Source organism: Momordica charantia (assembly GCF_013281855.1).
Source record: "Momordica charantia cultivar OHB3-1 chromosome 4 unlocalized genomic scaffold, Mcharantia_2.0 BLBB01000004.1, whole genome shotgun sequence".
Classification (NCBI taxonomy): domain Eukaryota; kingdom Viridiplantae; phylum Streptophyta; class Magnoliopsida; order Cucurbitales; family Cucurbitaceae; genus Momordica; species Momordica charantia.
The window spans coordinates 22,802,341-22,930,627 of NW_028275162.1; the positions used below are offsets into that span (position 1 = coordinate 22,802,341).

At 31.8% G+C, this 128,287-nt stretch overlaps 13 protein-coding genes and 1 non-coding gene across 17 annotated transcripts; 6 read left to right on the forward strand and 8 right to left on the reverse strand.

Annotated features, from left to right (window-relative positions):
• The first annotated feature begins 2,840 nt into the window (after nt 1-2,840).
• On the forward strand, nt 2,841-5,159 carry LOC148212033 (DELLA protein GAI-like). The gene has a single exon (XM_088123165.1). It carries the CDS (start codon nt 3,067-3,069, stop codon nt 4,930-4,932), a length of 1,866 nt encoding a protein of 621 aa, XP_087979291.1. The 5' UTR covers nt 2,841-3,066; the 3' UTR covers nt 4,933-5,159.
• Nucleotides 5,160-15,441: 10,282 nt separating this feature from the next.
• LOC148212034 (uncharacterized) lies at nt 15,442-16,500 on the reverse strand. Its single transcript, XM_088122997.1, has one exon. The coding sequence runs from the start codon at nt 16,498-16,500 to the stop codon at nt 15,442-15,444; it is 1,059 nt and encodes a 352-aa protein (XP_087979123.1).
• Nucleotides 16,501-19,530: 3,030 nt separating this feature from the next.
• LOC111011942 (polcalcin Bet v 4) lies at nt 19,531-20,055 on the forward strand. Its single transcript, XM_022285943.2, has one exon. The coding sequence runs from the start codon at nt 19,641-19,643 to the stop codon at nt 19,893-19,895; it is 255 nt and encodes an 84-aa protein (XP_022141635.1). The 5' UTR covers nt 19,531-19,640; the 3' UTR covers nt 19,896-20,055.
• Nucleotides 20,056-20,319: 264 nt separating this feature from the next.
• LOC111012009 (putative serine/threonine-protein kinase PBL7) lies at nt 20,320-23,484 on the reverse strand. Its single transcript, XM_022286028.2, has 6 exons — nt 22,526-23,484; nt 22,164-22,421; nt 21,899-22,071; nt 21,628-21,707; nt 21,370-21,514; nt 20,320-20,888 (listed from the first exon to the last, which is right to left on the reverse strand). Exons 1-6 carry the CDS (start codon nt 23,088-23,090, stop codon nt 20,535-20,537), a joined length of 1,575 nt encoding a protein of 524 aa, XP_022141720.1. The 5' UTR covers nt 23,091-23,484; the 3' UTR covers nt 20,320-20,534.
• Nucleotides 23,485-31,953: 8,469 nt separating this feature from the next.
• Nucleotides 31,954-34,969, forward strand: LOC111011904 (pentatricopeptide repeat-containing protein At5g15010, mitochondrial-like). The gene is made up of 2 exons (XM_022285882.2): nt 31,954-34,363; nt 34,506-34,969. Exon 1 carries the CDS (start codon nt 32,116-32,118, stop codon nt 33,661-33,663), a length of 1,548 nt encoding a protein of 515 aa, XP_022141574.1. The 5' UTR covers nt 31,954-32,115; the 3' UTR covers nt 33,664-34,363; nt 34,506-34,969.
• Nucleotides 34,970-36,520: 1,551 nt separating this feature from the next.
• Nucleotides 36,521-38,619, reverse strand: LOC111011939 (putative transcription factor bHLH086). The gene is made up of 5 exons (XM_022285939.2): nt 38,070-38,619; nt 37,515-37,625; nt 37,331-37,396; nt 37,141-37,206; nt 36,521-36,952 (listed from the first exon to the last, which is right to left on the reverse strand). The coding sequence occupies exons 1-5, from the start codon at nt 38,541-38,543 to the stop codon at nt 36,821-36,823; spliced, it is 849 nt and encodes a 282-aa protein (XP_022141631.1). The 5' UTR covers nt 38,544-38,619; the 3' UTR covers nt 36,521-36,820.
• A 6,818-nt stretch (nt 38,620-45,437) lies between these two features.
• LOC111012020 (ARM repeat superfamily protein) lies at nt 45,438-48,449 on the reverse strand. The gene is made up of 2 exons (XM_022286043.2): nt 48,095-48,449; nt 45,438-46,576 (listed from the first exon to the last, which is right to left on the reverse strand). Exons 1-2 carry the CDS (start codon nt 48,358-48,360, stop codon nt 45,721-45,723), a joined length of 1,122 nt encoding a protein of 373 aa, XP_022141735.1. The 5' UTR covers nt 48,361-48,449; the 3' UTR covers nt 45,438-45,720.
• Nucleotides 48,450-57,683: 9,234 nt separating this feature from the next.
• LOC111011788 (uncharacterized protein At1g66480) lies at nt 57,684-61,355 on the reverse strand. Its single transcript, XM_022285683.2, has 2 exons — nt 60,669-61,355; nt 57,684-58,097 (listed from the first exon to the last, which is right to left on the reverse strand). The coding sequence occupies exons 1-2, from the start codon at nt 61,284-61,286 to the stop codon at nt 58,038-58,040; spliced, it is 678 nt and encodes a 225-aa protein (XP_022141375.1). The 5' UTR covers nt 61,287-61,355; the 3' UTR covers nt 57,684-58,037.
• A 10,860-nt stretch (nt 61,356-72,215) lies between these two features.
• LOC111011997 (E3 ubiquitin-protein ligase SINA-like 7) lies at nt 72,216-75,195 on the forward strand. Of its 2 annotated transcripts, none has more exons than XM_088123516.1 (2): nt 72,216-72,726; nt 74,223-74,769. In XM_088123516.1, exons 1-2 carry the CDS (start codon nt 72,265-72,267, stop codon nt 74,625-74,627), a joined length of 867 nt encoding a protein of 288 aa, XP_087979642.1. In that variant the 5' UTR covers nt 72,216-72,264; the 3' UTR covers nt 74,628-74,769. The 2 variants fall into 2 exon arrangements, with proteins under 2 accessions (XP_087979642.1, XP_022141698.1); XM_022286006.2 differs by having other exon boundaries at nt 72,219-72,726; nt 74,285-75,195.
• Nucleotides 75,196-84,049: 8,854 nt separating this feature from the next.
• On the forward strand, nt 84,050-84,878 carry LOC111011969 (uncharacterized). Its single transcript, XM_022285974.2, has one exon. The coding sequence runs from the start codon at nt 84,201-84,203 to the stop codon at nt 84,738-84,740; it is 540 nt and encodes a 179-aa protein (XP_022141666.1). The 5' UTR covers nt 84,050-84,200; the 3' UTR covers nt 84,741-84,878.
• A 1,044-nt stretch (nt 84,879-85,922) lies between these two features.
• Nucleotides 85,923-85,996, forward strand: TRNAV-AAC (transfer RNA valine (anticodon AAC)). Its single transcript has one exon. It is a non-coding gene; the product is annotated as a tRNA-Val (tRNA).
• A 2,802-nt stretch (nt 85,997-88,798) lies between these two features.
• Nucleotides 88,799-90,980, reverse strand: PDLP7 (plasmodesmata-located protein 7). 2 transcript variants are annotated; one of them, XR_002601457.2, is made up of 3 exons: nt 90,062-90,980; nt 89,852-89,971; nt 88,799-89,111 (listed from the first exon to the last, which is right to left on the reverse strand). XR_002601457.2 is itself a non-coding variant. In XM_022285661.2 (3 exons), the coding sequence occupies exons 1-3, from the start codon at nt 90,824-90,826 to the stop codon at nt 89,104-89,106; spliced, it is 849 nt and encodes a 282-aa protein (XP_022141353.1). In that variant the 5' UTR covers nt 90,827-90,978; the 3' UTR covers nt 88,799-89,103. The 2 variants fall into 2 exon arrangements, 1 of the variants encoding a protein (XP_022141353.1); XM_022285661.2 differs by having other exon boundaries at nt 90,106-90,978.
• A 9,395-nt stretch (nt 90,981-100,375) lies between these two features.
• On the reverse strand, nt 100,376-102,776 carry LOC111011786 (nudix hydrolase 18, mitochondrial). Its single transcript, XM_022285680.2, has 5 exons — nt 102,430-102,776; nt 101,806-101,917; nt 101,628-101,711; nt 101,096-101,224; nt 100,376-100,943 (listed from the first exon to the last, which is right to left on the reverse strand). Exons 1-5 carry the CDS (start codon nt 102,531-102,533, stop codon nt 100,812-100,814), a joined length of 561 nt encoding a protein of 186 aa, XP_022141372.1. The 5' UTR covers nt 102,534-102,776; the 3' UTR covers nt 100,376-100,811.
• A 14,449-nt stretch (nt 102,777-117,225) lies between these two features.
• Nucleotides 117,226-127,549, reverse strand: EMB2656 (ARM repeat superfamily protein). 2 transcript variants are annotated; one of them, XM_022285822.2, is made up of 12 exons: nt 127,099-127,549; nt 126,181-126,384; nt 125,698-125,843; nt 125,285-125,553; nt 124,772-124,845; nt 122,909-123,056; nt 122,394-122,833; nt 121,316-121,827; nt 121,164-121,224; nt 120,789-121,067; nt 118,251-118,512; nt 117,226-117,771 (listed from the first exon to the last, which is right to left on the reverse strand). In XM_022285822.2, the coding sequence occupies exons 1-12, from the start codon at nt 127,498-127,500 to the stop codon at nt 117,458-117,460; spliced, it is 3,111 nt and encodes a 1,036-aa protein (XP_022141514.1). In that variant the 5' UTR covers nt 127,501-127,549; the 3' UTR covers nt 117,226-117,457. The 2 variants fall into 2 exon arrangements, with proteins under 2 accessions (XP_022141514.1, XP_022141513.1); XM_022285821.2 differs by having other exon boundaries at nt 124,772-124,869.
• Nucleotides 127,550-128,287: the final 738 nt, after the last annotated feature.

Genomic DNA, 128,287 nt, shown 5'->3' on the forward strand with positions numbered 1-128,287 from the left:
AAATGGTTAACTATGACTCGGAAGCTTGTTGACTAGGTACGCTACGGAATGACCTGCACGAGAGGGTAAACTCTCTTTGAACGCATCCTTCAAAATAGTCTTATGTAAGGTAGGTTTATTGGGCATAGCAGGACTTGAACTTGCGACCTCCGACGCTCAAGTCGGTAAACAGATCAAACTCAATAGCAAGTTCGAGTAGAAATTTGATACCTGGTGTAGAAATGATGCTCTCGGTTTGGATCCGACAGACCTCCCGACCGGTTGTTATTCATATCGATGACAGATCAGACATGTCGAACTTGACATGTCAGCCATGGAACAGATCGAACCCTTAATAAATATAAGAGGGAGGAAAAATGGCTAAGTGATCCACCTCGGTAGGTTTGAGGTGGACCTGTTCCGAAATTGCCGCTCACGTGGGCAGTTCTCTGTCCTTCACGTGGCATAGTTATTTTCCTTCCCAAACACAACCTGACCCAAAAATGTTTGGTTTTCGTTCCGATCAGGTTAGGTCGATTCGATTTTCGGTGTCTTTTTTATATTATTTCAAATCTAGGGTTTTCATTTTCAATGCCCCAAACCTCAAAAGCCAAAAAATGACCCGAGAAAATACTTCTATTCGTAGACAAAATGAGGTTTTTTTTTTTTCCTTTTCTTTTGGTTTCTCATAAGCCAAACATAATATAGAGAGAGGAAGATGACAGATTTTAAGACATGGATTTGTTTTCATTTCTCTAGTAAAATAATGGGATATTTCAATTAGGGAGGAAAACAAATTTTGATTTGGGCAAATTTTAATTTTTCCAATATTTTCTCAAAAGCCAAACAAGATAGAGAGAAAAAGAGAGATTGGATTGAGATCTAGTAGTACCTCATAGACTGGAGCAGTACTCGATCTATTACTCGGATGGTTTTTTTTTTTTTTTTTTTTTTTTTTTAAATTAACCTCTGTTTCAAAAGAAAAAAACAATCTTCAATGGGTCGCTATGGATTTGTCGAGAGAAACGAGAGAGAGCTAGGGAGTTGCCATCGCCATCGCCATCATGGGATTTTGGGTCGTCGCATGCTGTGCTGTTGTGGGTTTGTTCTGTCGCTGCTGCCATTTTTTGAGTTGTCGTGCACCACTGTAGATTTGTTCCATTGCAATCACCATTCGTCGCATGTCACCGTGGGTTAATTTTTTCACTGTGTCACCATAAGTTACCATCGGGGAGAGAGAGCAAAGTGAGGGAGGGAAAGAATAGAGAAAATGAGGGGTAGTACACAAAAGCCAAAGGTAGGTTAAATTAAATTTAGGGTTTTCACTTTTTCGGTGTAAACCGATTGATCCTTGTAATAACTGAACCGAAATGATTCTTCTCGGCTCGATTCGGATCCTTTCACCCTTAATATTTAATACAATAAAAGATAAGTCAAATGAAAGAAAATGAGTGAAACTTTATGAAACTTTCCTAGAATCACGATTATTAACATATTTATGCTAGAGGTATATGAAGTTGGTTGCAATCAAGGATGCTATTTAGGAATAATGTCCCTATCAAAATAGTTTTATTTGGATAATGAGTTCCTTAATTTAAGTTTTAAACTAAACTAAGTTAATCTCATAATTACTCTAAATGCTAAAAAATATGGCCGAATAAAACACGTAGACATCCATGAGCAATGCACTCATCCTTTTAAAGGACAAACTTTATTTACTTGAGATATATATATCAAATTAAAAAAAAAAATGATTCTCTCTCGATCATTAACCTAACTCTTTTAACAACAATTTTAAAACTGACATTACCTAGTTTGAGCATAGTTAATTTGTTAAGGTATAAAATAATTTTTTGTGAGGTCAGATATTCGAATCTAAAATTGATTCTCTCTTACATCATTAACATAACTCTTTTAACAATAATTTAACCAACATTTATCTAATCGTCGGTTTGAATATAGTTAATTTGTTAAGATATGAAACAAAATTTTTTTGTGAGGTTAGAGGTTCGAATCTTCGTCGTATCCTATAAATTTTTTTAAAAAATTAAACGACTTAAAACAATGGATTAGGGTGTTTTTCTCAAGGGGTGTATAGTTTATATATAGCATGGGAATATTATAAAACCAAGTGTATATTATAATAAAATAATAAAAATAATAATAAACTTATCTGTAACTCATAAGTTTACTAATTTCAAGGCTTATATAAATTTGGGTTTACCGAAAAGTGAAAACCTACCTCTATAAGATACCCACTTTTATAAATAAATTACGAATCCTTTGAATCAAACATGGTCTAAATAATAAAAATAACAAATATTATTATATTATTGAATCAATGACTGTTTAGTTCGATTAATATCATTTTTTCATATTTCTGAATTTATTTTAATCATGTCGGAGTATTTCTTTAAAAATGTATTTTAAAACAATTCGATGTTTGTAAAAAAAATTATTTATTTATTATCAAATTTTAGAGAGAGTTGGAGGGATGGGTATTAAGTTAGTAAAAAACGAGAATAATTCAACTATATATCTTAAATAAGAGATTGTTCGTTATTTTGAAAATTGAAAAATAAAAAGTTAAAAATTAGAATTTAGAAACCACATTTTTAGAGAGCGTGGGGAACACGGTGGGAAGTGAAGGAGTGGGAGAGGAATATAGGATCAGAGGTGAAAAGGGAACAGCATTTCACAGCTGGACCCCACGGTTGCTATTCAAGTTCTCCATTTATTTAATTTACTTTATTTATTTATTTTCTTTTTTCAATTTTGGGTAGAGTAGGGCTCTATGGCTATATCTTCAGAGCCTATTTATTTTGGGAATTGCGGTGCTACTGCTGCCAATGCCCCAATTCTTTCACCAAAAATAAAATAATTATAATCAATTTTTGAGAAAGCAAAAAAAAAAAAAAAAAAAAAAACCCTTGTATTATTATGGCCTCTGTTGTTCCTTATCTCCTACTGTTTTCCCTTTTCCCTGAGAAAATAAAATCACAATCTGCAGAAACCCTATAACACAAACGCACATACCCATTTCATTTGCATCTGCAGCCTTCACGTTTCGGTTTGGATTTTGATTTTATGTTCTTGGGTTCTTTTTTCAAGATCATGAAGATGAAGATGAAGAGGGAGCATGAGGATGGGAGATCTACTGGTGGTGGCGGCGGTAGTGGTAGTGGTAGTGGTAGTGTCTATGGCGGCGGGGTTGTGAAGGCTGAGTGTTCTTCAATGTCGAGTGGGAAGATGAAGATGTGGGAGGAGGAGGAGGACGGCGGCGGCGGGATGGATGAGTTGCTTGCTGTTTTGGGGTACAAGGTTCGTGCATCGGACATGGCGGATGTGGCGCAGAAGCTCGAGCAGCTTGAGATGGTGATGGGAACTGCTCAGGAAGATGGGATTTCTCATCTTTCTTGTGATACTGTTCATTATAATCCTTCTGATCTTTCTGGTTGGGTTCAAAATATGCTCTCTGAATTCAATAATTTCCCCAGCGATTTACAACATCGAGACCCTCTCTGTTTGCACAATTCCAATTCTCACTCCCAGATTCAATCTTCCCCTTCCCGTTTCTACAACGATGATTCTGAGTACGATTTGAGCGCCATTCCTGGCGTTGCGGCTCTGCCTCCCAAACATTCCTCTTCCTCCGCAGGGACCGAAACTAATTCACGGAAGCGATTGAAAACCAGTACCTCCTCGATTGGAGCGTCGTCTTCGCCGCCGTTCGTCGCTACGGCCGGGATTGTCTCTGAGCCTTCTCGACCTGTGGTGGTTGTGGACTCGCAAGAGGCCGGGATTCAGCTTGTTCACACGCTCATGGCCTGCGCCGAAGCGGTCCAGCAGGAGAATATGACGCTCGGCGATGCGTTGGTGAAGCACATCGGGTTGCTGATGGCGTCGCAGGCCGGCGCGATGAGGAAAGTCGCCACGTATTTCGCCGAAGCCCTAGCTCGTCGGATTTACAGAATATACTCTCCTCAAGACGGCCTCTACTCCGATCTCCTCCAGAATCATTTCTACGAGACCTGTCCGTACCTGAAATTCGCGCATTTCACCGCCAATCAGGCCATTCTCGAGGCCTTCGCGACGGCGAACAGAGTCCATGTAATCGATTTCAGTCTCAATCAAGGTATGCAGTGGCCAGTGCTGATGCAGGCGCTCGCATTACGCGTGGGAGGCCCGCCGGAGTTCCGGCTGACCGGAATCGGCCCGCCGCTGTCGGATAACAGCACCGATTCCTTGGAGCAGGTCGGTTGGAAGCTGTCGCGGACGGCGGAAGCCATCGGCGTGAAGTTCAAGTTCAATCATATCGTGTGCAGTAATCTGGAGGATCTGGACCCGGCGGCGTTGGACATCCTTCCGGCGGAGGTGGAGGCGGTGGCGGTGAACTCGGTGTTCGATCTCCACCGCTTATTGGCTCGACCTGGAGCGATCGAGAAGGTTTTGGGATCGATAAAGAGGATGAAGCCGAAGATCGTGACAATTGTGGAGCAGGAAGCGAACCACAACGGGCCGGTTTTCGTGGACCGGTTCACGGAGGCTCTGCATTACTACTCGAATCTGTTTGACTCGCTGGAGGGCTACTCGAACGGGTTCGAACCGGCGAATGAGGACGTGGTGATGTCGGAGTTTTATTTGGGGAGGCAAATATGCAACGTGGTGGCTTGTGAAGGAACGGACCGAGTCGAGCGACACGAGACACTGGCTCAGTGGCGAACTCGGATGGAATCGGCCGGTTTCGACCCGGTTCACATGGGCTCGAACGCGTTCAAGCAGGCCAGTATGCTTCTGGCCCTTTACGCCGGCGGCGAAGGGTACCGGGTGGAGGAGAATAACGGGTGTCTGATGCTGGGTTGGCATACTCGGCCGCTGATCGCCACCTCGGCCTGGCAGCTCGCCGCCGATGATTCTTGGCGAGTCGACTCAGTGGTTCGAGCGAGTGAATGAGTGAATCATTTGTGTGGATCTGGTTCGTTCCTCTTTTTTTTCTCTCTTTTTTTTGGTGTTTGGGTTTTTTGATCTTTTTTTTTTCTGCCTTGTATTTGGAGGTAGATTAATGACTATATTTTTTTTTTCCTCTCTAATGTAGCTTACCTTTTTACAATAAATATGGTGAGCCTTGATTCTTAAAAATCTTAGAGATTATGAAAGTATTTCCCATGCCTTCCTTCTGATTTTTTCTTTTTTTAAATATTATTGTTGGTTGGTTGGAAATCGTTTCCATTCCTAATTATAATTCAATTGTGTATTAAAAGTTGTGGTTTTATTTAATTCATGTTGCTAATACTGATTACTAGTGGATGAACATTTCTGTTATTTATTGTCAATTAAAATTATTAGTGAAGAATAAAATTCAGTGTGAAAGAAATTTCCATGATTAATTTGCATGCTATTTATTTTTGGTAGAAACAAATAGAGCTATATAGATTAAAGTGGTCTTTATCATGTTACTCTACTTAGTTGTCTATTTATTTCTGTCATTGTCATCGACATAAAATTCAAGATGAAATTGCCTGTTGAACCTTTGGTGGCATGAATGTCGAAAGAAATTAAGTATAGTTACAATTTAAAATTAAAAAATATTTTTTAAATTTTTAGAAATTTAATGACTAAATAGATGCAATAACTGTACTCAAAAAAAAAAAAAAAACAAAGATGCAATAACTACATTTATAATTTTATTTTATTTTTCACACAGTTTTAATTTATCAATTTTATTACGTACATTGAAATTTTCAATTTGAACAAGAAGAATTTTACTTTAAAATTAGTTGTTTTTAAGTTTAAGATCACATAAGAGAGATTTTTTTATTATCTTTTTTTTTTTTTAATAAGCTTGTGCCATTATTGGTCTGAAGCTTGAATTATTGTGGCATTTGGGAACATTGAAAAATGTGCAGTTACTGTAAACTACTGTGAGAGGATGAACATTGGTTTATCAAAGCTTTTTAATATCACAAGGTAAATGAAATATCTTGTGTTTAATTAAAAAAAAAAAAATCAAAACGGACATAGTTCATGGGAATCAATCTCCCACCCCACTGAACTTGTACCGAAAAATAGAGTCAATCTTTTTTCTTTTTTTAACATATTTCATAAATAACACAGCCACATTGCCATCATTTAAATTTTAACACCGATAACACATTGAAGTTTAGAATTATTAATTCTCAATGATTGAATTAGTTATATAATTTAATAATTCATGGTTGCCAAGTAGGCTTATATGAAGATCTTTTGATCCATTTTGTAATATTTAAAACTATAAACTCTTTTAATAAATTATATTATTTAAGGGTATATATTGGAAGAATTCCAAATTTGATACAGTAAATTATGTTATTGCAAAAGTTACTATTAAGTGATTGAAATGAAGTATTTATTTTTTTAAAAGAAGTTTAAAAAGTGTGTTTGCGCACATAAATTTTTCTTTTTTTTTAGTACAATTTGTGTGGATGAGATTCAAAAACTATATAAAAATTAATTTAAGATGTATATATATATATATATATATATATATATTTATTTATTTGGAGGAATATTAACTTTAAGGCAAATCAAGAGCTATATGTATTAGGTTTTTTAAGCATTTTATATCTATTAGTTTAAATATATAATATAATTGATATTTTGTTCTAAATTTAAAAGATATCTGCCGACAGGCAATGTCTTTTTTTTTCCTCTTTATATCCCTTCGTAACGATAGTGAAAATGTAATAAAGAAAAGAAAAAGAAAGATAGAGTTAGAACATTAAGTGTCAGTGAAAAGTTTGACTCATTGTTTGTTCCAATCTCTTAAGAGAATACGTGGATTGAATTTAAGGGGGAAAAAAGGAGGCATGAGAATTTAACCTCACAACAACCTTAAAGCTAAAGTAATAAGTACATGTTAATGTTAGGAATCCTTTCAAATCATTATCATATTTACCTCTCCAACCTTTTTGCTATCTCAAGTCTTTTTTTTTTTTTTTTTTTTTTTCTCTTCTGGCAAAGCATCCAAGTTTATCTCTAGTGTAATTATGAAGGTTGGTAATGAAAGAAAAAAATTATATTAGTGTTTATGCTTGATTTATTGTTCTATCAAACATAAGCTTAGATGAGAAAATTTTGAGTTGAAAAACTTATATTTCAATAGTAAAAAATGAATGTTCTTGAATTTGAATTTATGTATAGCATATATTTGATTTAACATAAGTTAGTGTTTAGAAATTCTACGAAGCAAACACTCTTTTCGTCGCATTCAAATCAATCTCATAACAAGATAAATGATAATGGATGAGGGGATAAGTTCACTTGTCAAACTACTATAAAATAATTAACCTTAAAATATATATATTATTACTAAAGTAAGCATGAGATCACAAAGCATCTCTGTCCAAGAGGACGCTACACATGACTTAGATGTATATATATATATATATATATGTATTTGATATGATCTGATTCCATGACTTAATTATTTGATTTACCGTCTCAACCAAGAATTTAACGACTTCAATTATGGACTATCAGAAGGAAAAAAAATAATACTAAATAAATAGCATATTTGAGGTAGCTACATTAAAAATCTTCTTATGAATATATAATACATTTTTTTGCCCTAATCTTCTCCTCACGGCCTTCTTTGTTCTTTCCCATCAAAATAAATAGCATTCATTCGTTAAGGCCAATACGTTAAAAGAGAAAAGATTCACTACTCGGTTGATCTAATTAAATCCATACACAAAACGTTGCTCAAAAAATGATCTTTCTATTAGTAATGAAATATAATGCTACCTCATAAGTACAAATAAGAAAAACCAGTTGATATAAGAAACTTACCCACGATTCCTACCCTCCTAATGCGGATGAATATTTCTAGAAAATTATAAAAGTAAAAGAAAATTTCATAACAAATATTTAAAATAATTCATTAGTTTTTAAATAAATTAAAACTTATTAATATCTATATACTACGTGCATGTTAATGATATTATGATGATATTTTTTTTTATATTTTTGTCAATTCTTTTGCAATTTCATTGAAATAGCGATGCGTACCTTGTATCGATGAAATTTCAAAAGTGGTCAAAACGAAAATTTTTCGATCCTTTTGGGGAAAAAAAGTCAGGAATGACCTTTCTCAACGCACTTTTTCCAACGTACCCTCCAGGTGCATTATTTTCGTCGGGTTTTGAAGCGTCGGAGAAAGTCTTATTTCCTATAGGGTGCCTGTGTTATATTTTAAATACTCATGAAGTTGGATTTTTAACCTTAATTAATTCCATTTAGTATAAAAGTAGCTATTTTAGAATTTTAGAAATGGGAATACTAAAAAAGGAAAAGGGTGGGGGGAGCATATATTAATGAATGGAAAGTGTAGGGTAGGGCTTAGGTGTTGAAAGGACATTAGATGAATAACAGAGCAACTAATACCCCATTTCTGTTGTCTTTAATTTTCTATTTTTTCTTTTTTCTTTCTTTCTTTAGTGTTTTATTCTTTTGGGTAGTTGAGTGGTTTTGTCATGTGATCAGATTATTATTATTATTTTCAAATTAAAAAAAAAGGGGAAAAAAAGATGATCAGAAATCAGATGGTATATTTGTGTGTAAAAAGTGGGAGTAGTCATAATATTGGAAAGTTTTCTGCTTTATTAATTAGTTAGTCAGAATCCATTAACTTACCCAAAAAGTTTATACTTTTCCTTTTCTTTCTTTATTTTTTTCCCCTTCATTTTAATTACTTATTTCCATCACTTTCTTTTTTCTTGAAGCAAATCACCTGAGTCACATATAGTGACAGAGTCAGAAATTTTCAATAAAAGGGTAAAGTTTTTACCTTCTAAGTTTTTCTTTTTTTTTGCTTTCTAATTTTTGGCATTTTCATTCTAAATGTTTTAAGGTGGCACATTAATCCGAGTGAGAGTTTTGAATTTTAATTTTTTTTAATAAATGATATAGTGTATGATGAACTATGTTAAATGGAAAAATAGACCAGTCACGTGGGGAGCTAGGAAAGATTAGTGTGTTAGATATTTCCTTAAAATTTCAAAACACGAAATGACCATGCGTTGAAGGAAATGTCATAGATATTACTTGATAGCTCGGTTAAACTTTGTTGATTGAAGGAAATACCATATGCTAAGATAGAGAGTTCGATCTAAGGTAACCGTCTAATTGATTTGCCAACGGCCTAAGGAAATAACTTTTACTTTTATAGGTAGGCATTTAATATGAGAGATGTAACAAAAGGGATTTAGATGCATGAACACTACTAATTAAATGAAGAGGTTAAGACGAGGTTTTATATGATTGAAAATTAAAGTTCATAAAGGAAAAGCTGAATATATAGATCAAGGGAGAGAAAAAAAAGGTAGTTGGAAGAATATTTAGAGGTTTCGGTACAAATTAATTAATTAATGTATGATGTCAAAAGTTAAAGAGGTAGATAAATTAATTAATGAACGAGTTCTTTTCGTACAAGCTTTGGTCTAATTCAAATAATAGATTAAAAGATTACTTTTTGTTTAACTATTTTTCAAAAAAGTGCAACCCATATATGCTCCTTACATATAAAAATATTCTACATTTTGATCTCTTTTCTCTCTCTCTTTTTTCTCCACTCCTTTGTTTTTTTAAGCATGATAGAGCATTGCTTTTATTTTCTCTCTAGTTACAACAATGGTTAAATTATGTGTTTAGATTTTTCTTTCTACCTACCTAATTTGGGAGAGAGATGGATTTCGATAATTATAAAGTGTTGAGAATTCTTCAAATGGTCCATGCGACATTATAATAATTTTTTCTACAAGTGTAAAATAGAATAATAGCATAAATGAAAAAAGGAAAATAAAGTGAAGATGTCTATAGATGCACCCTTCAATTGGGCTATATCTTGTTTTCTATAAGTTCTATTGTAAAGAAGAAAATTACATCGAGAGAACAGTTTTCACTCCACTAAAATACCAAAGCACTTATAACCTGGTCACAACTAGTTAGCTAGTTCTAGAGGATTGATTTGCCTTTGCACATAAAAAGGAGAGATTTTTTTTTTTCTTTTTCATATAAATTTGTAGGGTGGGCCAATTTGATTCATTACCAATAGGAAGAGAGGGAGGCAAAGTCAACATAAGATTGGTGGAGGTGATAAACATTGGATTGAAGCTATGTATTGACACCCTTAGATTGTGACAATGATTGATTAGTGGTTAGTGAAGAGAGAAAAAGAGGAAAAAAAAAAAAGTAAGCTCTCTCTCTCTCTTTTGAGTACTTAATGGAGAAAAGCTACAAAATAAATTTGGATAATAAAGTGTCATTTATCTCTCAAATAAGGTGCACAAGCAATTGTGTTTTTTTTATTAGTCCAAAAATTGACAAGTGATTCCATTGATTTTGACAACCCTCCACTCCACTAGAGTGCTACCCATTTGCATCTTCCTTTTTCTTGTTTGAACAGACATATTGGGCCCTCCATGCCCAAAAAAAAAAAAAAAAACCTTTTTTTTTCTTTTCTACTTCCCAACTTTTTAGTGCTTAACAGATTAAAGCCCTTTTTGCATTATTTCAATTCTCAACCAAGTCTTATTCACATCACATTGCCCTTTCCCCCACCTCCCCACAAGAGTTTGTGTAAAAACTAAAAAGAAGCTAATTTTAAGGGAAAAGCATCAAGATTATATTGCTACAAATAGTTCAAACCCTTTTTCTTTACTTTTAATTTTCTTTTTCTATTGTTATGAATGGCTCGTTCTAATGGGTGGGTGGGTTTGCGCATATGGGTACGATTGGTTCTTATATAGAAAGTTCGATTAATCACTTTGGGTATAGGTTTGATATGATTTTCCTAAAGAGGAAAATGTATACTTTTAGCTCGTTAAAAGAATTTTCCAATATTTTTATGATGTTTGGTTACGTTGTTAAAAGTTCATTTAAAAAACTTTAATGTGCTTGTAGGTTATGTTTGGGAGTGTTGTTAATTAAGCCAAGAATACTTTTGTCAGGCCTAAAAACACTTTAACTTGCCTTTAAAATTATCATGTTTGGGAGCAACGTAACAATAATTTTTGAAAAAAAGTTAAAAAGAAAATACTTTGAAGTGTGACAAAAAAAATTATTTTTTATTCAAATTACTTTTATACTGTAACATATGTTTGGGAGTGTGACAAATATATATATATATATATATATATATATATACATTATAGATAATTAAATTTTCACCCTCATATTTTTTAACTAAAAGAAAGTATGGCAAAAAAATACTTTTAAAATAGTTAAAAGCACTTCCTAATTTAAAAACACTTTTTCATAAAGTAAAAAATGTTGTAAAATTGAGGAACGAAACGAGGCAACGTCACGGAAATAAAATAAACAAAACAATTCAAATAATAAAGAAAATTCAAAATGACATTTCCCACCAATTTTCAAACTTGATTTCCCACCAAATTTCTCATTAATTTCTCACAAATTCTCACCACTAATTTCTCACAAAATCTCTCTACTAATTGAGCATCACATTGACCTTATTTATAGGCCATGGATAAGCATGTGGTGTGATTTACATGACACTAATAATGTCTAAAATTGAGACACATAGGGCATTATGATTTCAACACATGGTGCATGGATAATGGAACATATGAGGTTTATGAATAAAAGACACATAGAGAACACATGGAGTATGGATTTTGAGACACCTCAAAATTGGACACTAAGCAAGAGTTAGTGGACATCTATTTAAAAATTCATAATACTCCCCCTTAGATGCCCATTGTATATATGAAATATGCCTCGTTAAAACCTTACTAGAGAAAAACCCAGTGGGAAAAAAATCCTAGTGAAGGAAAAAGAGTACATATTTCATATAATCTAATAAACCCAAAATAATACAATATATTTAACTCCCCCTCATGGAAACATCACTTGAGATCTTTGAGTCGTCGTATTCCAATGTCGCGCACCAATGTTTCAAAGGGTTTTGTAGGTAATGCCTTTGTGAATATATCTGCCAAGTTATCTTTCGAACAAATTTGTTGAACAGTGATAGTACCATTCTTTTTAAGATCATGAGTATAGAAAAGTTTTGGTGAAATATGTTTTGTTATATCTCCTTTAATATATCCTCCTTTGATTTGAGCTATACATGCTGTGTTATGTTCGTAAAGTATCGTTGGAAGATTTTTACTACATGATAGACCACATGTTTCACGAATGTGTTGAGTCATTGATCTTAACCATACACATTCTCGACTAGTTTCATGAATTACAAGAATTTCAGCATGATTTGAGGAGTTGGCTGTTATGGTTTGTTTTATTGATCGCCATAATATAGCAATTCCTCCACATGTGATCAAATAACCGGTTTGAGATCTAGCTTTATGTGGATCAGATAAATATCTAGAATCTGCATATCCAACTAGATCAAAATTTGATTTGTTTGAATAAAACAAACCCATATCAGTCGTTCCTCGAAGATAGCGAAATATATGCTTAATCCCATTCCAATGTCTTTTTGTAGGATAAGCACTATATCTAGCTAATAAATTAACTGAAAATGCTATATCTGGTCTTATGTTATTAGCCAGATACATAAGCGCACCAATTGCACTAAGATATGGTACTTCAGGACCAAGAAGCTCTTCAATATCTTCTCGAGGTCTAAATATATTTTTTTTTCACATCAAGTGAGCGAACTTCCATTGGAATATTTAATGGGTGCGTTTTATCCATATAAAATCTTTTCAAAATTTTCTCTGTATAAGTTGACTGATGTACAAATATCTCATCTGCTAAATGCTCAATTTGTAGGCCAAGACAAAATTTTGTTTTCTCGAGATCTTTCATCTCAAATTCTTTCTTAAGATACTTTGTTGCCTTTGAAAGTTCTTCAGGAGTTCCAATTAGATTCAAATCATCAACATATACAGTTATAATGGCAAATCCCGACTGTGATTTCTTTATAAAAACACAAGAACATATTGGATTATTCTTATATCCTTCTTCCAACAAATATCCACTTAGACGATTGTACCACATTCGTCCTGATTGTTTTAATCCATATAATGATCTCTGTAACTTTATGGAATACAATTCCCGAGCATTAGAATTGGGTACTTTAAATCCTTCAGGAATTTTCATATAAATATCATTATCAAAAGATCCATATAAATATGCATGTCAAGACTTTCAAACACAGTCATGCCAATTAAATATCTCAGTGTAATCGCATCCACCACAGGAGAATATGTCTCCTCATAATCAATACCGGGTCTTTGTGAAAAACCTAGCGCAACCAATCTTGCCTTATATCTTGTGATTTCATTGTTTTCATTTTTTTCCTTACGAATACTCATTTGTATCCCACAGGCTTAACATTTTCCGATGTTCGGACTACTGGTCCAAAAACTTGACGTTTTGAAAGTGAGTTAAGTTCTGCCTGGATTGCTTCTTTCCATTTAAGCCAATCTTTTCTCTGTTGACATTCTTTCATAGATTTTGGTTCACAATCATCACTTTCAGATAAAATGTCAATAGCAACATTATAAGCAAAAATATCATCAATAACTACATTAGTTCGGTTCCATCTTTTTCCAGTCATAACGTAATTCATTGAAATCTCATTATTATCTTCAGGTACTTGACTTTCCTCAATATCTTTATGAGTAGTCATGTTTAGGATTTCTTCTGGAATATCTTCATTCTCAATTGTGTCATTTTGATTATTGACTATTTTTCTTTTCCGAGGATTTTTATCTTTGGGACCCATTGGTCTACCACGCTTATGGCGTGTTGCAGATTCATTAATGACAACTTTCTGCATTGGGATGTCAATTTTTGATGGAACATTCGCAGCTGGTATATGTGACTTGGTCACTTTCTTGGCATCAATAAATGCATCTGGTAATTGATTTGCTATATTTTGCAAATGAATTATTTTCTGAACTTCAAGTTCACATTGATCTGTACGGGGATCGAAATGAGACAATAACGATGCATTCCATGTCATTTCTTTTTCCAACTTCATTATTCCTCCCCCTAATGTTGGAAAATTTGTCTCATTAAAATGACAATCAGCAAATCGTGCAGTAAATACATCACCCGTCAAGGGTTCAAGATATTTAATAATTGATGGGGAATCAAATCCAACATATATTCCTAGCCTCCTTTGAGGACCCATCTTAGTACATTGTGGTGGAGCAATTGGAACATATACTGCACATCCAAAAATTCTCAGATGGGAAATATTTGGCTTTTGGCCATAAGCTAATTGTAACGGGGAATATTTATAATAAGATGTTGGTCTAATGCGTACGAGCGACGCTGCATGTAAAATAGCATGTCCCCATACAGATGTAGGGAGCTTAGCTCTCATAAGTAATGGTCTAGCAATTAACTGCAATCGTTTTATAAATGATTCTGCTAAACCATTTTGTGTATGAACATGAGCTACAGGATGTTCAACATTTATCCCAATTGCCATACAGTAATTATTAAATGATTGGGATGTAAATTCACCAGCATTATCAAGATGAATACTTTTAATTGTATAATCAGGAAATTGTGCTCGTAACTTTATTATTTGAGCAAGTAGTCTTGCAAATGCAAGGTTTCGACTTGATAATAAGCATACATGTGACCATCTACTTGATGCGTCTATTAACACCATAAAATATCTGAAAGGACCGCTTGGTGGATTAATAGATCCACATATATCACCATGAATTCGTTCTAAAAATGTAGGTGATTCAGTCCCTACTTTAAATGGTGATGGTCTAATGATCAATTTACCTTAAGAGCAAGCATCACATGATAATTCATTAGATTGAATAATCTTTTGGTTCTTTAATGGATGTCCATGTGAATTTTCAATGATTCTTCTCATCATTATGGACCCAGGATGACCTAATCGGTCATGCCAAATGGTAAATATATCTGGATTTATGAACTTCAAGTTTGTAGTTGCATATGTTTCCATTACTCGTATATGAGTATAATATAATCCAGAAGATAAAGCATGCAACTTTTCAAGTATACGTTTGTTATGTGAGACAATAGATATAATATAGAGATATTCTATATTATTCTTGTTATCAGTCTCAATATGATAACCATTGCAACGTATATCTTTAAAACTCAGTAGATTTCTCTTTGATTGACTAGAGAACAATGAATTGTCAATTGTAAATTTTGTTCCTCTAGGCAAAATTATGTCTGCTTTTCCAAAACCTTCAATCAAGTTTGCAGAACCTGATATAGTATTGACTTTTGCTTTCAGCATTGTCAATTTAGAAAAATATTGTCTACTTTTCAGTATTGTGTGCGTAGTCGCACTGTCTGCCAGACATAGATCACCATTGCTCATTTTCGAGTCATCCAATATATGAAAACTGTCCATGCTTCTTCATTAAACAAAATAATTAAAATAAGAAGAAGGAAGAAGAATAATACAAAACATACATAAAAGATATAAAAAAAACATTAGTTCTGAATATTCTCAAAATCAAAAGAAGCACTTGCTATTCTATCCATTGTGCTCACTGTGCCAATTTGTTCCCCAGGAGATTCAAGAAAGTCAGCCAGATCCAAACTTGTAATATTGACAGTGTCAAAGATATCACCATCCTGGTAAGCAAGATTTGCTTCCACATTTTTTCCTTTTTCTTTCAAGGAAGCTTGATAAAGATTCACTAAGTGTTTCGATGTACGACAAATATGTGCCCAATGCCCAGTCATACCGCATCGGAAGCACTTATTTTCAACACTTCTGGAATTCTGATCTTGTGGAGCTTTTTCTTTATGATCAACATTTCGTGTGGTTCTTTTAAAATTTGGACGATTATAACGCCCACCACAAAATGAAAAATTATTTCTTCCTCTGCCACGGTCACGCCCTCGACCACGACCTCGACCTCGACCACGATTATTGAAATTTACAGCATTCGCTTCTGGAAATGGCGTTGCTCCCGTTGGTCGAGATTCATGATTTTTCATCAATAGCTCATTATTTTGCTCAGTAACCAGAAGACATGATATGAGCTCAGAATATTTCTTAAAACCTTTCTCTCGATATTGTTGTTGCAAGAGTATATTCGAGACATGGAAGGTTGAGTATGTCTTTTCTAACATATCACTATCAGTAATTTTTTCTCCACATAACTTCAATTTCGAACTGATTTTGAATAGTGCAGAATTATAATCACTTACTGATTTGAAGTCTTGGAGCCTCAAATGCATCCATTTATAACGAGCTTTAGGAAGAATAACTGTTTTTTGATGATCATACCTTTCTTTTAAATTTTGCCACAAGGCAAGGGGGTCTTTTATTGTCAGATACTCCATTTTCAACCCCTCGTGAAGATGGTGACGAAGGAAAATCATGGCTTTTGCCTTTTCCTGACTTGTGGTTGTATTTCCTTCTTTGATGGTTTCTCCTAGGTTCATGGCATCAAGATGGATTTCAGCATCTAGTACCCATGACAAATAATTATTGCCATTGATATCAAGAGCGGCAAATTCTAATTTGGTCAAATTTGTCATGGTGGCACTATCACAAAAAAAACTCAAATTAGGGATTTAACATATGAAAACAACATATTACTTGAAAAATAAAAATTAAATTACCTACCTTCGGAACCTACCTTCAACAGGGGAAATCACAGAGGCTCGTGCTGATAACGTGTTGTAAAATTGAGGAACAAAACTAGGCAACGTCGGGGAAATAAAATAAACAAAACAATTCAAATAATAAAGAAAATTCAAAATTCAAAATGACATTTCCCACCAATTTTCAAACTTGATTTCCCACCAAATTTCTCATTAATTTCTCACAAATTCTCACCACTAATTTCTCACAAAATCTCTCTAGTAATTGAGCACCACATTGACCTTATTTATAGGCCATGAATAAGCATGTGGTGTGATTTACATGACACTAATAATGTCTAAAATTAAGATACATAGGGCATTATGATTTCAACACATGGTGCATGGATAATGGAATATATGAGGTTTATGAATAAAAGACACATAGAGAACATATGGAGCATGGATTTTGAGACACCTCAAAATTGGTCACTAAGCAAGGGTGAGTGGACATCTATTTAAAAACTCATAATAAAAAACACTTTTTGGAGAAGTAATTGATAGGTGTTTTACCCAAAATCATTTGATTTCATTCTTTAATTTTTCATCTCTTTCCATAATTACTCTTTACACACTTCTTCACATTAATTTTTTTCCCCGCACATTTTCTCTCAACTAACTTTTTGTTAATTGTTATCATTTTTTTGTATTTTTAATTATGGATTAAATATTAATCCTTTTAAAAAATACTTCCTCTAACCGGATAAAAATACTTTTGAAGTTAATTACTATTTGTGTTTAATTTTAGGAGTTTCAAATTAAAATAATTTTTTTTTTCAATTTTAAAAGCTTTTAAGAGTTAAATTTCATTTATTGTCACTTTGAGCATTGCTGATCAACTGGTTAAGACACCTATCTTCGATTAGAAAGTCATGAGTTTGAATCTTTACCTCCACATATTATACTAAAAAAATATTCATTTCTCAAAGTTTGATAATTTAACGACCTCATCCGCCTTAGTAACAAATGTTTAATTACTTCTTAGGAAAGATATTTGATTTGGCCATCATAGATTAGTTTATCAATCTAGAAAAGAATATATGGCAATATTGCAACTTGCAATTCATGTCATGATCAAACAATATATATCATCTTTCCCTCTCTCTACAAACACCATATTGAGAGAGGCCAAAAAAAAGCCTTCCCTACAGAAGAGAGGCTAATTACTATTATAGGATGAAAATCTTAGCTATGAAGAATGCAAATTTCTTTTGTTTGAAGGAATGATTTTTTCCCTTTTTTTTTCTTTCCTTCTAATAAATGATGTTATTGGAGGAGACTCCATCATGATGAAAGAGAGATCAATGTCACCTCAAGCCATAATAACATATATACTTTTCAGGTTTGCTAGGGATAATGAATGCATCTAAAAGAGTTTTTTTTTTTTTTGAAGAATTTGAATTTTTTGAATGGATCAATTTTATGTTTTTGGTAACTCACATATAACATAAGATAAAACTTATTAATATCTAATAATGATCGATAAATACGTTTTAAAAGATCTATAAGAATTAAATTGTAATTAGACTCAAAATATATAGAAACCTAAATAATAGCATTTTTTATATTATAACTATATTTTTGACACAATATACATAAATATCATAGGTAACGCATGATGATATACATATATTAGACTAAATTAGTGTTAGTCATTAAGTCGTGATATAAGTATGAGCAAAGCAAGTGAACATACATGTAAAACATCGAATCAAAAGATGAGTTTTTTTCTTTTCCCTAAACATGGTGTAATGCCCTAGGCCCAGGATTTGGTCCTAATCGCCCTAGCATTCTGCTGCGACCTGGTTACGTCACCGTCTTGTTTTGAGCTACTTAGAAGAGCGTAGACTATCCACGTTCTTACGATTGAGTTATAAGGTGCATCTTGTTAGTATAGATAGTGATTATCAATTTTTTTAATCATTTCTTAATCATTCTTCTATGATCTTAGGATCCCTCTCATACGGATGTGATATCGATTTATTCATGTATCGTTCCTCTCTAATCGAGCGTCACTCATAGAGTTTCAAAATAATTAAGTTGTGGTTATATAAAAGGTGATGAAGATGCATATATTTCAAGATGATTATGCACAGCTTGGCTCTCAAGATGATTTTATAATTGATAAAAGTATCAAATTGAGTATATATATATAAAGTTTAGAAGAAAAGCAATATCTAAATTTTATGTAGGCTAAATTATACAAAATGGCCTTAACACGTGTACTTGATTTCAATTTGGCCTTTTAACGTTTTAAAAACTTTCAATTTTATGTTTCCTCAAAAAAAAAAAAAAAAAACTTTCAATTTGGCACTGACTCTTTTGTCAATAAGTTGGCAGTCTGGGCCTTTGGGGCTTTGAGCCTTTGGACCGTAGGAATGAGTTTTTCTTAGGTTTCATGGGCAAGTTAAAGAGGACATCGAAGAAAGTTGAGAGTGGCCCATTTTTTTTAATATATAATTATTTATGGGATTTCTAAAAAAAATAAATTGAAAGTAAATTAAACAAAACCTCATTTATCAAGTACAACATGTGGGTATGAATTTGAACTCACAATTTTTTAATTGGAGATAAGTAATTTAACTAGTTGAGTTATGCTCAAATTTGTCCATTTATCATTCATTAATTTTAATGGTTGATTTACATGGAACCTTAGATTCAAATTATCATCCCACCTAACCATTCGAATTAAAGAAAAAAAATTAGTAAGTTGGTTAGGCTAATTAATAATTAACCAAAATTTCAATTGGGATAAATTAAAATAATGGGTTCTATAAAAACAAAAAATAATTCTGTTTAGTTTCCATTTCCAATAGCAAAGAATGTTTCTTTTATGAGAAACCATAATTTTGGCAAATTCAGTTGCAAGTTTTAGTTCCAAATCCGACATTTGAGGATAACCTTAATCTCCATGAACTCTTGTCTTTATAACCCACCATTTTCTTCAGCCTCTCAATCTCTCACTCACTCACCAAAATCTGAAACACAACCAAAAGCAGAAGAAAAAAAAGCTTTTGAAGATATCATTACTCATAATGGCTGATGATCCTCAAGACAAGGTTGAACGTGACCGCATTTTCAAGCGCTTCGACGCCAATGGCGACGGCAAGATCTCTGCAGCCGAGCTCGGAGAAGCCTTGAAGACGCTCGGCTCCGTCACCGCGGACGAAGTGCAGCGGATGATGGCCGAGATAGACACCGATGGCGACGGGTTCATTTCGTATGAAGAGTTCACAGATTTTGCCCGTGCCAACCGTGGATTAGTCAAGGATGTTGCAAAGATATTCTAAGTGTTTGTATACGGCTTTTTTGTTGATTTCTTGTTCTGTTTTGGTCTCTTTTTTCTTTTTCTTCATCATTTTTACGTGTATCTTGTCGTGCTTGATTTGATATTTGCTTGAAAAAACAAATCAAATGGGCTCCATTCTTAACATTTTTCTTCAAAAGAAATGCGGTTTTGGTTGTTAAGCTGTAACTTCCATGAATCTGTGTCCACCAACCACTCCCTATCAATAATTCTCTTCCAAAAACCTTCAACTTTAACTTTGAAAAACTTGGAATTTCTAAAATATTCTTGGATGGTATAAAGAAAAATGTTGTAAAACTAGATGGAAAAATTAACAAGCTATAACAAGCAAACTCGCCTATTAAATATAGACTCGACTTTTGCTTTTTCAAGTTGTGGTACAAACCACCTCCAAAAGACACTAAAAATTCAAAGGAAAGTTATTGGATGCATTTCTCAATGGGAAATGGGGAGAAGAAAATGGAAGATCTGTACAAAATCCTATTTACAGTTTCATCATTTTTTTTCTTTCCTTTCCATGCTCTGATGTCAATGATTCACCTACAGAGATCTACAAGCAAGCAAAATGAGAAAATTTTCTCTCCTTATTTTCAGTTGGTCATGGCATGTTTTTGTAACTTGTTCAACGACAGAAAAGGTAATCGTCTTCTTCGAATTCGGGAAGTCCCGACATGGCCAGTGCCAAGTGATCCGTCATCTCGCTGTTTGTACTTTGAAACTGTGAATAACAATCAGTGACACATCCATGACCCAAGAAACCAGACCTCTTTGATCTGGAGGGCACAAGCTTTTCTTCACCTTTCAGTATTGCAATGATCTCTAAGATCCCGGGCCTGCGTGATTCTTCACCAGTAATGCAGGCAGCGGCAGCTTCGATCATTCGGACTATTTGATTCGAATTTTTCGTCGTACATGTCACCTGTGGATCAAGCAGCTCGGTAATTGCCCCCTTCCCCTTCTGCAAGAGTGGTTTTGCCTGTAAGAAATACGGTCATAGTTAAGAACTGCACTAATGATGAACCAACACGGCTTAAGAACTCCGGTTTTCGGGGAGAATTAAGAAAATAAATTTTATCTAGATTTGACATTTTCTTGATATGTTAAAACCAAATGATGGTTAACATATCATTACATTCACACCAAAATGGCCGCCATGTTCCATCAAGAGTTGTTATTCGTGTGCAATGTGCATAAACATCTCGCGGTATGGTTCTATATGAATCACATTACATCAACTTTGATGGAACATAAAAGTAAGATCAAACTCATACTTAAAACATATCATAGGGATAAGAAATGATTGCATTACATGACTTTGTCCAGAACCATATTCTTAAACACACACAAGTTCATAGCATCTCGAGGATGATCAAATTTTTGGATTTGATTCTAAAGCACTGCAGAACCATTAATCCAAGAGAAGTAAATGAAGTCATTGAAGTGGTATAATGACCTACCCATAAAACCAAGTTCTCCTCTCCGTGTATCCTTGCTTCGATTGGCTTCCTGCCCGTTATGAGTTCCAATAACACGACTCCTAGAGCATAGACATCCGTTTTGTCTGATACCTTCCCGTGCTGGAAATACTCTGGAGCCAGGTAACTACAAATAGATTTGAGAAATGGTAAATCCGAAAGGAATTGAAAAAGCGAAAGGCGGGATAGATTCTCATCATCCTTCCCCTACATTATAATGTCTTAAGAAAGAGTTCGTACCCAAATGTTCCTTTGACAGTCTTGCAAAGGAAAGGCACTGATGGAGCAGCAGTCCATGTTGCTAACCCAAAATCACATAACTGCAAGCCACCATTACCAGAAAGGGAAAAAAAACATTTAGTTTGGAAAAGCAAAAAAAAAGAAGCAATATATTTTGAAAGATTATCTTTGATTGCTGACTTGGTTGGTTTCTCTATTTCCATTGTCTCACATCAAACAAGCAAAAGGAATATCCATAAAAGAAAAAAGAACAAAGAACATATTCTTTTACCTTTGGCATTCTCTTGGATGAAAGAAGGATATTTGAAGGCTTAATATCTCTGTGAACAACACATCTTTCAGTCCCATTGTGGAGATATGCCACAGCCTCAGCAATCCCAATAGCAATCTTGAACCTCACTGACCAGGGAAGTCCCAAGCAACCCTTTATTCCCCTCTTCTTCTCTGCAATCATTTTGCCTTTTTAGAAACCACAAAAGTTCAAAAACTCAACCAAAATTCAAGTAAATTCAGAACCCAAGATCAGGAAATCATACCATGCAAATGCCTTTCTAAACTTCCACCAGAGACATATCTGTATACCAAAAACAGACCCTCTTCTGGATCTATGCAAAACCCCACAAGAGGAACTATATTTGGGTTTTGAAGAGAGCTAGCAATCATCAACTCTCTGCAGAATGCTTTTGCTGACTCTTTATCTTCCTTGTCCAATCGTTTGATTGCCACAGCGGTTCTCAGAAACCCAACTCTACCCCTAAACACACAGCTCAAGGCCCCTCTTCCCAGAACTCTGCCTAATCACATTTGGGGAAAAATAAAAAAATGAAATCAGTTAAATGATTACCATATGAGAAATTTTGGTTTGGATAAAGAGGTGGTGTTTGACTTTTGAGAGTACCTTTTGAGAAATTACGAGTAGCAGAAAGAATTTGGCGATAGCTGAATCTGATCAAAGTATGAGCCACAGGGGAAATGCTCTTTTCCAGCGACTCAATCCTCCGCCATTTCAACTCTTTGGTGAGAGCCTCAGCCATCATTCCGTTATCCAAATTTACCATCAAAACGGTGGCAGCAGCGGTTGAAGAGCCGATGTTCATGGTTTCAAGCTCAACCTGAGAGCAGAAACTGAACCGGAAAGACGAGTGAACCGACTGTGGATCGGCATTTAACAACTCTCCGCCGAAGGCGCCGGATTCAGCAAGCAACCAGGCCTTGTTGTGCTCCAGATTCTTGTTTTTCTCCTCCGCATTTGGGGCTTCTCTGTCTTGAATGCCCTGATTCTTGCGGCGAAGACGAGCAGGAGGGAGAACACAGGCAAACCCGAGTTCCCAGATCATTTTCCTCAAAAGGGTCTTGATCTTGAGCTCATTATAGTGGCAATGGTGATGATCTAGAGCTGCAGAGGAGGAAGACGAAGAAGTGGTCTCCCTTGGGTTAGAACAAGTACCAAGGGAGAAACCCATTTTGAAGCAGATCTCAAAGAAAGCACAGAAATCGAAAGTACCCCCCAGAATAGAAATAAAAAACAGGAAAAAAGAACACAAAGGCGCAGATACCCACAAAAGAAAAGTGGAATTTGAAGGGATGGGAGCTTTGGGTTTGCTTCAACGGTGGGAGGAGAATAAGGGGGAATGTGAACTGGACAGGCAGTGAGCAGAATAATGGAATTTTAATGTAAAGAAATGGAAGAATCAATTGGTGGGTTTGGTCCCATATGAAAATTTGCAGACATGGGGGTGATTGGTGAAGGCGAATGGGGTAGCTCGCTTGCTTTACCTTCAAAATGGAATTTATATTAAACAAGAGGGAGAGCACGTCGATTCTTGGTCCTTTCCTCTGTGTGTGCGCGAGCGACAAAGAGACTGAAAGAGAGATCATTGGGTAATCAAAGATTAATTTAACACGAATCACAATAAGCACAAAGCTTGCTGGAATGAGGAATCCCACACTAACGACGGTTAATTAATTTGTTGAGTTTAGGAAGTTAATCACGATTCATCATCACTTTCTTTTGATATGATTCATGGTATAGTTTCTTAAATCGGGGTTTAACTTATTTAGTTATTAAAAAAAAATCTAATAGTTTTCTTAAATCCTATTGGATAACCATTCTATTTTTAAAAATTAAGCAACCATTTTACTTTTAAAAATTAAGCGATCATTTTTACTGGGTATCCTTTTATCTGGTCACCTCTTTGAAAGAGTTTTCAAAATGTAAGTTAAATCTTGAAAGTGAGTAGTTTCGAAAAACTGTTTTTTTCTTTTTTTTTATTTAACTCAGAATTCAAATATATTAAAAAAATGTGAAAAACTTTATCAGATAAATGGTGGAAACTAACATAATTTTAAAAAATTTAAAACTAAAACAAAATTATTATCAAATAGAGTTTTGATTTTTTAAGATTTTAGGTTTATTTAGTCTCCTTATTTCAAAAAGATTATGATAAATCATTTAACTTTCAAGAATATATCTAATAGCAGTCAATTTAATTAATACTTGTGCCACCAAAATGTCTAACAAAGGTTCGCTACAAAATTAAAAATTTTAATAACTTGTTCCAAACTCTTTAAGGCATATAGGAACTAGATAGACCCAATCCTAACCATTTTTAGTAATTAAACTTTCAATTTTTATCCTTAAAAGCTTCAAATTCATCAAATTAGCCCTCAGATTTTAGAAAGTGTGTTGATTATTATCCTGAAAAAGTGAGCAACTTTGTTAGTGGAACAAGTTATCATGAATATGATGAAGATGAAGAAAAGTTAAAGAGAGAGAGATTCCAATGACTGAAAAAGAGGGGAGCTTATGGCTTTTTGCAGAACTTGTTTTGCTTTTAGGAAAGAAAAAACTAATAATGAATATTCGATTGAGAGATATAAATAAATAAATTATATAACAGAAAAATTATAAGGATATGTAGTTTGGTGACCACCCAATATTGTCCAACCGCCAACAACCTTGTCTTCTCATACCACCCCACTTGGCGTCTACTTTATTAGAATATATTTTGGTTAATGTTTCTATTTTGTCTGTTATCTTGAAAATTAGTAATTTTTATGTATTTTTCTATACTAAATGTTATAAGGTCAAATGGTTGTTTTGTAAGATTAATTGCGTGTAAGCTGGTCCGGACACTCACGAATATAAAAAAAAAAAAAAATTCTATTTTGTCATTTTATTATCATCGAACTTAATTATCAAGATGTCATGAATTTAGATCTTTCCTTCTACGTATTGTTGTATCCAATATATGTATATTTCTAATTTTTTATTCTTATTTTTTGTTTCTTTTTCTAATAAATAAAAACACAACTACGTTGTATAACTTTTTTTTGTTTTTTATTAAAAAAGATATAAAAATATATTTTGTGACAATTTATTGTTTTTAAATTTTAAATTAAACATTGTAATTTAATTCATCTAAATTAAATATGTAAAATATTTATGTTATATTTATTTTTTAATATTATTATGCATTTTATAAATAAGAATGATAAAATAATATTTTTATTTATTTTTTAAAATAAAAATGAAAAAGAGATTAGAAAATAAGAAATTAGATTTTGTTATTTTCAAGTTTTTAAATAATTTTGAAAACGTTTATTAAAAAATAGACGGGAAAGGAGATTATTTAGAAAACGGCCCTACGAACTCACTTTTTGATCTTCTTCTGATTTCTGCCTCCACCCGAATCGAATCTTCTCACGCCACTTTGGCACTTTTATTTGTCTCTTGTACCATAGAAACTTCAAACATGGCTTTTCTTTCCATGATTGTTTGCAACTTTTGCTAATTAAACCACCTTAATTTTAAACCCTATTCGATCCTTTGATTATGTTTTTTAATTTCACGAGTTTGATTTAGGTCAAGTTTTAATATATTCCAATAATTTTAAAAGTTTCAATTTGATCTTTATGGTTCAGTCAAAGTTCAAGAATCGGTAGTCTTAATAAAATTTCAATCCTGATTATAAATTGTTATCTTGATAGGTGTCAAGTAGATGTGCAGTATTGTATGCAGTTGAGGCATCCAACAGACCAATAGACTTGAACCTTGACATATGTTGATGCAAAATTTTGTCGAGATGTCGAGGTCGGCCACGTGGCAACAGGCCGAGCTAACGAGATGCGAGCTCATTCAAAGTAGGACCTGCAAAAAGAGAGTAAACACTCCGACGCTCAAGTCAGTATAGGTGCAAGCTCAAATAGGTCATCCTCATAGTAGGATTGCGTTACTAAGTAAGAGGAATGAAGATCTTTTTATAGGTCGAGTGAAAGGACACGTTTGTTATGGCCGTTAAGACAGAACAGTTAGATGTTGGGCCATAGGTCGGAAATGATTGAGGCAATGGATGAGTTTAGTAGCTTAAGCTTGGCCATAGGTGAGTATAGGAGCTCGGTGGTAGGTGAGCTTAGGAGCTCAGCCATAAGTGAGCTCATGAGGTTGGCCATAGGTGAACTTATGAGCTCGGCCATAGGTGAGCTGCAATAGGTGAGCTCAGGAGCATGGCCATAGGTGAACTTTAGGAGCTCGATAATAGGTGAACTTATGAGCTCTGCCATAGGTGAGCTTATGAGCTCGACCCTAGGTGAGCTTAGGAGCTCGACAGTAGCTTGGCCATATCTTGCCACGTGGTATGTCATATTTTTGCCTCCAACAGCATATTTTATATTGATTTCTAATGTAGCTTATTGTCTTAGCTACTTGTATTGGGTTTATATGAGTAAAAATAAAGGAAAAAAAATCCTTAAAAGACAATGTGTGAAATTTAATCCGAATTAGTTGAAATTTCTAAAACCATAAAAAATCAAATTGAAACTAAACTCCGAACCTAAAATCGAACCAATAGAGATCCTATTTGTAATTTCACTGTTTTTACATACATGTTATTGAATTTTGGACCATGTATTATAATATAAACCCTATAGATCAACCATGTCGACTTGTATTTTAAGTTAGGTATATTGAGTTTGCTGGTATCCAATTTGGAAATAAGTGAGTCAAAATTGTATTTATGTTATATTGTGATGAGAAACTTTAACGACAGTGATCCAAATGAATTTAACGAAGGTTCAAAGATGGAAACAAAATATTATAAAAATATAAGAATAATATTAGGTGTGGAATTTAGATACCGATGTAGGATTATATTAAACTAGCTCAACAACACGTACCATCAATAAAAGTTAGATTTGCACATTATTTTGAATGGGGTAACATCATGGTCTCCTTCCTAAGTCTAATAGTTCTTCTTTAGCCTATTTAATTTTACTCCTTTAATGTTTAGGTTTGGCCAAAATCTAAGAGTCTATTAATGGTGCCTTTCTTTTAGGCCTATGATGTTATTATTTGAGGCAATCTTCCCCACATAAATCAATTCTAATAAAGAAATTCTAACTAAAATTTCACATTCAAAATCAAATAGACCACGTTGGTCATATAGAACCTTTCACATTATGTTATATTGATTATTTTGAGAGTAGCTCGATTATTTACTAAGTAATTAGCCAAGACAAAATATTTGTCCTCTCAACACACATGCCACTCAAATAAAAAGAGACGTCCATGCTCTTTAATGGTATGTAATCACGCTCGATCAATAGATCATAATATATACTTTTTAAACAGAATCCCTCTTCGTCGAAAAAGAACATCCTTGAATTAGAATACTTGTCTCGTATTATACAATAAGTTATTAAGAGAGGATTATTGTCACACAGTACGAGGTGAACTGTTTTCATTTCTTATCATTATCATCCAGCTTATTTACTTGTCTATAGCCTTTTGAGTTTTTGGACAACTTTTAGGCTAAATATATATTTTAGTTTTAATATTTAGACATTTGTTCAATTTAGTCTTATTATTTAAAATTTTTTAATTTGTTCTTTGCATTTTAAAATTTTCAGTCATCCTGTTTTCATTTCATTTATGATTGTTAAAAATTATTTATGATAAACTTACATAATATAATATTTAATGACAATATTTAGGTCATCTAAGAGAAGAAAAATCAAAATTTCACAAATTCCTTAGAAATTTGGAAGAAAAATAAAAAATTTTGTTTTCTTGATTTAGTTATTCATCTAATTTTTTTTCAACTCACTAAACGTCATATCATAACCTACAATTAACTAATTTTAACATTTACCAATGAATCGGGAGGATATAATTAAAAGATATTATTACATAAGAGATTAAAAGTTTATGTAAACATACCCTCTTTTTTAATATTTACAGTTAGAAAGGCTTTAGTTTTGTGTTTTCAAATAAGAATTTATATATTAAAAGCATAACTCAGTGACATATATTTTCAACTAAGAGGTCGTGAATTCGAATTCTCTCCCACCATGTAGCGAAAGAAGAAAAGAATTTATGCATTAAAGATATTTCCAATTACCACGACTTCAATATAGGATCACAAAAGTAATTAAGTGGGACCCAATGGTGAATTAGAGGTCATTATTAGTCAATTTTTTGAAATTGGTTTATACAAAAATGTGGACCAAAATTGTTGTGAATAATATAAAGCCATATGTATGGAGGGGCAGATGGCGGCACCTAAAGGTTACCCAATGTTGATTACGATGCTATTAAATGTTTAATTAATATATCATCAAATAAATAAATAAACAATAAATGTTTGGATGGTGGGCTAAAATGGTGAGGATTCAAAGATGAAACTGATGTTCAACGAAATTAATTTTATAACAATATTTAAATATTGACCCGCTAACACTCCTATTTTGGTTATTATTATTAAATTTTTGAAACGTAAGAGAGAAATGAAAAAAAATATCTTTTTTATTTAAAAAATAACTATTGAATTTATCGGGTTGCATTTTAATATTTATTAATAATAAAATATAAATTTTCTTTTATATTTAAGTTAATAATTTTTTAATACAACATATGGGAATGCAGACGGAGTGGGAGATCGAACTCACAATCTCTTTGTTGGAGATATATCTCAATTACTGCTGAGCTATGCTTTGAATTTAAATTAAGAGTTTAAGTTTTTAGAGTTTTTTTTTTAATGAAAAGTAGTTGAAAGAGAGGTCATTTTATAATTACTTATTTTTGTATTAAATTTCTAGTTCTAAAAATTCCTATAAATACTTCCTACACATTTAAAACACAATCGAATTCAACATATCACTGTCCTTATTTTTACTTTCTCTATTTTGTTTTTTGAAAAGCAATTGATTAAAGGAGGCGTGTTTTTTGTCGTTGAACTTTGAGCTCAACCTTTAGTTACAGTGTTGTTTGAGCTACACAACGTTTCAGTTGAATTGTTGTATCTTAAATGGATAGGGATAGATCAGAAAACACTTGTTATTCCGATTGATAAATAAATACACACCGCAGAGGACTCGGATCTTCTTAATACCCGTACCTCAACCCTCTGTTAATAGTACCTAAGTATTATAGAGAGCATGTGATGTAGTCGCCCGTGACGGAATCAGATTCCATCCCTCTAATTTGGTTTTGTCGGTGATGCAAGCAAAAGAGCAAAGGGCTTCCTGTGAGAACTTGGATGAAAGAACTTAAAAGTTGATAGGGTTTGGAAGAATTGATGAAATCCACTTAATTGACTCATTTGATTGGTTAATTTGAACTATACTTGTGTACGTCCATTCCATTTTTGGACTTTTTGTTGGTTTGATAGTTGGAATTGAAATGATATATATTTAGTGACTTTGATATATATATATATTATTAACACAAAGATGCTCAACGATAATTGACATCTTTCTAGAAAGATGTCGGCATCAAATGTTTATCAAATAAATTTTAGTCGAGTTGTGTGTGATATGGCAAAAATTAGATAGACTAATGAAATGCAAGGTCAATATTTTTATTAATAGGAACAAAATAAAAATATATTTGAGAAATGTAATTGATTTCTTAGGAAAAAAAAATTAAAGCCGTAGTATTTGGTAGGACGTAAATTTATAATCAAACTTATTATATATTAAGAAGAATTTCAAAAAAAAAAAAAAAAGTTTCCCCTTTTTTGTTTGAGGAAGTAGTATATATACTTTTAAATGTTTTTTTTTTTCTCCCTTCGTTTCTTGAAACTTTTCCCTTTTTTCTTCTCCATGTAATCACGTTTTTGTTTTTCTGATAAAGGAAAAGGAAAGCATCCGAAAGAAATTAAGAGGTAGATTACATTGCCATTAATTGGCACTACCAGAATTGTTAGTTCAATTTACTGCAAGAGTTCCTAGTTCAAAGTAGGGATGAAGTTCATATTTAGTAATAAAGTTTGGACATGTTAACTTTTATGAAAATATCTGTAAAATATGAATGTCGATCAGTATTTTTAGAAATCATAAATATCAATAATACTCGTATTATATTACTTGTTGGGGGTCGAAAAGTAACATTGCCATGTGGAAGACAGAGGAAGGTCATAAGAACTAGGTTTCTTGGAAGATCAGTTAAGGGAGGGCCGACCTTCATACTCAACTGTAAAACTACATTGGAAAACTTCCATTCGGTTGAAGGTCTTACCTATCATTGAGATTACATGTCCGACAAGCCAACTTTCGAAACAACATTAAAAACTGCTGGTCAGATAGCTTGACAAATCCCCCACCTATAAAAATAGTACTTCACTTAAGTATCAGGTATCACATTCTAGCTCGATTTCTATATTAAGGACGGACTTAAACTAACTTGAGCGTTCAAGTGTTTGTTTTTATTGTACTGATTTTTCCTAATCAAGTGATCCTCAAGCTCCTTCCAGTCTCATGCGTTGACCATTTCCAACCTTGATTAAATTCGTTACACAAACATTACTCCTAAAAATTTATACAGTTGTGAATTTCGACATGTTAGAGACAACGACCTCTCTATATTTATGTGGTGCAGTGAAATTGTCCGCTTTGTGTATAGACCCTTATAGATGTGCACCTGCAAAATGGTTAAAAAAATTTAAATAGATATTTATCCTTAGCAAATTTCATTTGACCGTTTTTTAAAATGGAGGGATAAATAGGGACACTTGTTTCTATTTCTCTGATTTTTATATTATGATTTTGTTTAAAGAATTGTAGAACAGTCAGACCACTAACTTAGGTCCATTTATGTAAGCCCATAAGCTTTACTAATATCTTTCTTTTTCCCCCTTATAAAAGGTTTACTGATATCTTTAATAATAATATTTCCCTACTAAAAATAATAATAATATTCCCATTTATGTTTAGACCCAACTCTTATATTCAAAATCCTTCGCCCATGTTATTTAACATTATGAGACCATTTATTTACAAAATTTGTGACGGACTATTTGGTATATTTTAAAATAAGTATAATTCTTCATTTTTTTCAAATAAATAATTCTAATTTTGAAAACATTATAAAACCTGAAGATAAAATAAAATTAAAATAACAAAATATAGTTCAACGATTATTTTGTTCATTCTCTAAGGGTCGAACGTTCAATCATCCATTATACTAAAAAACAAAAAAATTAAAGCGTACTTGATATATATATATATATATATATATATATATATATATAAATAATAAATAAGATAAAAAATATAGTCTTTATCCCGTATCAGGGTCCATCATTGCAAGAAAAAGTAACACCCTTATCTTTCTTTGTGTTTTATTTAATTTTAACTAATGCCATCCACTTTCTTTAATTTAAAATTCAAATATGTTTTAATATAAATATAAATATACATTTCAGAATTTAATAAAGTAAAATTTATTTGATCAATTTTAATTTGTGAAAAGTGTACAATAGATTAGAGTAATCACACTATTGTTACAATTGTAAAAATATATTAATAGATTGACTTAAATTAATTTTAAACATATAAAATACACTTTTATGCCTTAATATTAGCTTTTAAAGTTTGACAATTTTCAAGGAATAAACATATAAATAAACAATTGAAAGTTATAAATATTAAAAAGTCCTAAAAAAATTTAAATTAATAAATAAATATTTTTCTATTTCTAAATAAATTTAAAATGATTAATATTAATATTATGGATATATGAGTGAAATTTGGTTGATTTTTTTATATTTCGTCAATTTTTTTTTGTAATATGATATAAATGTCAATTTATCATTTGTATCAATATCAAATATATGAATACGTGTAAATATTGACGTGTTCATGGAGGTTTAATACCAGGTTAAAACTACCGATGTTGAGCTTAACTATTTTTTTTTAAATAAATAAATAAATATAAACTACAATATTCGAAATAGTTTTGCAATGGTTAAAAAAAAAGAAAGTGTTTTGGAAAAAAAGTATTTATGTAAATACTTATTAAATCAACAATTAATTTAAACTTACGCCATTCAAAAACGTCTCCCCCATCAGTCCAGACTTGGCAGCAAACCCTAGAAAACCCAAAATTGAAGCTCTCCTCCACCTTCTTCTTGTTGATTCACAGAATCGCACTCTCAAAATCTCTTCTCCGTGTGGCCTCTCAAATTCCCTACATTCTCATCTGAAGATTCCATGGGAGAGAACAACAAACGGCGACTCTCCGACCACCACCCCCAACGGAGCAAGAAGCATCCACCTTCATCTTCTCCTTCTTCCGCTCCAAGTCCTCTTCCCTCAAGCTCAGTTTCTCAACAACAGTTCCACGGCCCCTCACCGGAACGCCAAAGGAACAAGATCCCACATTTCGTTTCCTACCTTGAGTTCCCCAATTTGCCGTTTAAGGTCAAATTACTGTGTGAAATCATCGCCAATTCCCCATCCATCGACGTCGAGAGGATTCTCGAAGACACCGGCGTTCAGGTCACTCAAGAAGATGTCGAGGAGGTCCTTAAATTGTCTTACAAGTTTCCAGGATCCTCTGTTAAATTTTTCCGCTGGTCCGGCCGGAAGCTCAACGACCAACACAGCCCCTATGCTTGGAATTTGATCATCGACATGTTGGGTAAGAATTTATATTTCGAACCAATGTGGGATGCTATGAAATCGATGAAGAAAGAAGGGTTGCTCTCTTTGGCGACTTTTGCTTCGGTATTTAGTAGTTATATCGTTGCAAACTGTGTTAAGGACGCCATTATGACATTTGAGGTTATGGATAGTTATGGTTGTCCTCATGATGTGGTGGCATTAAATTCACTTCTAAGTGCTATTTGTAGGGATGGAAACACTAAGGATGCGTATGAGTTTTTGCAAATAGCAAAAGATAAGATTAGGCCTGACCCGGATTCTTATGCCATTCTGTTAGAAGGGTGGGAAACTGAAGGAAATGTGGTATGTTCCAAGCAAACTTTTGGAGAGATGGTAGAGGAGATTGGTTGGGATCCCACCAATACCCCTGCATATAATTCCTTTTTATGTGTTTTGCTGAAGGGCCCCGATGGGCTACACGAGGCATTGAGGTTCTTCAAAAGATTAAAAGATAAAATGTGCTATCCAGGATTTAAGTTTTTCAAGGTTGCCCTTGATGAGTGCGTAAAGAATGGTGATGCAAAGGCGGCGAGTTATCTTTGGAATGAAGTCCTTGAGAGTATTAATTTTCAGCCTGATACACATATGTATAATTCAATGATTGTTATATGTTGTCATCAAAATGATACTGACGCAGCTAGAAGGTTGCTCGATCAGATGATATGTTATGGGGCATTCCCAGATATGGAAACTTACAATTTGTTGTTTCAGTTCTTATTAAAGAGCAGGAAATTAAGGGACGCTTCAGCTATATTTGATGAAATGATTAAAAATGAATTTGTTCCAAGCCGTGCTAATTGTAATGCAGCAGTTAGGATTTACATTGAAAGTGAGGACCCAAATGGGGCCATAAAAGTATGGAAATGTATGCTTAAAAGCTATGAATCTGATCTTGAAGATATTGGTAATTTCTTGATTGTAGGGCTCCAAGATCAAAAGAGGTTGCCAGAAGCAGTAAAATATGCTCATGAGATGATTGATAGAGGAGTCATGTTGAAACATTCGACTTTGTCCAAACTAAAACAGAGCCTTCACGAAGTTAGAAAGGAATTTATATATGACGAGCTTATGACAAAGTTGAAAGTTCCTGAGTAATAAGCATTTTTGTGCCTTATAGATGTAGAAAATGAATTTCTGCATGATGATCATTTGATTGGTATTTGGATGAAGTTGAAGATCAAACCTGTTATGATAATGCTTATTAAAACATCAAGTGAATACATGTTCAATATTTTCTAAGCTCTGGACATCTTTTCCCTCTGGCTTATAGAGCTGAAGTTTTACATGGATTCTTGACTGACGTAAACATCATCTCTTTATGTGGCTCAAATCAGGCGTGCATTCTGATATGAATCTCTCTTTGAAGAATCTTCTGCTATTTTTAAAATGAACATTTAGAGGGTTGTGGTGAGTCCTAGCAAATAACAAGAAACTATTGTAGAAAATCTGAGGGAACATTCCATGGAGTTGTAGACTGATAATAATTGGTATAAAGAGAGTCATCTGTTCTGTCTTATGCACCAACACAAGGGAGACAGTGCCACAAAGAAGGTTTCTCTGTTGCTTGTTGGATGGGTTTTGTTTGATGTCCTAGAAATATAACAGAGATATGCATTTGTCTCCCTCTCCTTCGTAGGGCTTTTCTTGTAACTACCTCTTCTCCCTTCTTTGGGACTCTCGTGCGCTCGCCCTCTGTTGCCTTCATAATTGTGGAAGGCCACAATCCCAAGGTGTTTGCTTGGCTGGTCGTTTAAGTGGAGGTGAAACACTTTGATCGTATTCAGTTGTCGTCCTGGTAACAAAGATTTTAGTTTGTGGTTTCCCCCTCCTTCGGAGGGAATTTCTTGTAGTGTTTCTTCTCTCTTGTCTGACTCTTATACTCTTGCCTCTGTTGGATTGCCCCACTGTGAAGAAGGTAAAGTTTATTTGCTTGGCAGGTCATTCATGGGAAGTGCAACACTTTTAGAGTTGTTGAGAGGCTTGTGTGTTCCATGATGGAGGAGGTCCTCTTTCAAGATACAAGAGGCTCATAAAGGCTTGTGCAACACTGGCTCGTAACAAATTAATTGTGCCATCCGATGATCGAGGAGGTCCTATGTCACTTGCCTTTCTGATCTGCCTTGTTTTTTGCTATCTTGAAATATCTGGTTCGAGTGGAACGAGAGAACTTTTTGAGATGTCGAGAGGCTTTTAGATATGTTAGGAGGCTCTGGGAGAGGCTAAGTTTAATCTCTCCTTAGGCATTGTAAAAACTTTTGTAAGTTTCGTGTGTCCATAACTATTAACAATTGGAGCCCGGGCTCATTTCTTGCTTCGTTTGTTTTGGACTTCTTCCTTTTATCAAACATTCTTTCATTTGCCTCAATGAAAGTTTGACTTTTTAATGTCTGAATGGCATCAATTCATGGCATGAAGTTTCATCGAACCATTCAATTTGGTGGGGTTGTTTGTTCTTGATAAAGAGGGATCTCTGTTACAATTGTTTACCAAAAAGTTGATGTTCAGATGATCTTTTCAACGATATTCAGTTATATTTATAGTTTGCATTTTAATATGTATATATATACCTTGTCTTTCTTCTATATCCTAGTTTGTAATTGCTCCAATCTTGAAATCTTGGTTTGGTTGTGAAGATCTTATGAAGGTTTTTTTAAGGTTTATTTTTAATCTCTTTTTCAATCTCGCCAATCTTGTTCATGGCTTCTTGATTCCTGTGTTGACTTGAAACACATGCTCTTTGAGCTGTGCTATTGGCAAAGCTTGTTGACTTTGCTATTCATTTACAAAAAAGTGTCCCATAGTTTTCTTCAAAGAATGCTGTCTTGTTCTTACATTGCCTTGGACATGACATTAACTGGTAGTTCAAAGCTTAAAATGAGAAGCAAAAATGTTGGATGTGCTTGGTTCTTTAGTATGTAAAACATTTTTCCCAAAAAAGAAAAATAAAACTATTTGTTACCTTTTTTTTCTCTGTGTTTTTTTTTATTGTCTTTAGAGAAGTTCCTTCTAGTTTGTTTGATCCCCACATGTTATTGGTTCTCAATTTGCAATAAAGGATCCCAACCATTGTGTAATTACATTTAGGAGAATGATTAAAAAAATTACTAGAAAAGTGTATACACTAACAAGTTTTTGGTGGTTTTGGCCCAAACGCCCAAAAAGATAGTGTTCTTTTTTTAGACTAGGGTGTCAGAGGTCTCAATTCTTACATTATGCTCATGACCCACTCTCACTAATTCTGAAAGAAACTTTGTTCATCCTAAGAATATTGATAATACGAGTTCAATTAAGTTTTCAACTCCAGTGCTTGAATCTAAGATCTCGGTGGTTATCTCCAAACCTCTCAAAAGTCTTTGGCATCTCTCGATCCCTAAATATTGCTTCCAACTATCCTCAAAATCTATGGAGATCAACACTCTTATTGAGAGATTTTTTTTCCTAAATTACATACAAGAATAAAGATGCTCCTCAAAAGAATGAGATTTAGTATCCTTATGAGATTTAGTATCCTATCTTTCCACCATCAACTAATCGGAGTTAAAATGTTAGAGTTAGAACAACATTTTGAAGTTGTGTTTACACTGTCTATAAAAGAGTGTTAGTTAAAAAGACGAAATTATCCTCTCTTTAAAACCTTTTCTCAAACCTCCTTCTCTTCCCCAATGAATGCACAAATTAAAACTCTTTAGAGATAGAACCTAATGGAATTAAACTATTTTTTTATTTTTGTAAAAAACCAAAATTTATTGTTGTTTATAAGAGCACCATATAGGTATCTAATAATTTTATTTAGTATAACTTCTCATTTTATATTACTATAGAAAGCGATCCTAAATATTTCAAATCTATGCATTAATTATATCTAGATCATTACAGACTTAATAATGTTCAGTAAATTTATCATTCATTAGTGTATCTCTGCAGAAAATATATACACATAAATTTCTGGTAGATTCTCCAAAAATAATTTTTTTTTTCAGATCTCCAAGTGGGGCCCTTCATTGAATGAATAACTAGCTAGAACAACATTTTTCCAGCTTACAAAAAAAAAAAAAAAGAGCAGCATTGATTTCTGCTCCCAATCTTGTGTTATAGGGAGCAATTAATTGCTGACATTCAAAAACAAATTTTTTTCTTTTTCTTTTTCCTCTTCTATCAGAATCGTTTATTAAATTGGTGCATGGGTTTGAATTATTAAGAAACTATAATTCTTCTTTTTAAATTTTATCTACTGAAGGCAGCAATTTTATCATCACTTTTCACTGATTGAGCTTGAGCTTCTTTCCCTTTGAGATGAAAGAATGACATCAATGGCTTCCTTAACTTGGGAAATATCAGGAACTTTCCCACCTTGAACTGGCCAAAATTCATCCGTCGCCAGGATCTGAAATTCAAAAATTTAACTAATCAAATCAATGGCAGAGCGAAAAAAGAACGATGAATATCTTGAAATTGCTATCTAAAAAAGTTAAAAGGTAAAATCTTGCTCACGAAGAAGATAAGAAGATAAGAAAGTGTGAATTTTGTATCCTAAATGTGGAAAATAAGTGAAATGAATGGAAATGTGTAGACCTTCACTTGTAGCTGAAGAAATTTGACATAACTAATTGCTTTCTCCAACATGGTTACCAAATCAACCTGCAAAAAATAAAGGGTTAAGTTCAAATTTTCATTAGCTGCAAAAAAAGTCAAAGCTTTTCTCATTCTACAACATAGAAATATATAACTCTTTTTGGAATACTAGATAACAAAAAAAGCAAACCTTGGAGCCATTGGGAACCAATTCTTGGAGTATCTTCAGCCGCTCGCTAATCCTCTCTCGTCGATTCTAAGACACAGAAAAAGAAGGAAACCAAAAAACAGACATTCTTTAAGAAACCTTAAATTAAATTTTAGATGCAAGCCATTATTGGGCCAACGTTGTCAAAACAAAAACAAAGAAAAACCTTGGCTGCAATGCTCTGTGGATCCTTGGCTGCTGCAGATGATTTGGGTTTCTGTTTCTTAGTTGTTGCACTAGTACATCGCTTCTTACAAACACCCCCACTGCTCTCTACCTGTCAATCAAAAACACTTCTTTGAATTCTTATGCTTAGTTCACACAAATTTAAGAAACAAAAGCCACAAACTACTTCAGTTCTTGAATTTTTAGTTAGGCTTTCGAAGACACGAAATGCATGACGCGACGAAAAAATATAGGTACGTATATTTCCAGACAAACCCATTACAGTAAGACTCTACCGAACACGTTTGGGTTCAGGGAAAGGATCATTGAATACGGTTCCAATAAGATTTCATCCTTGAAAAAAATCTATCTTTTATTTATTTATTTCATCTATTTAAGACTACACTATAAAATTAGAATTCTAATAGATTTTAGACTGTTTATGGACCTGAATCCTTAAGCAGAATTTATGCTTAAAAGATCGATCAGACACTAACTCTAAATAACTTTTGAGACTAAACTTATAATTTAATGAAAATAGCGGTAAAAAGTGTACCATAAGAGATCGCTTTTGATTGGCTATCTCTTGAGCTGCTTCAGCCTCATGAATGGCATCAGAAACAGAAGAAGTTGGTTCAGAATAAAGCCATTCATACACTGAGCTGCCATCATTATGATTATCTCCAGCTGCAGTTTTATTATTGTCTTTTGAAGGGCTGTAGTTTGTAGCTGTTTGGAAGCTGCAATTGGGATCGTCCATCAAACGCTGCTGCTGATCAACCCAATGGAAGGTGTCTTGTGGCTCAAAGCTCAGCAAGGATTCGTTGTTGTTATTATTATTCTTGTGGAGAAGATTGTCAATCCCACACTTGAAGTTGATGAGAGATTGAGATCCCTGGTGGTGATGATGATGATCGAGTTGGTAACTCGGGTTTCGAAAGACCGAGTTACTATTTGGATTCTCATGGGTTGCCATGGCTAAAGTCTTCATGCCATCGACTTCTTGTACAGCTGAGTTTGCGAGTGCCATTGATAGAGAAGAAGGAACTAAAGGAAAAAAAGAGTGCTTTAAAAGTACTCAAAGGATACACAACCCTCGTACTTGGTGTAGACCCTATTTGTAGGGGTTGTAACTAATGATCTAAACCCATTTTTATATAGATTAAATTACATAAAAATTCTTCCTTGTTTTCAATTATGCCCTTTTTATTTTGAAATTTTCACTTTAGCCCTTAAGTTTTGAGTGGTCCGAAACAAAATACTATTCTTTCGGCTACGCGGTCACTAAATGTTGGCACTGGCTCTCCTTTGATACCACGCAAGATGGCTCTCCTTGACAATTTTCAAGCCCTTAAAGCCATGTTTTTTTTTCTTTTTGCAAATATAACCTAACGAACAAGATTTTGTAAATATGACAATTTTTGTAGCACGAAGGTCTATCGTTGATAGTCACTAATATCTATTTTAACAACGTTTATTAATGATAAAAGAGATAAATGTACTCTATCATTAATATATATGCAGATTTGAGATACTTTGAAAATTATGCTACATTTGTTATTATTTTATGCTAGATTATCATATATGTTGTAACCAAGATTTTAATTTTCAATGTCGATGGAAACGTCGAAGTCCCAATTTTATGGAAATATCTATGAAAATACCGATAAAACGTTGATGTCGATAGATAATTCTGTAAAAGTTAGAAAAATTAAAAAATCGTAAAAATATTTAAGTTAAGAAATAAACATTTTTATATTTCTAAATAAATTAAAAATGATTAATATTAATATTTTGTATATATTAGTGATATTTTGTCGATATTTTTCATATTTTGTTGATCTTTTTGTAATATAATAGAAATGTCGATTTATCCCTCACATTGATGTCGAATCTATACATAGAAATATCGATGGATATATATCGACGTAATCGACGGATATTTAATACCGTGGAAGTAACAACTCTTTTTTGTCTCTCTCAAACCCTGAACATGTATCCAAAGAGTATTTTGAGGCACCCAAAAGTTTAAAGAGTTAAAAACAAAACTTTTGAAACGAGAAAGACATAATACATGATTTAATGTTCAAAAGAACCCTTTGACGAGCATGGGGAAAAGAGATGGAATGGGTTTAATCAAAAAAGAATATGGAGGGTTGTAGAATGTGGATGCTATTGACTTGGAAAAGACACATACAATTTAATAGTTTTTGGGATAAAAACCAGCTGGCATTGGCAACAGCAAACACAGAATTAAAACACAGCAAAATGGATCAAAGGCAGCATTAGAAGAAGCAGCAGAAACCTCGGCGGATCTGTCGCCATTCCCACGTCTTTGAGATTCTTTTTAAGTTTGAGAAATTGAGAGAGAGCATGCAACTGATTCATCAGCTTCAGCTGGGCCATCTTCAAAGCCACTTTCCTGTCTGCTTCTGTGTTGTGTTCCACAGTGGGAGCACGTGGATCTATCGGATTCTAACTTTATTTTAATTTTGAACCCATAATTTAGAAGTTGAATATGTGAGGTTTTCAAGTTGGCAAACCAGCTCAGCTGGTGGAGGAGACTTGAGAGAGAGTCTTCAGTTTCTGGTTTTTATTGGTAATCGCGGTGGTAAAATTTATATATCTAAGAATATAATCCCATTTTCATTGCTGAACAGGATATTGTTTATTTGTTTTGTATTAATTTATCAAAACCACAGTTTGATTGAGATTTGCTGTCCAACTATTAATCAAAAACATGACAACGATGTCGCTAATGGACACGAGAACGTTGTTGTACGAATTCTATATATGACTTTGTTTGATAACTATTTTGTTTTAGTATTATATTTAAAAATTGAAGCTTATAAACACTACTCCGACTTATATGTTTTTGAAACTAAAAAGTTTCAGTTGGAGGGGTAGGAGTAGGAAATATGTATTTAAATGTTGTACTGCAGGTTCAACTTGCTCAGACGGGCCATTGGAGAAAACGATCATGCAATGTTCATACTACATAAAAGCTTCTTCAACAAAACTTTGCTATATGTGTTTAAATAATGTTGTATGGGTTCAGCTTGCTCATGCGGGCCATCGGAGATAATGATCACACAATGTTCATACTATGTTATGATCTCAACATAAAAACTTCTCCAACGAACCTTTGCTGTATGTGTTTAAATTGAAGGGTTGAATTTGCCGCACAACGATTCTGACTATAATATTTCTATTTTGCAGGTTTCGTTGAATCTCTTTGGTAATTTTGATGGGTCAAATTTATGCCTAACTGTAACAGTTATCCTCCGTATCAACAAAATCTCTTATATTATTTGTAGTTAACAAGAGTGATTAGCTCAATTTCCATAATAAATTCCGTTTTTATATCTTTCATTTCAAAGGAAGCTAGGGAGAACAAATTAATTAAGGGAGGTTAAGTTTGTAACAAATTAAAGAGAGACGTGATTAGTGGTAAGCCACTCACGACTCATTAAACCAGCAAGGAACATGCATAAACCTCAGCGACCGTACACATGTTTTCTGTGTCGTCATATATAAATATATATTATCATGCCATGCACAGAGACAAATGGGAGCTGCTAGGGATCCAAATGAAAGATTCTCACTTTATGACTTTGACTTTCCCATTAAAACCAAATTAAATTTAATATTGTGGTCTCTCCCATGCATTGGTAACAAGCCTTTAGTCGTATTAACATCACATGCTTAATCACATGGACCAATCTCACTCATAATCGCACAATTCATTCATTCATTCCCCATAGCATAACCAAACCATTCAACAAAGTAATTGATTGTGATTGTGTTGGGAAATGGTGACTTTTGAGCTTTGTTTTAAATACATATGTTTTCTAGCTAAGAAAAATAAATTGGAAATATACTTGTCCTTTCACATGGTCTTCTATAGTGTCATTTTCTTCTTGATTGGTGTGTTAATAATCTAACCGTATATATTATATCTTAACCTATCAACTTATAATTTCACTTTAAGATTTTTAGATTTGTTGTCAACATTATTTTTGTCAATCATAACAGTGCATTATGCCAAGTAACCATATGCTTGTTCATATACAATGCTCTGGTCCTCAAATAATATACACATAATATTAAGAATTTGTTTAGGTTAAACTCCTATATCTGATGAAAATCTAGAAGAGATCAAAATCGGTGTGTATAGTATATGCATGTGCAATGAAGACTAGCTATATGAGATTTGAACGTTAATCTATGGTCCAAACCTGAAGTTAGCAACTTCGTCCAAATATATGTGACTACATGGTTAAGTATATCCCATCTTACCTCCAAGGCTCTTTCTCCAATATCTAAATTATGTTGCCGTAATCTATTTATACTTGAAAAAACTTGAAAAAAGAAAGAAAAAATCTTCAAAGATATAACATAGAAGTAGAAGATCCAATAAGATATGTGCTAACATCTTATAATGAATTAAGCCAAGAAGTTGATGGGAAAGATAGAGACATGACATCGTATATGTGTTAAACTGAAGAGAAAATATCCTTAGCTGAACATAGTTAATTAATAGCGACGTGCCAGTTTGAGGTTTTTCTAATTAATTACATAATCTACATTGAGTCATGCCAAGCTAACAAAGAGTTGGCATTGACACTCGACGTCTTTGAAGATCAATCATGTGACGATACTTAATTTATCTCTAAACTATATACTTCTCTATGAGTAATATATACTTTCTTGTTTTTCCATCCACATGAGATTAAGATGATTTAATATTCATCAACCCAATTCTCCAATGATTGAATTTTCATCACTACAACTCACTGCTTAGTTCTGATCACTTATTTCATTCTTTTGAATTTTGTAAATAATAAAGAAAACAAATAATCTGTGTCTCATGGAAGATGAACCCTAGACTTTGTTTTCTTTAATATATACTTTATGGATGACTTGGGTGATTTACGTAGCTAGCTCAAGCTGTATCGCACTAATTGTGATTAAATTAAGCAAATTATTTGTTAGTTAAAACATAATAATAATCACATGCTACGTCTCATCCGATCCTCTTATTCCTAATGTTTTCATTTAAATTAATAATGCATACCCTAATATCCCCATTTGTAGTGGCAATTTAGTCATTTGGTTTCAAAAGGCAAAATGATAAATCTTTTTGGGGTCAAATTTTATTTATTTATTTTTTTTTTTGTTTTCTATTGGCTTTAATAACCTAAGTTCCAATTTGTATATTTTTACAATTTTCATTATTTTATTATGTCATTTGATTAAAGCCTTTATTTTCTTACTATGAGAAGTAATAGAAATTTAATGCGATAAATTATCAATAAATATTTAAAATTACGTTTCTGATGCGGCATTTTGTTCCCTAACATGAGATGTGATAAGTCATTTTAGAAAATGAATCTAGATCATGTTTGAAAACATTATTTACATTAAAAAAAAATGTAGGAATCAAATTAAAACCAATTCTACACATTTATCAAAAAAAAAAAACAATTTATACTAAAACATTATCTAACCTTATTCTCTTTTATCGGCCTTATGTAATTAGATTTCAACATTACTTATTAGAATTTTTATTTATAGATTTTATAGGTTACATATTTTTAAGTATTATATTCCTCACTTTCCCGTAAAGATTTATTTCCTTAGAATAAATTTTCCGGAAATCAACAATTTCATCAATATGTCAATATTTGCACTAGTATTTTCATTAATCAAAGAATTTAACAATTAGCTAACTTGAGTATAGTTAAATAGATTAAGACACCTATCTCCGTTACATCGACAAATATATTAAAAAAACAAAAGAATTTGGAAAAAAATTTACATTTATGTCAACCGAATTATTATGTTGGGTTAGCCTAAGACCCTATTTGAGATTGGACCCAATGAGCCCTAGTTTGGCTAATTAAAGGGAATTTGCATAGGTAATAAATTAGTTTTCATTTAAAATTTTGATTTTTTTTTCTTAATTTCTTTTTCATTTATATTATTAAAATTAGAACCGAAAAAAAAAAAAAAGTCATATTCAACCAAATGTACAGATGGATTGAGTCAGTCAAAATGTTTATTTTGGGCCAAACTTAAGTTGGACTTTATTACGTTGAAGCCCATTTGATGAGGCTGGCTCTATGAATATAAATATTAATACTAAGAAACTATATTGAAAGAAAACTTATTCAATAAATATTTATTAACTTAAATAATGTTTCTGAATATCATGAACCTTGTTTTCAAAATATCTGTCCAACATAGATATTTTTGTCCACACTTTTGATGATGTCAGACAATTAAGTCCAATATTTAGGTTTTGGATTTATTTAAACCAGGTGAATTTAAAAAGTGACCCATAATAGAAAAAGGTAATAAAGGAAAAAGGTTATAGTTTTGTTGAATGAAAAGCAAATGAAAAGGGAGCATTATATTGCTTCGTGGGGAAGACAAATTGATGCAATGATTTGTTTGGTGGGTGATTTGGAAAGTTGATTTCGTACCCATTAAACCTTCTCTCCCCTGGTCGAGAAAAGTTCGAGAGAATTTCTAGTATTATAAGTACATGAATACTCCTTCCATTCATTACTTGTCACGTCAGTATTGTTGAATCCACCAATGTTGAAAAAATTATTTGTAAATACAAAATCATAGTGTGAACAAACGAAATATGATACTCTCGTAGTACTGGAATTTTTCAATTTGTTTTGCTTGAACAACGTGAGATAGAAGTAGGACTAGTAATATGTTGTGATCACCACTCACCAAAAGTAGGCAACGAACTTTAAACTACTCATCTCTTTTCTTTTCTTTTTATTTCTTTTTTCCTCCTCTTTCTTCTTTATTAAACCTATGTCTTCGATCGATTGGTTCAACTTTTTTTTTTCCTTTTCTTAATGTGAGTGTAATCTTTGTAAAGTTGCATCTTTTTAAATTGTCTTTAGTACGATTAGCGAACATCAAATGAATTTGTTGTTATTAGGTATTTGGTTTGTACTTAGCTCAAATGTTGGATGTGATAGTTAATCATTGAGATAATTTTACAACGAAACGGATAAATATTGTCATGTTCACTCAATTTCGACCAAATAAGATATGTCTATGTCTTAACAATGTTTGTTTACTTTTGTATTTTGTTTTATACTTTTTAATAATAGCATAAAATTAGATTCTTTCAAGTTTACAGTTTCTTTCCGGCATCTTGCTTTTAAAATTAGAGGTTTAATCTCTCATCTGATAATGTTACCATTTCTTATTTCTCGTTTTCAAATTTTATTAAGAAACTTAAACATTTTGCAACTAATTATGTTTCTTATTTATCTTTTTTTTTTTTTGAAACGTTCTCAAAATTGTATAGAAATTTTAGAAACAATCAAAACAAGTTTCTTGTTTCCTGTTTCTGTTTCCAATTTATTATAATACATAAATAAAAATATAGTTTGATCATCCTTAAATTTATGGATGTTGGGGTCATACAATTCTATTTTTCTTTATTAAAAATGAAGAAACATACACAAGAAACGAGAACAGGCCTAAATTAAACCTATTTATATTGAAAAAGAAATAAATTGTAGATGTCGAAACCACTATACAACTACAACCCCTTGAAATTAATAATTTTGGATCATCTGTACAAGTTAAAAATGTGCATATCCAGTTACAACAAGTTACCATCAAGATTCCTTCCCTCTTTCTCCTTGCAACAAGATTTGGATTTGATAGAAAAGGGATCCAAGGCAAGAGCATTTCCCCAAAATCACTTGTAACCCAAGAAAAGAACTCATTCCCAATTCCTTTATCCTTCTTTCTCTTTGTATTATGATCATCGAGTATTGGCATTTGTGCTATGCATGCACATGGAGTTTGTACTCTACTAATAATTCAGAGAAAAGGGTTTTAAAACCCTCGTTACTTGAACTAGGCTTGAGTCGGCCAAGGCTTGGGGAAATGAACACTTTAAGACTTCACTATTTCTATACTGTAATACAACAGTGCCTTTACAGAACAATCAAAGAGAAAGAAAAAAGAAAGAAGAAAACAACTATGATCTCAACCTCATACAGATTCCATTCCAAGTTTTTATTGACATACCAGTCTCCCGACACTAACACAATCTGCCTGGACTGGCTTGCTTTTCCTATATCTTATTTTCATTTCCTGTTTTCTAACATTAAGAACAGTAAGAACTTTATCTTACAAACTCCATGGAAGTACAATTTTTGTTACTTTAAAGACACTTCAGAGGTGCAAGTATTAATCGGCATATCGGTGGGGGTACATACCAGAGCTCGTCGTTGTAAATGCCTCAAACTCTGCTCCATACTCACTTGCACCATCTCTGCCAGCATCTTCTTTGCTTTGCTAGATTGATCGTCGTCTCCGTCGATCTGAGAGATGATGTTACAAACGATATTCTCGATTGTGTCGGGTTGAAGCTCGGATCTTGGATATGGAGAGTCCCTTAATAACCTCAGCAGGGTTTTGGCCTTTGACTGAGATTTCGGTGTTCCTTGTACAGTGAGTTCAAGAAGCCCAGGGATTACCCCTTCTCCTAAGATGGGTTCTCTGTATTTACACCGGTCGCTCTCACACATTGTCAGTAGTGCACTGACAGCGTGATCACGACTTTGAAGAGAGCCATTCTCAAGCACTTCTACAACTGCAAGAACTCCACCTTCTTCAGATGTCAATGCGATTCTGCCTTCATCAAAACCAACTAAGGATTCAATTAGCGAGCAGCATTTTTCAGCTGTTTTTGAAGATTTTTTACAAGTTTTCAGCAGACTAACTATTGAAGGGATTGGCTTTGAATCTAGAATGATACTAAGATTATGTGGAAGTGTTGAAAGATTGGAAAGAGCCATCACAGCATCAGCCTTGGCTTGTGGGCTTCCACATCTAAGAATCTCCACAAGGAGGGGAATGGCACCAGCAGCACTTATTAATGGCTTGTTGACAGTAGAAGCAGATAGAGTGAGTAAAGATGCAGCTGAATTCTCCTGTAGGTTCAAACTCTCTGATTGAAGAAAACCAACTATTGGTCCCAAAGCACCAGCTTCTACAATCCTGATCTTATTCCTGTAGGCATAATACAAGAAATTAATACATGAAGGAAGCAGCTTCTCATCTGCTACCAAAAGTCAATGTTAGCAACAGACTGACGTGTAGGTGTCGTAAAATTAACAATTTTCCAGACACAAAAAGCCCCTAATCACTCTAGGGGATCATATTGTGGCTTCAGCTAAGATTAGGATTTAAAAATTTTTAAAATGAAACTCCATTGCAATTCCACACAACTTATTTAGCCAACAGTATCATTTGTACTAAAAACAGGTTTAAATTTTGATCTTTACAGGAGTTCCACAAATTGAAAGCAGACCAATAATGTCTGGGCAACATTGCTCGACTCTGATGAGAATTCAAGGCGACCATATACTTCATGTGCCAGAAGGAAACAGACAGGGCATGACAATGTGAGTATCATGTACGAGGAAGAAGAATGCAAGAAAGAACCGGGGTGAGCTTGATTGACATAGTGTGTGGCATGATGGCCACTGAAGTTGGTCACTGGTTAGTGGGAATAGTTCAATGGGGAGGGAGGCTCCTTTAAGGAATAAACAAGATAACGGTACAGCTGAAGAGATAATATGAAAACCAACAGGGTAAATCCATATGTTCTGTATCTTTTCTGCAAACGATATTTCTTGAGATCACTCAGAAACAGATCATCAGGATCACCCCACATCAGAAAGTAGCAACTAAGGTAATATTATCTATATTTAGTACGCCAAATATTCAAGAAAAACCAAAGTTTCTTAGAACAAATGAAAGGATATACAATGGAAATACAAAAATCCAGCCCACGTCAAACTGAGCCAATGAAACAATGGTAAAGCCGACCCACAAGATCGGGCTCCACCAATCAAGAATGAGAAATGAAGGATTAAAATATAGAACTCTTCCAACACCGACGCCCAGTAAGAGGTACTGAATACAGTTGTGGACCAAACCATTCCAAGACCTTCCTCTCCTCTAAAATCTAAATAAGTTGTAACAGCATACTTTCCAGTCCAGGGATCATCAAATTCAATATCTGGAGAAGACAATTCTTAAAGAACAGATAAAATAAACAAAACTTTAAAAAATGGACACATGTTCCATAGCCAAATTTGGGTAATCAAAACACCAACGACCGCGTGTTATGCCAACCGCACTAAAAAAAGGGAGAAGGGGAAGCCTCCAACAACAAAAGCCACAAGTAAACAACAATATAAATCAGCAAAAGAATAAGAAAACTCAACAGGACAAACACCCAAGACTCGGAAAAGCAAATTCTTTATCCTGAAAAAAGAAAAGGGCATCGCCATCTAATTGGCCAACCAACACATTTAAATGGGGTTTTTGAGATTTCCATCCCCCAAGTCCCATTTACTTTTTACATTCCGCTCCCGCATATTCTCGCCGACCAATCACGTAAGAGAAAAAGTAAAGAAAGTAAACCCTAGGGGCATCGGTGATTAAAATGAATGAATTAAAAAAGGGAAATGAAATAAAGAAAGAGGGGGAAGAAATTGAGAGGAAGGGGAAAGGAATTACTTCTCATCTTTGACAGCGAGGTTGAGGAGGGCGAGGAGGGCGGCGTGGTGGTGGGATTCCGGGGAGTGGAGCATGGAGACGAGGTGGGGGATGGATTGGGAGAGGTGTCGGCGGGAGCGTTGGGAGGTTTTGGTGAGGCGGCGGATTTCGCAGGCGGCGTGGAGCTTGGAATCGGGGTCGTCGGATTGGATGAGATGGAGGGCGCGGACGACGGCGGCGTCGTGGTGGTGGTGGGTGCCGGAGGGGGAGGTGGAATCAAAATCCATGGATTTCAAATTTGATGTTCTTCAGGGACAGTTGAGAGAGAGAGAAAGAAATGTTAGTGAGAGAAAGCATATAAGAGGAAGGGAAGGGGAGAGCGTGGCTTTAAGCAACAGTTACAAAAACACACACAGAAAGAGACGTTTATTTATTAATTATTAATTTTGTAGGGGGAAATAGGCAGTTGAACTTGAGCTTAATCTGGGGGCTAAATGGTAAATTGGTGGGGTCGGGCAGGGGTAGGGGCAGGGGCAGGGGCAGTTTTCGAAACTAAAATGGGAGTCGTTATCGGATTGGAAGTTGAAATGAAACGATTGGGGGTTAATTAAATTTGGTTTAAATTTTAATTAAATTGATTAGTACTCAATTTCCTTCATCAAGTCTCCACCATCCGCCAACCTCATGCTTGGGGAACTTTGACCATTCTAATACTAATACGAACAAATACTAATTAGGTGTTGATCCATGGGTACATTTTTTTGGTTGATTTACTATTAATTTTTTTTTAATAATTAAGATAGAGAAAGGAAGAAAAATAGGTTTTTTTTTCTGTTTTTCACAAAACTAAAAAGTTATCAAATTTTTGTTGGTGGTCTATACAAAATTGAATGTTGACTAGTAAGTATCTAGGTTTTGTTCTTGTATCCTTCCCTAAACTTTTATTCTCATTTTTATGTATTTTATTTTTAGTTAGTTTTCAAACGTAAATGTATGTTCAAATTGTATGTGATATGTTTGAGAGAGAAATTTGGAGGAGGAATCAGGAACTTTTTTAGACGACGTTTTTTTTTTTCATACGATTTTTTGCTAAATCACTTAATATTATGTCATGTAAGTTTATCACCAATCAATTTATCATTTACCAAAAATATATATTTAGCCTTGTGAATGGACAAAGATTAAAGCATTATTGGACAGGAGAATATGTATACGGTAGGTATTTTGCCAGGTGGAAAGCGGGAGCCAGGGTATTGTAAAATGAGTTTTCTTTGCCTACTTTATTCTTCGATGCCCACCAGTTTGCACACAGGTATGTGATAAATGCCAAAGGTCAGGTAACATCTCTCACTAAAATGAAATGCTTTTCGTGGTGAGTTGCATACTTTTCTATGCAAGAAATTGGTGCAATGGACACATATGGAGAACTGAACTTTCTTTCAATGTTGGGTCGAGGCTAGTCTTGTTGTGCAACTGATTTGAATAAGGGTTGAAGTTCTATTGATTCCCTTACCTACCTAACAAACAGGATTAGAGAGAGATAACTTTCATAGATATGGTTCTCACCCCAATACATTCGGGCAATATTATAGATTTGAAGAAAAGTGACAAAGCCTACTATATTTTAGAGACAGCCAAATTTAAAGTTTAGAACATTTCACCAAAAGATATGGGAACTCACAACTTCTAATTGATTAATTGTAATTGGGGATATTAGCTTGATGAACTACAACCATTTATTATACCTTGATTGAATCATATGTTTTAATTTTGCAATATTTGTTTTTTTTTTTTGACAAAGTAAATGTTTTTTAGGTACTACTTTTTTGTAATATTTTTATATATATTATGCTACATTTCTTTTATTAAATAAGGGAAATTAAATTGAAGTGGTTCTAGCTTAGGTTGGGAGGAATAAAATTAGTTTAACAGTTAAGATATCTTGTTTATTGTACTAAAAAACCAGCAAGGTTAAAGAAAGAAGAGAAACTCAAAGTTGAATATGATTGGCTTAAATAGCTACAAAAATAAATAAATATAATCCACCTAAATATTATCCATGAAAGAGCTTATGAAGGAATACTTCATATTATTAGCCACCCTACTCAAAATTAAGAATTATTTATTCCTTAATTAGAAGATTTTAGTATTAAATGGAGTTTAATATGGAGAGTTATTTTGGTTTGCTCGAAAATTCTCCCCGAAAGGTCTATGTATAAGACTTTTTTGGTAGAATATTTTTATAGACGAATCGCAAATAATGTTGTGATAGAATAGAAAAATTACCCTCTTTCTCACATTCTATTAGAACTTAAGAATGACACAATCAAAAAGAAGATTAAAGTAAGTCTTTAAAAAAAATAATTCCAAAGCGAGTATACTTCAACGGTAATTGACATATACTTCCAATCAAGAGATTGTGAGTTCGAATTTCCTCCCCCAACATGTTGTAATAATTAAAAAAAAAGTCTTTAAAAAAAAATAACAACAATTTGTAATTATAAAGAATATTCCAAATTGAAAAATTCAATTTTTTTTAATACAAATTAACAGTAGGTGTTGAAAACGAGGAAAAATGAATATATAAATGATTTAAACCTGTAACCGTTTGATCTTCAGGTGCACACATGCCTATCATGGACTTTTCAAACCAAGTAAACAAATAGGATTAGTTATTTTTGCTGAGCGAATATATTATATATCCAATTTTCTTTTAGCTTTATTTTACTCAGTTATTCTATCTTCTTCTTGATGACCTCAATTATAAAGGGCTACTTACCTATGTGTAGAGAAGGAAAAATGAAATTTTTTTTGCACATAAAAATTACTTGTTGGCACACAATTAGTTAAAAAAAAAAAAAAAAAGTGAAACAAATAAAAAAAAAATCATATGTTTGAAAGTTATGCCACGTATATACCTATAATGAACTACCCTCCTTTTTTATGTTCAATTATTTTCGGGAGTCCAAATAATCAATAGGAAGTATAAAATAAGAAGAGAATTTTGTTATTTGAACTCTCACAATAAATGGACAGTGGTATTTATGTTTGTTACCCAATGTTTTTGTTTCTTATTTCTGATTATTTCTAGTATCTTATTTTTTAATAAAAGAAGACATAACTGTATTTAGTGATTGTTTCTTACTTCTTTTTATTGAAAAAACAAATAAATATATGTTTGGTAATCATTTCTTTGTCAAAAACCCTACATTAAAAAGGTAAAAAAAAATTAACAAAGATAGATTTATAACATATATATGGAATACCCATCACATCATCAATTGATTTTAGATGGAATCTATATGATATCAAAGACACAAATTCAAATAAATACCTTATCTAAAAATAGAATCAGACCAAGAATTCACGAACAAATTATGTCAAAAGACCAAGCACCCAAATCTCAAGTTACAAAATACAAATCTCAAGGTGTAGAATAATTTTCAAACGTTTGAAGAAGTCTCACACATAGACTAAGCGTACAAATCAATAAGTAATCCTATCCAACTTTGCTTCTTCTCCAACTTCAGTACTCTCTTTTTTTTTTTTTTTTTCAAATAAATATATACAGGACCTTCTAAAACTAATGCTGAAGAAATAAACAAAATTGAAGGACTAGTGAGTAAACTATACACCTTGAAAGAATTAGGTTACTTTTCCTCTATGAGGAATTCGTTGTGATAATGTGTAAATTATCGTAGTTCGAATGCAAGTGTTCTTCATCACTCTAGACCACTATCCAATTATTAGCCAATTATTAGCCAATTATTCAAGAATAGTATGGTATGGGGGAGAGTTAAGGTAAGTTCCTCGAATATATAAAATTATATTGGCTTCAAGTGGAATTGGTTTTGCCACGCATCTTGTCAAATTCATTGTATATGATATATAACCACTCACGTGTCTCTACACGAGTGATACAAATCAAATCATAATAATGTTTTATAAACTGTGTCATATATCAACGACGTTATGACAATGAAATACTCGATCACTCTCAAATATGACTACTTAAACACGATTTTCTAATACATCAACTACACATTATTTAGGCCTATAAGCGTATTACACCCGAGATAGAAATAAACAAATGGATGATTTTTTTTTATCCCTAAAATGATTACAAATTTCGAAGCTTCACAAATCATAATAGTCTAGACTCATTTGGTTTTTTTCTTTTTTTTTTTTTAATTAAGCTTATAAACACTAATTCTACCAAACGTTGTGTAATCTATTTTTAAAATTGTTTTCAAAATTTTAGCCTGAATCCAAAAAACTAAAAATAGAAAAATGGTTTTTCAAAAAATTCATTCCTATTTTTTGGAATTTGACTAAGAATAATTAAAAAAAAAAATACATTTTTATGAAATATTACTTCAGCCAACATTTTGGAAGCGGCCTCCATGGAGAAATTGAGCTACACAATTTAAACAAGTGCACCCTAAAAGGGTCCAAAAGAGGAGCTGCTCAATGAGAATGACAAAGGCAAAAGTCTACCTTGAAGTAGGAAGATCAAGTGTTGGGAAATCCCATTTTACCCTTTTACCCTTTTAGGGATGAAAATTTAGCCCCCTAATCATTTTTTATTGCCCAAATTCGATCTTTAATTACTATAAAATTTATCAAAAAGCTCTTCAATTATTCCTTTTCCATTATAATCAGTCTATAAGTAGCATACTAATTTTCTATAACAACGGAAACTATGGTATTTGTCTACTTGAGTCAAACAGATTTCCACGCATAAAACAATGTAATCATTTGTTTTAGATAAATTTTTTTGGCTTTTTTTATTATCTTTTAAACTTTAAGTTAAAAAATCATTTTAGTTTTTAGCATTTTTTAAATAAATGATTTAATAAAAATCTAATGTCTTTTTTTTTTTTTTTTGCGTTTATGTCATTAATAGGTTTTTAGTAGATAATTTTATTGTAGTCCTTTCTAAAAAGAAAAAAGAAGGATTGAAGTCACACATAATAGGCCAAGTTTTAATTTTAAAATATGTTCAAATTCTTGTTAAATAGATTATGTAATTAAAAATAACTAAAACATTTGAAAATCAAAGATTAAAATGGGGAAAATAGACTAAAACAAAATAAGTATAAGGGTCGGGGTTGGGGTTGAACACAAAATTTAAATCTAATTTGGGCGTCCAAATTTGGTTTATAAGTCCATGTATAGGGCCATAGGGGGAGTTGAAAGGAGACCAAACTTTTTTTTTTTTTTTTTTTTAAAGGAAGGGATACCAAACTTTGAATACACTTATTTCATTTTACCTTTATTGACCAAACAAAACATCCATGAGTTATTATAGCAATTTATTTCAAAAAAAAAGAGAGAGAGAATTGTTTGAGAAATTAAATTAAAGTATAACAAATTCCCACTCTTTGAATCCAATGGAATTCGGCTAAAATTTTAAAATAACATAAAATAAAAATAGTATGATTGGGAAAAGCTTTCAATTAATTTAGTACCTAATTTAGGTTCTTTTTGACCAAACTTTTATATTATTTAAATTTGAATAGTTAAAACGTAGGGATATATAAATGGATCCCACGAGAATCTACCTTTCAACCAATATATTCTCTTTTGTTGGATCCGGAAGCTATAATGGTAGATTTTACAAACCCAAACATAATAGTGTTTGGAATTATTGGATGACTTGTTATAGTCTTGTGTGCCCAAGATCGGGATTTGATTAAGCAAATGCCTATTAGTTTTCATCAAGTACTCGATGTTTTCAGCTAAAATCTTATTGTCTTCGAAAATTGTGGAGAAATAAAAAGGATTTACAAAACAGAGCAGAGTACTTCATTGATCTAGTCTGTTCCGATTTGAACTATAGTGTCAAAGAACAAGCAATCGATTTTACGTACCTGCGTAAGGAGCGTGCTATGGTATTTATAGGTGTTCAGAGGGGGGAATTGTTATTCGGTCAATCTGCACACTAAAATATTTGGTGACCATTAGTGGTCTATGTTTTGCAGAGCGAAATCACTATTCATATCTCGTTATCAAATCGAATTCTTTGATCTCCACAACTAGATAGTAAAATCTATAAAGTATCCCAAAGTTTTGATATAATTCTATTTTTGTTAGTTGAACAGAAAAGCTGATTCTCAAACCAAAAAAAAAGGGGATGAGTAAGAATATTCATTTAGAGAGAAAAAGAAAACAGAGAACAAAGAATAAATTTGAAGTTAATTAACCAAAATATATAACAAAAAAAAACCCACAATAATATTCTAATAAATAAAGATGACAGGTGTGATTAAGATGTAGTTTTAAAAAAATTAAAAATAAGAAAGTAAAAGTTAATTAAAACTAAAAACACGTGTTAGTCATAGCAACTTATGAACTCTTCTTTTAAACCCAAATCATGACATTTTTTCTTTTTTTGGGATTCTAAAACTATTTCCAACGAGAACATGCTTATTCACTTTGTTTTACTTCATAAATGTTCAAATATTATATTTAAATAAATCTACAATTTTTATATTTATCATATTTTAATCTCTAAATTTTCAAATATTTTAAAGGAATGTTTTTAAAAAATCATAGAAATTAAATCAATTTTATAAAAATGTATTCAAATTTATAAATAAGAATTTTAAGCCTTTTTTGTTGTTAATATTTTGTTCACATTAACGATTGTTTTTGATATACTTCTATATTTCATCAATATTTTTACGATATTAGGAAGCATGAATTTATTCCTAATGTCCATGTGTGGAATCCTTGAATATATATAAATTTTTATGAAAATATCAATTTATCGTTGGTGTAAGTGTGGTAGACCATAGAGAAAAGAGGGAAGAATCATTTGAGAACTAACTTCAAAGATGAGGCGGTGGGATTTCTATAGTTCAAAATTAATTAGAACTTTTCATAGACTTGTTAAAACAAACCACAACAAACCAGACATGGTCGAATTCGAGCTAAACTTGAATTGAATCTCTATAGTTTTTTCTTCCCTTTTCAAAAGGTTTTTTTCCGCATATATTCGTGTTCATCACACCTTTAATATCCGAGAAGCTTCAAATTTCTCAACAACCCAGATTCAAAACCTTCCCAACAACAAAGTTCAAAGCTCAGGATCAATGAAAATTTCTTGATTATAAACTAGTAGGGTTTGTTTTGTGTGAAGGTGGGATTTACAAGAACTTTAATTTGTTTGTGCCATTCTAGTGAAAGAAAAAAAAAAGGTTTGAAGATTAAAGAAGAGGCAATCAATTGGCCTTTATAGAGTGATCCACGTGATGGGAGTTTACTTATCCCATACGCAGCTTAAAGGGCCACACAAATTTCAAGCAACTCCATCAAAATTAAAGCAATTGAATCCTACTTTCCACCTCTTTTAACACTTATTTAGATTATTCTTTTAACTTTTTAGGTTGTGTTTATTTGGTCATGTATTTTAAAAAATGTATCAAATAGGTCCATAAACTTTGAAGGTTGTATTTATTTCTGGTCCATTACTCTAAAAAAAAGTGTTATTTCATAAGCCTATGTTAGTTTAACAATTACATCATCAGTAAATATATAAACTTACCCAAGATTAGTTAGTCGCAACATCTTTAAACAATATGTCTTCGTGTTGCAAAAACATTAAACAACAAAGTTAGCTCCACAAAGATCTGTTAGATGTAAAATTATAATTTTTTGGACCTGTTAAAAGTATTTAAAGTACAACTTCAAAAGTTTATGAAATTTATTAAAAACTAATATAGGAACTAAATGGGTATCACTAATACTACGAGATCTTTTAAATATATTTTCAATTTTCAAAATACAATATGTGGGAAAGTACAATATGTGGGATAGGAGATCGAATTCACAACTTTATGGTTGGAGGTATATGTGAATTACCACCTAGCTAGCTTTAACATAATTATTGATTTATGTAATAGGACATTGATGGATTATAATATAACTCTAACAATCACTAATTAACTTAAATATTAATTTATTATAACCATAATAATTGCAAATTAATTTGATTTATTTTATTACATTTTTTTTTTGTTCTCTACTCTATTTTTGTAATATTTTATTTTAATTATCTTAGATTTGTAATCATCTTTACTTTTTTCCAGTAACATAGGCAAGAAATATAATTCAAAATCTAACCTTTGGTTAGATAACATATGTCTTAATCAAGTTTTACTCGAGATAATATCTTTTATAATAATTCATTGAGAAAACAAGTAATACAAAAATGGAATAATTTTATTCTTCCAAAATAAACTATGAGCACTTGTTTAATAAATATATAATCACTAATAAAGAAGTAAAGATAATGACATATAACTGACTAATTAACATCCTAACACCCCACAAGTCAAGATTGGAAGATGAATTATTAGAAACTCCCAAGCAAAGGAAATAAAAGAACAGCCCCACACCCTTGTGTTCTGTCGAGGCAAAACACATAATAATACAATCTATCAACTTTTAAAATGTCAATTAACAATCCAATTCTAATGGGCAAAAAATAACAATCAAGTTCAATGTGCTTTAATTTGTGCATGCTTTTATAAATTATATAAGGTTGGAAGGAAGCAATATGTATATTGTATAGTATAGTCACCTAATTTGTAGGCCCCATATTTTTTTTTACGTACATTATCTAAATTAAATTTTTGCATATATCTTTTTATACAAACACCAGTTGTTATTAGTTTAATTGAACAAATCGAAACTCACAAAAAAAAATATATATATTTTTTTTATTGATGCAATATAGGGTCCATTTGATAATATTTTTATTTTTTGTTTATTGTTTTCTCTTTTTCAAGAAAAACATAATTGCGTTCTGTAATAGTTTCTTGTTTTTAGTTTTTTTTTAATTTTTTTTACACAACATTAGAACCTTTCTTAGATTTGAGAAACTAAAAACATGAACCGTTATTAAACGTTTATATTTTTTAAAAAAATTACAAATAAAAGAACAAGAGAGAGAAATAACAAATTCAATGAAGCTCATACTATTCTAAGGGTCTGTTTGGTGACGTTTCTTTTTTCTTTATTATATAATTGCATGCCCACAACGAGATTCAAGAAGGATAAAACAATATTTTTATTTATATTTTAGAACAAATTGAAATTAGAAATCAAAAAAGAAATTTGTTATTTATAAAATTTCCATTCAATTTAAAAAACGTTTCTTAACAAATGTTAACAAAAATATATAAATAATCATGAAATTCTTATATTTAAAACAAGAAATAGAAAACTAATGTCATATATTGTTACCACAGCACAATTTTTGAGAAGAGAAGATGTGGATTAATCTCAGGCCCAAACATATACGCAGCAGCCTTTCTTGTCCTTTGGTTTTTCACTTTTGAATTGCAATATACGCGTTCAAATTTTTGGCATTCAATTATTTGGTTAGATTTAATGAAATCCATTCAAACTTTACAAGTTTTTGCACTTCTCAAATCTTAGAATTTTTAGATATACTCAAAATATCTCAAGTTATGGAGATAATCTTGTTGTTCAAATCTGGCATCAGTTCAAGCTGCATTTATATGTACTAATATTAATCAATTTATTTCTGCTTATACGCCATTAAAATCATTTCAAATAAAACTTTGGAAATCTCAGCTCATTCCCACAAATAAAACATCACATCCTTCATTCTTGAAGCATATAAAATTCATTTATGTACAAAATCTAAACTATAACATTTTTGTTTTTGCCAACCTGAAGATAGCAGTTAAGATATGTTACATCTGTCCTAAAGGTCAAGTGTTCGAAATCTCCACCACATATTGTTGAACTAAAACTGAACCATTAATTTGCATTCTTTTTGTATAAGATCTAAGAACTTCCTCATGATATATGGAAGAATATAGCCAAACTAGGAAACATAAAATTGAAGTGATGGAAGCTCTCAGAAACCTGCTGCTTCTTCTTCTTCTTCTTCTTTCTTATAATCCAAAATTTTTACTGTTTTACTGTGCTAGTGATTGGCTGCTAGACGAATTTCTCCTTCATCCCTTGGTAAAAAACTCACTCGCTTCTGTACAATTCATTTCATTCATAAAAGGCAGTTAGATTTTCAGCTTCCAAGTTTGTTTTACTGACAGTAAAAAGTTAAAAAGATGTGGGTTGAAAGTCAATTCAATTTCTATATTGGTTTTTTGTTTTAATTTTTTTTGTTTTTGGAAGGAAGCCACAAATAACGGCGGCTCCTCAAGTGGTCAACAAAAATTGAAAAAAGGAACCAAAAAAAAAAAAAAAGAAGAAGAAGAACCTGAGGTTTTCAAAAAATATAAAGTTTAATTTATTTTAATTGAAATTTTGGTCAGAGAAAAAATTTTCCATTTTTCTTGCCGACGTGGTTGATAACCTACCAATCTCAACCATTTCAATCAGTGGGCCTTTTGCTGCTAATTCAATTGTTCTTAGAAAAAAAAAAGGATAAAGTTGATTTAGTTTGAATTCTGCAAAAAGAAAATTTCAGCTACCAACTTTCATTTTTTTTCCCCTTCAAATTTGATTTAAAGGTTCAAAAGCTATTTTAATCTACATTAATTAGACAGATGGGTAGTCTATTTGGCAACATTTATTTTCTAACAACCAACTAAAAAACTATCATCCTCAATTATATCTAGAGATTATAATGTCAACCAATCAAACCATAAAGATAATATCAAAAAGTTTAAAGGATTGATTTATGGATAAAAATTTGCCTTCACTATGAAAAAGATGCCAATTTTATCATATTGTCTAATAAAATAAAGCATATGTCTTTAGTCTAAAGTCAGTTCATGCACCCTTTTACTGGGTCGAAAAAGCTACATAAAGATACTTTACAATGGATTTCAACTCTTCATCATTAAATTTTAATGTATTTAAATTCTTTATTGTAAGTTGAAATTTTTTGAAAAATATAAAATTAGATTAATGGATTCGTTGGCATAATGGGACAAATACCTAATCTGACTCAGTTGGACCTAATAATCATTTAATTAAGAAATTTCTTGTTTGGGAAATGGAAAAGTCAATTTTGGGTCCTCCACCTACTAATTACTTTACCGTCAGATGCTTCCCGGTTCTATCACTGCCTCCTCTATCTACCCTTAATATATTTTTTCAAAATGTTACAACAATGGTTATAAGGAATTCTATCATGTATTGTTCAAATTTTATAAATAGAGATTAAAATAGTCCTTCTTTTGAAAATGTTCTAATTTTGGTTAAGCTAGTATTTTGACGGAACTAAAATAAAAAAATAAAAAACTAAAAGATAATTAAAATAGTATTCTTTTATTTTTTTTTTATTAATAATTTGAAAATTATGAAGAGTCGTAAAATCCGGACTCTTCATTTTAGTCGTCCGTCGTTATGGTCTTATGGATAAGTCCAAAAGGGCAAACTTGTCCAGGAAGGTCCAGTTTTGTAATTGCTTATCCTATTAACTGACGTAATCGTCGATTATGTTCTCTCATTTCTTGATCGCATTCCATAAGTTCACAATCTTTAATCATGCTTCAAATCTTATTTCAATTATGGTCAAGTCATGTGGGAGATTCAATCGAAATTTGAGATTTTATTTCAAATTTTTTTAGTTGGAGATTCGAAATTTTGATATATATCTTGAATTATATTTAGGTTTAGGTTGATAATTTTGTTTAAAGGTTCGTTCTCTTTTAGTTTTAAAAATTCTCAAATGCATATATATTTTCTTAGTAATTAAAGGATATTTCTAGTTGGCTAAGTATTAGGTTTAGAAATAAATTCGAGTTTTTGTTAAATAGTTAATGAAAAGTAACAATAATGACTAAGTAATTTTTTTTTCTACAAACAAAATATTTAAAAGTTAAGTTACAATTTAGAAATCAAACTAAATACGTAGGAAGATTTGAGGGTTAAATAAGATTTTTTTTTTTCTAAAACAAAAATGAGATCTAAGCGATAAAAGGAACCCTTTTCTTCTCCCTTTTGTTCTTAAAAAAATCTCCATTTTTTTTTTTGGCAAAATTTGAATAACTTTATAAATATCCGAAGCCTATATGAGAATCGTTTTACTCTTTTCTTTTAAGAATAAGGCAATTTATTAACACATACTTTTTTTATATATATAAATTCGTTCCAGATCTCAGTCAAAATTCTTTGGGTTTTTAAAAAATTTGTAAAACATGAAGTTGAAAAACAAATAAATTATTGCTCAATAATCCAAATGTCATCAATGTACAAAAGTTTACAAAATTACTCTGACCAAAAAAAATATATTCTAAAAGAAACATTCAATTTACAATTTTAAATAACTTAAAAGGTAAGCACCGTCGTTTACCCATTGGGTAACATCAATTAGAGAAGCTGAAAATTAAAGATATTAATTGAAATTTGTTGCCTTCAAAATCAATCAATCATTTTTAATTCTTCTCAGTTTTAATAAAATTTCGGTAGTTAATTAAGACTCTGAAACTGCACAATTTTAGTTAGGTATAATTATTCTCTAAAGATTTTATTTAATTACAAATTTAGTTTCTAAAATTGAACCAAAACTTCTAGTAAAAATAACTCCAAACTAAAAAAAATGTTAACAAAAAAGAAAATGGAAGTAAAATTGATTAACGAAACATACCTCCCGATGAACCTTGGAATGATCCCTAGCGCTAACGAGGCTCGGCTTCCAGTCCTCCGGCGGGCGGGCGGCGTCGGCACCACCGGCGCCGCCGCTGTTGACCTCGCCGTTCAAATACATATTAATTATTTTCTCCGCGACTTCTCCCTCATTCCGACTCTCCTCCATGAATTTGGCGACCTGCGACCTCGGAATCTTCATCTTGACCTGCATCGGGCCGCTATTGAACCGTGGGTCGGCGGCGGCGGAGGAATCCGGTCTAGCGATGGCGATTTCGGACATCGTCCGGCGCGAGAGCATGAGAAGATCGAGGCGTTCCTTGGCGGACATGTGGACGCCGGAGGAACGAACTCTCCTCGGAATCCTCTCCGGCGGCGGATCGGCGGCGATCTTCGGCAACTGGAGAAGAAAATAAATCTTGCGCCGCTTCAAATCGTGGTGCGGCTCCAATGGCTTCGCCTTGACGCCGAAATGCTTCACCGCCTCCGATTCCATAAGAACGTGATCGGGATAATCTCTCAGAACCTCCGAAACTCGAACCGGAATCTTCAATTTCAGAATCTCTCCGTCCACTTTCATTACCTTTACTCTTTTTCTTCCCCCAATACTATTTCCCATTTTCTCCTCAAAAAGCCTCGATTTCCCTTCTCGCCCTCCACCATAAATATTCCTATATATATATATATATTTTTTTTTTTTTGTTATTTTTGCTGCTTTTTGTTTTGGGAAGAGGGGGCCAAGGTGATTGAAAAGATCAAATAAAAATAATAATAATAAAGTGTGAATTTGTGAAAAATCGATTAAGATTCCATGTCTAATATATAATTGGAGGCTTGTGAATTTTGAAATATTTTTAAAGATTTTTTAAAAACCAATTACTTTTTTTTTTCTGGACCCCATGACCGTCGTTGTGTAGGGTATAGTGATAGAGCCAAATTTGAATGTCACTATCTTAATATGAATATAAATTTTGTATGGTATAATATATGTAAATAACAGTAATGGGAAAGGTAAATTTTGTGGGGTATATAAATATTTGATTCTTTTCATATGAAAAATGAAAATCAGACTTTTAAATATTTATTTCTAAATCAGACTTTTTTCAACTTTCAAGATTTGGGGCGACAAAGTTTCCAAGAACGAAGAAGTTTGATGTTGCTTATAACAGGAAAATATAAAAAAATATAAAAAAAAAAAGTTGATTATAAGTATCGGAACCACTTTTTTCATTTACAGATATATCAAAAAAGAAAATATAGGGCCAGTCTAAAAATGTCACGTATACACCTAAAATAGGTGGTTTCTTTTTCTTTTTACAACATGTGGGATGAGGGTGGGGATTCAACTTACAACGTCATGGTTTGAGATATATGTCATTGAACATTTGTTTTAACAAAATAGGTGGTTTCTTGAAATGAGAAAAAACATTGACATACATAATATTAAGTATATTAGTAACATATTTCATTTTCAGTATATCAATTATATCAATGATATTTAGTATTCATCAGATATATAACTTATATCCATTATATCAAACATATCAGTATTATACCTTTCATACTAGATATATCAATTTTTAGAAATAATGAGATTAAAATCAAAATAACAAAGAAAATGAAAATATAAATTTTAAATTTTGTCATATTTTTTAAAACCAAAAGGCTATCCCTATAATTACCAATATGGAAAATGTTCACCCATTTAAAATACTCATTATGTTATATACTTTAATATGTGCTTAAATTTTCAATATTGTGTTTAATAGGTCTCCGAACTTAAAAGAAAATGTCTAATCAATCCATAAACTTTCAATTCAATGTCTAGTAGCCATGTAAATTTTAAAAATTGTCTAATAAATTAGCTACCCATGAAATAAAAAAATTTTTTTTTTCAAGTTAGACTTATTAAATACGAAATTTAAGCCAACATGAACTTAGTTCAAGAGTAATCGACACTTGTTTATAACTAAGAGATCATGAGTCAATCCCCATTCTCATCTGTTGTAAAAAAATAATAAAAAAAAAACTCACAAAATTAAGTTTAATGACTTATTAAACACAAAGCTAACCGTGTGAATAAGTAATAATTAAAACGAAGTAAATTGAATTACAAAACATTTAAGAAGCAAACAAGGGATAAAATTTTGGAGGAAAAGCAAAGGGAAATTGAAGATCAAAGGAATCGGAGTGGTGAGTCTAAATGAGTGCCGCGGGCCGCCCGGTGCGCAAACTTTGACTCGAATTCGCTATTTGGAACGGGGGCTTTTACAAAAGTTAGGCCAGGTACGGACAATTGCTTCATAATTGCTATTTTGACTCATTATATTTAGTTTTATAAAGTTTTCCCTTTTTTTTTTTTAGAATGTAGATGTTGAAAATGCATCGTCAACGCTCCAATAACATGTCAAAATTACCACATCAATACTGTTAAATTAGGCGTGTGAAGGCCAAATTGTAAAAACATGTAACATAAAGATTGACATTTTAGAGTGCGGTAATCGTTGAAAGCCAAAGAAGTCATATCATGATAAGCTAAGGTTAGCAAACCAATGAAAGTGATTAGTTCTAACCAAAGTTATATTGTCCATACTTGGCAAAATGTAAAAAAACTGATTTGACTCTATATGTTATTGTGTTGAGTATTTTGATCCAAATTATCTTGGAAAGATTAAAAAAAAAGGGTTATATATTGTGAAATGGACATTTATTTATTTATTAGTCTTGCAACCTATTTTTGACTTGTAAATTTTCAAACCAAACAGCATAAAAAAACAAAGCTTAAGCGGCTTCCTCCCAGATTTAATGGGAATCAAAGAATAGGAAAAAGGCAAAGTTATATAGAAGCTGGATTTTTGTTCAACCCATTGTGAACATTATATTAAGTAGCTAGCCAAATTTGTGGGAAAACCTTCAAGTTGGAGTAATTCCATGGGACTCTCCAAATTAAGTAATTTCATTCGAGTCATGTTGAAACAAGTTTTACTACAAAGTAATAATACATATATATACACATGAGCCACACGACACCCCTTTAACTTTTTCAATTTTTTCTTCCTGTGAAATCTAATATTTTCTTGATGAAGTGTTTTTCATGTGAAAATTGGTTATCTTAATTAAAGTTCTTTCTTCTTTAGAGACAATGGCTCATTCCATTATAACTATTTTTGTTAGGGTAAAAATTCAAGTTTCCATATTTTAAACCCTAACATGGACACGCGATTCACAATACTAGTTTGCGACCCACAACTCTGGAGTCGGGTCCACTGGGTCAATGGCCAAGTGCACCAAATGATGGGACAATCCAATTGTGGTGTACAGACGCTAACACCCTGCATCAAATTCTGACGAGGATCAAGATATTGCCTTGGACGTCGCCGCACCTCTCTGCTACGCTAGAGAATGCACTAGAATGTCGGTGGGTCCTAGAACCCCAACCTATATGTTTCTCTCTATTTCCATATAAAAGCTACACTTAAACCTTGAAATTAGGTACTCGAACCCCTTGCACAAACTCTTGGGAATTCTTGTGAAAAATCTCTACCTACTAATATTTTGGTAGACACCCATACAGTGCCTATCTTGAAATCAGAATCAATAATTTTATTATTGTTTTTTTGTTAAATTAAATTTTTGTTCTATATTTTAATATTAGTTTCAATTTAGACATGGACTCTACTATTAATAATGAGTGATATAAATCTAACGGGGTGAGCTATGTGTGGTTGCACTAGAAAAGGAGTTATAGAAATTTAACTCATGTTATCGGTTATAAAACAAGATTAATCCTCATTCTAAAATTACTTAATTAATCAAAATAATGCTTTAAAACTTGGTTCAAATTCATCTTTTTCAACTAGTATATTGTCAAACACTAAAGGTTATTATCATATGTTCACATAGTCATATATATTAGATGTCAATCTAAACATATTTTAACTAGTTAATTAAGACATCTTATCATCTGTTAGGGGTTGATTTAAGCATACACGTGCCAAGTCTTGTGTGGATACGCGATCTGCGACATGTGGCTTATGAGAATCAAAGAATAGCGACTTCGGCTCAGCACCATTGGTCGAGCCGAGCTCATTGAGTGGTCGAGCCGATCAAGTTCTCTTTGATCTATGTTCTAGCTAGAATGTACGAGTTGATTGGCTTTCCTCAGTTCGGCCACGCCTCCGACCGACTCTACAACAGTACACCACGTTTCACGATAACCTTAAAGGGCCGTTGAGGCTGTGTCGGGAATGCTATTGAAGGTTTTGCCTATAAATAGAATCATTTTCCTCATTTGAAGGTATGCAATCCAATCAATTCTCTCTCGAATTGACTTGAGCACTTGTTGACTTTAGCATCGGAGTTTCTACTTTGTTTTGCAGGTCCTCTTCACGGTTTCCGAAGCTAGCTGTCCAGTTCATCCGTGCCGAACTGAAGCTCAGAGTCCTAGTCATATTTTTGGTTAAACATATTTTAACTAGTTAATTAAAACATCTTATCATCGATCAAAAAGTGGGAGGTTTGAAACCTCACCTTCCCAGCATGGTTGATTAAAAAAAAAATATTTGTCATGTTGCATATTTGTTATTGATCTTCATTAACAATAAAAGATGGTCTACTAAAATTTAAATTTAATCAAATGATATGAGAAAATTATTAAAACTTTTAAAAGTGTAGAAACAAAGTTAAAACTAAACGTTTTTTTAGTATAATATGTGGGGTTGGGGTTCAAACTCACAAGTTGGAAATATATGTCAATTATCGCTGAGTTATACTCGCTTTGACAAATTAAAAATAAACTTAAAGCAGTGTAATTCAACTTTTATTATTTTTATTTATTTAAGTAAGTCGTTCAAAACTATTTTCTTTCGTTTAACTTGTGAGTAATTTAAAGCGTCAATGAAGATTTTTTAAATTTTTAGCTAATATTTAGGTATATATATATATATATATATATATATATTATATCAAATAAAAAACTAGAGATTCAATTTTTATTATATATATATAATAAGAACATCATTGGTTCATGTTCGCATATATTGGTTGAATTGAATGTGAATATACTTGATCAAAAATTCCATAATATTTATAAAATGTTTGAACCAATTTTATATATACTTCCGCCACTTAGATATAAAATAACTTTGTTGATAACTTAATCTATTTCAAAACTATTTATAATATATTATAAAGTCAAAATCTTCAAGAAGCATTTTTGAACTTATTACGTCGTTGACGATTAGTTTTCAAATAATTATAAATTATTTTAACCTTAAACATATCTCTTCAATTATTACTCTAAAATATATATCTCTTTTTAATTATTTTTTACAATTTAAAATATGTGAGACATGAATTGAATTTGTTGGATGATGTATGACGACATATAAAAAATGTTGGAGTAAGGGTGATACTTGAAGTCCAAAGTATAACACTATGGATATCATGTCAAAAAAAAAAAAAAAACAATACGGATATATTTAGTCCGAGCTATTCCTCGACCTAAAAGTTCAATGTATTACTCCGACCAAATCTTAGACAATAATTGTCTCATAACCGCTCAATTCTCTACTACCATAACTGCTTAATCTATGCGTCGATAATCACAAAATGTGTAAAGTAGTTGAATAACGATTTCCTCCATTGAACGCTTATCAATACTTGAATTTCACTTTTCAACAAGTACACAAAATCGATTGCTCAACTTGAAACTAAATAGATCGGATTGAGCCTGACTTACTCTTTTGGGTATTCAATCTTTATTTTACAAGTCTTTTTAACTTACTCACGGTTATCAAGAGCAGTCGTATTTTAGTTGAAATTTTGGAATAGATTAAGTTGTTGAAATTTTTTAATAGATTAACTTATAAGTAGAGGTTATATATAATTTGACAAATTGAGTTATATCAAGTTGTAAATTAATTAATAATTTTTTGCTAATTCATTAAAATAATACTACTTTCTAACGCAATGAAATTCAGTTGGCTAAATTTAGCTTTTCTAGATATTATGTATTAATTTAAAAATCATTATATCTTTCTATAAAATAAAATATGAAATGACAGATTTGGAGGATTATTTCACAATAATAATAAAATGTAACTTTTGTTTATGTTATTAACTTTTTACTTAAAAAAAACGGATAAAAAAAGCTTTTTACTGAAAAAAAAAGTGATAGATCATAAATAATTATAGATTTAAATATTGTTTCGATCTCTACACTAACTTAATTTTATTCATTTTAGTTCTTATATTTTTAAAGTATCTATTTTAATGATTGGTTAAGAAATTTTATCATTTTATCTTTATTGAATATTTGGCAACTAAGAGAAAAAAATGTAAAAGAAAGGGCAAAATGCATTTTTGGTTCCTGAGGTTTGAGGTAGATGTCTACTAAATGAACACTTTTGATCCCTGAAGTTTGAGATAGGTGTCTAATTGGTCCCTAAAGTTTCAAAATTAACACTTTTGGTCCTTGAGGTTTAAAGTAGGTGTCAACCTGGTCCCTGAAGTTTTAAAATGAATACTTTTGGTCCCGAAGTTAGAGAAATAGTTCTAAATGGTCCCTGATTTTTTTACTGTTAATTATTTAATATTAAAATAACGTTGCAAATTAAAATTAAATTGTTTATTGTAGTTGCTGATGTGGCAAATTATATTAATTAAATAATATATATCGTCGTTGACTATTCAGACTCCACATAATCATTTAATTACAATTTGCAATGTCATTTTAATATTAATTAATTAATAGTAAAAAAATTAGGGACCATTTAAAACTATTTCTCAAACTTCAGGAACCAAAAGCGTTAATTTTAAAACTTCACAGACTAAGTTGACACCTACCTTAAACCTCAAGGACCAAAAGTGTTAATTTTGAGGAACAATTAGACACCTATTTCAGACCTCAGGGATCAAAAGTATTCATTTTGAAACTTTAGAGACCAACTAGACGTCTACGTTGGAACTAAAAATGTATTTTGAAAAAAAAAATGTTTTATAAAAATAATGAACTCGAGACACGTATTTTTTGTAAATATATATTTTTACATATTTTTTTTAGAGAGAAGGTGTTGGAATTTATTGCACTGCGTGAAAGAAATTGGCGCAATTCTTGATATCCCATCAACAATAAGTGAAGTAGTTGGGCGGGTATTATCGTGATTCGAGCAAATATATTAACGAATTATTGGCAAATTTTAGTTTAGTTTGATTTTTATATTTTTAAAATATCCATTTTGATGTTTATATTTTTAACTTCATTCATTTGAATTTCTATGTTTTCGAAATATTTTTTTTAAAAGTAACTATTTTGATAATTTTATTTTTTTTATCTCATTTTGTTCTATTAAAATTTTAGCATGACAGTTCTCTCACTAAATTTTGTAGTTATAAATTTATATTATAGGTTTCTATTATGTATAAAACTTGTGTTAAAAAATTAACAAATATAGACCAAAATAGTTACTTTTAAAAAATACAGGAATAAAAACAAATGGTTTGAAAGTACAGGAACTAAGATGAACAAGTGTAGGAACTTGAATGAACATTTTAAGAGTACAGTGTCCAAAATGAACAAAAGTTAGAAGTAAGAATGCAGATTAAAATAATATTTAAATCTATAGTCAAATATTTTAAGGTTAAGAACACCTAAGGAAGATCAATTTGAATATCAATATAAGTATAACTCAAGTGGGCAAGATAATTATTATTATTCAAAAGTTCATTGATTAGATCTTCCATTATTGCCATTATTGAACTCAAAAAACGAAAAACGCCCAAGACGAAGCGAAAAAAGAAAGAAAAGGGATGATCATCCTCTTTACTTCTTCCTAAATCAGGGGAAAAAACTATATGATAAAATAAAGATTTTAATATCTGCTCTTTAATCTGCCTAATTTCTAAATTTTCATAACCAAAGTGTTGTATAAATAAAAATTTATAATGTAAAATTTTCCCACTCCTTATAAATATGGTTATAGAACATTATTAAACCAATGAAATTTCTTCTTATATTGGTGTATACATATTAATCTCTGTGGGCTTATTCATTGTATGGAAGGAGTTGAGTAGTTTCTTTTTTTACTTCTTTTCCCTTTTTCACTAACCATTATGCCATTGACTTTCTATAATGTGGAGAAGTAAACTACATATATGTAATATAAAGAGACTATTTTGTGTAGCCATGCCATTAATTACTTTTCAAAAGATAATGAAATGTTTATAATTTCTCTTATACATAAGCCCATGGTTTTTTGTTTTATGTTTTCTAGAAGTTAATACCGTTTGAAAGTTATATAATATAATTTGAAAAATGGCCCAATTTTTTAGGGATTAGTTGCTTTCTGCCTTATGACCAAAAAAAATAAAATTTAGAGACCGAATTGGATATGAAACTCAAAATTTTCAAACATCAAAATGCTATTTTCTCTGTGACACTGTGTTGGATGATGAATATATATCATTCCCTTTATAATAACTAGTTCAATACCACGTGCAAATACACAGAATATTTTCAATCTAACTTCATATTATAATTAAAATTATTAAAAAAGATCTTTAAATTATATTATTGGAAAATGAGTAGACAAAAAAGTTATCTATTCAAACTTTTCAGATTTCATACAAATTATTGTTGATAATTCATTTATTAATTTACTATTTATAATTAATTAAATACTTTTTGTCCTTACACGGATTTTTTTTCAACAAAATCAACATGAGCTCGTAATGGATCAATACATTATTATTATTTTCTAAAAAAACATTCTAAATACATGAAACACTAATTATAAAAGAACAATAAAAAACAATAAATAGTAACAAAAAAAAATCAAACTTTAGCTATACACTGATCTAAAATATGCTCGTGCTTGACAATCACTATTATTTAACCTCATAAATTATGGAATGATAACGTCGCAAACCTTGGATTCAAGATATATATTCGACATAGGTATTCTCTGCAATTTGATGAGTATGTCACCAACATGATTTTGAGATTGAATAAAACATTTGAGAGCAATGTTTTGAGAGAATTAAGTGTTGTGAAAAAATAGTGAAAAAAAGTATGCTTTTATAGTAGTAGGAGATAAAACGTTACAAAATTTTTGAAATTCTAATATGAATTGTAATTAAATAAAAAATTTTAATTTTATGGTGTAGAAAACCTTTTGTATTCTAACCGTTTGCATTCTAACATTGGTTAGATCATATACATTATTATTATTGATAATTAATAATTAATAATTAATATAATATTTATAATAAATTATTGATGGTATAATTTGCAAATTAATAAATTAAGGAAGGGACAAAAACGTCCAAAAATGTTTTTCCGATATCCTTCCATTTTAATATAGTATAGATTTATATCATTCCCTTTGTAATAATATAGATGATTATTATTAATGAGAATTTGTTTAGTACATTTGGTGCGATATGGATTTGAACTCACAATCTTTTGGTCAGAAATAAGTATTTTAATCAGTTGAGTTATGCTCAGTTTAACGGGTAAATGAAAATTAAGGAAGTATTATACATGAAAGAAAAATGATGTACCTACAAAATTATTCAAATTGTGAAATCAAAATTAGGTAAAAGTTGTTAATTATTGTTGATTAGTTGTATCAATCTTAAATAAGTTGGTATAGATTATAATAATTTTTTTGTACTAAATTGAAAGTATATGTTAATTACCATTAAGTTATGCTCATTTTCACGATCTATATGTTGTTATAACTTAATGGTTACACTTTGACATTCTATATGTTGTTATAACTTAATAGTTATCCTTTATTTATTATATATATTTCACAATCTTTGTTCCCTGTTATCTAAATTAATGAGAACTTTCCTCATTGTGAGTATTTAATAACTTTCACCTGCACACGTGTAATTACAATAGGTTCTATTATATTTTTCTAAGTATATCTTATGTTCAATTACCTATTCATCTCTTGTACTTTAAACTTTGCAGCTACTTAATTAGTTTTTAAATTAAAAAAACCAGTTACATTTCTTCGTAGAAAATTATCCAAATAGACCATATAATTATCCAAATGATGTTTCTTGTTTTCAGATTCATTCAATCAAATGAAGTAAGTGAATATAATCTGTTTTGACATATTTGTTTTTAAAACTAACTTATGTGGTTCAAACTGAGTAAAAATTATAAAAACTATATTTTTTATATTTTCACTATTTTCAGATGTTAAATTTAAAACTTCTAAAATGCAGAATAAAAAAAAAAACGTGACAAATATATTATTTCAGATTATAAACTCAGCGTTAAAATTTAGTTTATTAAATATAATATATTGTAACTTATATAATATTGTAGTTCTACAAAATCTATAACATATAGGTTAATAAATTAATTAATATTATTTTAGGTTAAACTAAATATTTATTTGGTAATTACCACTAGTTAGTAAATAAATTATTAAATACTCCAGACAACTTTTTAAATTGAGATTAAATTTCTAAATCTACCACCAAACAAATATCCTAAAATAATGAATACAACTTTGATTTTTATTGAATCATTTATTTTTAAATTTACCCTTTTCACATCACCAACCAAACGCACCTAAATTTTTATTTAATTCTCAAATTGATTCTTAATACTTTAAAATTCTCAATTTTACTTTTAATGTATTAAAAATTTTCAATTAGGTCTTATTGTTAAAAAATTATTATATGCTACTTGAGATGCTATTTAACACATGAATTCCAACCCACCAATTAAGAAAACAATATGATTCACTCATTAATGAAATCCACTCTTTCCACGTGACAAATTCAAATAGCATGACCATATGTCAAATATATTGATAAAAAATATGATAGGAGACCTTAGGAAGTTGCAGATAAAAACCCTTCCATCAAAGAATCCCAACTATCAAAACCTAAAACCCCAATTTGGCACAATCTCAAGAAAGAGATTAGATTATGGATTATCTTGTTGGTCTTAGGTAAAGTGAACTAGCTCCCTACTCAAGGCGTTGAACTCTTCATAAAAAAAAGGTCAATCAAATCCAACTTGAATGTTTCAACTTGCGACCAAGATCAAGAATTACAAACAACGGTAATTGCCATAGAATTCATTCTAAGAAAAACTAAAATTCATCCATATGTTCACAAAATTAAATCCTTAATCTCGAAAGGAAGTTAAAAAACTATATTACCCCAAATTAAGTGACATAATAAATTTAAAAAATAAGTGTCTAAGAAAATAATACCTCAAACCCAACATGGACCAAAAATAACAAAATTAAAAAATAGTAAAAATCTATTGATATAAAGTTTCACCATCGCCTTCTTCTACCTTCATATACTACTCCATCTACGAGTTAACTATTGTTTGGATTTGGAAATCGCTAGTTGTAATTATTTGGCTTTTAAACGAGTGATTGGTTATGGAGTCATACCTTAATAACTCATTAATTTTTCGTTACCAAAAGTTTAATACATTTTTTTTTTTTTTGGTGACATAGTTGAGAATTATAATACATCAAAATTAAAGTTTAAAGGAGCAAATTAAAACAAAAAAGAAAATAAAAAGTGGTCTGTGTACAGTTTTCCCATCCCGCTTGATGCGATGGAAGAGGATGCGTGGCCATCTTTCAGATAACGATCTTCTTCCTGTTCCTCGCGGGAGAAGGGGCATCGCATCGAAAATGGCGAAGTTCTCGGTTGGTGGAGAAGACGACGGCGAAGACGGCGGCCCAAGTAGTCCTACGGGGAAGAGGAGGAGGCCCTCTTCTCGAATCAACGCCACAGTTGATTATCCCCACCAGAATGAACCACGCGAGGCCTTCGATTCCGACAAGGAACAAACTGAGACCGAGGAATTAGACCAGAGGAAGCGACATCGGATTCATGAAATACACCAACAAGTGCCAGAGGGCGCTACTAAAAAGGCACTGTGGTCGGTTACGTCCTGTTCCAAAACCCTAAAGACAAACGGCGGCGGCTCTGTTCCGATGTTCTTGATTGACCCAGAAGTGTTGGATTGCTCCATTTGCTGCGAACCCTTGACCGTCCCCATCTTCCAGGTCCGCTCTCCTCAATCTCTCCATACTTCTGTTTGTAATTTTGTCCTACACTTTACTTCGATTCCCAGTTGACCTTTTAGTTCGTTGATCCTGTATATGTATAGGGGTGTTCAAAAGATCAGATGGATTTGAAAATTTTGATTAATTAACTTATAGGGTATGTGTTGGGTTCGGTTTAGTTCGTTGGGCAGATATGAGGGGGCTGCTCTCTTAAGTTCGGTATTTAGTATATTCAAGAGCATGGAAAAATTGAGGTTATATTTGGAGCAATTGAGGAAAATTGTGGGGTTTTGTTCAGTGTGCTACGAAAACTACTAGCATGCTCGATTATTTAGAAGCATGTTTAGAGATTAGGGGTAATTTTTGTGGGTTTATTCTGGCCAGTATTGAGATTGAACATCCGAGAGAAGGGAGATTTGTGGTGCAAGTCGTGGTCGGCCATTCCTCAAGACTTTTGGCTATTCTAGTAGAGTGCAAAATGTCCGTAGAAGTTATTTGGATGAGGTTGCATAGATTAGAATGCCTGTAAAAATTCAGTAGTGTGGCTCGGTTTGGAAACAAATTGGAAGCTTTGCTGTTCATGGGTCTTTCCTTTGGCTCTAAATCATACTAAATAGGATCCTTCCTCGTGCCAATTGATGTATGAAAGTATTTGTATTCAGTATGAATAAGGATCTCCTCAGCTTCAATGTGTACTGAGACCACCTATAACTTCTTTAGTATGTTGAATATCTTGATCAGCTATCTCATTTTACTTCCTTATAATGTAATAGAAATCTCAAATCCCATGATGGCCACCTACCTTAGGAATTAGTAATTCCTATGTGTTTTCCGGCACCAAATATTGTAGGATCAGGCACTTGTCCCGTGAGATTAGTCGAAGTGCGCGTAAGCTGGTCCAGACACTCACGTATATCAAATAAAAAAAAAGGAATAGAAATCAGAATGCCAATCCCAGAACATTTGATCTTGGTAAAGATGACTGCCTTTTTTCTTGTGGACACTTGGAGTTCTCATTAAGTTTTTGAGTTGCAATAAGGGAAACAGAGCTTCTTAGTCAAATTTCGCCCTCTTCCATGAAGATAGATTTTTAATTAAAGGGAGGGGGCATGTTTGACCTCTTAGTCAAATTTCCCCCTCTTCAATGAAGTTAGATTCTTAGTAAAATGTTTTTAATGTAGCACGATCTTTCTACCCAAAGTTTTTTTTTTTCTTTAGAAATCCAATGGCGAGTTTGTAGTTTTTCTCTTCAATTTTATTTTTTCTTTATTTGGATGTATAGTTCATCACTTCATCATGTCTGAATTTAATTTTGCTCTTAAACGCCAGTAATATGCTAGTGTGCATGAAAAGTAAATATGACATATTTCATTTATATCGACAATGAAGCTATGACTGTTCGAGTAGATCGAATATCTACTGAGAAGCATAAAATCACATGGACTGATTATGTGAATTGTAGACATCATTATCTAACAATTGTCTGTTTTGTTCAGTCATATCACATATCAACATTGTCCCGACATAACAGTATTTTTATTGATTTCATGGAATTCAGTGTGAGAATGGGCATATTGCATGTTCTTCCTGCTGCAACAAACTTAAGAATAAATGTGCATCCTGCTCTTGGCCTATTGGCTATAATCGTTGTCGAGCCGTTGAGAAGGTTCTTGAATCGATTAAATTACCGTGCAAACAATCACAGTATGGATGCAAGGAGATGGTTAGTTATGGTAATGAAAGTGAGCATGAGAAGACATGCCTATATGCCCCTTGTTTATGCCCCCTTTCTGATTGCAACTTTACGGCCTCATCTAAGCAGTTATCACTACATTTCAGCAGTAAACACAAAAACTCTGCTACCAACTTCCAGTTCAGTTCCAGCTTCACCATTTGCTTAAAAACTGATGACAGTTACCACATTCTTCAAGAACAGGATGATGGTATTCTTTTTATTCTCAGCAATAGTTTTGAACATCTGGGAAGTGCTGTTAAAGTTTGTTGCCTTAGGCCTAATTTTTTGAAGGAAGCATTTACTTATGATCTAAAGGCAGAAACTCAGGATCTCTCCCTCTTTTTACATTCTTCCATGAAGAACATTAAGTCGTCATCCGATTGCTGCCACTCAACGAGGTTCCTTTTGATTCCAAGTGATTTATTCGACTCTCGTGGCCAGATCAAGTTGGATATATGCATATGGAGAGACGGTTCGTCCCCGGTATGCATAGATGAAAGGCAGGGGTGAGTCAAAACGGATATATTGTGTTGTTTGTATGAATTTGTATATAAATTTGTGCATCAGTGTTAATATTGTATATATCATGGAAAACAAGGTCATCTTAAAAGCTCATTTATGCTGTATAGTTTGTATATATAAGTCCTCCATTTCCTTGGTTTATTTATGAACTCTTTTAGATGGAAAACTTTTCCATGGCCCAATAATGAGAACTCCTTTGTATATTTATTTAAGTTCTTTTGATTTTTTGTTCATCTGCATCTTCGTTTGAGAAAATAGTTTAAGAGAACATGTGTGGAACAAACAGAACTCTTTTTAGTGGGGATAAGATTCAAATTCATGATTTTTAGTAGGAATAAGTGTTTTAATTCGTTGAGCAAGTAAATTGGATAGAAAAAGCAAATTTGATTTATTATAGAAAATAAATTTACCTTATATGTATTTTAGAAATAAACTTTGACATTTGAATGTGTAACTTTATATTTTAATATATTTATTATATAATATATTCTCAAATTAAGAAATAGTATCTTTTCTAAAACATAGATTTTAAAAAAAATTATTAGTTATCGATTTACTCTAATAATGATAATCAATATATTACTTATTTTATCAAATGATTATTAATTAATATAATAGCCCAACTTATATATTGACTATTTATTAAAAAAAAAATCTTATTATTGGCTATATTCTTGATCAAAAAGTTGGATTTAAATTACTAAACTTATAACGAGAGATTAAGTTAATAATTTAATCAAGATTTCTCGGTGAGGGATTCAATTAAAAATATAGAGGTATACTTTTCAAATATGGTTTTAGTAGCATATTTAAAAAATGAATTTTAATTTATAAAATTATGCCACGTGTATTTAATAATATATTTTTAAATTAGCAATGTGTTACCATCTAGTTCCATCTAAAGCAATATTAATTTATTTAATAACATATATTTTGTAAATTTTATAGAACAATTATTTTACAATATTATATGATTTATAATATATTATATTTTAATTTTAACACAAATAAAATGAGGGTATAGAATAAATAATATATTTATCAAAATTTTTAATTTCTGAATGTAATTCTACATTTTCATCAAACAGAATAAGAAAAAAATGAAATCACCATAGAAAACGAGAAAAGCTCAAAGCGTTTCTAATTCTCGGCTTCAATTATTTGATTTCACCGTCTACTTCAACGCGCAGGTTTATTACTATTTACCATCACTTTCTTCATGGATTTTATTATATATATCTATATTTCGAAATCAACAACTTCCAGTTCCAGCTACTCTTCAATATTCTGTTTCCTTCGTTTTAAATCATAATTTGCGTATAAGAACATCGTTAATTTCCTTGCAATTGATACCCGTTTCGCTTAATTTGATATAATTCAAATATTTCGCGCAATTAAGAGTTATGATCATCGATGTAGAGTCTCGATTGCATAAATTTATGAACATCTTATTTTTAATTCAACTGCATTGGGGAACAACAAATATCTGCGTTTTGGATTTTTGGAGGACTGGTTCTTTATATTTCTGAATTCTCTCTCTGTTTTCCTTCCTTTTACTGTTTGCGCTTTACTTCTTTGTTTTAACTTTTAGGGATTGGCATTCCATTTGTATATCAAACAAATTGGGAACTAAGAAACACTTCTATAATTTTTGAGGCAAAACACTTTGTTGGAACTCAGATCAACTTTGATATAGGGTGTATTTGTATTTGGAAGTGATGGTAACTGAAACAATAGATTTAAGGAGGAGTGATTTTCCACTTTAAAAATTAATTTAAAGGAACATCATCCATGATTAAAAGTGATTTTGGCCATGTCAGGAGTGATAACTAATTTCATTTTGATTAGAGGCATGCAAATATTCCAAATCCAAGTTTTCGTTTGAATTCTTCTCTTATCATCAAAGTTCAAAATTTTATGAGCCTGTGAAACCAGATTAAAATTGAATTTGTTATTGGGTACAATCTTATTTTTCCAATCAAGAGTGGTTCTAGTCAGTAGTCACCCTCTCTTCGCAGTATATGAAGGACCTCTATGGTTAGTGTGGTAAAATATCACACCATTGTACTTTGTGGTCTTTACTTTCTTGTTCTTGTGATAATGAGATTTGGTTTATGAGTTGAAATTCTTTTATAACTGCATTTCACTGCACTGAAGTTTGCACGCCACACACTGCCTAGTCTTCATGTAGCTTTTGTGACTTTACTGAATGTTATGCTTAGTAAAGCATTATGTAGACCTTTGTTTATGCTTCATTTAAGTTTCAGTTCCTGGTTTAGCCCTTCTCTTTGGAATTTGCTCCCTTCAATTTCTCTTGGTATACTATTCTTCTGAACTACTGGTACAAATAACTTTGTAATCCATTGCAGTTGCTGATCCTTGGTTAATCAAGGAAGTTGTACAATGGGGGATAATGTTGAAGAGCTTAACGTCTTTGTGGAGGCAAAAAGATCCATGCCATCATCTCAAGAACAGGTTTGGCTTCTTGCTGAATTATAGCTTAGATTGCATAATGGGAAAGCTCCTGTTTAAAGTATTATGACAATTTGAGTAATTTCATGAAGTTATTTATGTTGGAATGTCAAGAAAAAGTACTGAGGAATCACCCCTATTATAGTGGAACAAGCAAAGGAACCAATTTTACAATTAAATTGATGGTAACCATCGTCATTGGTCTAAAGAGGCTATGAGTAATTGCTAGGGAACAAGTTCAATTTCCATGATGTTCACCTGTCTTGGGATTTAGGAATTAGTAATTCTTATGTATTTTCCGACACCAAATTTTATAGAGTTAAACGGTTGTTCCATGAGATTAGTTGAGGATAAACTGATCCGGACGCTCACGAATATAAAAAACGATTAAATTGATGATGCTTTTGTTGGACCAAGCAGAGTAACCAATCTGATTAATGAAAAGGTTGCAAAAGATCTTTGTTAGTACTGACGTAACTAAGGAAGTATACTTTGGATAGTTAAGGGAAATAGAGTACAGATTTTGTAGGCTAGATTTTTTATAGGCAAGCTCTCTAGTCTGCCATCACCATTCATGTCCGTAGGTATTATTTTTGCTTATGAAATACTTTCCATAATTCTTTTGTTGTGTGATTATTCATCTGGTTTGTATGCTTAAGGCTGTTTGTTTGTTATCAGTCAATGGCTCCCTGTACAGAGATTCCAGTGAACCTTTTTCATCCTAACAGAGACTCACTCGGCATGATTTTAGGGTTTACTATTTTGTGTCCAAATAGCTGAAGAGTAGTCTTTGGGACTTTGGAGAGCGACTTGTCCCGTGATCGGCTCCCGAAACAAAACGACGTGCCATCCTTGACTGAGTGTTCACCAGATATGGAGCAAAACAAGCAAAGCTTCTCTCATACTCATACACGCTCATGTTGCCTTGTTTTAAGTTCAGGAACTCCTTCTCTTTCTCAACCCTGACAGCCTCGGGGTAATACCCATCCAAAAACATACCCTTGAATTGTTCCCATGAAATACGCGTCTCCGCATCATCATCATCTCGTGCCTGTGCCTGCCCAACTAACTATATATATTATACTTTACACGAATTTATAACACAAAATAGTATACTTTTGAGAATTTCAAACTATTTCGACCACACAATCCATTGTCCTTTTCTAACTTAGCATAAAGTTTATTTTAATTAATTAATAAATATAGATTTCGTGGTTCTTTTCTAAGTTATTACTAATATTCCTGTGGCTAAATTACTAGTTTGATGCTTGTGGCTTCAACTTAATTGTTATTTGATCTTTATATTCCTGGTTATATAAATCATCTCTCTATTGGATTGGGGACACCTTTCTATCCATCCATATGATAATGAATGGGTATTTTTTAATTTGATGGGTTGTGTTTGTTGATTGAATTATGATTTACATCTACGTGAAAATTTGGAGGAAGATTATTGTAAATTTTGAAATCGGTAAAATGTATGTTCAGGGTTGAGATGATGATTTTTGAATTGTGATATTTAACTAGGACCAAATTAAAACTAAGCTAATCATTTAACCCACTTATATCCACTTAATATATTTTTATTTAGATTTCTAATATAACATGCCATTTTTTATGCCTCGTTCTATGTTTAAAAATAATTATAGTATTTTTCCTACGTGCATGGAAGTGCTTCTTTCAAAGCACTATTTTCCTTTATTTTATATTTTAATAAGCTGAAGTTGATTGTTTCAGAGACCCATTTGATTTTTGTGTTTTGTTATTTATTTATAAAATTTAAGCTTGTTAATTAAATATTTATTTGGTTTTTCTATCTCTTAGAAATACTTTTCAATAGCAGTAACTTCTAAGTCAATTAAAGTTGGTTGAATGTTGCTTTGGTTTGAAGTTTGAACGAGTAGAAGTAATTAACAATTAATTAAAATTTTTAACTTAAAGTATTGAATCCGTTAATTTTGAAATGTTTAAAATTGAATGTACTAGAGAACAAGCTAAGGGTCAAAAACAATACACACACACTTTCCGTAGATCAAGATGCATGAATAAGACCAGCCGTACGTTAAAACAATTAATTTTTTAAATTTTATTTTTGGGGTAATTATATAAAATAGTAATAATAAACTATAAAAAGTCCAACCGTTAAAGCATGGATTTTCATTTGGATGTTAGCTTATAATCCACATACTAACTCCAAAATCAAAATGGTTTATTTATAAAGTTACGCGTTAACCAATTGAGTATGCAAAATTAAAAAAAAAAAAAAAGTAACATTTTTTTTAAAAAAATTAATTCTGAGAATTTGGCCTTTCCTTGAAATATAAAATAGTTGTGTAATTCCAAACGGTTTGACCACCGAACAAATATATTCTTGTCTTGTTAATCCACCCCTCTTTATAACGCCCCAAGAGATCAAAAAACAACATTGTTTTCTCCTTGGAAATAAGCCCAAAAGAGAGAGAAAGTTTGCAAAATTGTGTGAAAAATTCAGAAAGATATAAGAAGCCACCCAGAAACATGGCTTGTTCTCTGTATGCATCAATATCAAAACCATGCGTTTTGGTTTTGCCTGTTTCTCGTCGTCGTTTGCAAATACGAGCTCAGAGTAACTTCAGAGATGAAGGTGACTTTCTGTATAAAATTTGTAACGATTTAGTTGACGATGTAGTAAAGAGTATTGAATTTTTTACGTTAAGAATTAAATTGTCATAAATTCTAAACTTGAGTTTTTGCAGAGAGGTTGAGTAGGATGGTAGATGGAAACTTGGGAGTTTTAAGAAAGAGAATGGAAGATGTGAAGATGAGGGAGAAACTTGAGAGATGTTTGAGTTGCAGAGCCAAAAATGGATGGAACTATACTTCCTCCTATGATTACAAACTCAAAAATCACAAACAATTCTCTCAGTTTCTTCACTTTTTATTACTAATTACTGCCTCTCTTGGTTTTACCTTTTTTACTGGTACTTTTTCCCTTTGTTTAGTTTCCTTTATTGTTCATTTCAACCATTAATTTATTATCAAGTTTGGTGGATTCTTTTTCCATGGTTATAATGTTCTCACTGAACTATCTGATCAGTTTGAATCTTCCTATGATCGGTTGCTGTACTCGAAAAGGGAAAAAAAAAATGTTTATTATGTCCATTTTTATTGTTAGACTTAATCGCAGTCATATGTAGATTTTCATAAATGAAGTCTAAAAACTGTAGACAAATTCTATCCGCAAAACATAGAAATGAAATAGAATAGAATAAGTAGCCATGTGTTGTAATGGTAATATGTTGAATTTCAAAGACATTTTTTATTTTGTGGATATTTCCGCCCTAAAATAATTTGAATATATCAAAAATCAAGTCCTCCTAATCAACAGCCTTTAAATTCTCTAATAAAAAAAGGGGAAAAAAGAAAAGAAAAGAGGGGGGCTTTAATTTCGCAGCATCTGTATTTATAGAAATATTTTAATTAAGTACGTTAACTACAGAAAAGACAGTTGTACTCCCAATTTCCTTTTCCCAATAATTATATATTTTCTTCTGACCATTATGTTCATTTAATGTTTCAATTTAATATTTTTTTAAATACCGAAAGTGTCCTTTAATGCTGTTCAAAAGTTCTCGGATCAAGATTTGAGAATGTCTTGGAAATGAAAAATGGGTTTTTTTTTCTTCTTTTTTATTTTGTTCGCCTCTTTTAAATTTTAATCTATTTAAGTGCATTTAAATTAATCAAATAAAATATTTGCAATTCTTTAGTTTGTTATGAAAATTTCCCAAGTGGATTATAAGAAAGAAGCACATAATATGATGTTAAAGCATATATAACAATTCAATTATGATTTTAACTCCTTGAAATGTTGTCCCTTTCTATTTTTGATAATTAATAAGTTTATTCTTTACATTTTTATACTTAGTTTCGAAACCTTCAAATACTATATTTTAACTTTCAATCTTGATATAAAAATCAATCTTCATATATCCGTTAATGTCACAGGGACGACCTAGTCTATTTTAAGACGAGATTATCTCTTCACATGCATCTTTTTTCACTATATGCATCTTAATAGTATGATATTTTAGTTATGTTTTCCTTTGCTCATCTTGCTTCCTTAAATTATTATAAAGCTCCCATTATTTTATAAAGTAGTTGGTAGTTTATCATATGATTATACAATTTCCATTGATTTAATTATACATGAATTTCTATGATATATATAAATTAGACCGCTAGAGATAACACAAATAAATTTGTATAAGTTTGTTTGTTCTGAAAATATTGGTAACCTTTCAAACTCACGTAATACTTCTCAAAGCATCATCTTCCTCCTCTTTAACGAGAAAGAAAAACGAAGAAAACAAGGAATGAAATTATGTGCATATTAAAACTTATATTCATTTCAAATAAAAATGATTACTTAAAGTATTTATATCCAAATAAGTTACTAGCTCACTAAATATCAGTTTAAAAAAAACAAAAAGAAAAACTCACTAACTATCGATGAACGCAATTAAACTTCAATTTTGACATTGTCAAAATCATTTCCCTTTCTATTGATCATATTTGGCAATTCAAAACTAGCATAATTCAACAATAATTAATATTTATCTCCAACCACGAGGTTGTGACTTCGATCCCCCCACCTTCACATGCTGTACTCGAAAAAGATGGAGTCATCTCTCGTCTCTTACTGACCTAAAACTCTAGTTCAAATAATTTTGAGGTTGATTTAACCTGTCTCATTCGTTATTAAAAATATAATAATAATAAACAATAGATTGCTATCCTGAAAAATCCCTCTTAACGGAGACCTTTGGAAAGTAAAAAATGGCATCGGCTCGAGAATAGGGCAGCAAAATACGAAAGCAAATGACTAAACTACCCATCATATTCCACAATAGACCAAATCGATGAAACGTAGAAAGCCGAGAAAGCATTATTAAGAATAAATGATAATTATTCCAATAACGTGGGGTTATGACTCACATGACATGACATGCAAAAGATTTGAATAATGTAAACACAAATGATTAATAAAAATACTAAAAAAAAATTGAAAGCTCTTAATTAATATATATATATATATGTTTCTGCATTTTTCTCAATATTTTTAATAAAGATGATGCAATAAGCAGTGCCAAAATGAGCTTATGAAAGCGAGATGAAAAAAATATCTAGTCCTACATAGGTGGAAAAATTTTGTTATACCATTTATTTTTTGTCCGATCAACAATATTTAAAAATATGTAAAATCTATGTAATAAAATAATAAATCACTTAGGAACGGTGCGAAAGATGATTTTTCTTTAAATTTATTCTATAACAACGGAGGATAATTTGTTAATTTAAATATTTGTTATAAATTTTATCAATATTTCTATTGATATTTTTATAAAATTGAGACCTTAACGATATTAACATTTAAAATCTTAGTTGAGAGTTGATGAAGACATGATTTTAGTCGAGAGACATGTAATCATCAACTCCACAGAAAGTCATGTGCACGTGCATCGACCCCCAAAGGATAAAGTTCATAAGCAAATTTGGATAAGTTGCTCGAAAAATTACTGAACGAAGTCATTAATGCAGTTGAACTTAATCTAAACGTTAAAATATGTACGTACAGTTGTATTTTATCCTTAATAGGTACTTTACGCCTTCAATTTGGAGAATAACCGTGAATTTAAATTCATGACAAGAACATTTATCGATACTTCATGTAAATACCTTGAAATTGAACGAGGGAGATACACAAACTTTGATTTTGAAAATTTGTGCACATTGAATTCTAATTTTGGGTGTTGTTTGGAGATCTATTGCTTTGATCGAATTTTTGGATTGAAGAGTATTAGAAAATTTTGTTGGTGGAATATAGGCATGCCCGTGGCCGTTGCCACCGCCGCAACGCAATAACCGAGTCGCTGTACAGCCTCGCGACGCGGCACGCCTATTATACAAATAACCGACAGTGACACCCGCCGCTGCCTTCATTTTACAGTCACGCAAAGCTCGGATGTCACCGCCGCCTTCCTTTTTCATTTTTTTCTTCTTATCAAAATCATGAATTTTTTCAAGAAGTTTGCCTAAACGACTATTTTTTTTAACTGATTCAACAATAATATTGCTCAATTTCAACAAGATTGAGAGTTTAACTTTCAACCACCACGATTTGTGCAATTTCCTGAAAAACTAACCGCTGCTAAAATATGGGTAAATGTTTGATAGTTAGGAGTGAAAGTAATTAAGGAAAAAAAAAAAAAGACTTCTACAAACAAAAATCTTTACCCATCTCTTGGATAATATTTGCAATGGGTTGACCTCAGTTTATGGATAGCACCAAAAGCTTCGCATGCTGAAATGTAATTTGACAAATTAAAACGCTCTTAATTTCAAGTTGCACCCAAAATCATTTCCATAAACTAAAATTTAATAAACCCAACAAATATATATATATATATATATATATATATATATATATATATATTATTGGTTTTCATAAAGATGGTATTTCTGTTTATTTAATTTATTTCGTGTGGCTCCACGCGGAATGAGCAATAATAATTGTCAACAACAACAACTGGGCTTCACTTTGGTTTGAAATTCAACCGATTCCTCATTTCCGAGTTCAACACTTTTCCAATGAAATCACATGATCTCATAATTCCACCTCTCTCTAATCTCTATATATAAAATTTCGAATCGTTCACAAATTAATTAAATCTTCTTCTTCTTCTTCAACAATAGTTAATTAATCATGGGGAATTACATCTCTTGTACACTTTCGACTCCAATTGGAGGGAAAAGCTCGAGCTCGGCGACGACGGCGGTGCTTTTTCCGAGCGGCGAAATTCGCCAATTTCACGAGCCGCTCAAGGCGGCGGAGCTGATGCTGGAGATGCCCAATTTCTTCGTCGTGAATTCCCAGTCGCTGCGCGTTGGCCGGAGATTCTCTGCTCTGGCGGCGGATGAGGACCTCGAGATGGCTAATTTGTACCTCATGTTTCCGATGAAGAAGCTCAATTCGGTGATCTCGGTTGCCGACATGGGGGCCATGTTCCTCGCCGCCGAGCGGGTCTCCGCCCGGAAGAAGCCCCCGGTCGCCGTCGTCATCGGCGGCGGAGGAGGAGGAGGATCTGTTAATGTCTCGGCAGAGGAATCGGAATCGGAAGGGAAGTTGAAATTGGATGATGTGGAGGAATTTTCTTCGCCGGAGATGAAGCATCGGAGGTCTATGTGCAGGTCCAGGAAGCCGTTATTGGAAACCATTGTTGAAGAGCCCATACTTTTGAGATAATGGCAAATTGGAAACTTGATCCTAAAAACTAATTTGTTCTTTATTTACATATGGTGTTCTTTCCTTTTCAAAATTACCAAAAGGAAAACCCATTTGTTCATTGATTTTTATGAAATGAAATTAGACATTGTTAATGTAGACTCTGGGATTTCATATGTTTAGAAGAGTGTATTTGTGTATGCCCAAACTCGTTGCATGTACAGTTATGTTCTTATTATTAGTAATGTTAAAAGAATGTTTTCGGTGAAAATTGTAAGCGATGCTGATTCGAACTCACGATCGTTTAGTCGGAGATATATGTGTTAATCTATTGAGTTATGCTTACGTTGATTGATAAATAATGAATTAAGTTGCTAAATAGTAAATTATTACGAATTAGTATATGTAACGTACTGTATAAGAATTAATGTAATCACCTCATCAAAATATATCAAAATATCATATTAATTGCTTGCTTGTCTGTCTAAAAAGTCTCATTATCAATATTTTGACATATAAAATTGAAATTTAAAACTTTAGGTTCGCTTAGTATGAGAGTCGTGACTGGTCAAATATCAAGTTAAAAGTTTTCTTCTCAATTGATTGCTTAAGCCTTGCTAAGCGTGTTTTGAAGTAGGTAAATATAGAAAACGGATGAAATACTTTTGAGAGTTTCGTTAGGTTGCACTTCTTTTTTGGATTCTTTTCTTAGGAATAACTAGACTCTTATTTTTTCACTCTCAGATGAATACTCTCAGATGTTGGCGGATGTTGGCGCAAGAGATTTAGTGTTGGCATCCAATAGATTTGAGTCCTCTTCTATCCAGAAGTCAAGAAGGGAAAAAAAAAAAACTAAACTCTTTTTTAGTACTGTTATTATTATTATTTCGAGTACATAACTAAACTCTCATGTGGAGAACTAACTTCATTAAAAGTTCAGAGAGGGAGTTTAATAAAATAGATAGAAGAAAAGATAATATTTCTAACAATAAAACCATGTTGTGAAATTTGCAAAATATTATATTATGTATGAAAAAAGGTAGTAATATATTTCAAAATATATATATATAGAAATAGATTGTTCATGTTTGTGGGCTGTTTTTTTATGGTGTAATCGGGCCCAATTAGATTATTTGGGCCGTTTGTCAAAATTCCTAAACATAAGTTTTGTTTTATTAAATTTATTACACGATTTCAACATCTGGTGTCGTGGTGTAGTTGGTTATCACGTCAGTCTAACACACTGAAGGTCTCCGGTTCGAATCCGGGCGACGCCAAATTGTTTATAAAATATATGGTTTTTGAGTGAGGATATATTTTCTAATTTCTCTAAGGTCTCCGGTTCGAATCCGGGCAGCCAAATTGTTTTAAAAATATATTGTTTTTGAGTGAGGATATATTTTCTAATTTCTCTACGAGGTTAAACTTAAAATTATGGTAAGGATATAACTCAATAAACAACTAAATAACATATAAGATGACCAAGTAATAAAAAAAACTACTACAACTTCCAATCTTTTTGATGAAGCTCTTTTCTTCGACTTCTAGAAAAATATAGTAGGTGAATAAGTTAAGAATTTGTTTATTTACATTATAATATAAATCAGATTTGAATAGCTTATCATAACTATTCCTGACGAAAATTTTAGGTCGGAAAAGCTTTTTTCAGAACCTTGAGTAGGGAACTAGTTCTCCTAATTTATTGGCTTCTTGGTCTTCGATCAACAAACTAATCGGTCATCTAATTTTTTCTTTGGGATTGTGCTAATTTTTTCTTTGGGATTGTGCTAATTTGATTTTGAAGTTTTAGGTATTAATAGTTTAAGGGTTTCATTCGGTGGAAGGGTTTTTATCTGCAACTTTCTAAGGTTTCACGTCTATTTCAAATGATAAAAAAGTTCTCGTGCTCTCACTTGTATTCTAATCAAAGCTTATAAAAAAGTTAGGGAAAATAAGAGTATGTCATTTATCAAGATGATTGTAATGTATTCTTTGTAACGCGATGTGACGAGGGGTAAAATGTGGATTCAAACTTTCATCTTAAGTTATTTATCGATTATTTTGATTTATATCGAAACAACTCAAGCAGTTTATATATAGTTTTGAAAGGCCATATGTCAAAAAGGAAAAGCGAAAAAAAGTAAAGGCAATAATGATGTCTTGTATATTATATATATATAAGTTAAAAAGAGTTCCATGGGAGTTCCACTCCATCAAATTTTTGATACCCTTCTTTTAATTAGCAATTGGAAAAAGCAAAAGGAAATAATTTACATCTTTTATTTGTCTCTTTTCAAGCATTATTGACCTCTTTAAAAGCCACTCTTTTGTTCTTTGGGATCAAATCGCATCTTGTTTTTGGTTTCAATAATCAATTTTATGTTGATTAAGTTCCAATTCATATTTCTCATCCAAATGTTCTAATATGCACTTATAATAGATTTCTTTTATTGAAATTTGTAAGTTTTGATGGAATTATTTAATGGTCGATTTTGTGTATTAACCAAATTTAATTTTGTATAAAACTTGATTTTCATTAAATTAGCCACTCTTTTTGAAGTTTTTATACATTACTTTATTTTTGTTAAAATTATACAACTTTCTAAATTTAGGAGTAAGCAATGATTTTCCCGTCATTTAAAAAAAAACATTAATCAACCTTTATAATTCTCTTTTATTAACATAGTTACATATTTACAAATATTTTGTAAATGAAAGCTATATACATACAATTTTTCCTTTCATTTTGATAATAACCTAACAATTTTTTTTAACCATTCATAAAAAGAAATAGGATTATTATTGTTTATTTTCTTATCACTCTATATTTTCAAACATAAATGTAAGGAGAATCAACTCCTTCATATACCCGTAATGATACGATATTATATCGTCTATTTCAAAGCTGAATAATAAGTCATATTTTATTTTAATGGGTAGGGCACACATCATTTTCTCCTCGGCTTGAATACCAAAGATTTTTTCAAAACTATACCCACATTCTCCAATCATAAATTCTTTAAAATTTTCCAAAAAGCAAACCACACCCATAAAAGTTGAGAAAAAAAAATTCTCTTCTCAACTTCAAAAGCTTTTTGTTTGGTGTGTGTTGCTTAACCAATAAGGTCACAACAACAACCCATTGGCAGGTCAATTATTGAATGGAAACAACTCAATGAAATTTTCATCTTTGAGGAATTGCTCTTTTAGAGAGTGTGTCTCACTATAGAGAAAAAGACATGCCCATGCAACCATTTATGGGATAAAGAACTGAAGTTGAATGGCCATTTTCTAAGAATTGCATGCCTTTAATTTGCTTTGCCTTCCTTCCTTGCTTTATTTTCTTTTCTTTTTTACTATTTGACCTAAGGCCAGAGGCTCGATAGAATTAATAAAGAAACTTTATAATGCTACCATAGTGGTTCATATTTAAATCTATCCCATCTAAAAACGACCGTAATTATAGATAGTGTAACAACCATTATGGGATAACTCAAGTGGTCAATGAAGTCCAATGCAAATATCAAATGACTTAGAAGGAATGAGTTCAAATCCATGGTAGCCACCTATCTAGGATTTAATATCATAATTGGTTCAAAATTTTGTTAAATAACTAGCGGGAACATTCGTATTTGGAAACAAATATATGCATTAACTCAACCCCAACCAATTGTGTAGCCATCTTTCACTTTTAATTATTTTGATTTAGACTTTGTATTTCCTTATCTAGTTTGATTTGCAGGCTGTGACAGTGAAGAATATGCTGTATTTCATATTGACTAACTTGTTTGGTATTAAGAATTTGAACTCCCAACCTTTTTTTGGTCGAGATTTTTGGTCTAGATGAGCTGTATTTCATATTGACTAACTTGTTTTGTAATTTTCAAAGTTACAAAGATTTCTCATTTGTAAAACTGATAAGAATTCTAATTTAAGTGAAAAAAGAAGAAATAAACTTCAACTTGCACAACTTTTCATCATGTTTTGTTGTTTTTTTTTTCCCTTCTAATTCTATAATATCGAATTATTAATTTCTTCTTGAGGTAAAAGAAAATAAACAAAAAGATGAACTCCAAAAGTAAGTAGAATAATATTATGATTAAAAAAATGAAAAATTTTCTGCATATGATGTTTTACAAAGAATGTGCCACAGTTTCCACAGTAGAGAGGGAATGGGGATACAGCTTTTTTTGTGTTGTTTCTTCTCTATGTGGGTTTTCTTTTGAGCCAAGTAAAGTAATAATAAACATATTACACAAAGTTCTCTTGGAAACACCAAATCCAAAACCAATAAAGGAGAGAAAATAAAAATGTAGAGGAAAAGTGGAACCCAAAAGATAATCCAACTCCTTTTAATAAAGCTTTTCCATTTGCTGTTTAATTATTATTTACCTGCATCACAATGCACAGACCAATACCACAAAAGTAAGTAAAAGAATGAAAGAGAAGATACTTTTTTTTTCTTCTTTAATCAAAACTACAAACAACGGTAAAAAAAAACTTAGTGGTGTCATTTTATGTTCAAAACAAATAGTTGTATGAAAATTATTTTGATTATAAAGCACTTTAGTAAAAGCCCTTTTTAAGTATTTTTCAAGAGCACATATCTCGTCTAAAAAAAGAGATTTGACCAAGATCGATAAGCCAAAAAGGGCCACGATCCATGTTAAATCACACGTTGAAAATGAACCTTACAAAGATTTATAGGAGATACGGTTTACTCATCTCATTACCAATTGATTTGATGATAGAATCCATGAATATTAATATGGTATCAAAGCCCAAAAATCTCAAATGAGCGTCCAGTCAAAAAATGAGATCTAGTCAAGATTGATGAAAAAAAAGGCATTGTTCATCTTAATAGTGCATGTTAAGTATTTCACATTGTCAATTGATTTTGAAAAAGAACCCCGTGAATATTAATACAGCTAACACTTTGGCCAAAAATACTAAACAAGTTATTTTGAAAATGCATTTGACTTTTTCCAAAAAAATAAAAAAATGAAAAAACTTATGAATCACTTTCAAAACATGATGAACTTGAGTAAGATTTAAGTGAAAAGTAGTGTTTAAAAATTGTAATTAAACAAATACTTCATTTGGGTTTGAAAAATGGAATGATTTGTAATTACCAGATCCTTGGAACACCTTTCTTATGAAGACGAGAAAAATAATGACGAGAGCAACTCCCGCTAGAAGGCCAATGATAATCGCAAATGTCTTCTCCCCATCACCGCCACCGCCGGATTTATCTGTTCAAATTCAAACCGTTTTTTTTTTAATCCCCAAAATTAAAAATCCCAAACAAAAATAATAAAAAAGAAGGAAAAAAAATGCATTACCATCAGGAGGAAGCTGGAAATTGGAGCGAGAAACGAGGGCTTACCATGATGGGCCTTGGAAAAAAACGGAGGCCCATGAGTGGAGTATCTCGCGTAGCACTTCCCCAAAAACATGTCCCCATAATCCGCAGTCCCGCAGTCGCTTTTGAGCCGTCCGATGGCCTCGCCGACGCAGTCCCCGCACTCGGGCGCGCTCAGATCCCCCACGCACTGCGCCACGCCCTGCACCTTCCCGGCCCCACCCACGCGGTAGGCCCCACTGGACCCCGCCAGCGCGGCGAGCACCGCGTCCCGGCGCGCCATGGCCTCCTCCTCGTACCCGACGGAGGGCCCGCACTTCTTGAGCACCACCGTCTTGTCCTCGACGCCCAGGAACGTGGAGTTGTCGTACTTGACGTAGCAGCCGTCGAGCTGGAGGGCGCCGCCGCACGTGGAGGAGCAGAGGCCGCCGAGCTGGGTGACGGCGCGTGCGATGCAGGTGGCGCAGTCGGGCATGGAGAGGTCGCCGCGGCACTGGTAGAGGCCGTACAGGGCGTCCTGTGGGGAGGAGGCCTGGATGGTGAAGTTGTTGTAGGACGAGTAGGTGGCTGAGTTGACCAGGGAGGTGAGTAGCGAGTTGAGGTTTGACTCGTAGGGGGAGTTGGGGAGGTACCGGAGCTGGGTGCAGCCGCCGAAGACGAAGGTGTCGACGGCGGAGAGGGAGGGGAGTGGGAGAGATGAGAGAATTAGGAGAAGAGTGAGAGGAACAGAGCTCCTCATCCTCATTTTTGGAGTTTGGGAAATAATAAGAGATCGGTTTGGGTTTAGGGAGAAGATGGGGTTTTCTCTCTCTTCTCTGATCTTCTCTCTGCTACCTCTGATTTGTGTGACATTGTTGGTAGTTATAAGCTAATGATGGGGAATTGTCAAGCTTTAGAGAAATGGATATATATATATATATATATATTATTATATCAATGTATATGGTTACTTGGTCACTGTTTGATGAGATGACAAAGGTGCACAATCCATTTCAAGAGAAATTAGTTGAGGGGTAAAAAAAGAAAATATTTGGCTCCTTTTAACTTGTCTTCAGATTAATCTTTTTAAAAAAATTTTGTTTTTGCATTCCTCCCCGTGAAATTGTTTCTTAGTGTTACCTTCTGCTAAAAAGTATGGACCTAGTGAAGTAACATTAAGGTTTTTTAATTTTTAATTTTTTGTTATATAAAAAAAAATTCAATTGAGTTAAACTTAATTGATTAAAGTATATCTGTGATAAGTTTGAATCTGATCCTTACTAAAAATGATTAAATAAAGAAAAATACAATTACATTTAATTATTTTTTATTGTTCTATCCTTTAACATTAAAAGGAGAAACATAATGTAAATTATTTCTTGTTTCTTGTTCTAATTAAAAGAAAACGTAAAAATATTATATGAAAGTTGTTTTTTTAAGTATATATACCAACTTTAACATTTTATTTATTTATTATTCACTTTTTAGATCAAAGAAGAATAAAAGAGTACTTTTATTTATGTTATAAAAATAAATGAAAATAGAAACAATAAATTTTTATACAATTTTAAAATGTGAGAAACCAGAAATAGGAAAATTAGTTAGGAATGTTATTTAAAAATTGGAAATAAGAAAGAAGAATTGAGAAGTGTGGTAAAAAGGTTAGTGAATTGTTTTTGTATGTATGAAAAATAGGTTGGATTAGCAGTTATATTGAATAGGTATATATTAGTTGTGAGATGATGGGCTCTTTTAATTAATTTCTTTTATAAATATTTGGCTAAATTACCATTTAGCTTTTGACTTTTATGTCATTTTTTCCTCCAACCTTTTAAAATAATCAATTTCATTATTCTTTCTAAAAAAAAATAATCAATTTCATTATTTATTATTCTTAAAAATTGAAACAATAACGTTGTATGGGTGGAGTTTTTTCTTTATTAAGGCTATTAATGATCAAATCCAAATAATATTGTTATTCAGCATGAGTCATAGAAGATTTTCAAATTTATTAAATTAAACATGTAAGGTATTTTAATTTTTTTACAAATATTTTCAATTTAACTAACAAAATAATGTATTTTAATGTCACATCAATATTTTTTTTTAATGAATACATTTCAAATTTCGTGATAGTAACTACTTAAAAATATATTTACAAAAATTATATCTTTTCAAATTTAACTATGTCAATAGTATTTTTGAAAATAAATTAAAAATGAAAAAGAAGAAAAACAACCATCATCCGAAAAATGTCCCGTGACAGATTGTTACACAAAAAAACAATGGAATTAAAGTTGGTTGGATTATGTGGAGCAAGGTGTAAGGTTTTGTCAATTCCCTTCCCTTTCACTTTTAATATATGATAACATGCATGTCCATGGATCTCAAGCTTTGCATCTTAATTAACTTCATATTTCAATATTTTTAAATAAGTATAAAAATAATTCCCTTCTTTTCATTTATTTAATTGATTTGCATCAGGTTTAGGACTACTGATCCAGATACTTTATCTATCTACCTCCAACCCCTCAACTATTTAGGTGCGATTGGGAGTGATTTTGGCGACATCACTTTTTCCGTTGCCAAAAAATCACTTTCCTCTCTATCGATCATGTTTGGAAAATAAAGAAATTGATACTTTAAATTAACTTTTAAGGTATCACTCGTGGGTGGTTTTGAAAAATCAATTATCATTAAACATCTTTTTTCAAAATCACTAATATAATTCTAGGATCAAACACACCTTTTAAGTGGCCATAAATACCTAATTAATTAGCTCCAATCAAGTATAAGTATCAATAAAAGGCAACATCAGACCTCATTTATATATCCATTTGTGCTACTACATCAAAGATAATTAAATGATAGATGTAAAAAAGATCCACCAAATAACATGTCTTATCATGCTCTACATCGACCTACCATATGTCAAATCCTAATCTAACATCCAAAAAAGTGTATAGCCAATGGTGGGGCGCTATACATCTTTAAGTTAGTTCCATTAGCAAGTTAGATGCTGAGTGAATTGTGATTGATGTCACCTTACTCAATTGATTATGGTCATATATTCACAAGTCATCACGAAGTAATTGTGACTAATGTGTTACTTTTTATCCGACAATCTATATTGTTGAAGGTGTGGCCCGAACACATATTGTGTTTTTTGGATAATTATGTTTCTTAGTGGTGATCGACGATACTGTAGGGGAAGACCTGCAGAAAAATAACTCGATGCCAGGATGATAAAAAGATACTCAAAACTGTACTAAACTCGAAATTAAGCTTACTTAAACATCAAAAGAGACTAAACCCCACCCTAAATTCAATACTTATTATTGCATCGTATTCTTCCACCACACACATTATCTTTAACAATATGCTACCCTCGAACCATGTTCACGTGCACTTGGTCAACCCAATCATCATTTTACCAAAATTACATAATAACATCAAAGATTAATTATAATTAATCACGTTAACGTAACTTTTAGCAACTCTGTAAATTTGTGAGAAATAATTACTCTACTCTATCTAAAATTCTCCCACCTTCCAGAAGCTTAATATACTTTTCTTTTATCTTTTTCTTATTTAATTTGAAGTTCACATCTTTTTAGCTTATTTTAACATTTTGTAAATTCTTGGAATATACAGCTTTAAAGCGATTCCATTACTTTGAGAGTGACAAAAGAAAAGGAAAATCATTGAGCTTTATTCAACTTTTAGTTTAAAGTATTTTAATGGGAAAAGCATGTTACAACAAAGTAATTCTTAAAAGAATGAAAGGAAGATAAAAATTAGAGCCTTCCACGAAAAATGTGAAAGAGAATCTCTTTTCGTACACAATAATTCTCTTTAAATTATTACCATCAAGACTATGAAGTGATAGCTAAGGGTTTATTTGATACCTGTAATTTTTTTTTTAAAACTAAATAGATGATAGCTAGATATATATACCTATAGTTTTTTTTATTTAGATTTTTTTTTCTACTTGTTTTTAAATATAGATGTGAAATTTTAGAAAATTTTGAAAATTAACATAAATATTTGAAATTTTATTTTATCAGTTTTCAAAATTGTATGTTAAGGGTAGATTATAAATGACAAAATATTAGCAAATAAATTTGATTTTCAAAAACAGATTTTTTAAAGCAATCAAATTTGATGAAAATGATTCCATTAATGTTTTTCAACCCCCTTATCCACACATATTTATTAATTTGATAAATTTTCTCTACGGTTATGTTTTAGAATTTTATAACAAATTTCAAAAAGAAAGAAGGAAACATTAGAAAACTATACTTTGATTAGAACTTTTAATTTATGAATTTTTTAGTACAACATGTGGGGCGAAAAATTTGAACTCACAACCTCCTGATCAGATATAAGTGTCCTCACCCGTTCAATTATGTTATGATTGACTAAATTTTAACATAGTCTGGTGGAGTAAACTAAGCTAAGAAATAAAAAAAAAAAACTTCAAAAAAGTACCTGCTACATTAACCCAAACCTACCTCTTTCCACTTCCTCCTTAATTTTAAAATTTAAAATTTAAAATTCTTTTGTGATAAATTTTTTATGGTCAAATAAAATATTGTAAAAGTTCTTTAATTCCTAGCATGCACAAAAAATTATATATATGAGAGGTATCTCTTGCCATTCCCCCCCCCTTTTCTTTAGTTCAGCTCCAATTTGACATTGTACACATAAAAGCAAATTGATATTCATAAGAATGCAATATTTTATTAGGCAGTTTGTTGAGGTTTTTGATATTTTTTTAAGCATTATAAATTACTCTCTATAAATAAAAACTTATTAAATTCAAAACAGAAAAAAAAAAAAAAGTATGAAGAAGAATGATGGAGGAATCATGACCAGATTGGCAAGCCAAAAATAGTGAAGATTTATACAAGGGAAAGATGCAGATTGCAACCACAGCTTTTGTATTTTGAAATTTGAAGATATTTAAAAATAACATTGGGAAAAGCTCAAGAATAAAAGGGCAAAAAAGGCTATCTGTTTTTTTTTTTTTTTTTATATTTAATAACTATATTTTTATTGTGTTTCTTTTCAGTGCTGTTGCTTTTTTATTTTATTTTATTCTATTTTTCTCTTCATCAAGTGAAGACAGAATTACAACTATATAATTAGGCTCTCATAGCCCATAGCGACTTCCTTCTAAGGTAAGCTTTTTTCTTCATTTTTTAAAGTAATCACAGTGTTTCTTTGAAAATAGATTTCAAAGCAATCTTTTTTTTTATTAAATATTATATTTTTTTAGAAAGCACTTTGAATTATTTAAAATAACCTAGAAAACTATACTAAGCATACTTTAAACTAGTAATTTTTTCTAACGTGCTTGTAAAAAATTTGTTTTATTTAGAAAAACATTTTTTTTTCCAAAAGTCATGCCAAATACACTATTAATTTGCTACAAACTCGGTCCTAAGTCTCTATTCTAAAAAAGCTTCTCTCTTCATATGCTAACACTGTGATGTATACAACAATACAATAATATATGTGATCTACAAGTATTTGTTTGTTTCCAAAGTCCCCTTTTGCAATGGAAAACATCTATAACTTTCTAAATAGTTTTATACTTTCGTGTTCAAGCTATATATACGAACAAGATGTTTAGTCAATTTCGAGGTGAAAAGAATAAGAAAGGCTGATCTTATAAAGTGTTTGATAACTATTTTCTGTTTTTAGTTTTTAGAAAACATAAAACAAAAACATGTTTGATAACGCTTTCATTTTTTTAAATGTTAGAAAGTGAAAAGAATGTTAGAGAGAGAGATAAAAATGGAGATGACAATGGTATAGGGAGAAGTTGTAGACGCCCTCTCCCATATATCCTAGTCTTGTAGAAACTTTTAATCCCTATCTCCATCCGGTTCTCCAATTTCAAAAATCGAGGTCCAAGTTGAGAAATCCTTGTTTTGGGATAAGTACCTACATTGCAGGTTTAGTAATCAACTTTAATTATTTTTAAAATTTAAAAAATAAAAAAGAGTAATAAATATATATAATATATATTTATTGTACTAACAAATTACTATTTACTTGTATTTGTATAAATAATTAGTTTTAAAAAGTATTTAATATTTTATTGTAAATAAAAGTTTTTGTTAGAGAAATAAAAAGAAACTTTTCAACCATAAATTTTAGAAAGAAAAAGAAAAAACATATATAGTGGAAGCATAGTCAAAAAAGAAAAATAGAAAACTTTAGAGGAAGTAAAGTCGAGATCAATCTTTAACCCCACGTTATTTTTTTAGTATAATATATAAAGGTGAGAATTAATACGTTAACCCTATATTGAAGTTGATATAGGTTAATTATTGGTATTAAAAAAAAAGAAAATCAATTTAATGTAAAAATCTAGTGCTTTATGGAGGCACTAGATTCTTATATCCTCCTTTTCTCCATGTCGACTTTATTTCTCCTACCAACAAGATTCAAATGAACTTCTCTAAGTTTTTGAAGTTTCTTTTTTCTCTTTTTTTTCTTTTTTTTTTTTTTTGAGAAAAGTAAGTTTTGAAGTTTTAATTTAAATGATCCTAAAACGGTTGTATTTTACTACAATCTAAAAGCACTCTACTTAAGATTTTAGTGCGTTTGAAGATCAATGGATGCAATATTGGAATAAAAACTTTAAAATAAATTTATAATTTTATGTAGAATTGTAAATTGTTGCCTCTCAGTCTCAGAGTGAGCATTGCCAAATTTGGGCCTGGGTCAAGGAAACCCATAGAAAATGTTCTAATACGCTTGCCCATAATACATGGGCTTGGAAGCCCAATTTGAATAGTTCTGTTTTTTATTTTTTTTTTCATGAAATCATAATAGATAGCATATTGAAAGTTTTTTTTAGCACAGGTGGGAACGGGAGATCAAACTCAGAACCTCCTAGTAAGCATTTCTTTTGTGACACAAAAGTAAGCAAATTTTTTATTCAAGAATTTTTTAACATTAATAACTTATATAATTAACATAGCTGTTAAAGCATCTACTCTTTTCTTCCAGATCAAAAAGTTCAATATCTACACACACTGTAAAAAAAAATACACGTAAATAACCAAATCGATGAAATGTTTTGATAACTTAAAACATCAATTCATATGTATTACACTAATCATATATAAATGAAATCATTGAATCTTATTATATGACAAAAAAATCAAACCTTATTGCTAATTATTTAAAATAATAATATTCTTATTTATCATCATCATCATTATTATTTTGCCTATTTCACATGATCCGACCTATGAAAACTTATCTAATATGAAAATGAGTTCCTACCATAGAAAATGAACCTATTAGAAATGTATATGGATAAGCTGAAAGATCTATTATTATGGTATCTAACATTTGCCTAAAGAATGCTAGTACGGAGTTAGGGACACTAGTCTGGTACTGACCCCTAAATAACTTTGACCGTCAAACTAAGTGTCTAATATATAGTAACTAAAAAAGATAAGTAAAAGAAGCATGCAACTCTATGTCGTTCCCTCATTGGAAGATTATTATACGATCTTTAGGTATTTACATCGCACAACACCAAGAGCTTAAGAGTGGTAGGCGTGGAAAGCCAATTCATTGACTCTTTGCATGCAATTCATTGAATGTGGTGACTTTTTCGCAACGTGTAAAAATAGATGTCTGACATTTAACAATTCTTAACCAATTGAAGAACAATAATCCTCTCTAAGATCATCTATGTTAAAGTAGACTTAACAAGAGCTAAGTTCAAATGCGATTCAATTATGTTCCCAGGTTTTAATAATGTATACCCTGGTAGGGAGAAGTTGATAAATCAGAAAAAGAGATTTTTTTTTTCCTTTTTAAGTGGCATATGGATAAAATTATTGGTATATGAATGGCCAATGTTGAAAGTGTCATTTTTTTTCTTCTTTTTGACTAAAGTGAAAAGAAAGAAAAAAAGGGGCACATGGGTTTGGAGGGTGTGGTGCCCCTAGTAGTATCCCTAAGAACCATTCATTATTGGAGTGATGATTTAGCCTCCAACTTCCATGTTAGTGGGCCACTCCCCTCTTTCCTATTTCAATCTCAACACACTTTTTTTTCCTTTTCCTTTTTAAATCTCAATATTGCTTTCACTCTCTCTATTTTTTATATTCTATGTGAATAATATTAAGGTGCTCACCATCTAGGTCATTTCGGAAGGAAGAAAAAAAGATTTTTCTTTTTTTTTTCAAAAATAAAGAGCTGTCAAATTTTTAATGACAACCAGTATGAAGATGGATGCCAACAAATAAACAGTTAAGTATTAGTCGATAAAGTTGTTCTTTTATTATTATTTTTCTCTTTCTTTAATTTGCTAAAAACTTCCCTACCAACCATACACTAATGATTTATGATGCTTTCAATCAATCAATACGTTTAGGTTTGACCAGAATTTGGAAATACTTTTGGAAAAATCAATTTAAAAAGAAAATTGATTAATATTTTATTGAATACTTTTGGTTTAAATGTTTGTTCTTTAATCTCTCTCAAACATTTTCTTTTACTCGGTATTCTCCGAACATACGATTTTCTTATTATGATGCACATACTTTATTTACCAACCTTCTTTCTCTTGGAAAAAAAAAATATTACATTAAAAAGAAATAGGACCATTGAGGATCACATGAAGAGTGGTGACCACGCATCACCATCACAATCCACGAAAAAAAACAATAGTTCCAAAGGAAGAGAAACGATAAAAAAATAACCCATTTGGTCAATAAAACAGTTTGCTTATCCAAATAATTAGGGATATGAACAAATTTTAACACACTAAACATTTTCTCCAAAGTCACAATATACTCAATTAATTGAGGTATCTTATCAATTATGGCTCCCCTATTCACAACTGGAAAGGAAATAATCGCCTCCACCATGACATGTAAGGAAGGATTAGACAAGTTCCCCAAATCACTTCGGGCATATTGGATCTTAATAAAATTAAGACTAATAGCTTCCCCAAATTCCAAAACGGTGTTCGAGTCGATCATTGCTGCACCTTCATCGTCGCCTACCTTCTGCTTCATCTTCCTTGTCCCTGTACCATGGAAGTTCTCCGAACCAAGATGCAATGAAGATGGAGAGTCATGTCAACAGATCGCAGGCAGGTGCCTTCTCCAATTCTTTGCTTAATAACTCTTCAAAACACCTAGATGATGAAGTCATGGATCATACATAACAATGCTGCCTTTGACTTTGTTAGCTGCAATGACACTATAAACATCCAACGGAGAGATCCCAGCACCCGGTCACTGTCCGTTATAGCAGAAACAAGTAGGGAGGAAGGATCCTCCTTGAAAATCTCTTTAACAACAGCAAGAGAGTTTCCCTATTATATTTTGATCCACGCTCTGTACTTCTTGAAAAAAAACCATAAAAGAACCCAAGCAAAATAGAAAGGAACACCATATGAAAAAACTCAGTCTGAAGATTAAGAGAAAACGCACCCCCTTCAAGAGAAGGAGAGGAGGGGAGCAGGCGGTTGGTCACCCCACCCCTCCCACTTTTGGCACTAACTTCTCTGAAGATACTCCGCCTTCACGTGGAGAAGAGAAAACTTGCTGTTCTAATTTTATTTGATCTTTTCGATCAACGAATTTTCGGAACGTATTTTCTTTCACCAATTTCTATTTTCAAACATAATTTCATTTATTAATTTCTCCGTATATACACTTTTATCTCAAAGTCGTTTTTTATCTTAACTCTTAACTCTCTCGCATTATTTTTTTTAATTCAGTAATTCACTCCTAAATCTTTTAGTGATTAAATGTTCCATCATCAAGACATTGATTAAAGCTACTTTAAAAAGATTAGGCAAATAATAAAGTAACTTCTTTGGATAAATTATAAATTTGAGCCTAGTTTAATGGTAATTTGTATATACCTTCAACCAAGAGATTGTAAGTCGATCTCCTAATTGTACTAAAAAAATAAATTATAAATTTGATGTAATAGTTTTAGAAGTTTTAATAGCGGAATTTAAAAAAAAAATGCTTTTATTGTTAGTCATAGAATACATGACATGTTGCCTACCGACACCACAATGAGCCTGAATCTTTTAGTTGAATATTTGGGTTAGTTAATTGTATTAGAATTTAGGGTGAAGTAATGAAATAAATGAAAAAGGGTAAATTTTTGAATGGATAAATCTGTTTAGGGATAAAAAACATTGCTTACGATCTAAAATGAAACTTTAAGAAAGTAATTATAATGAAAAGTGCTCTCCCTTGAAGTGCTTTTTTACTGTCTAAAATTATAATTTTTTATAAATTTAAGAGAGAGAAGATAGAAAGATCGATGAAGTTTTCAAATTGATGATGACAAGAAGAACAACTATTACACTTGGGAAAGTCTGATTGAAACTAAAAAGCAGAAACTCAAAAAAAAGAGAAAAAACAAAGTTTCTGATCAGAATCAAATCTCTGTTCTTCATCTTTGTGTAGGAAAAAAAAAAAGTTTCTGTTTCTTCAATCAGACTTTCTGTGGTGTATTTTTTGAGCCGCATGATTCTACCAAATATCCAGAAAATGCAGACTTCCAACTAGAAAATCTCTTCCCTTCCCCCTTTTTTTTCTTCTTCTTCATTTTAATCTTCTAAATAAAACTTCCCCTTTTCCAGTACTCTCCTGTGTTCTGCAACTGTAGCCTTTCTTCACCAATTTCTTATTTACACGAAAACCGTAAAGGCAAAAGAGATGTCCTCCACCATCCTCGTCCTCTCGCTAGCTCAACGAACACGGCATAACTTCCTCGATCTGTTGCTTCTTTGGTGACGAAAGCCGTCCTACCAATACATCCAATGCCTCCTTCATCCACCAATGCTGGCAGACCTCCCGAGCTTCGTGCGCGCTCATCTATAAGTAAAATTTAGAACCGTGGAGTTTTAGATTATGAAAAGCCAGCAAGGATGAGTTTTTAACAAGGAATTTGACAGAGGAGATGATGATGGGGGGAGGCTAAAACTTAGTGACATGTTAAATGGAGGAAATTGTTGGGAATATCGTACCCAAACGCGTTGTCGAAAGTTCTTTTCGGGCCAAAATTCGAGCTGCTCCTTGACAAGTAGGGGAAACATGTATCCTTCATATAAAGTATCGTAGGTTTTGCTCTTGAAACTCCAACTTCCCAATTCACCCTGTAAACCAGATTTCGAGTTAATAATTCGTATCATCACAGCATGACATCCGAAACAAGAAACAACCAAGGGAAAGGCAGGAAGACAAAAGAACTATTTTAAAGTTGACTTTCTCCATGGTAGAACCAAATAAAAACTTGGTAACCATCATAACAATTATTGTTAGATCTAGAAATCTCTATAAGTCAACAAAACAAAATCAAAAGCAAACTTTCACCCTCCAAACGCTCACGTTCGACTTCATATTCTAAATCAAAATTGTTCATTACCGATTAGTGTAAACTCACTCTAAATCTTCCTAATCTTAGTTATAATTATCAATCAAGATCCAAAATCATTGTAACAAAAAACCAGCAAAAACCACAGAAACCTCAGCCCTTCTCAACATATGAGAGAGAGATACCTGAACAATTCCCCTAACTCCAGCTTCCTCTAGGGTTTCTCTTGAAGCAGCCTCGGTAATGGACTCATCAGTTTCCCAACCTCCCTGTAATTTGAAATTTTTAGATAATACTTAAAATTTTTACACAATCAGCCAATTTTCATTGAAACACAGATCTGAAAATCTTTCTAATATTTACCTTTGGGAACAGCATGCCTTTCCCTTTCTGTGAGCTAATCACAAGCACTTCCAATTCCTCCATATTCTCCAAGGCACTATCCTTAATAGTCTTGTATCTATAAGGGATGCATCTGCAAAATTTCACAAAGAAAGATTAAAACTTCAAGTAAAAAACATTTCACCACAAGAAATTTAAACAAAAATTGCTTTAATGAATTTTTCCTCCCCCACAAACCAATAAAAAAATATCCAATTCCGTGGAGAAAAGTTTGGATTTTTATTGGTAGCCACATGTAGTAGATTAAGACCCATGAATTTCCCAAGGGGACCCATCAGAAAAAAGATTAATGGCACAACACAAACCAATCCATTTGCAAAATAAGATGATGGGGTTAGGCCTTAGGGCCCCCCTCCAAAATGATGCCATTTATCAATCATCCAAGTCTTATCCAAAGGGCAAACTTCATCCAATTCAAATCAAATCCCAACAAAATTCGAAAAGGGTTTTACGGGAAGTTGAAGAAACAAGCCAAAATCAAACAGAAATCCTCAAAATTCTAATATTCCGGCAAGAACAAGACCAATTTCTCCATGGATTTAGAAATGGGGGTAATAACAGAAACAGAGAGAAAAAAAAAATTACCCAACAACTTGGCGGCGACCCCTAATATCATAACGCTGCAAATGTCTTCCAGTACGAGAAACCAAAGCAGCGACCATGTTGTCTTGAGAAACCAAGGCGACCATGTTGGTTGGTTGGTTGGTTTTTTTCTCCTCTTGTTTTTGTTTTTCGGAAATGGATTCACGAGAATCGAAATGGGAAAATACTAAAAAAGAAGGGGCAAAAACAGCCAACAATGTCTGGGAAAGGAACAAAAATAAACTTTCCAAAGGAGAAAAATAAGAAAAATTAGAGGGCAGGAACTGGAATTCTCTAATTAACGACTGTGGATTCGGATTTAGTGGACACCCTTGAAGAACAACTTCTTCCCAAATCGCCCCTTTATATAATACCAAACCCAACCCAACCCAACCCAACGGGTACCATGCTTTCCTGGACTACGTGTCGCTGACTCACCACTTCTTTTATTATTTTATTATTTTTATTTTCTCCCTCTCATAAATTATTTTTTATCTTTAGAGTCTAGTGTAAGAAAATTTAAACTAGAAAAGAACACTGAATCTTTTAATTTTTTTACCAAGAGAAACAGATGAAAGAAGAGAGATTTTTCTTTTTTTAGAGCAATAAATAACTGTCAAATTGCTGTCAAAAGGCAAATATTCTTCCATTTTGCTAGCTTTAAATTAGATTATATTACTTTTTCTCTGTTTTTCTCTTCTTTCTCTCATTTTTCTACAATTGAACGAGAATTCTTCGAAATTATAACTTCTACCCAGCAGTGAATGAGCGACCGAGTGAGAAGGGTTAGAGTTTCAATTCAACTTTAGACTCTAGGATCCACTTAATTTTAGTACATTTAAATTTATAAAACTTAGTATAAGAGTAAGTTGGTATTGTTTATAACTCTTTTTAAATGTTGGACTATGTGAAGGGATTAAACCATACAAACCTCATTTGTATAACCCTACATTTGGTAGGTAGAATTATAGTTCTGTAAAAATTAAGATAAAATTAATGTGTGTTTCATATAGGTATGAATTAAAAAAAGGAAAAAATTAAAAGAAAAGGCATGAGTTTGGCAACTAGATTTATGTAACTACTTGAGTTTACCAAACTAGCTTTTGAGATAAGCAAACTTTAGTATAACAAACATAGGCTTAGGTTTTGTTAACTTCAAGAAATGCATACATCAATCTGAACCGTTGGTTATGATATACATCTTCGATTAAAATGTCAATGTTGGAATATGCACTCCCACGTATTGTTGGACAAGAAAAAAATCTTAAAGTCATACAAACTTAACCTATGAACTAAATATGTTTTAGGTGGTTGAAAATTTTCTTTTTCATTTCAAATAAAACCATTTCTTCATTCCAAATGGAGGTTCAATGTTAGGAATAGACCTATAGGACAATTTAGGTAGAGGACAAAAAGATTGGAAAAGACGAGAGTGAATTACATTCTACATTGGCCGGTTGAGTTGGGGAAGTCTAATCATAATTAAATAAGCTCAATTCAAGTTGTGTCCAACAGATCATGACAAATCGAACTTAAAGAAGAACTCTTTGGCATTTAGATAACTTGATGTCACCAGGCAAGATGAGATTGGGCATGGACGAGTCTCGACTAGACCAGCACATCCTTAGGTTTTCTTCGCTTGCTCTGCAGTACGAACTTCATTTATTTTGTTTGTCAGATCTTAAGATGTAAAGATTTAAATTGAATTAAATTTTAAAAATTAGTTTCAATAATCTTCGTCGTTTAGTTTTTTATTAGATACAGTAGCGAAAGATAACTTGAAAAATCGTTAGCTTTATAATATTAGTTATGTGGATGTACCATTAAAAAAGTTAATTGAGAAAAATATCTTTTTTTTTACCCTGTACTTAGTAAGTCAATTTTAACTAAAAACTATCAATTTCATCCCGTTGAACAAATTAATATCCTAATTAATTAACCTTCATTATTTATTTTCTTAAAAATTTATAGCTATCCATGAATATTATTATAGTTTAATAAAACTCCTTTTGTGGGTACCTTTTTTTTTTCTTTTTGGTCATACTTTATTGTTGGATTTAGACCTTGCTTATTTCGTGGCTTTAGATTTTGGTATTTTCCACTGGTGTAGCTTGATTTTGAGAGTTTTGTTAGACGAATTTAATTTAATGTAATTTATTTGTTGATCATTTGTGTATGTATGTGTATATATATAAAAATTAATTATTATTATTATTTTTTGATGGTATAATGTGAATGATATAAGGGTGAAGAAAATATGATTAAAGTCAAAAACTGGCTGTTTGCTGTTGATAGGGAGGGAGGTTGCATAACCTAACACATGGCTCAATTTATTTTTAAATACTAGTTTATTTAATTAAACTTTAAATACTAGTTAATATTTTATAATTAAATACCAAGACATCATATATATTTTGATATAATTGATTCTATTATGCGGATTATAAATATTTTTATTAATTTTATTTTTCAAAGGTAAATTATAAATATTTTAACCATTTTATACATACATACATATTAATGACGTAGAAGTTGTGCGCTCTCTCCAATTAAAATTTTTCCCTTAATATAATAATCTCATTTTTTAAATTACTTAACCTAACACACCATATTATCAAAAGAAATGGGTAGGAAGAAATAGATAGCCATTTTACTTTTATTTTTTCTTTTGAAAATTATGCTTGGTCACCATTTTTTTTTAGTATTTTTACACTTTTTTTTTAAATATATTTAAGCTTGTAGCCAAATTTCAAAATTAAAAATTATGGATTTTCAAATTTTGGCTTAAAATTTTTTAAATAGTTGCAAAAAGGATATGAAAAGTAAAGAAATATGTGAGTCAAAGCAGTGTTTACCAGTTTAATTTTAAAAAATAAAAAACTAAAAATAAAGTAGTAATGAAAAGAGAACTTAATTATATTATTTTAAGAATTCAACTTTAAAAAACTAAGAAAAGAAAAAACAAAGCAAATTGCGTTAACCAATTAATTATAGTGTTGATTTTATAGCTAATTAGTGAAATAAATTAAAGGGATAGGAAGAGGTTGTTAAGAGTGAAGTAAAGTAAGACCAAGAATAAATCCAATATTGAAAAGCAAGCTTAGATATCAAGTGGTCGTTCGAAAATTAAAAGACCGACCCACTAGTTGGTTCGACCGAGCAGAGATTTGAACACATCGTATCTCGATATTCTCCTTTGAATTGCATAATGAACCTATCTAACAAAGAGGTAATCAAGGTACGTGACGAAACCTAACTCTTAGCTAATCTTCACACAAAATTCAATTATAAGAGCGGCACAAATGTATGATATTATCCACTTTCGACATAACCATCACGACTTTGCTTTTGATTTTATCCAAAATATCTTATAGCAATAACAATAATTGTCTTAATCTATATACTATGAATCACTCTCTTATCTAATCCTACCACCTCAATACTATATAAAGAGGAAGATAACGGGGGAGAGTATACAGAGAGACAACTACTTATTAATGAAAATTTTAATGGACTTAAGTGGTAAATAATTCATAGATCTTGTAATTCTCATTCACTTTTTTTTCTTCTTTTTTTAATACCATTTTCTAAAACCGCCCAAAGAAAGATATGAACATAATATTATATAAAGCATAATCGATATGCACGATGGTTTATTTTTCTACAATTAGCAAGGATATAACTTGGTTTATTTAACTACTTTTTTGAATTTATAACTAAAAAGTACTTTTTTCGGCTAATAGAACTTTTCCATCGAACTTAAAGTTCTTGGTGAGAAAATATTTGGAGTAGGCACTAAGTCTAAAGGCTCAAATAGATCAATATTTTCAAGTCGATTTTCATGAAGTACTTTATATTAAAGTGTTTATAATTATATTGAAGTCCAAAAACACTCTCAAACACATGAACGTCTTTTAAATACTTTTACAATTCTCAAAATTAGTTTACACATATTTGGAATGACGTGTTTTTATATGTATAAAGTGAATGCTTACTAAGATTTTCATTTATTGCAAAAGGGAAACTAACATGAATTAGGTAGAACCTAACATCACTTTATAAATTTTGTTGTAGTCGTCCAGTTACATATCAACACTATGGTTAATGGCACCAATCTACTTTACACTTCACAAAGTAACATCATTTTCATTCCTATAAATATACAATATCCCAAAAATAAAGGTTTTAATTTTCACCATTCTCATTGGTGGGTAAAATTTTAAAAAATAAAAAAGAAAGTAATTCCAATTCTTTTCCATTCTAATTTGATGTTTAAGAAATAATAATCATCTTGGGGTAGTGACTTGACCACCACCACAAGTTTCTTATAATTCAAATTCTTTTCAAATTGTATTGGTTACTTACCCAAAACTACGAAAAATATTCTACAAAATTTGTGAACATGTTATTCTAGTACTAAAAGAGGGACACCATTTTGGACCTAAACTCTTCGTGGCTTTGTTTTTAGAATCATCCAAATACTTGGAGATGTGATGTTGTCTGATCCCTTACTCTTAGTTCGACACCTGAGGATTCTATCGATATGGCTAAGTTAGAGGCATTTACTCAGATATCAGATGTTGAGAGGAAGAATCAAGACAAGGGACCTTCCACATTTACATCATGGTATGATATTGTCCACTTTGAATATAAGTCTTCGTGGCTTTGTTTTTAGAATCACCCAAAAGGTCTCACACTAAAGAATACGTTGCCTCTTTTTTTTTTCCTTCTGACGAAGAAGATGTTGCATCTTACTTATATATCCATGGATCTTTCCTTCCCACTTAATGTTGGACTTTAGTTGCATTCTCGATAGGGATAGAAAAAATATGAGAGATATATGAATTTGAGAGAAAGATATTAGATTGAAGGAGAAAAAAGCAAAAGAGATATTATGGGGAGAAAAAAAAGTTAGAGATTGATGTAAAACATTGAGAGAGAAATAAGAGGCTAATTGTGAGTTTTGTAATGAATGTAACTATGGTATTAAAAAGAAAAATAAAATGAGATTTTGATTATCAAAACATTTATAATTTATTTGTTTATATATAGGGTATTTATTTTGATTATCAGAAACAAAAATGAAACACTTAACAAAATAAAAAACTGGTAAAAAATATTTAAATTAATGAACAAACATAAGTTAGAATAACTAATATAAAATATATATATATATATACACGATATTTGTGAGCATACAGATCAGCCTACGCGTACTTCAATTATATAGAAATTACTAATTTTTAAAGTAGGTGTGTCCATCGTAGGACGCGAACTCATTCATTCTCAATTAACCCTAGTTCATTTGGACCAATAAATCACCCAAGATAGTTAATATTATGTCTATATTACTAATATTTTATTGATATTTTTTATATTTTGTTTTTACAATAATATGAAAATATCAATTTATGGATTTATAAACACATGAAAATCGAGAAAACTTTAATACCTGGTTGTGATACAATGCAAGTATATGTTGACCAAACATTTATGATTATAGATTTAAATTAAATATATATTCATTGTGGCATTATTCTGAAAGTATTTAATAAAATGGCTTGAACGGAGAGATGAGCGAATCTCAGTTAGATGTTTCAATTTTGTTGGCTTTGAGTTGCAGCACCGTCACTCGTGACGTTCAATCTCATTTCTATTTAAATTAATGTGTTTGGCGTGTATTTTTTTTTTTTTAATTTGTTATAGTGGGAATCTTTCCATATTTATAGGATGATCATTTAGATTCCTAAATTTTTTATGAATACATTATAATAATAATAAATACTACAAGTTAGATATACTAGAAATTTAATAGTTTTTTTTTTATTAATATTGATAAATGCTTTAAGTTATTAGACTTTAACCGACATGACTAAACAGTTAGTACTACATTATTTTTAAGAAGTATAAACTGGAATTTCACTTGCATTTTAACTAATTGAATTATGGGAATGAAAAACTCTATAAAATTAACTTAACTAATTGAGTCATATAAGTTCAAGATGATTAAATTTAAAAGATATTAATTACATGTCTTAATCGGTTGAATTATTTTCAAATTGGTAATTTAGAGGCACCATTTAGAACTATTCCATTATTTGGATAATAAGGCATTATTTAATAAATATTTCTATTATTTTTTGAAAAATTATTCTACCAAACTAACTTTCCTTGCATATTAAAAGAACTGTCGTTTTAATTTAAAACCCAGATGTTTTTTTTAACATTTGATTTTCAAACCCCAACTTTTCAGCTTTAAAATAGTTTCTGAATTGGACGGAATATTTCTGTTTATGGAACCAATAAAATGAAATGTTTGGATATTGTTATATATTTAAATTATATATTAATAAATATAATAAAAGTCAGAATTTCATTGAACATTATTTTAAAGATATAATATAATCCAATAATTTCTTTTTTAAAAAAATTATCTACTTAATTATTATTCAAGAGTCTTTTTTATTTTTATCATGGTAAAATTTGGAGCCCTGAGCAGAAACTTTTAATTTTATTAATCAAACTATCTCATATAGGTATAGTGCAGACCAATTCAAACATAGTTCAAGTAAATAAAGTATTTCAATATCATTCTAAATGTCGATGTTGGATCTTAAGTAAAACTCTTTTCAATAAAGGAAATAATTGAAATTATAACTAACAAATGTGAATAGGAATAACATATTAAAGAATTTATTATAGATTCAATTTTAACAATATATCAAATATTGTTGTCAAAATAAGGTTGTTATATATGATCAATGTGTTTACATTACCATTGAAGTTGTCTTTTAATTAGTTTTTAAATTTTCATTTATTAACATAGAAAAATCAACTATTTGTTGCCATCAACTTAGATTGGTAGACAGAAATGTTGATCCGTTTTTAGTTCAAAATTTTCATAATTATTTCGTAGCTTAGAAATTTACTTGGAATAAGATATTTAAAAATGGACAATCTTTAGTTGACAAACTTCATCTTTTTACATGCATTTACAAGAAATGGTGCCAAAAGACAATAAAAGAAATAAAAATTGAAATAAAATTCATTTTTCCAGCTCCTTCCAATGAATAATTTAAGCTTATTAATTGGTAGGTCAACCACGATCTCTTTTTGAAATATGTTGGTAGATAAACGAATTAGAATTTAACTTTAATATAAGGATTAAAGTAAGTTTGGGATAATTTTAGTATGTTAAAAAGTGTTTTTAATTATTTCAAAATTTTCATAATGTTTCATTAGTGTCTCATGATGGCTTAGTGGTAAGGACACGGGATTTTCTGATATCACCTACCCTGAAGTCTTGTATTTGAGTTCTACACTAATCTACGTAAATCACAGGAAAAAAAAAGTTTGTTTATCAAAAGTAATGTTTCAAGTTTTTAAATTGTCAAAAATATTTTTTAAAAATGAGGAGAAACACAATGTTTCTTCCCAAATTACTTTTTGAAAAGAATAGTATATTGCTTTTAATAAGAAATCTCAAATTCACTCTAGGAGGAACTTGTATTTACGTCATTATCTTTTTCAACCTTTTCACATGTAGATCAAATTTAGTTGTTGAAAAACTTTTTATATATAGATCGATGGATCATATAGTAAATACAATTATATTGATTTATGGTCTATATTAAAAAAAATTTTAAGTACATTCTAGGTGGGCATTTTAACCTATACTTTTATATTTTAAGACTTCATTTGATAATAATTTTATGATTTATTTTTAAAATTTTAACAAATTTGAAACCAAAAAGTAGGTTTCTTTACTTTTAAAATTGGACGATTAGGGTTATTTCAACATCTATTTTAACTTAACCGGATTGATTTTATGTCTAAAAAATAAATATCATTTTAATTTTAATAGAAATAATAGAATAAATCAAGTATAACTTTTTTTTAAGAATAAAGTATAAATTATCATTATTGGGGGTAAACTTAAAATTTTTAAATTATTCTAAAGTCAAATATCTCCGAATATAATTCTCAATTATTTCACATTTTGATAAAATAAAGATGCGTAATCTTTTAGGCTACCAATTTTGTATTATATTATCTCAATTTTCCTATAGTTACGGCCACCCTTTTGGCTTTCTCCAAAAGTATTTGTCGTAAAATTTTACCTCTATTTAATAAACTATTAATTTCTATAGTATATTGTTTGTGAGTTTTATAATTTATTGTATTGTTTTTTGTTTTTTATTTTTATAAAGAAACACGTTTAACAAAAAGGTGGAAAGAGAGCTTCAAAGTACATAATAAAATTGGTTAGGAATGAAATTGACCGTACTAGATTCACTTAAAATGAGGTTAAAGAAGTGACACACGTTCTACATAACTATACTTTTGGCTACTCCCAACTCAATTATTTGTCTGCCTTAGACATTAGAGTGTGTAGATCTCTTGTGTGAGCAGGTGTTCATCGAAACACTTAATGTTGGAGTCCAAATAATACAAATCCTACATCAACCTTGTCATCCTAAATTTTATCGGAACTTCATATATTTGACAATAAAGAATCTCATTCATGACATAAATACATTTAATAGTAAGAGTTCAAACAAAATTAAATATTGGATTAGGATTTATGAGTGAAAAGAGAGGACCTAGGCCTAGTAAACTCCATCAAACAAGCTATCATAAGAGGGTAAGTGTAAGTCAAATTAAGATGGAAGTCCGACAAATAGACCTTAGAATAAACTTTTTTTTAAGGCTATGAGTAGCCACTTAATCCCACATTTTTTAAAATAAATAGGGGAAGTAATCATTCTTTGAAAGGCTATAAATATAGGATTTAAGTCTAATACAATACGTGAAATCACATTAAAGATAGGATTTAGATCTAATAAAAACTCTACCCTTTCATCCTTCACAATTTCATATAAAAATCACTTGGTAGAGAGAACTCATCTTTGGCTAAAAATCTACCATCAAATTAAACTCAATTCCATGATCCATATTTTCCCAATAGTTGAAATAAGAAAAAACAGCAAAAACTACCTCTAGGTACATCAAAATTAGCAACTATCAATTACCAATTCTTGAAAGGATACGAAAAAATTATTTTATATACACTACTAGAAATTGGGGTTTTACCCATGCCAGAAAAACTCGGAAAAAGGAAGAAAAACGCCCGACGAAGAAAAAGAATGTAGGAACATCGCGGGTCGAAGATCGTCGAAAGAATTCCAACTGCTGACAAAAAAATTAAAAAACGTCGAGATATGTCACAAATTCTAATTCTTGTGGTGATATATATAAAGATGCATTATCATAGATATGGAGTAGAAATTTAAACATACATACAACTCCTCTCCTTTGATGCTACTTACTAAACTATATGTTTAGATGTCATCGATTTGATTAACTACTAACCATGACATATTACTGATGACTTTCTTGATCATTGAGAATAAACAAGTTTCGACGGTCCCTGTGTGTATAAATAATTTTAGAATGAGTGATTTTAGCAAAAATAATATTAATTAATTTTGTAAAGGTGATTTTGCTATAGCTATTTTACTCTATAAATAAATTAAATTAAAATAATTTTTATCTAAATATTATTGATTTTGATATTAGTAAAAATGATTATAGCCATATCAAAATCACTCTCAAACATATCTTAATCAAATATAAGACGATTTCTCATTTTGTATGTTCTTTACCTACTTTTAATGTAATGGTATGTTTCATATTAAATAAAAATTAAAATATGAGACGATGGTGTGTCATAGTCCAGAATGACTTTTTCATTTTTAATTGCTTTGAAAGTCCAAATTTAAGGAGTGAATAAAAGACTTTGAGACTAATTACCAATTCATTAGGAAAACAAATAAAAACTTTATGCATAAGATATTAGTAATCCATCCTTTTACGGATCATAAATTTAAATCTTTATTATCTATTTAAATTAAAATACTAAATAAAAAAACGTATGCATATGCATATGCCGACATGAAATAGTATACCATTATATATATTATAAATTAAATGTGAATTAAACTTATTTTCTTTTATTTTATTCCTGAAAGATGGAGTTAATAATATTATAATTTTTAGGATATAGAAAACCAGCTCTTCATTCTAGGAGGGTAATATGAATATCCACCGCCACAATTTCTTGATTATAAAAAAGAGAGAAAAGGAAAAAATAAGGATATGAAAATGACAATTCCTTTTCTCCCTCTAATTATTGATATATTATCATTTTTTAATTAAAGATGTAAAGGTACTATATATCTACATCAGCTTAATGTAATTTTGTCTCTCTTTTCATTATTGAATTTAGAAAATAAAGGAAATACCATGCTTAAAACTCATTTATCACCTAGAAGTCTATGCTAATTTGATCTTACACTCTAACAATTATTAAATTAAAAAAAAACAATAATAACTCATAGTTTTGTATAATATTCCCTTTTAATACTATGGATGAAGGTAACCAACCCATTAAATTAAATACAAGTTACTCTCTATTTAATAATTAATAAACTATATTTTGTCAACCCTAAATATAATTCGACCGGTTAAAGTAAACCAATTTAAAGTTCTAATCTTCATCCCATATGTGGTTGAACTAGAAAAAAACAACAATAAAATGTATTTTAATTTTTAATACTAACAATATCACTAATGACGAGTTTGTCATTAAGAATGTGCTTAACTAAAAAAATTCATGAAACTGAAAATTTTTTATTTTTTTTATATATTTTAAAAAATGTGATAGAATAGATAAATGATAATAATTTTAGAAAACTAAATTATATATATTTAGCTTAGAATAAAATGATGCAAAGTAAGAACATCAATCTGAATCCATGTTTCTGTTAGCTAATATGCATACATACACCTATATGTAATACATACAAAACACACACATATTTTTGTGCATCAAGAGCCATAATTTTTTAAGGTACCTTATAATATTATTATCAATTAATTTATAATATGTGAATAAGAATTTAATGGATATTCATCCAAATGATTAAACGCCCAACACAAGTATGTGAATCATTCAAATAGGTCTATTGAAGAAGAATAGTTTAGTTGGTTCAAAACAATAGCTTTTAAATAGCGAATTTAAATATAGTATACTGATTAACATTTTCATAAATTAAAGATTCAAAAGTTTAAACTTATGATAAATAGGGATCAGGAAATAATATAATGCAAAGGTTCGAATACAAGAAATCTTGTTTTGATAGTACGTGGAGAATAAATCACTATTCATCTTAAAAGCTTTAAATCGATGGACTTGATTTAATTCATATATAGATACATTCTCTACCTACCAAAAAATAAGAATAATAAATATAAAAAATTTTTAAAAAGTCATAATCAACAATTTGCATTTCAACATCTCAACTTTTTTTTTTTTTTTTTGGGAAGAAAATTCCAACATCTCAACTTTTACGACGTCTTTTTCTTTTAATTTAGGAAAGCGCCAGCTACATTTTATCTACAAATTTCTTTTTTCACTACGAAATTCTGGAAAATACATAATATTTTAATTAATTTGTATAACAGCTTTTCTTTAAAAGTCCGCAAGTACGTTTCAAATCCTTCCTTTGGGTCTAAGTTTCTCTTTTCCTAGTGACTCGGTCGTTCATGTATTAGAATTTTAGGTAGATTCTGAAAATGTCAAAATTTTCCTACTTTGATCTAATTTTAATGTTATTAACATAATTTAATTAGTTAAAACAGATCAATTTCCACTTCACATGTGATTAAACTAAACAAAAAAGAAAATAACAATAATAGGGGGTTGAATTTAGGGCCTGCAGGAGAATATAAATTACCAATTGAAAATATTGTAGTGTTCCAAATATTTTCAAAAATGATTTTAGATTCTTTTTTTATACCGTGAAGGAAAGAAGAAATGGACAAAAATATTTCAATTTCAAATTGACTTTGCCACTTTATTCAAAACTACCCTATTTTCTCTAAATATTTTTAAAACTATCAGTTTTAAAATTTTTTGAGAAAACTAACTTTCATCCAATATACTTAATTTGATGGATAGCATAGGAGTGATATGAAAACTTGAATAGTCAATGGTATTAATTTTACAACTTATACCCATATTGTACTAAAGAAATATATATAATAAAATAAATAAATAATTTAGGATAAATCATAAAAGTTCATTTACTCAATAAAATACGGGTAGAAAAAAAATTATTTATTTTTTCTTAAAAATACATTACAAAAGAACAAATAAATTTATTGCGGTTTCTATCATTCAATTGGCTGAAAAAATAAAAAAAGCATCTCCATTTATTGCGGCCCCCCCATGCAGTAATTTATATTCGAAATTAGAACATTATATTATATTATATTTGGCCGCTCTGTATTTTGTAGCCGCACTTTATTTTGTTATTTTCATTAAATTAAATATTTTTTTTTTCCAAATTTCCAGATTCTGTGGATACAATAAGATGCCTGCATCTGCAAATGCATGCGTGGAATTATACAACCATATGCGCCTCTATTCTAGACTCTCAACCAAAAAATCAATATCAAATTCGATTGCATCGTTTTCCAAAATTACAACTATGCCCCTATAGTTTTTCTCAATTACAAAAGCACCCCTAAAAAGACTTTAAAATAATTTTCTAAAGTTTTCTTATCGTAATTATTGATATTCATGGGTTTCGGATTTTATTTTTGGACCAGATGCTCATTTGAACTTTTGGACTTGAATACCATATTAATATTCATGGACGATGAGAGGAGTAACTCATGTCTATTATAAAATGTCCCTTCTTTTATCAACGTAGTATCAATCATGATATTATTTAAAAAATCGTGTTTTTTTACTATTGTTTTAACAGCCACATTTTGGACGCTAGTTTTAAAAAATCTACTTATTTTTTATTTTTAACTTAAGGAAAGATTTAAATAATAATTAATTGAAATATATTTTGGCAGTATGAGAAATAAGCTTTTTTTTTTTGTCATCATTAGAAGGCCTAAAAAGGTACACCTTTTTTTTAACCACTCATGTTATTTATTTAAAAACTTTGGATCGGAATTACTCAAAAGTGTATTAAAAAAATGTGGAAAATAAAATAAGCACAACTAACAAACGAAATTATTAAACACAAAATTTTAGTTTGTATATGCAGACAGATGTTATTAAGCAATAAGATAATATCAAATAATCTTAATCCAACAACTGCAAAATGAAGGAACCTTCAATTCTTGTGCAACAAAAAATAAAATTAAACAATTTAACTCAAAAAAAACTTATTGTAGGAAAATGAAATGGAGTGTGGAATCATTAATAACACAAGAAGAAGAAGATCATAGGAGGATTAAATGGCAGAAATTATTGACTTTTATATATGAACACACAAACATGATTGGTCGGTGATATGTTGGGTTGGGTTAAGGTTTTTAAAACATATCAATGTTGGGTGTCGGAATTTTCAAATTTTTAATACTAATTTTCCAAAGTATTTAATGAAGAAGATCTAGAAATAATTGCACAAGTCAACAATTCCATAAATACATGAACGAATCAATCAATAAAATCAATCATCTGCATGTGGAGAGGGTTTTATTTTATATTATCGTTGACGACTTCTTCAAGACTTTTTTTAACAACTTTTTAACAGTAAACCAACTCTTTGACTGCATCTATAATGATTTTTGTCGTGTTTTTTAGTTTTCTTCTTTTTTTTTTCTTTTTTTAAATTATCTTCGTTTTGGGTTTTGCACTTTGCTAACTTCTAGAATTCGGTAAAACGGATTGGATAGGTGAGGATGTGAAACTGTGTGCTGCTTGTGTTCACCAATTTGGGGAAGTATGGTTTCTGAAGCTCTTCTGTTGAAAAAATTGGACAAAATCCAAAAAATTTTTGAGTTGGAACTTCTTAATTTTAGGTTAAAAGTAATAAGTTCGGTAAACTTTTAATTCGATACGTGTAATTACAAAATTTCAACTTAGTCTAATGATTTGAGTATAGTTTTGATTTGGTTTTTAGAGATGGTTAAACCCTACCAATATAACAACATGTCTCCTATTCAATAGAGTAATAGCTTGCAATGACAGAGTAATTTGTGAGGCTTGATCAAATCAAAGGAATCAACACCTTTAAAAGAAAATAAAAGTTAAATCCTTGGTACTGAGTTCCAAAGTTAAAGCTATTTGGTCGATTTTTGTTTTTGTTTTTTTTGTTTTGTGTTTGGATGTCAAGATTCTTGTTTTGTTTTTTTACCAAGTGGGACAGTAGAATCTTATCAACTATGATTTAGAAACATTTTTTAGAACTAAACTAATTATTCTTATTTGGTTAGTTCACTTGCCTTTTCTTCAAATCCCAGTAAGATCTCCATACCATATGCCTAGAAACACTAGAGCATCCAGCCAACATAATGTTTAACCACCAACCATCAAGTCCAAAACCTCCATCTTTAGAGCTGATGTAGACAATTTAGGGGTGTAAACCGGTCGGGTCGGGTTGGGTCGGTTATTGGGCCCACCTTCAAAGTGACCATTTTGAATTCAAAGAAGTGCCCCACAATTCTCTGATGTGAAAAGGCCCTAAATGTTGATTTTGACAACACACTTGGTTTGTGTTTTCATATTTGAGCTAAATATTTCCATTATTGAGGACCTCATCTTATAACTTGTGGAGCTTGAAGGGTTTGACGTAACTCAGATCTGTTTCAAATTGGATATTTTTTTCTAATCACTCAATCCACAATTTTTTTTAATTACCATTGAGCATCGCTTCTTCAACTACTGACAGTCTCCAAAAATGAAACACTAATTTGGATAAACTATAACATATGTTAAAAGAACAGATAAAAACTCATTTATGCAAATCCACAATCTAATTATGCATTCATTTTACAAACCAAGCAGATTTTACTCACTATAGCTACAGAATGTAACATACATAGTTGAAGCACATATATGTACAATACAATTATACAACTGATGCCTACATATAATTCAATCATATAGCTTGCATACAACACTGGAGAAAAATACCATGGTACTGGCAAACAATGATTGATCCCATTAATTCTCTGTCACGTCTGAATCTCCATCATCTGAATCATCATCCTCATCGTCATCCTCCTCGTCTTCCTCATCTACATTGTTCATCTTAAGTGCACTACTCGTAATTCTAGTCAACGCCACAGTTTTGCTTGCCCTCTGTGAGCGTGTACTGATTGTCCCTGCAACAATGGAAACAGAGGTGGGCGACATGGCTTCATCAGAAGATGAAGACTCATGTTTCACTCGTCTCCTGGAACGTGCAGGTCTGGTAGAACATGGGACTGGTGTTTGTGCAACTTCAGCTTCGAAATTGAACTCCAGTTTTAGTTGATCTGTAAGTACATTTGTTTATTAGCACAAAACAACAGGAAAAATGGACACATTCAAAGCTATATCAGAGATATGCTAGTGAATCAGAATTGCAATACCGAAAACAATTGGAAAAAAGCTTTGCCTGGAGAACCATCTCATGGCAAAATTTCACCCAGCATATCTGCGTGGCTGGAGTGTTTCCAAGCAAATATGATTCTATGAGCACTACTAATTCAAAAGATAGATTGGAGATGTTGGGAGATAAAGAGAAATAAAACTAAACCCAGGTCATCCAAAATTGAAAGTCTAACGTGATTATAGACCCTGGTATATGACTTTTAATAAGGGGTGGAAACCACTCTCAGACCACGTAATTGGTCCCTTCTATTACTTAAAAGAAGGTATTACTCAGGAAACATAACTCGTTGAAGTTTTTGTTCAGTGAACTTTTAGAACTGTCGTCAAACCAAGAAGCAGCAAATGAATAAGGAACATTTACCTAAAATTAGATGAGCTTGATCTTGCAACATTTCAAGATCTGGTTGTTTGTCAATAGCTGTGAGATGCTCCCCTATCCGCTTTAACTCCTTGACAAGATCCTTATCTGATGATGCAGTTTCAATTACATGACATAGTAGTCTTCTCATTAGCCTTATAGCACCTTGTTCTGATGGGCGAAAATGAAGCGACACAAGTAAACGACACAAAGCAGAAACATATGACTTTTGTGCAGGTGTCTTCTTTCCACGGAAGCTTGCAACCTCAAAGAAGTATCAATCAAATGTTAACAAGTCAGTAAACCACAACATTGAACTGGATGCAACAGACAAAAAGTCAGATATTTAGCAAATGAGACAAACTTTATTTCTCTGTTTAATTCAACAAGTATCACACTCTTGGCAAGTTAACGTAAAAGGGACCAACTTTTTACAAATTTAGACAAGAATGAATGATCGAAAATTGAAAAGCAAAGATGGTAAACAAATAGACAGAAAATTCAAATTGGTACAATTCAAATTGGTACAATTCAAATTAGTCAACTTGGCCAACTTTAACGTATATGTGAGTCTGTGACAGCTATGTTAATGCAGAATCTACACTCCCCTCAAACTAGTATGAATTACAGGGTTCAAAACTGTGCACTTTTCTAGCTTCTCTTGAGCGTTCCATCAATCTTAACATGTTTGATTAACAAATGATAGTATTTTTTTTAAGTGCAACGTGCACTAAGACAATAGTCCTCTAAGATTTAAGCATGAAAAAAAAAACTTCAGTAAGGTCTGACTTATAACATTTATATTACGAAGCATGAGATGAAGAAAATAAAGGGCAAAATATAACAAACAAACACAATCCAATTATTATGAGTCATTTAAGATTTGAATTGAGATCAGGCGTTGAAGACAAAACCCAAATAACTCGGACCTATAAACAGAAGAAAGATTGATAAAAACCTGTTCAGTTAAAGAAAGGGTTTATTCATTAACCAAAGAGATATTGAAAGAGGAGGCAGAGATCTCCAAGTGACAGCTGTGAGAGAGAGAGAGAGAACAGCAACAGAAACGCATACAGATGGAGCAAGCCAAAGGGACAGAGTGAGGGATATAAAGAAGTATGGAGCAAGAAAAAGAGAGACAGACAAACAGAATTGAGAGAGGTCATACTTTTCTTGCACTTGATCTAGCTACAACAAATTGTTTCCTCAAGTGACCAGATCACCTCTAACAAATATACAATATATTGAAGTAGGTTATTGGTCCCACACAACTACATCAATCTACACCATTGCTTCAGATATAAGTAACTTTCTCGGTGCCCTGACAGATATTTGAGATCCGAGTCATTACATCCAAAATGACCTTCTTTAGGAGAATCCATGACTGACATAAAGCTTTAAGAGGATTTTGAGGCTTACACCTTGAGCTTTTCCGTAGGACAAGACTCAAACTTTTAGCCTTGGATCTTAAATCTTCTTGGATCATAAGAGGTTTACATCTCATTTAGAATAGGTTTACAACTCTATGAGAATGTGGAGTCTGAAGCTTTTCCTTAGGACGACTCAAATTTTTAGCCTTGAATCTTAAATCTTTTTGATAGAATATACTTCTATTATTTATGTTAAAAGAGGGAAATTACACGATTGAGGGAGATTCGAGAGTTCCCTTGCCTCTCCTTACAATCCTTCTAAGGATACTAACCACTAACAAAAAGATACCCCTACCCTCCATGGCACAGCAGTATATATAACTAATTCCCTTTACCCCAAAATTCCTCTAACTAACTCAGGCCCACACCTAATTTCATCCCCTTTTTACCTTACCGAACCTTCTTACCCTTCTTACATATTGCTTCAGTACCGGGGATCTATCATCTTCTTGGATCATAAGAAGTTTACATCTGAGAATGCATGGAGTCTGAAGTTCTCAATTTGCTATCAAAATTTTAAACTAAAAACATTTACTTCTATGTGTAATGCTTATATATTATGAGTTATGGTAATTACATTACTACTTTTACCATTAAGGCTTAGAAGATATATTGAAGACAACAATTAAACAGTAAGTTGATCATGTTAATAATTAACAATCGTGAAGTAGAAAATGACCTTTAAAATATCTACTTATGAGATAATTGACGAACTAAAATTTTCTGATTTACATTTGTATCAATATTTTTTATTTAAATTTAGACTTGCACCGCAAAGAGAGAGCCTCAAACCTACCTTTAGACAAGTTAAAAAATATTCAAGTACGTTAGCTAGAAATACAGCTGACAGGAATTCTGAGTGTTGAGAATCTAAAATATACATATGAGTATCACAGTAGTCATAAACTCATGTTTGCCAAGAATTAAGCATGATATATTGATATTTTGAAACACAGTGTGATACGAACTGCACTTAACGCTAAATTTGAAACTTCATAATAAGCATGAACATCGACATAAGATTGATTCCATCAACTATTAACCATTGTTCAAGACTAGGCATTTACCACATTAAAATTCACATGCATGCCCTCAAACAAGCTAAAATTACCTCTATGGCTATTCGAATGGCAAGCCCCTCTTCACTGCACTCAAGGGGAGGTTTTCTAATACTATCAAAGACTTCCTGATCTCCCATACATCCATCTTCATACTTCCTTTCGGTATCATTCGCATATAAAGGAGCCTGCATCATCTGCAGCATAAAACGTGATGCTTGGACTACCTGTTTGCGCATATTTGTTACCTCAACAGCAGAACCTCCGACATTTCCATTCATGCCTGGCCACATTGAACGCATAAATGGGACAAAAGTCTCAGATATCCACCTCTGCGAGTAAAATATACCACTCAGCTGAGAAATTACAAGTTCAAGCTTCCTCAGGTGTATAGAAAATATATCCATTTGAAGTTAAACTTAACTTACCTTGTGAGCAACTGTGAGGGATGGATAATGCTCAAAGAATACAGATAGGCATTGTTTCAACCTGATTTAAGACAAAATCAATTGAAGTCTTAAATGTTTAAATATTTAAATGGTAAATTAGATTTGTAAAATAAAAGTGCAGAAGGAACCACCTCTCGAGATCTTTCTCACTGGAAAAATAAATGTTTAAAAGCTTGCTTAAAAGTGGAGGATGTAGAGATGCTGGTATGCTTGGATAGTTTTCACTCAGAAGAAGAATCTTTGCAAACCCCTCTGCAACAATGGTTTGAACCGACTCAATTTCATTAGTTGCTGAAGGGCTGTACCTTTCATCGTTGTCAAGTCCAGCATATAAGAGATCAAGTGATCCCATATTAAAATCCTCATCTGCTTCAGATAAGTTCATAGAACGAAAAGATGTCCCATCAAATGAAGACTGCAGTGATTGATCCTGTCCCAAGGCCTTGTCAACCTCCTGGGGACCATGCCACATTACAAGATCAAATAATGCCTTGCAAGACATTGTGCTGATTGGGGTAAGCCCCGTAATGAAGGAATGTCTCAACTGTTTAAGAACTTTCTCATTTGGTCTTTTATCTAGCAATCCAAAGAGGCCAAGACAACGTATGCTAATTCTTTGAACATCTAAATGAACATGTTTTGCCTGCAATACAAAATGAATAAAGTTAGTGTTGGATAATTTGAGTTCTGAACTACATAACTCCAAAACATAAATCAAGCTGCAGAATGCCGCAAGGATTGCTGCCCAAGCAGCATATAATCACCACTCATGCAATTGATGCAAATATTGCAGACTTTCACAAAAAGAGAGGAGCTATACCTAGAACACTCCACCTCATACTTCAATTGATTTCCAAATAGTAGTTTTTCCCCTTCTATATAGGAGTAACAATAGCCACAAGTGAATCACATTCTGATATAATTGGCTAATCATACACACACACACACACAAAGTAGTACATGTCCTAGCTAACCATGGTTCAAAGTGTCAGTATCAGCTAGCGACTTGGAGGGTATTCACAGATAAAAATTGTTTTACTGAATCAACTTTTGGGCAATGCGTAAGAAATGATACATATGGTATGGTGAAACAACTGATCATATAAAGGAAATTGTCAACCGCTTTTCAAAAATTCAATATGCAAGAACAGATTATCAATATCGAGAAATATGCAAAATCAAACAGCTGATTTACAAAATTTTCTTTACCCCTGGAAGCAATATCGACTCCAATAGTTCAGCAGGTCCTGTGACTTTTCCATTAATAAAATTCAATGATTTTGCATTTTCCAGGAGAAGACTTGTCACAGCAAGACAGTGCATCCACTGAATAAAGTTTGCAGTTCTCTCTCTGCATGGTCGAGCAAGTTCTTCAACTACCTCAAGAATAATTTCTTCAAATTCACCAGCAGCAGCATGGACTTTCTTTACCAAACCAGACACAGCAACTGCCCAATCTCTATCTCCTCCAAGATTGATTCCATCCCCTAGAACCACCAAGTTCCCATCATCATCCACTTCATGATCCGGAGACATATGCAACACTTCCCGCAGAAATGCACCAGCAATCTTCCTATTTGCAGCATCAGAAAAATCCAGCATTCTTCCAAGCAAAAGTAGTTGTCTTGATGCAAACCGATAGCTGGACCCTGAAATTACAAGGTCGTTTTAGGTTGCTTAGCAACAACAATGTACCATATTCTTGCTTTAAGAGAAAAACCCACCTGCATTGATATGAGCTTTGACTAGGCCTACATAATCAGAAATTGTGGCAGGAAGAATTTTCTCTAAAAGATCATTTTTATCCGAAGCTTCAGCTGCATATACCGCTGCTTCAGTACCCATAGTGGCTGCAGCATCAGAACCTTTTTCCTACCCAAGAAAATTTTACAAAGATCAAATTATCAGTTGATATGAAGTCTGGTATGTTGTCATGTTCGAGAAAACTCAACCCCACGATGGCTCAATTTCAGGAACTTATTTACATTGATGCATTGAAGTGTAGAAATTCAAATCCAAATCATTTACTAATTTAGTCGCCGTACTATGATGATTAAAAAGATTTAAATACAATTAAGAAACAAAAAAAATGAATATGTAAGGTTAACTTACAAATTGTTCCTAAATCTTCAGTTTCGTAGCTAAACTTTGAATTGTTATGTTCTTACCGCTAACGCCACCGACTAAATGATGACTTGGTTGACAAAACGATGATGTGGCGTCCTTTTTGGATACATATTGACTTATTTGGCATAACATGACAAAAAGAAATGGACAAATGGAAGAACAGAGTGGCACATCAATAAAAGAGATTTCCTACAGAATATATTGCATGTTTACTTTATTTTGTTCAATTGTTTATTTTACCATTTATCATTTGTATGCAAGTTGTGTCAAATCAACTGGAGTTTGTACCATAGACATGCTACATTATCAATTATGAATGTTATTATTAGTTAGGACAATATCAAATTATAATTCAAAGAGAAAATAATTATAAAAAAAAATTAAGTTTAAGAACTAAATGAACTGAACCATCGAAAGACTGAACTTATAATTTTTTTTTATATTTATGAGTGTCCGGACCAGCTTACGCGCACCTCAACTAATCTCACAAGACAACCGTCTGATCCTACAATATTTGGTGTCAGAAAAAATATAGAATTACTAATTCTTATAATTTACCTACTTAAACATGAAAAAGGCAAAAGAAATGAATAAATAAAAATGACACTCTTTACCCTTTACTCTCTTAAAGGGATACCTTTCTCCCAAAATTAAGGGTCGTGGATGATTGTGAGAAGCTCATATCTAAAAATTGCTTCCGTGAACAAGTAAAGTTAAATTAAATTGGAGAATTATTTATATTATTGTAATCACATGCTAGATTAGTTGTCAGAGAATGAGGCTAAATCCCTTCCCTAAAGGAGTAGGATCGCTCATAAGAGAACAAGTTTTCATATGAGTAAAGGTCCAATAGAGTTTTCGAGGAGACAAACACCAAAAATGCATTAGAAGTGAAATTTTATGGATGACTATAAAGGGCTTAGCACTTTTACCATGATGTGGGACAACATAGCAATAGCATTATGGAGCCAAGGAATTCCTTTATTTGCACCACTCTTCCTTGATCTAATTGCTGCTAATATAAGGTTTCAAACATCCCTCAACAACTTTCATCTTGCTAAGTTCATAAATTATACCTATATCCCACGAAAAGTCTACTCGAATCTGTCATCATTTGCTCAAGCAGTCCTACCATACAAACTTTTTACTAGATCATAAAAAAAAGTTCAATTATATATAAATAAGTCGAGAGTGATGACAGTCGGGGTTTAGGGTCTAGGCAATAAATCCTAAAATTAATTTGAGGAAAACTCTCATTCCCAATTCAACAAGGGGTTCCTTGTCCCGCGAGGGCCAAATCTCGAGAGGGCCCCATTTTGAATTTTTCATTTATAATAAAAACTAGCCTACAAATCTCTAGAAAGATTATTTTTCACCCAATATTTACTACACATAGGTATTGAGTTTGACAAACACGAATCAAGAATAAAATGATGGGGAGATGCAACGGATATACTTACCTGCGCTTCTGTTAGGATATGCTTACAAATGGTTCTCCAGTATAGAGAAACTTCCGCTTCCATAAGTTGAATACCTGGGGTGCAATGTAGTGAGTCTCCTAATATCAAGAGAGGGAACCATCATTTTACCATAGCATGTACAACCCTAACTCACAGTATAATGAAATGCTTTCATCGAGTTAAATGAGCAAATAAGTTGGCAGCGATTGAAGTGTTGAAATCACTAGAGCAAATTACTCCAGCAATTACAACCACTTCAATGAGCAACGAGTTGGGAACATTTACCTACAGGTTTGTAATGGGCTTTTTAATTTAAATGTAACCACTTGGAGCTAAAAAAATAATAATAATAATAATCTCTTCTGTTTGCTTGCTCAAGCCTTCCAATTATGGAAGGATAGGCTAGGACATGGCAATAATGATACATTGCATAAATTGACTACCATGAATCACCCATGAAAAGTTAGAAATATGGAAACCATAAGTATTTGAATATTGGACAAGCTCACTAACCTTCGGCCCCGTCACCCGCAGTTAGTATATAATGGCGGATGCTTTCACCATCATGCAGTTTCAACAAATTCGCTCCTAATAAGGCCCCCATAACAGATTCACCAACACGTTCATAGGTTTCAACATCAAGATACTTGAGCAATTCTACAGGATTGCCATGGCAGCATTTAGTAAGCCATTCATCTGTCATTAGTTTTAAACACTCCCTTGAAACAGCTTGAGAACGATCAGCAAGTCCCCTCTGTAAAATTATCGTCCTTTGTTTGATGCTATTAAAAAAGAACAAACCAAAATATCTAAGTCACATACATTCTAGCAAAGACTTATAGGCAGGAGTACTAAGAAAGGAAAATTTTTCCCATCCAACCTGGACCCTACTGTAAAAGAAAATAAGGTGTCTTCCTGTAGATTACCTGAGACTTTGAAGAGGAAATTTATTAGCTAATATACAATATGCTGCTTTGCGGACAGACTCGCTCACATCCAAGGTCCAATCAATTATCACTTGCAAAGTCGTATTAGAAGGTGGCAATGATAGTAATACTGTTTTCCTGACCTCCTGCAAACAATAAGATTGAACCACCGAAATTGGAGGCACTCTTATAGATATAACCATAACCATTTGTAAATGTGAAACATGATTGAACTTAATTATTTAAAGGCATTATTGCATTGTGAATGTGCAAGCAACTTGATTGATCCTTAGCTGTTAAGGAGGAAAAATAGATTAACAACCTGCATGTAACTGTTAGAGCAATAGGTTTCAAAAGACATTCAAAAGATGCTTAAAGTTTTTCTTTGTACGAGAAAAATAGACGAATTACATCAAAGTGACAAAAACAGTTTGTTTGTGTACCCACGTATATATAACAATTTAAACTACTTAACATACTCACCGCATTTTGCTCCATAGGAAGCACCTCGAGAAATAAATCGAGGATATCACTGTTTTCACTATCATTTGCAAAGCGTGAAAGAGCGCGAACTGCAAACATGCGGATTAAAGGAACCTTGTCCTGCACTCGCAGCTTCATGTGATCTACAACTTCATCCCAGAGTTCATTGCTGACTTCTGCATCATCTGGTAGCCGCATGATGATCTATAAATGAATCGATCAACAACAAAGTTATCGTGAAAATTAGCAACAGCGAAACTGAACTATAGCATACCAGCAGTCAACTAAAAGTAGTGCGAATAAATATTCAGTAAAAGACTCCTATAAAATCATGAATAAGAGCATCCGACGCTCAAAAGTTTAAGGAAAATTGCAAGGTCTCATCAAATACCTATAAATCAACAGCTCTTCAGATTGTTTTTGCTTTACTAGAGGAACATCGAAAAAATGAAACGCAGGAAATTTGAAAATAGTATTTCGATTTGCAAGTTTAATTTATTAGGAACAAAAGTACCCAAAACTACTAGAACTCCTCGTATTGACCTCTCCAATCTCAGTTCCCAGATTCCGCGACAAAATCGAGTCTATCGTTTAAAGCATTTGAGGAAACTCGAGACGCATAATATTCCGCTTTACCCGCGTGAACTACTTAATTCCAGAATTCTTTTCATTTTCCAGCAAACGGATAAGGAAATGACAGTTAGAAAACGGGACACAAAATTCAAATTCCAAATTATTTCAAACTCGTGCCAATCAGTTGAGTTCAGCTCTAGAAAGCAAGCAGATGGCAAGGTATAATTCTATCGTACAATTTAATAAAAAAGAAACAAACAAACAAAGGAAGAAAAGAAAACCTAAGTCCATATCACTTTTCCAACTCCGAGAACAAGAAAACTGTAACGCAGTTTAGGATCTCACCTCAGAAACAATCTGGCACGCGCGGAACCTAGCAGACTTATTTGCTGCGCAAGATCCCGCGAGAAGAAACTTCAGAAATTCCTCCAAGAACTCGTCAGCATGTGAATCGAAATTGGCGTCTCTAGCAGTGGCAAAAAGGGAAATGAAGCGAACGACGCGCTCGGCGGAGGTAATTCTGCGGTGGAAACTGAAGAGAGGGGTGAGGGTTTTGGAGAATGCGGTAAGGAATTCCAAAGGAGACTTGGATTTGGAACGTAGAACACATAGCTCCTTGAGCTTGCGGTTGTGCGCGGCGTTTGATAACCGTGCTTCGTCGAGGATTTTCGCTATTTTCTGAGGCAATAGATCCTGTGCTTCTACTGCTTCCTCAGTCATAGCCGCTTCTCTCTTAGAAACTCCCATGATCTCCCTCGCCCTCCCTAGTGAGAATGGAGACGAAACTTCACATTGCTCATTGCAGAGACTTCGACATTTTTGAATTCGAGCGGGAGCGAGGAGCTGACGATTTCATGGGCCGAGCTCTTATTGGGCCTGACCTACTGTGTATGAACTGGTTATTAGGCTGGGTTTAAGGCCCAATTTTCAACATCTAGCCTATGGTCCTAACTCCTAGACTTCGCGCTATTGTCTTTTTTTTTTTTTTTTTTTTTTGAGGAAACGCGCTATGGTCATTGTACAGGGATTTTTACTTATCTTTACATATGGCTACAACTATTTACAAAATTGGAATCTTTTAAAATGTTGAACTTTTTTGTTCTAGTAGATTCTTATTGCAATTTATGGCATGTATTTATTTATAAAACTTAACACCAAATATAGTATTAAAATTAATAAGATAATGAGTCACTTTAAATGAAATTTGTAGACAGTGTTCGTATCAAAAAATTAATTATCAATAGTCACAATAAATCTTCGAAAACACTCTAAGATAGAAAAATCTATAAAACAAATTAGTATTCCGACGATCTTGTTAGTCTTATGCTGAATGATAAATGATAAGTAAATAGTTAGCAAGTTTTTGCATAGCAACCATGTTCGTTCAAATTGGTATTTATAACGGATGAAAAAGTAACCGTTGGAGAATGGAAGAAGTCCCCATTTGAATTATACTGTTTATTTTCCATAAAAATAGGAAACCAAGCACTTTTGGATAGATGCCCAGTTCGGTCTTGGTCTGAACTGACACCAT

Coding starts and splice junctions, on each gene's coding strand:
- LOC148212033 (XM_088123165.1), top strand. CDS start 3,067: ATGTTCTTGGGTTCTTTTTTCAAGATCATGAAGATGAAGATGAAGAGG.
- LOC148212034 (XM_088122997.1), bottom strand. CDS start 16,500: ATGACAAATTTGACCAAATTAGAATTTGCCGCTCTTGATATCAATGGC.
- LOC111011942 (XM_022285943.2), top strand. CDS start 19,641: ATGGCTGATGATCCTCAAGACAAGGTTGAACGTGACCGCATTTTCAAG.
- LOC111012009 (XM_022286028.2), bottom strand. CDS start 23,090: ATGGGTTTCTCCCTTGGTACTTGTTCTAACCCAAGGGAGACCACTTCT. Junction 22,422..22,525: donor TACTCGTAATTTCTCAAAAG/GTACTCTCAAAA, acceptor AAATGTGATTAG/GCAGAGTTCTGGGAAGAGGG. Junction 20,889..21,369: donor AGGAGAACTTGGTTTTATGG/GTAGGTCATTAT, acceptor TATTTCTTACAG/GCAAAACCACTCTTGCAGAA.
- LOC111011904 (XM_022285882.2), top strand. CDS start 32,116: ATGGGAGAGAACAACAAACGGCGACTCTCCGACCACCACCCCCAACGG.
- LOC111011939 (XM_022285939.2), bottom strand. CDS start 38,543: ATGGCACTCGCAAACTCAGCTGTACAAGAAGTCGATGGCATGAAGACT. Junction 37,397..37,514: donor CACAGAGCATTGCAGCCAAG/GTTTTTCTTTGT, acceptor TCTGTGTCTTAG/AATCGACGAGAGAGGATTAG. Junction 37,207..37,330: donor TGGTTCCCAATGGCTCCAAG/GTTTGCTTTTTT, acceptor TATTTTTTGCAG/GTTGATTTGGTAACCATGTT.
- LOC111012020 (XM_022286043.2), bottom strand. CDS start 48,360: ATGGATTTTGATTCCACCTCCCCCTCCGGCACCCACCACCACCACGAC. Junction 46,577..48,094: donor CTCGCTGTCAAAGATGAGAA/GTAATTCCTTTC, acceptor TTATGCCTACAG/GAATAAGATCAGGATTGTAG.
- LOC111011788 (XM_022285683.2), bottom strand. CDS start 61,286: ATGGGAAATAGTATTGGGGGAAGAAAAAGAGTAAAGGTAATGAAAGTG. Junction 58,098..60,668: donor ATTCCAAGGTTCATCGGGAG/GTATGTTTCGTT, acceptor TGAATTGTACAG/AAGCGAGTGAGTTTTTTACC.
- LOC111011997 (XM_022286006.2), top strand. CDS start 72,265: ATGCGATGGAAGAGGATGCGTGGCCATCTTTCAGATAACGATCTTCTT. Junction 72,727..74,284: donor TGACCGTCCCCATCTTCCAG/GTCCGCTCTCCT, acceptor CATGGAATTCAG/TGTGAGAATGGGCATATTGC.
- LOC111011969 (XM_022285974.2), top strand. CDS start 84,201: ATGGGGAATTACATCTCTTGTACACTTTCGACTCCAATTGGAGGGAAA.
- PDLP7 (XM_022285661.2), bottom strand. CDS start 90,826: ATGAGGATGAGGAGCTCTGTTCCTCTCACTCTTCTCCTAATTCTCTCA. Junction 89,972..90,105: donor TTTTTCCAAGGCCCATCATG/GTAAGCCCTCGT, acceptor GAATTTGAACAG/ATAAATCCGGCGGTGGCGGT.
- LOC111011786 (XM_022285680.2), bottom strand. CDS start 102,533: ATGGTCGCCTTGGTTTCTCAAGACAACATGGTCGCTGCTTTGGTTTCT. Junction 101,918..102,429: donor GGTCGCCGCCAAGTTGTTGG/GTAATTTTTTTT, acceptor GAAATTTTGCAG/ATGCATCCCTTATAGATACA. Junction 100,944..101,095: donor ACTTTCGACAACGCGTTTGG/GTACGATATTCC, acceptor TTTTACTTATAG/ATGAGCGCGCACGAAGCTCG.
- EMB2656 (XM_022285821.2), bottom strand. CDS start 127,500: ATGGGAGTTTCTAAGAGAGAAGCGGCTATGACTGAGGAAGCAGTAGAA. Junction 126,385..127,098: donor CGTGCCAGATTGTTTCTGAG/GTGAGATCCTAA, acceptor ATTCATTTATAG/ATCATCATGCGGCTACCAGA. Junction 121,068..121,163: donor CCCTCACAGTTGCTCACAAG/GTAAGTTAAGTT, acceptor TTTTACTCGCAG/AGGTGGATATCTGAGACTTT.